This window comes from Barbus barbus (genome assembly GCF_936440315.1).
Source record: "Barbus barbus genome assembly, chromosome: 28".
Taxonomy (NCBI): Eukaryota; Metazoa; Chordata; class Actinopteri; order Cypriniformes; family Cyprinidae; genus Barbus; species Barbus barbus.
In genome coordinates, this window is record NC_136756.1 from 15,409,199 (window position 1) to 15,525,795 (window position 116,597).

The following is a 116,597-nucleotide window of genomic DNA, read 5'->3' on the forward strand; positions in this document are numbered from 1 at the left end:
GCTACAGGGCAAAGGAAAAATGCTATTAATGAGAGTTGTCTTTTATTGTGCACAGGTGGGTTACAGTTTTGAACAAGTCTGTGCCAAAACATGGGAATTCCTTGTCTTGCTGCCCTTTTTCATCAAGTGTATTGTGTAAACATGACATAGGTTTTATACTATACATATCACACATCCAAAAATAGTTTATGACTTTTGAGAATGAAAAATCTCCCGCACCAAGCCGCAATGCTGCTCTGCAGTATATCATGATTAGTTTTCCTTTGCATTACTGAATCTCTTACAAACACAAAGCACATTATTCAACAAAAATAATACAAATATAAGCAGCTATATATACTGAACGATGATTGGAGTGGTGATGTCATCGGTTTAGGAGACTATGGGAGGAAAGCCTTGACGTTAGTACGAAAATGAGATACATCGTTATGAAGGATCCATTTCCTATCCCACCCCACCATCAGGAAATTATTACAGCCATATTATTTTCCTCCAGAAATGAAAAAAACTGGACCATTAGTCATTAACTTCCTCTGCTGGATTCTCTGAGCTATATGATCTGTCTTGAGCGCTATGTTTCACTCAATCTCTCCCAACAGTCCTGTAGTTTGCCATGGTTCCCACTACAGTGATGTACCCATGACTTTTCCCATGTTTACTCTATAGCACAAGGTTGTGCTCAATCACACCGATGTGTTTGACAGCTCTGAGCACTTCTCTGCCAGTGTTTACACTCTCCAATTTCCTCTGCGATTGTGTGGCTCTTGTATAATCAGTGTGACACTAGAGAAAGGAGAGCACTTCAGAAAAACTGCCTATTTACCTTTGTGCAAAGGCTGGATGTTTTCAGGGGTGGAAATGTTTTATATTGCATATTTCTGTGTGATTTAAATGTAATAACAAAAGTTTAAGGTAATTTCTAGAACCATTTCTTCAGAATTCTTTCGGGGAAAATGTTAATTAAAATGTCATATAGCTTTTATTTGTGAAACATTGTTGACCAAAATTATCCACTGATGGGGCAAATGTGATACTGAAAGTGACGAAAAATTACAAGCCCTTAATCAAATTAATCCACCCCCCTCTTTCTATAGAATTATTTAAAGTATTTTGGAATATTTTATTCTGAGAAAATATTTGAAAAGAATGCTTTAGCTTTAAATTCAAGTTCAACTCTTAAAGAAAATGAAAGAAAAGAAAACTTAGTGTTCTATCCTTGTTTTTTTTTGTAAATCCCTTCAGAGCTGTTGGGTCTCCAATGCCTAGATCCTGATCTATGTTTAGCCTACAGTCTCAGCAATCATCATTTTCAGGCTTAAGTTTGGACCCTTCCCATATTTTAAAAAATTCTGAAGTATGCACTGATTTTGTGTTTTGTTTTCATTTCATCACCATAGAAATCTACCATACACCCTTTCTGTTCCACCACTGTCTGTCCTCAGCAGTTCACAGAAACATAACACTCCTGTGAATATGAGATTGGATTTGTCCAAGTCTCCACAAAACAATTAATCGTTCCATTCTCATTAGCATGATGTGAGTAGCTCCCCAGCGTCCAGGCACACAAAAGGTCACACATTTATTAACTAATTACACAGTATATTTCTATACCTCATGAGAGGTCCTTGGAAATCATGAATGTCTTACTTCACAGCTGTGTGATGCTTGTCCCGCTCTACAGACTCTCATTGGAAATACTGTCCATAAGGACAGAACATTAATACCTGATTTGCTTTCCTATACAAATTTATTTGCATAATAATGCATGGTAAAATCTGCCAAAAAAGGGCCTGATGGTTGAATAATCGTATAAAGTTTAAAAAAAAACAGTTCGCCAAAAAAAATAAACATTTGCAGGAATTCTACTCACCCTCAAGTTGTCAAAGATGTACATAAGTTTGTTTCTTCATCTGAACAGATTTTAAGAAATTTGGCATTACACTTGCTCACCAATGGATTTACAGAAGAGAATGGGTGCCGTCAGAAGGAGAGTTCAAACAGCTGATAAAACATCACAATAATCCACTAATTAACGTGTTGTGAAGTTAAAAGCTGTGTGTTTGTAAGAAGTAAATCCATTACGGTATTTTAACTTTAAACTGTCATTTCTGGTTAAAATGTATTCATAATTCATTATAACATGATTCATCATAAGACTTCCTCTAGTGAAAAAAATCCCCTGCTGTTCTCTCACATCAAACTGTTCTCTCACATCAAACTGTTCTCTCACATGGACTTGTGGCTTGTAAACGGTGCTTGATCTGTGCATATTTCTCTTCCTGTTTGGACTCTCATTCTGACGGCACCCATTCACTGCAGAGGACCCATTGGTGAGCAAGTAATGTAATGCTACATTTCTCCAAATCTGTTCTGATGAAGAAACAAACTCATCTACATCTTGGATGGCCTTGAGTACAATTTCAACAAATTTTCATTTTTGGTAAACTATTTCTTTAAGCTTATTATAATTGATCAGTTCAGAGTAAAATGCTGCAAAAACAAAATACTCTCCAAAAACAGTCCAGTCATTTTGGAGTGAATTATATGATGACGTGGCTCTCTGCAAGTACCTACAGCTTGCGCGCAACTCTGTGGCTCTGAGCCCTACAAGACCCTCTGTTCCTTGAAGCATTTTCAGATTGGCAATTATAAAATAAACACAGCTGGCTGTAATATATGTGAATTTATTGACTGCATCATGATTATTTAGGCAAAAAAGTTTTACATATACAAAGCTCGGCAGCTGATTGAGCTTCTCGGAGGCGTACTCTCTTTATAAAGAAACCTTTATTTATTGAGAAATGGTGAATGTAGAATCTGTGTGGACAGGTTTGTATTGCAGTCTCTTGACAGAGATCTTTTTTCCTAACTAATTGTATTATTCTAAACTAAATTTCGCTGTCCGGACGCTGCCAATATTACATATGCTATCTGTTTTACACATCAGCTATGCAAACTGTCACTGATGTGACATCATTTATGGTTATGTACTTAATATGCACGCCAGCACCAAAAATTTAAGACTTGCAACTTGAAAGAGAGCTGTGCGCATCATTGGCATTTATGAGTGTATGAGAATACGTCGATGTCCTGATGTTAAATCAAATCTGATGTTTTCAGTCTCTCACTTATTATTCATCATGTTTATTATTATTTTTGACATATAACAGAGAGACATCTGTAGTCATTTACCACAGGCCATGCTTGGATTATACACCCTGGGACAAAGCATGAGAAAAATACCGCACTCCATTCGTTATTTAGATGTCTTTGCTATGAACTATATTCCTATCCCGTCATCATAACATTTTTTTAAATGTCAAGTATACAACGCAAACCTCTCCCACTGGCTTTTCAAATGTGTGGTGTTTATACACAAAAGCTGTTTTGAGGTCCAATCAATGCCTGCCTTGTAGATTTACAACCTTCTTTCTTCAGCACACAATCGCTGGTGACTCTGAGGGCCTGTTAGCACTTATGAAATAATTTGGGAAAAACACATCACTTACTGATCGAGTGATTGGTTGAGAGGAGAGAAGAGGTGTGGTGCAGATGTTGAGGTCCAGTTGCAGGTCTGCAGGGACCGGGAACCTGCCGGGTGATATTTTAATTGATTTCTGACAATAAGACCATGCTGTTGTATATCACACAGTATTAAAGTATGCTTTGCTTCCTTTTAGCCAAAGCTTATTCATTTTCAGACTGAAATATGGATGCAGAAAGACATGGGGTAAATGTTGAATGTTGAAAGTATGTTTGGTGTGACTGAAAATCTACAGCCTTCCTCTTTCCTTCTTTTGTAACAATAAACTGTACTCACATAACAGCAAGATTTGTATAATATGTCTGCAAAAAGTCATTTGCAGAATGTCAAATAACACTGCAATAACATGGAGGGCAGATGAATGATCTTATGCCCTGGGAGATGTTTTAGTATTGTTCTCATGCACATTAATGCGCCATAACTTAAAATAGTAGTTTACAGTATAATATTTGAAAAAAAATTAAATATAAAATTGCATTTAGGTTCGTTACATTGCAAAACACTTTTCTTTAACTTTATACGAACCTCACAGCGATTGGCTGCCGTCCAATTTTTTATTTTTTTGCTTGATAGCTGCAGTTCTCATCTTTTTGACACTCTGTCAAGGCTTTCTCTGGTCCACTGTAAGTCACATTGAAGCATGAAGCTCAGTTCCCATTGTAATACATTAACAATGTTTGCTCAGCTCCACTCTCCACAACTCAACCCCAATATTCATTGAAATTTACAGCTGTTTCATGAATTTAATGTTCTTTACCAAACTTTCACAGGCAAAATCCAGTCATTTCAATAGGAAATCATGTGATCAGGACGTAACTTGCAAAGTCCGGGAAAGATTTGGCAAAATCTTACTAAAGCAGTCCACTCAGGAATATCTATTTTCGTTCATATATAGAGGGGAAATCAAAAGAACTGATTTGAAGTGATTTATTTTGCGTTGTCTTGTTTTTTGGCATAAATTGGGTGGTATAAGAGCGTGAGACAAATGCACAAGAGTTGGCAGCCCTCATTATAGCTACTTTGAAAGCTAAGTCTTTCGTTTTATGCTAGCACATTCTTTAAAATATCTTCTTTTTAAGATATTTTCATTCTTTTGGATGAGAGTGAGTAAATTGTGATATATTTAATTTATTTTTGTGTATGAACTGTCTCTTTAAGTCACACTGCCACAATTTCTTTGAATGCCATCCACCAGTAATGCTCCCTTTTTCTCAGCATTGTAATTCACATGATTCCCCGGCATGAAGAGTAGCTCGTTCTTAACATCTGCTGTCATTTCTTATCATGGGAGTGAGATGTGAGAAAATCCGATTGGTCTTTTTGACATAACAGCACTTCAGATGAACATCTTCTAAAAATGAATGTTGAAAAAAGCACTAGAATGGACAGAATTGAAAATGTTTCTTCTCAAACTATCTTTAAAATCAACACCAGGTGCTAATCATATACAAGCATACTGATGATAATGAGTATTAAGACAGCCCAGAATAAATGAACTTCTTTTCATCTGTCTCAGACCGGGGTTATCTCCAATGTGGGGTGCAGGGCTGACACAGATTCAGTGGAACACCTGGAAAGCTTCACTGACGTACCTTTTGTCTTTTGGTCAGATAGCTTACACAGAGAGGGCCGGTGCCAGATTTTGTTTGTATTATGAAAGTGATTATTCCTGACTGTCAAACACAGCATTCAGGGAGACGTATGGCTACATGTGCTGCAGGGGTGTTTGCACGTGGCAGTGACTGAGAGGAAAATCTTGGGAAAATAAACACTTCATACATTTGTATTTGTTAAGCAGATGCCTGTCTTCTTTCAGTCTGTAAGCACAATGAAAATCCTGATCAGGCCCCACAAAAAGCATGCTGGCACCAAGTTTTAGAGCTTTTTGATAGCTAGTTCAAGTTTACATGTTAACTTTTATAATTGCATACTTCATAATTGGTTTCAAATCATTTAAAGACTATGACTGTTTCTAGAGTAGATTTCAATTTTTATCACTGCTATAGCTAAGATTGTACTCCCTGGTATAGTTATGTGTCTGAGCGCAGTCAGTTTTACACAACCAAAGGTTACCCTCAGTTAATGTGTGTCTTCTTATGTGTTTAGTTCACGTCTGTGGCAAGCAGGTCTTTCCTGAAGTTACAAGGATTGTTACTGACAGGTGGTTTAAACAAACACAACTCAGAATTACGGTCAGAGTTTCTTGATTAACACAGACATTAACTAAGCATGTGTTTGCATGTGTATGTATTTCATATATCCAGTTAAAATGCAACCTTTTTATAGCATGGATCTAGAGTCAGGTTTATAAGACATGACAAAATTCAAAGTTTTATATAGCACTATTTGACAGTGTTTACCAAGTCCTTACAGTTTAAATATATACAAATGTGGATATTTATGTGCTTATTAAAGGGATAATTTATCTAAAACTAACAATTCTGTCAGCATTTATGTTGTTCCAACCTTTTACTGAAAAAAATTGGTGACGATGAAACAATTTCACCAAAATTGCTTGTTAATATTTTGAAGTAGAAACAACTGAAATAGTGTTTACCTGTAGAACACTTCAAAGACATTTTTCATAATATCTTCTTTTGTGTTTTACAGAAGAAAGAAATGCAAACAGGTTTGAAATGAGGGTGAGTACATTTTTTTTTTTACATTTGTGATACAGCTTAAAATAAAATGTTTATTATACCATTTTACCATGTGCATATGTGTTAAGTATAATGGGTTAAAGACCCTTAATGACTGCTGTCAAACATAAAACCTCAAATATTTCCCTGAAATCATTTCTTATGTTCAAAGCTATAGACATGTCTGTGTTTGCATCCTCATTTGACACAATAGAGACACGTGGTTTCTCTGGTAAAGACGAACATTCCTTTTATTGTGCTGGACTTTTTTCCCGTCTTGGAGCCCAGGAGGAGCGCAAGCTCCCCGGAACAAGCCTGGGAGGTATGAGACCACACACTAAGCAGTATTTAGTTTACCGCTCATAGGCAGAACGCCTCTGCGCTCAGCTTGCTATCTGGTATCAGTGTTTAAACATAACCCGAAACATGAAATGAACTTCTGAAAGTCAGTAACAAAGTATAATATTTGTTGCTTTATGGCCACCCACATGAGTGTATTTATGTAGCTGCAGGTCACTGGCGCTGCCTTTGGTGGCGTTTATGAATCTGTAGCCATAATGCCAGTCACTGTGTGACTCTGTTTCATTTGGGTCATATGAAGTTGACTCTGTTGGATGTGGTGATGTGGTACAGTGTGAACAACACAAATAGGATACAGTTGATTGCTTGTTGTTTGCATACCCCCTAGTGGCCAAACATGATGAGAAAATAAAGACAAATCCTGTGTCATCCCTCAAACTTATTCTTAGTCTGGCTATCAGTCAAAATATTGGTGGGAAGTTTTGGGTCATTGGAGGCTTATTTTCTAAAGACTGCTTCATTTTTTGCTGCTTCATATTATTGTGGAAACCAAAACGATTTTTTTAAATTAATACTTTTATTCAGCAAGGGTTCAATTAAAATGATCAAAAGTGACAGACATTAATCATTTCTCAATAAATGCTGTTCTTTTTAACTTTCTATTCATCAAAGTATCTTGAAAAAAGTGTTAATTTCCACCAGAATGATTAAGCAGCGCAACTACATTTTCAACATTGATAATGAGAAGCATTATTAATAATTAAGCACCAATAATAACTGAGCATGCAATCAGCATATTAAAATAATTTTTGAAGATCGTGTGACACTGAAGACTGGAGTAATGGCTGCTGAAAATTCAGTTTTGCCATTGCAGGAATAAATTACGTTTCAAAATTTATAAAATAGAAATTGTAACACTGTTTTATAAATTACTGTTCTTATTTGTAATCAAATAAATGCAACCTTGGTGAACTTCCTTTGAAACAATATTAATTATTCAAAATTTTGGACCAGTAATGTATTTACTGGTTATCACACACATACACACACACACACACACACACACACGTTGATTTAAATTACAAAAAAATAATTTATTGATCATATGCATTATTTACAGCTAATGTTCCTTTATATATTTTTTGCAATCTTGTTTCATTATAGGCTGCGTAAGAAAAAGATTTTTCCACACACAAAGACGAAAAACAGAGAGAGCAAGAGAGATTGGAGAGAGAGTATCATACCGTGAGCTACAACAGTTCCCTTATGTGGCAGTGGTGTGAGAATGGGCTCTGAGAGGTCACTGAGGATGGTTATGTGTAGTGTGTATCTGATGCCATAACTCTCAGTCTCTTAAAACTGCGAAGACGCTAAAGTCTTTGTGGACTTTAAACGTAAGAAGTTAAACTCCCTGATTGGTTGATGAACACTTCCACCAGTGTCATTTACAATATGTATTGTGTTTCATTACATTCTGTGGTAGACATGACTATTTTGGAATAAAATGTCTGACTCCTTTGACTTGAGCAGGCCATATCTACCTCTTTGTAAATAAACAGAATTAAAAACTTTAAAAAATGTTCCTGTAATTTGTCAAACTTACAGCTTGATGACCAACTACTTGTGATGCTTCCATTTCATTTTGTAAATAAACACAATAAAATAACTTTTTCATTCATTTTACATTATTTGCCAAAATTAGCTAGCTTGATTTCAAAATCTTTACAATAAGGTTCATTATAGTTCAACATTAGTTAACTACTTTAGTTAGCATTAACTAAGAATGAACAATACTTTTTCAGAATTTATTAATGTTATTTAATGTTAATGTCAACATTTACTAAAGCATTATTAAAATGCACAATTGTGCTTGTTAACATTAGTTAATGCACCCTGAATTAACATGAACTAATAACTGTATTCCCATTAACAAATATTAAGAAAGATGAATAAATACTGTAATACATGTATTGTTCATTGTTTGTTCATATTAGTTCATCTAAAAACTAGGGCCGGGACTCGATTAAAAAAATTAATCTAATTAATTAGAGGCTTTGTAATTAATTAATCGAAATTAATCGCATTTTAATCGCATATAAATATTTGACCTGAGAACAGTGAGAAGTAAGTTTTTTTATATGGATTTTTACATTTCCCATCCCGTCCATGTTCACTGCGGTTTGTTTTTGGCTGTTTCTCAATATGCGTTCTTCAGCGATTTTTTTTTTATTTTTTATTATGAAAATCAAAAAATGTACAAGCAAAATAGGCTTTAACTGAACAAACTTAAGACATAGAAAAAAATCACAATTTCAGATACAAGGTAGACACAACTAAGTTATATACATTGTACATCATTAACATCAATAATTAAATATGATTTAGAAATAAACTAAATAAATAAATAAAACAAATAAATAAAAAGAAAATACAGAAGGGGTTACAATATATTATGAGTCACTAAATTGGTTGAAAAAATTAGCTAATGTAATAGCTTTATTACTTTCAAGTGTATGTAGAGAAGAAGCAATAATTCTAAGCTCATTTATGAAATGAGGTATGCGTTCTTCAGCGATCTTGCGTCCTTGTGTTCTCGTTCTACGTCATCATTAACCGTCGAAGTTCAGTTCCAATTCTCAAGAACGCAAGCATAGATATATATAGAATGACAACGCAAGTACAGAGGATGCATGAAAGTGCCCGGATATGTTCTTGAAACTGAGGATGCATCGAGTGCAGACTTGAGAGAATCGAGCCGTTAGAAATCCCAGAAAACGCTGTGGGTGGCCGGTGTACGGAAGCCTGTAATCTTTAAAGTCGCTCTCACAAATACTTAACGGCTCTTCAAGTTGAAAGTAAACATTTATCGTTTTGTTTTGGTTAATTTTAATAAAGTTATAAGACCCGGAGAAAGTCTACATTTTTATTGGCATATTAAAATGAATCTGAACAGTAAAACATATAACGCTGTAAAATAAAACAATACAATTATATGAAAGTAATATCTATAATAATATGAAATGTTTTAATAAGTTATGACATTTTGTAATATTTATTGTTCATTGGCCGTTTCTTATGCTGAGACTATGCGGTCAGTTAAGCAGGAACGCAGTAAGTTACATCTCAGTTCTCATAAGTGTGCGTTCTGTGTTCTCGCGTCCTTCCGAGTTCGTTCTTCCAAGGAAGCCTGGCAAGACCGGTCTCCACGAGAACGCAAGTCCGTTCTTTGCGTTCTTGGAATTCTGAACGCTAGTTGGTGCTCCAGTATAATCGGTCCGCCGAAACTCATCCAGTGAGAAACGTTCCGTGGTGCAAAAATAAGTGCGATTAAAATGCGTTAAAAAAAATTAACGCGTTATTTTTGTGTAATTAATTAATCTAAATTAACGCGATAAAGTCCCGGCCCTACTAAAAACATAAATCATTTTCACTGAACATAAAAATCATTGCTTTATGCTCAGTTCATAGATTATTTAGGCCTATTTTTTAACTAACATTTTTAGGATTTTCATTATATGATTTTAGGCTTGTGTCTTAAGGGTAAAACAATCAAATCTATAGAAAGTACACTGTAAAAAAAATAAAAGAAAGTTCATTTACAAGACTTTTTGTTTACAAGAAAATACTATTTCAGTCTTTCCTTTAAAAAAAATCATGCTTAATTCAATGTTTTACTTGTCATTTCTCAAAGTACACTCAAAAAGATATAACTCTTTGGCTGAACATGATTCAAGAGTGGTTCCATGTGACTGAATCATGTTATTTTTGACATGTCTACTTTTAGTTGACTTTACTCAGTTTGCTTTAGTTCATCCTACCTGAAATATTTGAGTACAGAGAACATGTTTCCATGTAATCACTGTCCATTAGGATGGGAAGATTCCCCGATCAGCAAGAAAAGTTAACGATGCAATGCGTCGATTTAAAAAAATTGCCATTTGTATTGCGATTGTTTCTAACATATTTCCATCGGTAAAAACCGATTTATTTATATTAGTGCTGTCAAAATTAGCGCGTTAACGCAGGCGATTAATTTTTTCAGTTTAACGCGTTAAAATTATTTAACACCGTTAATGCAGGGGCGGAGCCTAGGGTTGGCCACCCCACTCATAACTGCTCTTTCTGTCTGTTTTTTTCTCGACAAGAAGTGCATTTATCCAGTCGCAGAACGTCTTTACTATCACATCAATCTGGAGACGTTTCAGATGTGTGCTCCACTTCCTTTGTGAGTCAAACGAGCCCGGAAACTGACACGTGCTGTAGTCTGAATCAATTCATATCAATAATTCTGAGTCAAATGTGCATTTTATGATAGCAGTAACTGTAAAGGGACTATTGTAATGGAAAAATAAAATATAAGCTAATACAGTCCTAATTACAAAGCTCAGATGAGTTAATGTGTATTTATAGCAGTTAAAATGTAGTTTTAATTTAATGATTTTTTAGTTTAGTGATTGTTAATGCTTTAAAGAGCAATGTTAGATTGTAATGTTCTAATCTTTTACTATATAAGGTACAGCTGTTATAAAACCAGAGAGAAAGGCTGCATGGTAGTATGTGAGAGAGTCAGTGGTAATATCATTGCATTCCTATTGGTCAGTGTTAGAGGTGCTCAGCTTAGCCTGACAGTTTGCCTGCCCTGAACCAGGTTAGCTTTCCAGCATAAGTATCCACAGTGACTGAGGTTTCTCTTAGTTAAATTTGCTTTATGGAACCAAATCATTTGACAGTAAACTGAAATAAGCCTGGCCTATTTGGTAAGCTTGTTTTATGAAACAGGCCTTGAGGTGTTAGAAGTCAGAAGACACAAGTTCATTTATGATTTGCTGTCTGTCTGAACCAAAGAAATAAAAGCGATCATATTTTTTCCATTGCATCGTATTGCACCGAATCACATTGTGTTGAATCGAAATCGAATCGCACTGCATCGTAATAGGGGTGAATCGTATCGCATCGCAACGCTAGCTGCTTCATATTAATTCGAATCGTTGGCTATGCATCGAGATGAGTGTTGCATCGACGACGACCTCAGTTATGGAGATGCACATCCCTACTGTCCATGCAAGTTCAGCCAAAGTGTTATAAATAGCACATTAGCAAGTAAAACATAAGAGTTATTTAAACGTATGATGTTAGTTGTTGGCAGTTTAAGGATGGTACATTTAAGGACTTAATGTACAAAAATGATTCTTTAGTACTTCTTAAGATAAACGTAAGATCAGCTATACTCAACTGTGCTATTTCGGGACACCATGAATATGAAATGCGCTTTTAATATATTATCTCTGTATTTTAAAAATGTATTTAGTTGCAGTACACTTGAACCCGTCTTTCATAGTACACTCAAGTATGAGTATACAAATACATTTTTTAAATACAGAGATAGTATGTTAAAAGTGCATTTTAGTTCATATTCATTGTGTCCCAAAATAGCACAGTTGAGTACACTTAGTTGATCTTAAGTTTATCTTAAGAAGTACTAAAGAATCTAGTTTAGTATATTAACAAAATTAGTGCACAAAAATAGAGCACTTTACATTATGGAAGTGTATTTTTTTTACGAGATATAAACTCGCAAAGACTGATATGTTATCCGAATTGTGAGTTTATATATCACAATTTGACTTCATAGCTTGCAATTGCAAGTTTGTATCAGGCAATTCTGAGGGGAAAAAAGTCAGAAATGCGAGATAAAAAGTCACAATTACCGTTTTATTTTATTTTTTATTCAGTGGCGGAAATGGGCTTCCATAGGAAACCTGATATAATGGCTCTAAATCAAAAAGAATTGTTTAAATAAAGTGAACAGCATAAAAAAATTAAAAAATGTATGTACAGTTTTTTTCCCTGTATATTGAACAGTTTATTTGATGATAGTAAAAATAATGAATGAAGGCATGATTACATGCATGTATACATTATTCTTTATCATTAGTTGCAGTGAGTTGTGTGGTTTTACTGACAGGACACGATAGAGTTTTAATTTAGGTTTAGAGGTTTAGTCAAAGGCTCTTTTTGATACTTTTTCATTGGTAAATATTTGTATAGAACCCACAGATAGAGTGCTCAATAGCACTGATTTATTAAAAAAATAAATTAATTCGAAAGATACAAGGTTTCTGCCCAAAACAACAATATACAAAAATTTAAATAAGTTATGATACAGTTTATTGCTTAAATTTTGTACTTTGGCATAATTGATCTTTTCCGTCGGTTTGAAACACTAGAGAAATAATTCCCCTGCACTGAAGTAGAATGATTAGTGTAACTAGCAGCCATACGTGCCAGGGCCGTGGACACTGGGTTCTGCTGAGCTGGTGCATTTCAGAAAGCCTTTGTTTTTCCATTCAGTAATGCATCACTGTTGGTCCAAGGTGCCACGCAAAACAAGCCAACATGCCAGTGCCCAACAGTGGCGGGAGAACGTCTAGCTGCAAGGATGAATAGGCCATCCCCACCAACTGTATCAGAATACTCCAAAAATGCCAACACCAGCAGGATTTTTCACTGTTCTTGTGTTTTGTTTGCTTATCAAATCAGTCTCAGATCAGTAAGAGGCCCATTGAGGCTTTTGATGATGGAGGATAAAGAACAGGCAGAGTTATATTGGATGCTTGATGTGTTTATTGTAGCTGAAGTCAACAAACAAAAGGGCCCTCTATGGGGTCCCGGCATAATGAGCGCTGCTTCGGTTGTAAATATGTTTTTTTTTTTTCGTCCAGTCTTTCCATCTCAATGCAGGACAAAAGAGACCAACCCATCCAATTCAGGTCACCCTTGAATTTGGCAATGTTGTTCACTGAGCTAAATCATTTGTGTCACAATGTTTCTAGAGGACGATGGGAACGATGATAAATGAATAAATAGTGTACTTTGTAAAGTAATTCTGCTATTCGCACTCTTTCTGCAACTAGTTTCTGTGCCTTTCCATAATAGACCCCCACTTCAAGACGATCAGTGTGTGCTTTTCAAGTGTGTGCTTGTGGTTGTATAATTGCCTGTGAGAGAGATAAAGAAAGAGGGATAAAGGGCCTGGATTTAGTTCAAGAAGCTTGGAGAATGTTCAAGTATTGTACAACTACATTGAAACGCATGGCAGCACTCTATTTGTTGCTGTCTTGGATGTGGGCAACATCTTTGATTGCAGTAATATTCTAAAATAATTTCCAAGTAACTACTGTTGACGTGTGGATAGTTACATTTATATACAAATGAGGGAAAAAAAGGTAGGAGGAAGGAAAACGAAAGAAAAGAGAAGCCCTTTCCACCCAAAAGGCATTAATATTCTGAGCCATGTGACATTTTAAATTAACAGTGCGAGTAAATAGCTGACAGAATGCGACATATGTTGCCAAAGTCGGGTCCAAAGAAATCACAAAAGTTCTATGTAGTCATTCCAGAAATCTAGAATTATTTTGCAAGCATGTGGCACTGGTGAATTCAACCACAAATCAGCCGCTTATGTCTCTCTGAGACACCCTAGTAGTTTAAATGAAAGTTGTAATTGTGTGCATCCTTACGGTTTTAATTGTTAGCAGTCCTAGACTGTCACAGATCCTGACAAATCTGGATGGAAAAGAAGACTGATGCCTTGTGGATGAGGGGCCGGGAGAAAATATTACAGTTCTATCATACACCTCATTCAGACTGTTTGAAAGATTCAGTGGTGTGTCTGTGATGTTGACCACACAAACAGAGACGTGGGGAAATGACGCAAATCTTCTGGAATCTGCGAGAGACAGACCTCACACACAGCTGAAATTTCCAGCTCGACAGAAAGGAGATTTTGTAACTCTTTACTGCTAATATGAGGAAACGCATTGGAGAGGAACATAGTGGGATAAGACTGAGAGTGTAAGCATACAATCACTCTGCTCATAGAATTTTTAGAAGCAGTTATTTGTGATGGATTTCCAGGGTAGACCGCATATTTATTTATTTTTTGTAAATGAAAACAAGGTTAGGAGGGATAGATGTACAGTCAATTTAATACTGTTGTTAACACTAAAAAATATGTCTATTCAAAAATTCTTGAAAAATTCTTGAAAATGACATGACTAAAGATATTACAACATATTGAATGTCTACCCCTCACCTTTTCTGTTTAATGCACAAAAAAAGTAGCGCTGTCTATTCAGAATGTGGTCTGTAAGTTGTTGATGTAGAAGTCACATTTAGTGAAGAGTCAAAGGGTTTTCAATCTGGGTTCCATGGGGAGGTTGCCATTTTTAATACATTTATTTATTTCACATTTTTACCTTCTGCCATCCTTTCTTTCTTTCTTTCTTTCTTTCTTTCTTTCTTTCTTTCTTTCTTTCTTTCTTTCTTTCTTTCTTTCTTTCTTTCCCTCTGGCTCCCTCTATATACAATGTGTGCAGAATTAGTAGTCAAATTGATAATCTGGTCATATCTTTTTTTCCAAGAACATTTGACCAATTCCAAACCACATCAATCTTAATAACTATTATTGTTTATGTATTTAATCATTTATAAGTGATATATAATTGTCCATGAAGGCTGAAAGTCAAAAACTCCTTATTTCAGGTGTGCAGAATTATTAGGCAGGTTTTCTTTTAAAATTTGAATAAATAATAAATAAATATTGAATAATTTGAAAATCTGGACTCTGAGGGTGCAAAAAAATTAAAATATTGAGAAAGTCACCTTTAAAGTTGTCCAAATGAAGTTCTTAGCAATGCATATTACTAATCATGGAACATGATCTTTACTTAATATTCTAATGATTTTTGGCATAAAAGAAAATTTGATCATTTTGACCCATATTGTTGGCTATTTCTACAAATATACCCGTGCTACTTATGACTGGTTTTGTGGTCCAGCGTCACATATCTTGTTTTGCAGTTGCAACATATTTGTAGTATTCAGAGTGGAAACTGCTTTTTATAGATTAAATATATATTTTACAAAGACAAAGAATGGGATCATCATATTTGGAGGTTTGTGCCATCAACAAACCTTTGGTCCAGTGTGTAGCGCATATATCCTCCACTGACTGCAAGCCAATACAGGATTAAAAACAATAACAACAACAAAATCCTTTTTTATTTCCATAATCAATTCGTATTAAGTTGAAACTGTCACTTTTGGCATAGCTGTAATTGGTTTTGGCTTTCTAAGCTTGGGTGACTCATGGGAGAAAGTCTGTGAAACACAGATGGAGCATTTCCTAAGTGCAGGCAGAAGACAAATCTCCCATTCAGCATCTGCAGTGAGGGGGAACTTCAGCGGTCTCTGCTGCCTGCGATCTCACACTGCTAATAAAAATGCCCTTTACACTACCGTATGGGACGACATAATGTGCCTGCTCAAAATTACAACACTGCGGCCTATTGTAGGAAAGTCACCCAAGGGCATGAATTGCTCAGGAAAAGCTTGATGTGTCTCCATTTGAACATTACACCTCAGGAAACCTTTTACCTGAACGACTGAGGATTTTTGTGGTAGAAACAATCAAGAGGGCCTATGTGAATGAGAATATAAGGAAACAGCCTGTCGTTATTGTTTTCCAAGCTAAAGATGAGGAGGAAGCAGTGGATGGACCATGCTATCCGCTCTACTATGGTACACTGCAAGACAAAAATGAAACTTTCTGTTCTTCCTCTCTCAACGCTGGGAATTTATAGGGCAGCTGCTGCAGATGTTCTTATAAAGAAGCCTAAACAGTCACGACAGACGGTTTACGTAGCGGTAGGCATAGCACGGGTCTGTTTGCCCCCCTATGAAAAACAGCCGCCCAAGATGGGTGGTAATGGTGAGGTCAGTCAGAATGAATGTGTTAAAGAGATACGGACCACCCGTGTGCAAAACCATTAACCGCTTTTGTTGACCATAATTAGCAGATTTGGTGGCTCCCCAGGAAAGAGGCGCACAATCTAGTCTAGTGAGAAGCATTAGGAGGACGTCAGACAAACGAGTGGAACTTTTCCAGTCTGAGACGAGCTACCAATGTAGGTCGTGCTGTTGCTAATTTGCACTGGTCTGGTTACCAGACACAACCTGCTGTATTTAACTGCAATTCAAAATATTTTGATTTGAAGCTTGGCTCTCAGCATGTGATTGATCAGGTGCTTAGGTAGAATATGTGCCTTTTTTGCAAATAGAACAATAAAGCCTCAGTTCCCACAGCTCATGTATAGCTGATTTTAAAGTTTTATTATTATTATTATTATTATTATTCTTGTTGTTAAGACTTAGATTTTAGCCAATGTTATTTTAGTATTATTTATTTACTATTGTAGTATGTATTAATATTTTGAGCTTTGTTTTTAATTTTCAGTTTTAATTGAAGTTAAAATTTTAGTGTTGTTATGTGCTTTTGTCAGCTTTATTTTCATTTATTTGAAAAATTATTTTGACCAGTTTTAATTAACAAAACCAACAATGATGTTAACATTGGAGTTAACTTTTTGCTGATGTAAGCTGTCCCTACAAGTGATAAAAAATAACTGTATAAATATTAAGAGCTAAAATATATTTGATCTTAGTTTATTCATTCAATATTTAATTGACTGCAATTAACTATTTGTTCTTTATTTTATTTTATGTACTATTATAGTATGTATTAATATTTTGAGCTTTGCCTTTTAATTTTAAGTTTTAGTTAACATTTTAGTAAGCGTTGTTATGTGCTTTTGACATTTTTATTAGTTTTTACTTCAATTCTCATTTTTCATCTTATGTTTGCAAATTATTTTTTGCTTTATTTTTATTATTTAATTAACTTTGCACATGTAAGCTGCCCCTAACAGAATAAATATTAAGAGCTAAAATATATTTGGTCTTAGCTTATTCATTTCATATTTAATTTAATTTAATTATTTTACTTTACTCTACGCTTAGCGCTTGTATGGAAAGTGCTGCTCTCAACACACAGATAGATAAATAAACGCAACCTCTATGTTTCGACGCTGTATGCAGCACGATGCTAAGTAGATGAGAATGAAATCAAATACATTGTACTCGCAGAGGGAAAACTACCTGTTTATCTCACAGGCACTCAGATATCTTCATAGTTCGCACTACAATAAATACACGATCATCCCAGAAACTACAGCGAGACTAAAATGAATTCATGACGGTAAGACCAAACTGACTTAATTTGTTGACTGTGTAACAAATGAACTTAGAACAGCGATTTAAAAGCGATAAAGAATACTTAAATCAAAAGAAAGTAATCATCACAGTCACGTTATACCCGTCTTTTTACAAATATCTGTGAATTGATTCGTGTCAGACGAAACAGCATCATAGTGAGACAACTTAATTCAGTTAAAGGGATAGTTTACATTTATTCATTTTAGCTGACGCTTTTATCCAAAGCTAGTTCACCCCAAAAATCTATCATTTACTAATTTTCATGTTGTTCCTAAACTGTATGGCTTGCTTTCGTTTGTCTTTCTTCACAAAAGTTAGCATTACAGTCTCAGTCAACATTCACTGTCATTGTGTGGGGAAAAAAACATGCTGATGTTAAGTTTTCATGTATGTCTGGTCTGTTCTTTAACTTTACCTTTAACCTTTCAGTCTGATATGATTTCAATGGTATTTATTTTTGTGTGTTTGTAGGTTAAATGTACTCTGCTCACCAAAATGACTTTTGTGCTGCTCCAAAGAAGAAGCCTGTCACAGCTAAACCAGACTTTATCTAGTTAGCACCTGTATTGATGTGGACGCTTGCTCTGTGGAGATGGAGGAGGAAGGCTCATTTGCAAAGCGCCAGGATGCCAGAACCTCTCTTCCTCAGTTTGAGGATGAGAGGCCTCTCTTTCACAGTAATCAGATGCTACCAGGTCCTTCTGAGCCATTTCTGCTGTCAGGAAGTGATGTAAAAGTTCCATACACCATCAATCGTTATTTACGTGACTACCAGCGAGAAGGCATGAAATTCATCTATCATAACTATGCCAAATCTAGAGGATGCATTTTGGGTGATGACATGGGACTTGGAAAGACTGTTCAGGTGTGTAAATCTGCATGTTACAATGTATAGATTAAACCTTTTATGGACTGCTCATTTTCCTCTTTCCTTTTTTCCTTTAGGTCATCGGCTTCCTGGCTGCAGTTCTGCGGAAAACGGGTACATGGAAAGATGTAGAAAACAATAAGCCACAGTTTTTGCTGTCACAGAAGCCATCAGAACAAGTTCAAAAGGTATTATGGATGTCAGATCTAATATTTCCTCATTAGATGATTTTCTATTGCATAATACTGCATTAAAAACCCTTTATTTTGTGTTTGATTCTATTCAGGTTTTCCTCATTGTGGCTCCACTCTCTGTTCTCTACAACTGGAAAGATGAGTTAGACACGTGGGGTCATTTCAGAGTGGTGGTCGTGCATGGTGTGAGGAAGGATGAAGAATTAGCACGTGTGCAGAGAGGGAGATGTGAGATTGCTCTTACAACTTATGAGACCCTTAGACTGTGTTTGGACCAGTTTAACAGGTATATTATTGCTACTGAGTGATGTTTTTTTTATTGTTTATGCAACGTTTTATTACCGAGTTACTGCATTGTGACTCGTATCATGTTCTCTTATGCTCACCATGGCTATAATAAAGAAAAAAACTGTAATTTGGTTCATGGATTAGGATGAAAAAAAAAGGTTTTCTATTTTTCCCTTTTAATATGTTAAAAAAAAATTTGATGATGGTGTTGATGATTTGATTATATTTTACTATCACTTTTGATCACTTTAATGCATCATTGCTAAAAAACAAAACAAAAAACCAACTGACCCCAAACCTTTGCAGAGTATTGTATTTTAATTACATTTAGTATCTTTTTAAAATGGTTACTGCGCAAGTTCATGTTTCAGTGCAGTTTTGAACCTTCTTTTTCTGCCTTTCTTTGCAATTGAAAAGCGAATAATGCTGATGAATCTTTTACACAATATAATGTCTCACTTGGTTTTGTGTAGTATTGATTGGGCTGCCGTTATCGTTGATGAAGCTCACAAAATAAAGAACCCAAAGTCCCAGATCACTCAGGCCATGAAGGACATGAGATGTACAGTGAGGGTTGGATTGACAGGAACAATCATTCAGAACAACCTGGAGGAATTGTGGTGTATTATGGACTGGTGAGGCACTCAGAAAACATTACTATTTTTAACCCTTATTGAAGTACTTATGTTGCATTTTGATTTGGATGGTGACTTAGAAGGTCACAGCTTTTGTAGGCAGTTTACTAGGTAATGAAACAGGTTATTTCATTTTGTGCCATTACAGTGTTATGAAAATGGTAATTTCTCCATTAATTCACTTAAATGTCACAGGGCCATTCCTGGATGCCTGGGATCTCCGGTGGGTTTTAAAAACAGGTTTTCGGACCCCATTGAGCATGGACAAAAGCACACCGTGACAAAAAGAGCTCTAGCAGAGGGCCGTAAAGCAGTTCAGGAGCTTGCCAAAAGACTCTCACACTGGTTCCTCAGGAGAACAAAGGCCCTCATCAGTGACCAGCTACCTAAGAAAGATGATCGAGTGAGTTATTGGCTAGCTCAAGTTGAAAAAACCAACTGAATTAATATGTTATCTCATAGCATGTGCTATAATATGAGTTGCTTCTGGTCTTGTTCCTCTCCAGGTGGTCTATTGCTCTCTCACAGATTTCCAGCGGAAGGTGTATCGTGCCGTGCTGGACACAGACGATGTGACCCTGTTGTTGCAGAGTTCAGGAAAGTGTCACTGTGGCAGTGGCCGTCCACGGAAGAAGTGCTGCTACAAATTGAATGCAAACGGTGTGCCGATTAGATACCTTTACTTCAGTTATCTGGCTATCCTCAGAAAGGTGGCCAATCATGTTGCACTACTGCAGTCCAAAGAAGGATCCAGCAAAAAACAGGTTAGTAATTGGGTGTAGTGGAAATAGTGCAAGATTGTTGTCAAATACATTACCGTTCAAAAGTTTTGGGGTTGGTAAGTTTTTTTATCAAATCATGTCATTGGATCAAAAATACAGTAAAAATTAATATAGTGAAATATTGCAATTTAAAATAGATGTTTTCTATTTTCATTTATTTAAAAAATTCTTTATTGTATTGTATGCTTAAAAGTAATTTTTCAAAAAATAAAATCTTACTGACCCCAAAACTTTTGAACTGTAGTATATGTCGTTCATGCAACAAAATCGGTATAACTGGTCTGTTGAAACTATTATGAGGTTTGATTTTGTAATTGCTCAAATACACTGTTGGTCAAGTACATGTTATCTTTATCATCATTATGTTTATTTTTCTGTAAATATTTTCGTGATTTTTCCCCCCCCAACCACAGGAGAAATATGTGACAGCCATTTGTGAACAAGTTTTTAGGAAATTTCCAGATTTCACAGGGAGGTGCAAACAAGCAGCCTTTGAAGCAATGTCTGACCCCATGTACAGTGGAAAAATGAAGGTGAGGCATTTTTCTTAGAGTAAGAACCAGATTTTGAGCTGTATCACAATAATTGTATGTGAATTGTTTTTCAATTTATTTTATTTTAATTAAATTCAATTTGAAAAAGGAAAAAAATATATATTATATATATACACAGTATATACAGTATATATAGTTAGGTCCATATATATTTGGACACTGACACAATTTTCATAATTTCGTCTCTATGCCACCAGAATAGAATTAAAATGAAACAATCAAGATGAAATTGTAGTGCAGACTTTAAGCTTTAATTCAAGGGGTTTAACAAAAATATAACATAAAATGCTTAGGAATTACGACTATTTTTATACACCGTCCCCCATTTTCAGGGGCTCAAATGTTAATTGGACAAATAAATATGATCATAAATAAAATGTTCATTTTTAATATTTTGTTGAGAATCCTTTGTAGGCAGTGACTGCCTTAACTAAGTCTGGAACTCATGGACATCACCAGAGACTGTGTTTCCTCTTTTGTGATGCTTTGCACGGCTTTGCAGCCGACTTCAGTTGTTGTTTGTTTGTGGGTCTTTCTGCTTCTATTTTTGTCTTCAGCAAGTGAAATGCATACTCAATCGGGTTGAAATCAGAAGATTGACTTGCCCATTGCAGAATAATTCCCCTTTTTTACCTTCAAAAGCTCCTGGGTTGCTTTTGCTGTATGTTTTGGGTCAATTCCACTTGTACTATGAAGCGCCATCCAATCAACTTTGTAGCATTTGGCTGAATCTGAGCAGAGAGTATATATCCCTATACACTTCAAACTTCTTCCAGCTGCATTTTTCCTCTGTCATGTCATCACTAAACACCAGTAACCCATTGCTACTGGAAGCCATGCACGTTCGTGCCATCACACTGCTCCACCATGTTTCACAGATCATGTTGTATGCTTTGGATCATGAGCTGTTCCAGGCCTTCTCCATACTTTTTTTCTTCCCATCGTTCTGGTACACAGGTTGATCTTAATTTCAGTCGTCCAAAGAATGCTTTTCCAGAAGCGGTCTGGCTTTTTTAAAAGTTTAAAATTTTCTGTACAAAATGAAAATATGCTGGAAACTATAGAATTATATCGTAACTAAGTTCGTAAACACAAATGAGCAGGAAAACATTTACATATGATGGAAAAATTACTAATTGGTTTGTAGTTTTCAACACATTGTCTTGGTGACAACACATTGTTTTAGTTTTTCAAGACATTAAAAGGGATGTACAAAGTCAATGAATCTCATCCTCATTGTTGAGTCCTAAGCGTATGATGCTAATAACTTAAACATACATTTTTAGTGGCATGTTACAGTTATTAGCATCAGGGGTGCTCTAGCTTCAAACGAACAGCGTAGAAAAGTTGCTCTGCCAAGATATCTTAATTTCCAGTCCATTCCGGATTTTTCCCTGGCAATATGGAGATTAATAAACCCTCTTGTGGCTATCACTGGTCCTGAGCTGTCTTTCCTCGCAGGCTGTGGATACACTTCCTTGAGAAATAACAAGGACCGTATTTAGCGTTTCTTCAGACCTTCCTTTCAAAGGTTTCCCCCCTCCCTTTAGCCAGAGCATCTTGAGGGTGCTGTTATTGGCAGATGCTGAGTTACTGGCATCCTCACAAGAATGGGCGCTGGTTTCTGAAACATCAGCAATAGAAAGAAAAGACACAGCCCGCTCTGTTAATCTCTACCCAGTGGCCGCTGACTGACGTGTTAGTTCTCGTTTTCTCATTACGATTTAAATGAAAACCTTTGTGTTTTCACATGTTATAAGCAAGATTGTCTTTGCACCAGTCATCATTTTGTGAAGCATGTCCTGTTTTTCTTCCTGTTCCAGGTTCTGCAAAAGCTACTCAACCACTTTATCGCAAAGAAAGACAAAGTTCTACTCTTCTCGCTCTCCACCAAGGTGAGGTGGTTACAAATATTACTTTAAAAAATGACATATTTAAAAAGATTTTTTCCTGTGTCTATCAAAATATATACATGGAATTAATTTTAATTTATTGCTAGTCCTAATTTTAATAAGTGTGAATCAGGTAAAACAAACCTTTCTTTATATTTGAACAGCTGTTAGATGTTCTAGAAAGCTATTGTATGGCCGAGGGTCTGGAGTACCACAGATTGGATGGAAACACCAAGCCTAAGGACCGACTTAAGATAGTGAAAGAGTTCAACAGCTCTCGGGATGTCAGCCTGTGTCTGGTGTCTACCTTGTGAGTGTGGCTTCAGAAGTTAAGTTTCGTTATGCCTGTTATTTACAAGATCTCACGTACATTGGTGACAACCTGATTCATAATGACTTCCTCATGATCCTCATGTTTCTTCTCTAAGGGCGGGTGGGCTTGGTCTCAACTTTGTTGGAGCAAATGTTGTTGTTTTGTTTGATCCAACATGGAATCCTGCCAATGATCTTCAGGCAATTGACAGGTGAGAAAATAGTCATAAAATTAGGTATTCACATTTCATGCCAGAAAGATGAAGTACTATGTATTGAATACTGACAACCATTCTCAGTATTCTACACCAGTAGCTATACTACTGTTCAAAAGATTGAAAGAAATGAATACTTTTGTTTACCAAAGACCCGTTAAATTAATCAAAAGGGATTTCACAAAATTTTACAAAAGATTTAACAAAGCTTCAGTTTCAAATAAATGCTGTTCTTTTGAACTTTTTATTCATTAAAGAATCCTGGAAAAATGTAATGGTTTCCATCAAAATATTAAGCATAACAACTGCTTTTCATCATTACTAAATGTTTCTTGAGCACGAAATCAGCATATATGAAAGATTTCTGAAGGATCTTGTGACACTGAATACTGGAGTAATTGCTGCTAAAAATTCAGCTTTGCCATCACAGGAACATTGCATTTTAAAGCATAAAATGAAAGACAGTTTTTTTAAATTGTAATATTTCACAAGATTTTCCCTGTATTTTGTTTAAATAAATGCAGCCTTGATGAGCATAAGAGACGTCTTTTAAAAAATCTTACCAACCTCAAACTTTTGAATTGCAACCCAACATTTAACTCAAGTTGTATGGAATTTATCAAGGTCCCAATAAGACCTGTAATTCTTTCTGTTTTCATTTACAGGGTGTATCGTATTGGCCAGTGCAGGGATGTGACTGTTTTTAGACTTATCTCTTTAGGAACAGTAGAGGAGATCATATACCTGCGCCAGATTTATAAACAGGTATGTTCATTAAAAAAATGGACGCAATACCGAGCATCAAAGGTGAATGAAGATATACCTGGGTGCATTTTTTTTGACAGCAACTTCAGTCATCAGTCATAGGCCAGGAGAATGCTAGACGCTACTTTGAGGCTGTTCAGGGAACCGACGGCCAGGCAGGAGAGCTGTTTGGCATTCGAAACCTTTTTCGTCTGCAGACTGATGGCACCTGTCTTACTCACCGCATCTTGGAGGTAAAAAGGCAAAAACAACTCCTGTATATATCTGTAATTGAAATCTGTTATATCAGTTGGTTGTTGCTGCCCTAGTCTTTGTGGTATTAATGCAGATTTTTAGTGCAGATTTGTAATTTAGAGTTTCTGTGGAGCATGTGGATGCTATCTAAAGGGTTTCTACATATCCCTAATGACATTCCTTTAATGAACTGTTTATATGAAATGAATTCCTTCTCATTGACATGATGGGAATCGCGTGTTTGGTTCACAGAGGGAGGGCCGAGTGGAGGTGGGGATCATGACAGCCAGAACTCAAGCTCTGGATGAGAGGTTGCAGGAGCCAGTGAGTACCCACCCTTTCACAGACCCGTGTCTGAAGCGTTTCTTTTTCCCACCCATCCCTCCCCTCTTCTTTCTCATCATCCATCTGTTCCCACGGCATGACAGGCGAACACATGGTCATAATCAACCCCCTCTCAAGCCCAATGGTGAAGACCACACAGAAACGTACTATCTATACCACATTTATTTACTCAGCAGAGGCCTTATCTAATTGTTCTTCGGGAAAGAACCTCACACATTGTTTTTCTGAAGAGGATGGGACTACAGCGACCGCGGCTTGTTGAAGTCAATGTTTTGTTGAAAACTGGATGTCGATATCAATTAAAGTGTGGTAAAGTTGCATTTGATGTGTTTTAGGTGTTATCGATTAAAAACGCTTATATAAATTTGTATTGGTTTAGAATATATAAATTAATGTCAAAAATTACTTTTCTATTTTTGCAGCATTTCAGTTGTATTTTAATTTTTAGAAAGTCGTTTTTTTTGTTTTTATTTAATATTTAATTTTATTTTCCAGATTACATTCAGTTTAGACCACTATCTTAAATATAACATTGTTTATATTGTTCAATAGCAGAAAGCTATTGTGCATATATTGGTATATTGTGTATAGAGTGATATATTATGTATATTATGGAAAAACTGGATTTTTTTTTTTTTATAAATGTTAAAATATAGCATATATATAGTTTGCAGATTTTTGATTGATATATAGACATTTTTGGTTACAAATACAAACTAAATTGAGCTATAACAAAAATGAAGATAAAATAATAAAAAAGGAACAAATAAAAATGATCAAAAACACTTGTTTGAAGAGCAACTCACTACATTTTTGGATCTTTATTTTTCATATTTATATACTAATAATCGTTAAACAAACCATCTCCAGCATAAAACTAACAGACCCTCTTGATTCACCTCAGGATCTTCAGTCAGCAGATGCTGCTATTGAGAGAGCAGGTGGATCAGCTGGTGCTGGGTTTAAACCCGCTGGGGTGTTGGACTTCAGCAGTGCAAGTGAGGATGAAGATCCCTGCTGCTCCAGACCCAGGCTTAGGCTTTCAGAAGCACACACAGGAGAAGAGGGGGGAGCTGGTACTGCCTGCATTGGTAATATGGGCCTGTATGGTCTGCTCCAGAGGCAAATGGCTCAGAGAGAACGGCAGGAGACGGACAGTGATGAGGACTCTAGTAGTCAGAGTCAGGATGAGGACAACTGTGAAAAACCCACCATAATTAAGGGACAGACATCTAAGACACGGGATCTTTTTGTTGAATCCAAGGAAAGGTTGGAGGGAGTCATTGATGGTAAACAACAGAAAAAATCAGCAGACCTTGAGCTCCTTCCAACAAGTTCACATAAACGCAACAAAGACAACATGACTCGTTTTCACAAAAGGGTGATGTTTGCCGAAAAAAGATCTGAAGATGATATTGAAAATTTTAACTCCGCAGAACATGAAGTTCCCCAGGAAGGCATGAGATGTGTGAAGGGTCCTTCTCCTCAGGACAATAAATCAGCTGACAGATGGTCCTCTGGAATGGACAACTCTACTAAAAAATCTTTGAGCATGAAGAGCCGAAACTCACGGCAAATATCAGGATCTGACAAAACCCAATCCAGAGATGAAGAAAACACTGGCGCACTGGACTCATTATTAGGTAGAACATTTATTGGGAATCGTCTTGTATATTTAATATCTTTTTTGATTTTTAGAAATCATCACACACAGAATATATAATGAAATAATCCAGAAATAGATTTAATCAAACAACAGTCATTTAAGAAAATCACAAATAATTTGCAGCAACCAAATAACAATAAATAAAAATAATTATTAACAATTACATTAGAGTTCACTGTGTTGTTTTAGTCAAAAAACATGACAAATTTGGACCTTTTGGAGAAGATTGAAGTCATTTTGAGATTGTTTCAATGTAATATACGAGAACATGTTTTCTAATTTCTCTGACAGGAGGACTTCAGCATGTGAGCTACACCCACTCTAATCAGAAGGTAGTGGGCTCCAGCAGAGCAGAAGACCGCCTGAGTCACGCTGCCGTGCGAGATGTGTTTGAACTCAACAAGCACTCGCAGCTTCTTGCAAACCAGCTTCCGGACTCATCAGAGGTGTGTGTGTGTGTGTGTGTGTGCGCACAATGTGTGTTTAAGTACATGTTTTCACAACCATGCTTTATTTTTTTCACATCACAATTTCAGTAACAATTTTCACACTTTTGCATACATTATTTCAGTGCAAAAATTTCAACTACAAAAATATAATTTATTAAAAGAAATTTTGAAGTACATGTTGTCATATGAACCACAACATAACTCACTTATTTTACAATCCCGAATTACACAAAATTCATCAGAATGATTTAGACCAATAACTTAATGTAATTTTTTTTTTTTTTCAGAGTGATTAATTGAAAGAACAGGCTAATTTTTTGATTTTGCATTATTTTGTGGTACATCAGTCTTTTTTATCTTTTATCACATTAACTTCTGGCTGGAAAATCATAATTCCTGTAAAATCTAATTTTTCTTACTGTGGTACAGGAGATTCAGCTCTGCGGTGCAGGAACCACTGCATGAAGTAGAATGTTTTGTCTTTGGCTGTTTAAAATGATATGTTTGTGGTGTAAATCTACTGCAAATTCAGATCTGAAAAGTGTTTTCAGCATTGCACACAACATGACATTTTTCTGTATTGGTAATGTTTTGTCCTTTGTATTATTTTCAATATTATATAATTATTAAAATATTAGTTTCAGATATAATTTTTTGGTTGATCAATTCAGAATTATTAGGGAAAGAATCTGGATTTTTGGGGAAAGATTTGTTAAATAATTCTAAGACTCTGTTTTTGTGTTGTAGACCCAGTCATCTGATCCCGTACTCACAGATCACGTTGATGGAGGTCAGACACTGCAGGAATATGGCAGACTCCACAATGAACATCCGGTCAAACACAACATCAAAACTTCTTACCGCCAGAACAATGTCACTGTCATAGTGGGCGAGACACCCAGTAGCATGTGCAGGTAACTCTATTCTTTGCTCCAAAATACTTAGCTTTTCTCCTCAAACAAGGATCTGACTGGCCGTCAACTCCACACAAAGCAAATAATCATGTCAATTGGGCTAAAAACACAAACACTAGAAGAGCAAGTCAGTGAGAGGAATTTCCTGGTAGTGCAGGGCCATGTGCCAGTTCTCCCCACAGCTATGGTGTGCTGCCCCCGCCTGGCCCCCAGGGCTGCAGGAGTGAAGGAAGACCACCCCAGAGCCCTCTCACCCACCCGTTTCCCAAGTCATGAGGAAAACCCCCTCTTTATTCTGCTTTTCTCCTCAGTACAGTCTCGTAAATGTACTGTTTGTTCATGTAATGGTGAAAACACACTCATACACACAACACAAGTATATACTCTTTTCCTTGATGAGCTGCTGTAATGTGATTCAGCTTCACACAGACACATAATTAAGGGTCTTGCTTGATAGTTAGCTTTTGCTTTGGAACCACAAAGGGTGGCAACCACCATTAGAATTTACGCCACAAACAGCTTTTGAGCTCTTTCAGTTTCAAATTACTAATAGGTTTTCCTTAAAGACACTAACACTGAATTGTTTATGTTTTATGCTTTAAAAATGGGCTTTTAACATGTTGCATTTGTGATCACCCAAACATTTCTGTCATCAGTTACTCACTCCCCTGCATATCATTTGCAAACCTATATGACTTTATGGTAACACTTTATTTTAGGGTCTCTTAACTAGTTGCTAATTAGCATGCATATTAATAGAATATTAGCCATTTATTAGTAGTAATTAAGCACATATAAATGACTTATTCTACATTAACTTATTCTACATCCCTAATCCTGCCGAACACCTAAACTTAACAACTACCTTACTAACTATTAATAAGCAGCAAATTTGGAGTTTATTGAGGGAAATGATGTAGTTAATAGTTAATAAGTGTTCCCTATTCTAAAGTGTTACCGACTTTATTTCTATTGAAGAACATAAAGGAAGATATTTGGAAGAATGCTGGTTACCAAACAGTTTTGATTAGCATTGATTTCCAAATCATTGTCAAAAAACAAACAAACCAACATTTGGAGATTTATAAAAAAAAAAAATTATGTTCCACATAAGAATAAAAGTCAAGACAACATGAGGGTGAATACATGATGATTTTGGCTGAACTCGCCCTTTAAGAGCATATTTTATGTCACGTGTTTTGTAGCTTTTAGCATTAAGCAAATCTTCTGGTTCTTATTATGTTGTAACTTTTGGCTGTGGTTTAATGATATAATATACAGACTGTCATAAACTTGCTCCCTGCCTGTATTTTGCAATACATGGAGTATAAAACGATCTCTTGGAACACTATAATATACTCAGTTTTTAACTAAACTACTTATTAATATATCAAATTCCAAGTTGTGCAGTCTAACCAAATTGCAGAAACATTCAGGAAAAAAAGGAAATGATATATGAAGAGCCCTGTAGACCCTCATGACTTTGTGTCAAGGTCCATAAGTCTCTTAAAATATAAAAGATAATTTGACATTTTTAGGACATGACAAGGTTAGTTCAGGTTATAAAAATGTCATATGGATTGACTCTATTCATATATTAAAACCAACATGTATACAAGAGTTATTTTTATGAACTTGGCATATGTATTTTAAATAGAATAAAAAAAAGAAGTATATTTCCTATTCATATTTATCTTTAAGATAGAAACCAGAGTTGGATAAGTTGATTTATGTCATTTAAGATGATATTTGGTCTTGCAGACAGCAGTTAGCAGACATGGCTCAATTCTTTGGATTCGATTCTGTGCGGGACTTTGCTGAAGAGATTCTGAAGAACAATTCGGAGCAGAGACTGAGCCGATTACAGAGCTTCTACAGCCAGAAGAGCCCTGAACTTAAGAACATTGTCAGAAAGACCTTTCCTAAACCCATCGAGCCAGAACCGCCCACCTCACCATCACCTCCGTCTAAAGCCAGACAAAGACCTACCTCAAAAAGAGCCCATCCAAACTCCCCTCTTAAACCTCAAGTTGAGTTACCAACGCCTGAGGATGGAAGAAAAACATCAAAGAAAAAGAAAGTGTGTGAAACGGAAATCTCTGAGGTTCACCTGCTTTGCAGTGCAGACCTCACACACAATAAAGTTAAGATGTCCTCCACAGACAAATTGTCATCATCAGCTTCCGGACATGTTCCTCAAAGGAGCTGTGCACCAGTAGAAGAAAGTAAAACCAACATTACTTCATCACAACCTTTCAAGGACAAGGAACACATTATATGGTCATCTTGTGTCTCCACAGATGGTTGTGTTGCATCAAGCTCAACTCAGAGCAGCAGCTCCTCCCAAATCACTGACCTTATAGGTGACACATCCATCCTGGATGACTTGTTCAAGTCAAAGAGGAAAACTGTGGACCAAGGTAGAGATGTGAAAGCATCCACAGAAAGAGCAAAAAGTAAAGGAAAAGACTTTTGGGACATTTTGAATGAGGGGAATGAGGAGAGCATTAACAAACTCACAGATTTGACAGAGGTGGAGAAGATCTGCAACAGTGCCAGTGTCTCTGCGAAGTCTAGGAGTAATCAGAAAACTGAAAGCTTGCAGCTTTGGAAAAAAAACGAGAAATTTCTCTGGAAATGATAGTTTTCAAATTCCTTCAATGATCCCTTTCTTTTTTATTTTATTAATATATTTGAATGATTATTTACAATGTTATGTTTTATTGCAAGTGCAGGATTTTTAAGTCCATTTGTTTTTCTTTCTTTTTCATTGATTTTATTTTTTTATTTGTGTTTTTGTTTCTCAGGATTCAGTAGGTTTCACAGTATAATTGACTGTCAGTTAATGCTTTTATTCTTGTTTTATTAATATTAGAGTTCATGTTTTGATGAAGGCACAAAGGAGGGAATTTTTTTGTAATAAAGTAACAAAGTTGGTTCATTGGTGGTTTCATTACATATTTTGAAAATTGGAAAAACTAAGAAAGTAATGTGTAATTGTAATAAATCCAAATAGAATTATTAAAAGTGATTTTTTTTTAACCATGTATATTTAAAAAAGGGATCTTGAATGTTAATTAGTCATTTTTATTTTATTTCCTTAAATATTTTACAGTATTTATATTGGAATTGGAAACCATGCAACAACTTTTTTTTTTCCCACATCTGCCTCTCGTTTGGTTTGAGGCAGCTAAATGGCTTAAATAGTTTGGTGGTCTTGGACCTCAGACCAAAAAGTGGCGTAAATAGTTTTGAAGTAGTGTAATTGCTTTGATGAAGTGGCATGAATCTCTCTCACCGCAATCTCTTTCATGGAAGCTTAAGGCCGCTGCTGCTCGTTTCATGTCGTCTGCTGTGAGTCGCAGGGCTCAGTGCCTGTTGCTATCCTCATTACAGCTGCATTTAAGTCTTCAGTGCATTAGCGGTGGCACTACGAGAGAAATGACACTTGTGACATGCAGCTGTCGTCTCACATCACTCAGCTGTTGCACTGAGGTAAATGGAGGGTCTCGGGGGTTTATGGGTAGGATTTTCACTCTTGATCTCCTCTTAAATGCTGAAATTAGAAAGTGTTGATAGCCATTAATTCAAACCAAGACAAGTTGGGGCTACAACAGGAAACTTCAGACAGCCTCCAAACATCTGGGAGGTAGAACAAGGATGGTATATTGTCTTCACGCAACATTTGCCGCAATTGTTTGGATGGTTGGTTTACAAAGAATGATAATACCTTTCTGAGAGCTGTAGATTCTTATCTGTGCCGTAAAGGCCTTTCAAAACACACTAAAGGGACAGTAGGGTGGACCTACTGCTAGAACTGGTTTCTAAATTGATCTTCAGTTCTTACTGTATGTTCCTGATCATCAGTAGATTCTGGAGGAAATTTGTTTGTCATTTGTAATTTTTGTGGATTTTTATTTATTTACAACCTGAATTACGGATATGTTGGGACGTTTTTTAAATTGGAATAAAATGAAAACTAAAAGAATTTCAAATCACATGAGCCAATATTTTAATCACAAAAGAACAGATAACTATGATTTAAACTGAGCAATTTTAAAATTTTATGCACAAAATGAGCTCATTTCAAATTTGCTGCCTGCTACAGGTCTCAAAAATAGTTGGGACGGAGGCATGTTTACCATGGTGTAGCATCTCCTCTTCTTTTCAAAATGGCTTGAAGACATCTGGGCATCGAGGTTATGAGTTTCTGGAGTTTTGGTGTTGGAATTTGGTCCCATTCTTGCCTGATATAGGTTTTCAGCTGCTGTGGTATTTTTCGTAGTATTTTTCATTTAATGATGCGCCAAATGTCCTCTATAGGTGAAAGATCTGGACCGCAGGCAGGTCAATTCAGCACTAGGACTTTTCTACTGTGAAGTCATGCTGTTGTAATAGCTGCAGTATGTGGTTTTGCATTGTTCTGTTGAAATACACAAGGCCTTCCCTGAAATAGACGTCGTCTGGAGGGGAGCATATGTTGCTCCAAAAAATGCAAGCTGCCCATACCGTATGCACTTATGCACCCCCATACCATCAGAGATGCTGACTTTTGAACTGAACGCTAATTACATGCTGGAAGGCCCCCCCCCCCCCCCTTTAGCCCGGAGGACACGGCATCCGTGATTTCCAACAAGAATGTCAAATTTGGACTCATCTGACCATAAAACACTTTTTCCACTTTGAAACAGTCCATTTTAAACGAGCCTTGGCCCACAGGACACGACGGCACTTCTGGACCATGTTCACATATGGATTCTTTTTTGCATGATAGAGCTTTAGTAGGCATCTGCAGATGGCGCGGTGGATTGTGTTTACCGACAGTGGTTTCTGGAAGTATTCCTGGGCTCGTTTAGTAATATCAATGACAGAATCATGCCGATGAGTGACGCAGTGTTGTCTGAGGGCCCGAAGACCACGGGCATCCAACAAAGGTCTTCGGCCTTGTCCCTTACGCACAGAGATTTCTCCAGTTTCTCTGAATCTTTTGATGATGTTATACACTGTAAATGATGAGATTTGCCAAGCCTTTGCAATTTGACGTTGAGGAACGTTATTTTTAAAGTATTCCACAATCTTTTTACGCACTCTTTCACAGATTGGAGAGCCTCCCCCATCTTTACTTCTGAGAGACTCTGCCTCTCTAAGACATCCCTTTTATAGCTAATCATGTTACAGACCTGATGTCCGTTAACTTAATTAGTTGCTAGATTTTCTCCCAGCTGGATGTTTTCAAAATTTCTTGCATTTTCAGCCCTTTGTTGCCCCCGTGCCAACTTTTTTGAGACCTGTAGCAGGCATCAAATTTGAAATGAGCTCATTTAGTGGATAAAGGTGTAAAATTTCTCAATTTAAACATTTATGTTTTCTATGTTGTATTGTGAAAAAAATATTGGATCATGTGATTTGAAAGTCTTTTCATTTTCATTTTATTCAAATTTAAAAAAACGTTCCAACATTTCCGGAATTCGGGTTGTATTTATTTATTTATTTTTTTACCAGGGTTATGTAAAATATACTGTATATTTAAATGTTGTTATTTTTGTGTATGTATTAGTGCTTTCAAACGATTAATCACACCCAAAATAAAAGTTTGTTTACATAATATATGTGTGTACTTTGTATATTTATGTATATATAAATACACACACATGCATGTATATATTTAAGAAAAATGTTACGTTTCTATATTAAATATATTTATATATGATATAATTTATATGAATGTACATGTATACATGTAAAAATTTAAATATTTCCAAAATATATGCTGTATGTGTGTGTCTTTATATATACATAATAAATATACACAGTACACACACACACATTATGTAAAAAAAAAACTTATTTTGGATGCGATTAATCGTTTGACAGCACTAGTATGAATATAATATTCAAATGTATGGATATATATATTTTTTAAAGAAATACTTTTACTTTTTAAATACTTTTATTTAGCAAGGATACTAAACAAATACATTAAGGCATACAAAATTGTTATAAAATGTTCTTTTGGACTTTCTGTTTATGAAAAAATCCTGATTTAAAAAAAAAAGTGGCACAGTTTCCATAACTAAACTTTTTAACATTAATCTGGAATTTTTCAAGTTTAACTTTAATAATCTGGAATGTTTCAAGTCAGCATATTAAAATGATTTCTGAATGATTATGTGACATTGAAGACTGGAGTAATGCAGGAATAAATTATATAACATGTTAAAATAGAAAACAATTATTTAAAATTTTAATCACATTTCATAATATTACTGATTTTTAAGCTGTATTTAACTATATTAACCATTTTTAGGAAATAAATGCAGCTATAAGAGACTTCTTTAAAAAAAAAAAAAAGATTGTGCACAATTGATGGAATTAACAATAACATCATTTTACTCTAATCTTGTATAGAATCGTTACATTTATTATGTTTTTGTAAAACGTGGAAAGATTAGAATACACCAAATAATATAGATCATAGGGGCTTTTGCTGCCAAGAAAGGTTGAGAAACCCTGATTTAGTCTTTGGCCGTTTCTCAAACGGAAGGCTCCATCCTCCGGAGGTCGCATTTGTAGGCTGCATATGTCATAAAGAAGATCTTATTTTAGAATATTAACAATTATTCAATTTGACCATTATTCTTAGTTGAGTGTAAGTTGTAATATGCTTGTGACTCGCGAATGTAATGCTCAGTTAACGGAAATGACGTATGCAGCCTATAATGCAACCTCCGAAGGATGCAGCCTTCCTTTTGAGAAAAGGCCAACATGTGGCTTTGAATTAGTGAATTGAAACTGAAATGTTTTAATCAATTTCTGCTGTATGCAAACTCAGCAACTGAAAATATATGGCATCTGCTTCCCATTACACGAAGCACCTTCATCCTGTTATTTCTCCATGCTACACAAAGAGATATTCAGAAATAAGTCAGAATTTGCTTGTTTTAGTAGCACCTCCATCAGCACTGCGGTTCAGTCTGCAGTAGGTAACAAGCTGTTTGTTTTTCCTGATACAATAACCTAGACTTCAGTGCACTCACACGGGCTATGAGATCGGTCTGCTGATGAATCTGATTTACTTTGCTTATTTTTCAATGTCACTGGGCGATTTTATTTTATTTCGGAGAGTGTGCAAACTACCACAACCTCTGTCCAGACTGATGAAAAGGACAGCTTTCATTAAAATGGCATTGTTCGATGAAGAAAAGCCTTGACTGAATCATAAAACTTTTTTTTTTTTTGGCCAACTTTTCCCCCACAATATTTGATACTGATACTGCTTTGTCAGTTAGGATGACAAAATGCTTTAATAATTAAATAAAAATAATTAGGGAAGTTGCTCTAACTGGCTCATCAATGTCAAAATGACTGAGATGGCCAGTCAAATCAAAAGAAGCAGATGCCGCGAAGCTTCAGTTTTACCGGTGAAAAAGTCTGAGGTAAGCTATAAATAGAAAAATATTCAATATTTGACTACTGTTTTACAATAGAAATGTATAACGTCCAACAGTATTATCCTGTTATGCAAACTACTCGACTTTTGGTCAAATTTCGCTGTTTTGAATCATAAATATGGAATGAATCATTTCTGTGATTCAAGTAACGTTAAGCTAATAATAATAAAAAAATGTTGCGTTTTCAACACATTATGCATATTCACTCTGTTTCTATTTCAAAACACAAATATTATAGAAGAAATGGATTACATGATTATCTTTTTTCTTTATCCCATTAAAAACATTTAAATCTTTTACTCATTTTAATCCTTAACTCATTTAATAACTGATTTCATATTCTTTAAACACTTGCAGCCGGTCCACAAAAATCCCCCTACTTTATTTTGTTAGGTAATTACAGCCACGGCGATGGGTGCACCATCATTAAGGTGAGGCCTCAGGCTTCAGATACACTGATTTTCTCCCACTAAGTGTAACATGAGTAACTTATTGAATATCACACCTCACAAAATCATTGGAACACTATAACAATAAACTCCCACTCAAAATGAAGGTCTGACCCCCAAAAGAGTTCCCACACGTTCCTTCCTTGCTTGACCTAATTTGAAGTGTTTCGGTACATATTTAAGTAAGCAAACATGGCTAATCCAACTTCCCAGATAGTGTTATTAATGGTGTTTAAAGATGTTTTCATGATAAACACCAAAAAAAAGAACACATTTGACAGCAAAAAAGGGACGAAATATACAAATAGACAGTCCAGATGCTCTGTTTGGTCCCAAATTGTGCATGTTATGTCTGTCCCAAGTGATGACGAATGGAACTTTTTGATATATCAGGGTAAATATTTACCCATGGGGGAATAAGGCAGATTCTCTGTTTGACTGCCAGAGTTCAGCGTCATTTGATCCATTGTTTAGAGAATTGAGAGCTTGGTAAACAATCGGTCTTCCTACATCTGCCTGCTGTTTATGTGTGTAGGGACTCGAAGCCCTTGAAGCTGGACCACACAAGCAAAGCTTATTGAGACTGCGAGCAGTCAGATGCAGAGCGATGAAAAAGCAGTCCTCTCACTTTCATGTTCGCATTGCTGATGTAAACACGAAGCATTGTGCTCGTTTATTTCAGCTGAAAATTTCTGAAAAACAAAATTGTGAAAAAGCAAAACATGAGATATTTTACTCATCTATTTTCTAAACTGTCCCAAAGGTACCAGATTCATGTTTGTTGTGAGCAGTGGTTTATGTTTAGCTTGTTTTAGATGGAATTTTCATAGACAAGACAATCCAACATTAATGATAAACAAATGCTTTGAACACAATACAACAAACTTCAAAAGTGATATATAAACCTCTTATGAAGTGTGTATAAAGAAAATGAAGTGTGTATAATTGTAATGAATGTGCACTTGTAGCATACTTAAAATCTTGAAAGTTATACTTTTAAAAAGTTTACTTTCAAATACATTTTTACTCAAATAAAAGGCCATTTAAAGTTAATACACTTTTATGACTGTTTCTTAACACACTTAGTTCACCCAATATAGTTCACCCAAAAATTAAAATTCTGCCAGTTGACATGCGTACCATGATGCAAGTTAAATAAAGTTATTTTTGTTTTCTTTGTGCACAAAAAGTATTCTCGTAGCTTCATAAAATTAAGGTTGAATCACTGATGTCACATGGACTATTTTAACAATGTCCTTACAACCTTTCTGGGCCTTGAATGTGGTAGTTATGTTGCGGTCTATGGCGTTTCGAAAAGCTCTCGGATTTCATCAAAAATATCTTAATTTGTATTCAGAAGAGAAACTAAGGTCTTATGGGTTTGGAACAACATAAGGGTGAGTAATTAATGACAGAATTTTGGGTGAACTATCCCTTTAACACTTAAAAAGTGCACAAATGAAAAGTTTTACGTTATTCAGTATTGTATTTAATTTAATTTACAGTTGGGCAAAAAAGTATTTAGTCAGCCACCAATTGTGCAAGTTCTCCCACTTAAAAAGATGAGAGAGACCTGTAATTTTCATCATAGGTACACTTCAACTATGAGAGAGAGAATGGAGGGAAGTAATCCAGGAAATCACATTGTCTGATTTTATTTGCAAATTATGGTGGAAAATAAGTATTTGGTCAATAACAAAAGTTCATCTCAATAATTTGTTATATACCCTTTGTTGGCAATGCCAGAGGTCAAACGTTTTCTGTAAGTCTTCACAAGGTTTTCACACACTGTTGCTGGTATTTTGGCCCATTCCTCCATGCAGATCTCCTCTAGAGCAGTGATGTTTTGGGGCTGTCGCTGGGCAACACGGACTTTCAACTCCCTCCAAAGATTTTCTATGGGGTTGAGATCTGGAGACTGGCTAGGCCACTCCAGGACCTTGAAATGCTTCTTACGAAGCCACTCCTTCGTTGCCCGAGCGGTGCGTTTGGGATCATTGTCATGCTGAAAGACCCAGCCACGTTTCATCTTCAATGCCCTTGCTGATGGAAGGAGGTTTTCACTCAAAATCTCACGATACATGGCCCCATTCATTCTTTCCTTTACACGGATCAGTCGTCCTGGTCCCTTTGCAGAAAAACAGCCCCAAAGCATGATGTTTCCACCCCCATGCTTCACAGTAGGTATGGTGTTCTTTGGATGCAACTCAGCATTCTTTCTCCTCCAAACACGACGAGTTGAGTTTTTACCAAAAAGTTCTATTTTGGTTTCATCTGACCATATGACATTCTCCCAATCCTCTTCTGGATCATCCAAATGCTCTCTAGCAAACTTCAGACGGGCCCGGACATGTACTGGCTTAAGCAGGGTGACACGTCTGGCACTGCAGGATTTGAGTCCCTGGCGGCGTAGTGTGTTACTGATGGTAGCCTTTGTTACTTTGGTCCCAGCTCTCTGCAGGTCATTCACTAGGTCCCCCCGTGTGGTTCTGGGATTTTTGCTCACCGTTCTTGTGATCATTTTGACCCCACAGGGCGAGATCTTGCGTGGAGCCCTAGATCGAGGGAGATTATCAGTGGTCTTGTATGTCTTCCATTTTCTAATAATTGTTCCCAAAGTTGATTTCTTCACACCAAGCTGCTTGCCTATTGCAGATTCAGTCTTCCCAGCCTGGTGCAGGTCTACAATTTTGTTTCTGGTGTCCTTCGACAGCTCTTTGGTCTTGGCCATAGTGGAGTTTGGAGTGACTGTTTGAGGTTGTGGACAGGTGTCTTTTATACTGATAACGAGTTCAAACAGGTGCCATTAATACAGGTAACGAGTGGAGGACAGAGGAGCCTCTTAAAGAAGTTACAGGTCTGTGAGAGCCAGAAATCTTGCTTGTTTGAAGGTGACCAAATACTTATTTTACCGAGGAATTTACCAATAAATTCTTTAAAAATCAGACAATGTGATTTCCTGGATTCTTTCCCCCATTCTGTCTCTCATAGTTGAAGTGTACCTATGATGAAAAGGCCTCTCTCATCTTTTTAAGTGGGAGAACTTGCACAATTGGTGGCTGACTAAATACTTTTTTGCCCAACTGTATATATTTTAAAGGTACTAAAATGCCACCAGTGGTAGTGGAGGGTATACGCAGGTATACCCACTTCTAAATCCCCTCTGACGCGCATCATTTAGTAGTGTCCTGCACTAGATAAATCATGACAGTCCAGCATATGAGTAACTAATCCAGTCGCATGTGAATAAATGCAAATATTCCCTAAAAACATCCAGTAAAGACAGTGATGCGGTAAGGAACGAGACGTACACGCTCTCATGCAGTGTATGTTTCATTTAAAGGCTACTGGAAGCCGGATGGCGCTCTCGCGCAGAAAGTCCGAATCGGCCTCATAGAAGTAGCTACTAATTTATGAGTCACGACGTGCAAGAATCCAGCTATCGCTGTAGCCAAAGCTATCTCTACTGTAGCTAAACTGAATAAAAAGAAATGTGAAGACAGTAAACACATGATTGCAACAATATATGGTTTATGTGTGTTTTTCAAGTCAGCTCCAGTTAATAAAAAAACATCTAATTCTGAATAATGCAGTGCTAATTGATAGCAATTATTACACTTGGCAATAGATACTAGGCTATAAAATATATAATCTGCCTTATTCTGTGATAAAAATGGGAGGGGTGTGTGTGTGGGGGGTGGGGGTGTAGTATATAGGCTAAACAAATCAAAAATTGTCATTAGGAAAATACAGGAAAAATATGATAAATTATTGGTTATTGTCCAGCAGTGTAGCCTATTTGATTTATCAGCCAATTAAAAGCAAGCGGTAATAATAAATAAATAATAATAATAATCGTAATAAAACCTGTCAATTAGACAAAAAAAAAGTTATGTTTGACATTTCTGTCCCCCTCACTTCTGAAAGAACGATTTTTTTTATTTGTGTGTTAGAGATCACAATTCTGAACAGACAACTAAAGAAAATAGCATGTCATTTACTAGAGGTTCTGACAAAATGTCAGTTGCTGCAGTCTATTTATATATTTATTTTAATTATTTATTGCAAAATCTGTATCTCTTCTGCGGATATTATTTTCATAATGATCGTTACTCAAGCAGCAGAAGTTAAGTGACAGTGTGCAAATAGTACTGGCCCATTTTGGAGTGAACTAAATATGCAAGACTAGTTTTATGACACAGGTCGTTCATCCTTTGCCAGGCCGTTTAAAAAAAATGGGGCATAAAGTATACCCATTTCTCCAGGCACCACTACACCACTGAATGCCAGTTTATCATTATAAGTGTTTTAAATAGAAATTATAGCAATAAAATAAATTTTAGGTTACCATAAATGCTGAGTTCATTCAGTACTTTAATTTCAAAGACGAGAATTATGAAATTACATATTAAGAAGTCCTACTTGAGAGGGTCAAAAAAACACTCCTTAAGTTCAACTAATTTTGTTTATTATAAATGTAAACTCTAAACTAATAAACTCATGATGATGAATTGTGATGGGTATTTTTGTCATCACAGTTGATATATACCAGTTTATATATATATATATATATATATATATATATATATATATATATATATATATATAAACACACACACACATTTACATGTCATTTAGTAGACACTTATCCAAAGCGACTTACAATCGAGGACAATGGAAGCATTCAAAATAAAAAATGATATGCAAGTGCTATAACAAGTCTCAGTTAGCTTGACCTAGTGCTTGAGTTAGAGGGTCAAATAAAGATGGAGATGTCGTCTTTTTAGCTGATTCTTCAAGGAGTCAGCTGCTCAGATTGAGTTGGGCAGGTCATTCCACCAGGAGGGAACATTTAATTTAAAAGTCTGTGAAAGTGATTTTGTGCCTCTTTGGGATGGCACAATAAAGCGACATTCACTTGGCAGAACGCAAGCTTCTAGAGGGCACATAAGTCTGAAGTAATGAATTTAGGTAAAGGGGTGCAGAGCCAGTGGTGGTTTTGTTGGCAAACATTAATGCATTCAATTTTATGCAAGCAACTACATAGCCAGTGCAAATTGATAAAGGTGTGACGTGCATTCTTTTTGGCTCATTAAAAATGTATCTTGCTGTCATGTTCTGGATTAATTGTAAAGGTTTGATAGAGCTGGCTGGAAGACCTGCCAAGAGAGCATTGTAATAGTCCAGCCTGGACAGAACAAGAGCTTGAACAAGGAGTTGTGAAGCATGTTCTGAAAGAAAGGGCCTGATCTTCTTGATGTTGAATAAAGCAAATCTGCAGGACCGGGCAGTTTTAGCAATGTGGTCTGAGAAAGTCAGCTGATCATCAATCATAACTCCAAGGTTTCTGGGTGTTTTTGAAGGAGTTATGGTTGATGTGCCTAACTGGATGGTGAAATTGTGATGAAACATTTGGTTTGATGGAACCACAAGCAAGGTTGGGTTGAAGTTGATGGTCCTTCATCCAGCAAGAAATGTCTGTTAGACAAGCTGAGATGTGAGCAGCTATCGTTGGATCATCAGGATGGAATAAGAGGTAGAGTTGAGCGTCATCAGCATAGCAAAAAGCCATGTTTCTGAATGACAGAACCTAGTGATGCCATGTAGACAGAGAAGTGGTCCAAGAACTGAGCCCTGAGGCACCCCAGTAGTTAGATTATATATATATATAGCTATGTATATTGTTATATATGTGCTATATACACACACAACAGATTTATTTGTTGTATGTTTGTTTGTTTACCACTGAACAATTATTTTTGCTGCTTTTCAAATACTTTTATGTATTGATTTGTTTTGTATATGCAAGCTGTAACAATGATATTATCACACAATGCTATTAAACGCATCACATAATTTTGTTCATTCAATCAAAACATTTAGTTAATAGTTAGCTATATAGCAGTCTATTTAATTTAATGAAACAGAAACAAAACAGCCGTCTAGCAAAATTATGGGTCAGTGAAAGTGACTTTCAAGATACAGGGTATAAGAATAGTTTGTACCATGTTTTAAACCATAGGAAATTGTTTTGAGGTATTTGGTGGTTTCCCGCAGATTGATTAGATGATCTGCAATATTTACTTCTACACCACTTGTTTTTAAAAACATTGGATTTTCAGACACCACTGCTGCAATCAGAGCATGCATAGCTTTCCAAGTTAGATAGCGAGGAGAATAAAACATGACCATTTTAATTATTGCCTTAGTTTTATTCCACATAAATGTCTTTTCTGTTACAAGCAGAAACATTATAAATTATCAGTGGAAATTCCCTGTTGTAAAAACAGAAACCCCTTTAATATAAGTGAAAACGGATAGTTATCCTGTCAACTGTATTTCAATCAGGACAGCTCGCTCAAGGGAGAACAACTTTATTAACAACTACATCTGCGGTGGAAATCCCCCATCAGACTGCACTTGTTTGTATTCTTTACCTGCTCAGCATCTTCAAGACATTTGAAACTTGACTCCACAGAGATTCAATCACTACAGCTGATATGCTTCAGGTTCTGTAATGCTGAGTCAAAAATCTGCCCTCTGCTGGCTGAATGTCAGAAAGAAAACTAACAGCTCTTTAAAACAGAGCTTTAAAAAAGAAAGTAAATGAGATAAACCATAATTACTGCAGTGAATCTAGTGTTACTTTAAGAACATGTTGTAAGATATCTTCATTTGTATATTACTATAAATAATTTTTAAAACTGTGCACATTCTTTGTAGTGCTGTCTGCATATCAGCGTTTTCATATGTATTTTTGCTGTGGGTACAATGATTAATAACATAAATGTCGATATAAGGGAATAATGACATCATCAAAATTTTACATCACCTCCAAGCTTTAAAGATCATCACGTCAAAGTGCATTTAACCACTATGTGGCGCCAAATATCTGTTAAAGTGTTTTGTGGATATTAATGTCATTTATAAAATGCACTTTACAAAAGACCAAACATTTTCTAATCTCAAAATATAGACAAAAACTAACAAGGCCACATCTCTTACACTGTCATTTGGCCTTTCTGAGACTGACCTTCTGTTAATGTTATCAAGGTCAGTACAGCTCAACTATCTCCTGTCTACTGATATGATTATGATTAGTCATTATAATATGTTCTATTATCAACACTGATTTAGTGTATTTTGAAGGACTGTGGGTAAACAAATTTTTTCTTCCTCTCCCTTTCCTTCCCAGCCTTATATTTTTGACATAATGTATTGTCATAATTAGTGCAAACAAACCCAACCGTTTTGGTGTGTAAGTATCAAATATTCAATACTGTACATATACTTAGAGAATGACAGCTCTCAGCTTCCAACCCTCTGCTTCACATATTCCCTAAAATGATGCTGAAATGCTTCACTCTGCAGGACCCAGGTGGGAATGGACTGCACAATCCCGCCCTATAGATCAATTACAGGTTGGTGAGGCACAATACATGCACATACCTGATAATATTACATATTTATTAGTAAAGCAAGTCATTTTCAATCATTACCAGTTATTGAAGTCATTACCAGTATAGTATGAGTGACACTGCCATATGTTTGGTCACCGGCCTTCAGATACTTCAATGAGCTCCTCACAAACTCTTCAGGTGTGAATGTGACCATATCTGGATTCTGATGTCCTGTCATTGCTGTTGAAACCCCAAATGGAGCCACCGTCTGAGAACAAAATCACCATTTGGGAATGAGGACATTAATATTTTACTCCTGGTAAACTGTATGTACATTTAATACACACCAAACATTATTTGCCTGATGTGTGGCTAGGTTCTGTATGGTAAAGAGAGCAAAATAACTAGCATTCATTTGCAGGCATGACAAGTTTTTTACTCTACCTGTATAATGATTCCTTTGGATTTATATTCTGCTTGAATACCCTGTGAAAATCTCTCCACAAAAACCTGTGGATGAGATGTTTTTAATTTGATATGTTGACTTTGCCGGTACAATGCAGAACGGTATTTAGAGTTGCAGAAAGAGACAGAACGTTTCAACTTTGTATAGATGTCTTCAGAGCTGGGTAGAAACTGATTACATGTAATCTGGATTACGTAATCAGATTCCAAAAATTAAGTACTTGTAATTAGATTAAATTACATTTTTAAGACTACAGACTACAATTACTTTATATTCATTATATGATTACATATTATTCACACAATATCAATAAATATTTTATAATTTATTGACTCCCTAATTCCTTATTTTTTTGTCTTTCAAAAGCATTAAAATCCACAAATTCATGTTATTTCCTATATGCAGTGCCCTCCAAAAGTATTGGAACAGTGAAGACAAAATTGCTCTGTTGGCTGTGGAGTCAAGACATTTAAATATGATTAAAAGATGAATATGAGACAAAACTACAGAATGTCCCATTTTATTATTGAGTGATTCAACACATAGATGTTTTACCAGCTAAGAAGTTCAGCACTTTTAGAGTTTCATCCGTCTATCTGATGTGAGCATAAGTATTGGAACAGTTTCTAAGTGATCAGCTGTGTCCTGTTGCATTAATTCTTCAGATATTAAAAGCAGGGAATGTGTCGTATCAGTTATATCCATTACTTCTGCATTCTGAATCTTGCATTCGATGATGACACAAACCAGGAAGATGATGCGGGAGCTGACTTTGAGAGAAAAGCAAGCAATTTGGATGCTAAAAGAAAAGAGGAAGTCAATTAGAGCTCTAGCAAAAACAAAGGGCATGGAAATATCAAGAGCTTGGAAACCACCGGTGACATTAGCAACCAACAACGACCTAATCGGCTGAGAAAACAACAGTAGTTGATGACAGACAAATCATAAAAGCTCTGAAAATGAATCCTAAAAGACATGTCTGTAAAATCACCAACAACTTCCAGAAAGCTGGGTGATGCTCTGACAATCTACTGTCCTCAGGAGACTTTGACACAGAATTACAGATGCTACACAGCAAGATGCAAACCTCTGACCAGCTCCAAAAACAGAAAGGCAAGATTAGAGTTTGCAAAAACACAAAAAGGTGAGCCAGAAGAGTTTTGGAACTGTGTTTATGGACCGATGAGACAAAGATGAACCTTTATCTAAGTGATGGGAAAGCAAAAATGTGAAGAAAAAAAAGGGAACTGCAAATGATCCCAAGCATACAGCCTCATCTGTAAAGCATGGTGAAGATGATGTCATGGCATGGGCATGCAAGGCTGTCTCTGGAACAGGCGCGCTCAACTTTACTGATGACTTAATGTATGATGACAGTAGCAGAATGAATTTGGAAGGGTACAAAACCATCTTGACTACCAATATTCAAGAAAATGCCACCAGATTCATTGGGAAGTGCTTCATATTGCATCAGGATAATGACCCAAAACACCCTGCCAGTTCAGTCAAGGAATTTATAAGGGCAAAGAAATGGAAAGTCTTAGATTGCCCAAGTCAATCTCCAGATGTAAATCCGATTGAACATGAATTTCACCAGCTGGAGAGGAGAGTAAAGGCAGAAACTCCCCAAAACAAACAACAATTGGAATTGGCTGCATTAAAGGCTGGGAAAAGTATTTCAAAGCATGAGACCAAGAGTTTGGTGAGGTCTATGGGTCACAAACTCACTGCTGTGATTGTACGCAAGGGATCTGCAACTAAATAATAGCTTTTAATCTTTTATATCTGCCTTATTTTCAACTGTCCCAATACTTATGCTCACATCAATGAGTGGGATGAACTCTAAAAGTGCTGTTCTTTTTATTATTTAAAACATCTATGTGTTGAAACGACTAATAATAAAATGTGACATTCTGTAGTTTTGTCTCATATTCATCTTTTAATCATATTTGCAAATGTCTTGACTCCACAGCCAACAGAGCAATTTTGTCTTTACTGTTCCAATACTTATGGATTCACAACCTATTTGGTCCTCTGAACCTCTTTCACCTAATATATTTACAACCCCAATTCCAGAAATGTTGAGGTTTTTTAAATTTGAATAAAATGAAAACTGAAAGACTTTCAAATCACATGAGCCAATAGAACATTCACAATATAACGGAGAACATAAATGTTTAAACTGAGAAATTTTACACTTGTATCCACTAAATGAACTCATTTCAAATTTGATGCCTGCAACAGGTCTCAAAAAAGTTGGCACGGGGGCAACAAAGGGTAAAAAGCAAGACATTTAGAATAGATTCAGCTGGGAGAACATCTAGCAACTAATTAAGTCAATTTACATCAGGTCTGTAACATGATTAGCTATAAAAGATGTCTTAGAGAGGCAGAGTCTCTCAGAAGTAAAGATGGGCAGAGGGTCTCCAGTCTGTAAAAGAGTGCGCAAAAAGATTGTGGAATACTTTAAAAAAACAAAAATTCCTCAACGTCAAATTGCAAAGGCTTTGCAAATCTCATCATCTATAGTGCATAACATCATCAACAGATTCAACAGGTAAACACAATATGCCGTGCCATCTGCAGATGCCAGCTAAAGCTCTATCATGCAAAAAGGAAGCCATATGCAAACATGGTCCAGAAGCTCCGTCGTGTCCTGTGGGCCAAGGCTCATTTAAAATGGACTGTTTCAAAGTGGAAAAGTGTTTTATGGTCAGATGAGTCCAAATTTGACATTCTTGTTGGAAATAACGGACGCCGTGTTCTCCAGGCTAAAGAGGGGGGAGATCTTCCAGCGTGTTATCAGCATTCAGTTCAAAAGCCAGCATCTCTGATGGTGCATAAGTGCATACGGTATGGGCAGCTTGCATGTTTTGGAAGGCACTATGAATGCTGAAAGGTATATAAAGGTTTTAGAGCAACATATGCTCCCCTCCAGACGACGCCTATTTCAGAGAAGGCCTTGTGTATTTCAGCAGAACAATGCAAAACCACATACTGCAGCTATTACAACAGCATGACTTCGTAGTAGAAGAGTCCGGGTGCTGAATTGGCCTTCCTGCAGTCCAGATCTTTCACCTATAGAGGACATTTGGCATATCATTAAACGAAAAATACGTCAAAGACGACCACAAAGTCTTCAGCAGCTGGAAACCTATCAGGCAAGAATGCTAAAAATGCTACACTATGGTAAACATGCCCCCGTCCCAACTATTTTTGAGAGCTGTAGCAGGCATCAAATTTGAAATGAGCTCATTTTGTGCATAAAATTTTAAAATTTCTCAGTTTAAACATTTATGTTATCTATGTTCTATTGTGAATAAAATATTGGCTCATGTGATTTGAAATTCTTTTAGTTTTCATTTTATTCCAATTTAAAAAAACATCCCAACATTTCCAGAATTCGGGTTGTAGTAGAAGTATGATTTTTATGATTTAATTAATTATTAGCTTTTCATTAAACTCACAAACAACCAGCAGTTCCTTTATGAACCCCTGTTTGGGAAACCTTGACATAATGTAATGTTTAATGCACTTCATATTGTTAATTAAAACAAATGGAATATATTGCCTTACTCTTTGTATTTTTTACATCAATATGCTACAATATTATCCTGTTTAATCAATGTGATAAATGTGTTGGGTCAAAAGTAATCTAAAAGTAATCAAAAAGTAGTCTGATATATTACCTAAAATATGTAATGTAATGGATCATGCTACTAACTAAAATTGTCATGTAATTTGGAATTAGTAACGGACTAAAATGTGTAAGTAATCTACCCAGTCTCATAAAGTTTACCTTGGATGCTGCGTAAAGGGTGTAAATGGGGAAGGGTATTTTGGCTATGCCAGAGGACACATTCAGAATGACTCCTCTTCCTCTAAGGAAATACATATGGTCAGTGTGCTGGCCATTTGTTAAAATTTGTTTGAAAAATCCTGAGAAACCTATTGAACAGAGAAGGCCAAACCTTTGCTGCATGCCTGGTAGCACAATTCTGCACATCTGAATATGGAAAACAATGCGAGTACGTTATTAAATCTCTTTAGAAGAACCAATTGTTCTCAACTGGCTTTTATTTAGGATTTTATGATTGATGTCAGGTGGTGATTCAAAATTGTTTATCAACTAAAATGATTTTTTTGGATAAATTATAAAATAATCAAACATTTAAATTTATTAACATTATGATGAACTATAGGCCTAAAAAATATCCAAAATCATTAGCATGACAGTAAACTAATTTACAAAAATTTTGTTTGATTAAAATCATGACCTTTGGCCTTGATAACAAAAGACTGACAACGAGAGTTTTCTCCCCGACCTTTTAAAGTTGATCAACCAGTATTTTTGCTAATCATACATGATTATGCATTTTATTATCTGCATTCTGTAACCCTGTCAGAACAGAGCTGAATTTGGCGTGTGACTACTGCAACCCAACAGTTAACAACTGCCTCATTGTAATGTATATGGTGAGTTTGCTTGCACGCACCTTAACCATGGCTTTCACATTGCAGTTGATAACATCATGTATTCTCTAGGAGAGGCCACAACATGAAACATACTGTAGAAATGACAATATCTGATAAACACTCCAAAACTTTGACTGTTCACTTCTAAAAAATAAAGGTTCTTTATTGGCATCTACAGTTCCATGAAGAATCTTTAACATCTATGATTTCTCTTCAATGCACAAAAGTTTCTACAGATTAGCATAATGTTCACTAAGAAATGGTTCTTTGCATCACTACAAAAAAATTTCAATTACTACACTACATCTGAAATAATTTTAAAAGATTAAATTAAAAGACCTGATTAATGAGAGCTGGCAGTAGCATATTCTTTATAATATTAAAAACATTAATAATGACTGTATGAACCATTGGTGACCTCACTTCTTCCAGGTCAGCCGTTTCAAGTAGCTTGCAGGGTATTTGGCTGGGCAGAATTCCCACATTGTTCACTGTGTTTAAAGAAAAGTAACATTGATCAACAATGTTGAACATGTTAGAACATTAAATACATACTTTGACACAATGAGATATCTGACACCTACTGACCTAAAATACCAATTTCCAAACCCTCAATGTTTTCTTGAATGTGTCCATATATATCATCTTTGGTGAAGTCAGCAGCTATTACTTTGACTTCCCGTCCTGTAGTGAGCTCTGTCAGGACAAGACAAGGATGCTGGTGAAACTGAGCTCTAACACTACAGACAAGTTGAGAAGCTGAAATTCCAGCAGTAAACGCTTTACCGATCTTCCTTGCTGCTCTGTCAAGCTTCACTTGGTTTCTGCTGATGATGATCACGCTCATACCTAGTTTTGAAAGCTGCAGAGAAAGGCAGTGTTACCGAAACAGCCTGGTCTGATACTTGGGATGAGCTGGTGTATTTCTTGTTTTTATGTGGAATGGGATCTTTACATAGAATTTTGAAGTAAATTAAAGATTACTTCCTGTTTCTAGTTGTTTACATGTCCTTGTTTAAGGCCCAGTTCACTGATGTAAATTTTTGTGGAAGAAAAGCGTTCAGAGATCATTTAGTTTTTATAAATAAATACTGCAGAAATCTGGTCACCATGTTAGAACACAGAAGGTTTCATAATCACTTCTCTACTACAGGAATCCTGCAGCACTTTAGTGTAACTTTTCAGGGGTCAATGAGCGGAGTAAAATGTTTATTTATTTATATACACTACCATTTAAATGTTAGTACGATTTTTGGCAAGAAATTGTTTTTTTTATATTGAATATATTTTAAAATGTAATTTATTCCTGCCCTTAACCCAGTCTTCAGTGTGACATGTTTCTTCAGAAATCACTCTAATATGCTGATTTGCTGCTCAAGAAACATTTCTTATTATTATCAATGTTTAAACAGGTTTCTTCAAGAAATAAAAGTTCAAAAGAACAGCATTTATTTGAAATGGAAATATTTTATTGTTTAACATTATGAATGTCTTTACTGCTAGTTTTAATCAGTTTAATGCTTCCTTGCTAAATAAAAATATTATTTAAGTGCATTTTACTGTTACCTTTTAACTGTATACTTAATTACTGAACTAATCTAATATCTAATCTAACATCAATATTGTCATAATAAAACAGTTTTTACATATGTGGTAGTGTTGTTACCTCTTCAGCATATGCTCTGCCTATTCCATCTGACCCTCCAGTGACCACTGAAACAGAGGAAATATTCAATATTAGACTTAAAATCATGAACTGGATGGTATGAATAATAATTTTATATTCTCTGTAACTTATTCACTGATTGTGAAAAAGTGATTGACTATTCATTTTGAGAAACAAATAAATGTTTTTTTTTTTTTTTTTTACAGTATAAATAACTATAACCTGCACATAGCTTTTAAATCAAGCATATCCAGAACATGATAGTCTGTCTGTTTCCTGTCACTCTCTCTAAGAATCTCACAAACTTCAGATGAAAGGCAGTCAGTGTATGTTTGTTTTAACAGCACGTTCTTGAACAGACTGTGTGTACCCACCAATTCACTAAACAAATAAGGAGCATGGGTGGTGCATATGTGTGAAAAGTCATCTTCTCTGAATATCTAGAACTGCATCTTCTCTCCACCGCTGTTAGTCCATCTGAGAAGTACATGGGAGTACTGAAGAAAAGGGGTGCTGGAGGGTCAATGGCATGACCAGTGTATAATATAGAGGAAATGATGTAACATGTAATTACGGCCTTCTTGCTTTTATTACTTTTGCAGACTAGAAAGGTCTGTGTTGTCCTCTGTGTGGGAAAATGGCTTTTTTGTGTCTTTCTTTCTTGTTTCCCATGCCTTCGTTCTTTCTTTGCGTCAGTGTTCTTGGTGTACAAGAAGTACAAGTAGTACCCTGCTTTAGATCTCAGTGAGATCTCAAGAGAAGCGAATATTTTGAATGTCTCAAATGTGAACAATTCAGTCCTTAGCTGGACTGCTTCAAATTTTGCAATGTATAAGTACAACTATAATAAATAAATACTATTAATATATACATGATATATTATTTAATAGACCCAAGCTATGAACTAACAATGAGCACATGTACATTAACTAATGTTAAGAAAGAATAATATATTATGTAAAAAAAAAAATTACTTATTATAATTTGTGGGGGCCCTATAAGCAAGTGGTCCCTTACGGGCCCCCCTCAGTAGAAATTGTGCTCCGTGGAGCCCCAAGGCTGCATTTATTTAAATAATAAAATATTATATTTATTTATTTATTAATACAATAAAACAGTGGTATTGCAAAATATTAAATAATTAACTTTTTGAATATATTTTTAAGTATTCTGGTAATGGCAAAGCTGAGTTTTTTAATTTCACCAGTCTTCAGTGTTACATGATCCTTTAGAAAACTAATGTCTCTATAGTATATAAACGCAAATCTTACAGCATTCTATCATGCACTCATATTGGCTAAGCCAACTAGAATATGCACAACAACTTACAAAACTTTCTGCATGAATATATATTTACAGTGAAAGAAATAGCAGATGTAGTGTGTCTAAACATGCTAGAAAACACCCCCTGCAAAGGGATATTGTAATGCATGCTCTCTCTCTCTCTCTCTCTCACACACACAAACACACACACACACACACACACACACACACCAGGAAGAACTTTTCAAAGCCTTAAAGAGAAAGAATAGTTGCAGAAGGAGAGAAAAAGTTATGTTAATTTGATTTCAAATGAGCAGGAACAACCATTCAAAGTCAAGAAATGAAAAGAGTAATAACGTCCTGGAACATACTGTTCTAATTGCCTTTTCTTCTCTGCCACTCTCAGTGCCGGAATGGAATGGAAAGAAAGCTTGGGAAAAAGTGTCTGGAATTGTTGTTTTTTGTTGCTGAACTGGTATACTCAGGATGATTTCAAGAAAGCCATAAGGAGGGTCTCTCTTTTGTCAACAATAAAAGCGCTGTTTAGGAAAGCAAGACACTTTGTGAGGGACAATTTAAAGTGAGATGAGAACCTTGTTCCTGGGCTAAACGGTGGGAAAAAAATCAAGGTACTGATGGTTTGTAGGAGGGCTTCATGGTTCAATCATGCTTTAAATCCACTGCTCTCAACCAGGGTTCCCTCACAGCAGGGGGTCGGTTCAGAAGATGTAATAAACATTGCCTTTTCTTAAATGCTGAAATCCTGACATTTCGAACTGTTAACCAAATTGAAACTAATGATCTTTTAAGCAATATTTAATGTAGTAATGTGAAAGTGTTCTTAATGAAAGTTATTATAAAGGTTTACCAACAAAATCCAGCTTTTTTATTTTTAGTTTGTCACTAGTTTAACATTGCTGCTTTCTCTCTTAATTTTTATTTATTAATAATTTATTAATAATTTATTTCATGCATTTATTATTATTTTCTTTATTTGCAAGAATCTTTCAAGTATAAAAAGGCAGGATTATATAGAACATGCATGCTCAACACAAAAATGAATATCAAAATACTGGTGTATCTCACCTGCCCATTTCCCCAGAGAGGTGAAAAAAGTCTCAGGAAGAGGACAGAAGAGCTTCGGGACAAGAATCATAAGCAGACATACTAATTTCCCTCCAAAAACCAGGACAGCACAAGTCCCGGTCAAGATGAAGATAATCTCAGTGAGCGTCATGACAGCTTTTCTCAAGGCTTAAAGTGAGTCCTTCCTGCTATCTTGGCCCCTCTTTTCACTGCCACGGTTCTCTCATTCTCTCATTTAAACTGACCACAAGCTTCAAACCCCAGTGCTGACAGCTCCCTCAGCCAATCAGAATCTTCTCTTCCCATTCTCACCAGGACAGAATTCACATTCCTCATTTTTTTTGTCATTTATTATGAGTAAGCTCACCTATCGTCATCCAAATCCCAGAGTGAAGGTAATTTTAGTGAGTTACCTTGCGTCACAGAATGCTTAAATCCTTTCACTGCTACTTTGATCTTACAGAACTGATTTTAAATGTCTTCGTGGAGTTGTCTCTGCTTGCTCTGGCAAAAGTGTTGCTAAATATAGTCCAGCCAGATCAGGCATATCATTTAACTGAAGGCTGCTGGTTAAACCCAAAACACTGCCAAATGTAGATTTTAGTCACTATTGTCCCAAGTTGTTGAACTCTCCGACAAACTATAAACTATTCACTAAATCTGGCACTTTTAGAATTATTTATTATTTGTTTATCTTGTACATTTTCAGTTCATTTTATTTTCTGTTATTCGAATATGCTTGTATATGCATATTAACTGTATTTTGTGCTGTTTTAATGTAGTACAATAAACTAAGTGAAATAATTACCAGTATTATATAATTGAGATTAGGGGTGGGCGATACGTATACCGGTAGACAACATTAACTGGTAGAAATTTGTCAACTGGTATAGATTTTGGACAATCGTCTCTACCACAGTTACATGCTCATGTGACATTGCTGTGCTACGTGCAAAAACAATGCAATGAGCAGTGAAAAAGAACTCATGAAGATGATGCACATAGAGCGCAGGAGTAATGAACTGTTATTTTTGCCACTTTATAGGCCTTGAACGATTATATACACACAACAGTATGTGTCAAAATGCTCGTCTTTCCAAGTATCCTCGTAAACACAGTAGGTCTTAAGTCAGAGCAAACAGCTGAGAAAGAAACATGTGTAACAGTATATTGGATCCAGGCAGCTCTTAAAGTGACAGCAGTCTACACACTAAAAACTGCTGGGTTAAAAACAACCCAACTTGGGTTATTTGGCAACCCAGCGCTGGGTAAATATTTGACAGAACACATGCTGGGTTATTTTGACCCGGCTGGTTGGGTTAAACGTTTTTACTAGTGCCGTCAAACGATTAATCACATCCAAAATAAAAGTTTTGTTTACGTAATGAGTGTAATGTCACGTGTATATTTATCATTTATATAAATACAAACACATGCATGTACGCTGTCACGAGACGCTGATCGATATGCTCAAATCGAACATAACTTAATGCGCTCTGCAGATTAACGGTTTAAATCATAGACTGTAAAAAAAATGGACGACGCGTCTCCGCTTCAAAAGTGATGCCAAAACATCTCATTATGGCCGCTGCCATCGTGAGTAAATTACGTCATTTGGAGCCCGAGTCTGCGCAGTAGAGATTCATTTGGAGCCCGAGTCTGCGCAGTAGAGTCGTGAGGTGCAGCCACGGAATCAAACTCCCACAGACCCAATCAACCATAACGACACGCCCCGTTTTTATAGCATCAAATTACTAGCTAAAATCAAACTTACCACAAAAACGAACAATTGAACATATATCAGCGTGATAACTACCTTAAATGACCAAAATTGTATTGGAAGTGTAATTCATTTTTTTATTATGACTCTAGCCCCATTCGTTTACATGGAGAGGGCGGGGTTTATGACCTGTACTGCAGCCAGCCACCAGGGGGCGATCAAAGAGCCCGCAGCTTCACTTTCCAGTACGAGTGAGAATTTAAATAAATAAGTTCGTTAAGAGAACTGAGGGGGGCACAATTTTTTTCTGAGGAGGCAGTACTCCCTTTTGCCAATACAAATCTAGAGGGGGGTTTTTGCTCAGCCAATGCAAGTCTATGGGAAATCTTTGATTTTTGATAATTATACAAAAACTGTATATCTCATAATTTAGAAAAGATATAAAACAATCTACAGATCAGGTCTTACAATGAGAAATCTAAACTAAAGTTTTTAAAAATATTTTTATTTTATAACAAAGGTTTTTTTTTGTTTCGGTTTCAGCTGTATCGCACAAATTTATTAATTTACTAATTTGATTCATTTTGATTAACTAATTAGATTTTTTTTTACAGTAATAAGGCGTGTTTACTAAAAAAAAAAGATTTTACAGTTTATGAATTCAAATCTGGGTGATGATATCGTGAAGGATAATATCGTATTGATAATTCATCAGTAAGATTATCCAGACACACCTCGTTGTGTTCCTTTACCAGGAAGCAAGGAAACACGGAACGAGGAATTCACAAACAGGAGTCTTTACTAATCCAGTGGGGAACATAGGAGACACAGGAACACATGGGATGACATTCAAGAACCGACAAACACTAACTGAATGGACAAGACCTTAAATACACAGACAATTAGGGAGGAAGACGAGACACACCTGGAATCAAATCAACAATCAACGTGAGGGGAAAAACTGGGTCACAGAACACATGGGGAGCAAAAACACAACAAAAACAGGTCCATAATCCTGACATTACGCCCCCTCCCGTGCGTCCTCGCACCGTAGAAACATCCAAAGGGGAGTTGGGGGTGGGAACTTTTTTTTTCAGTGAAACAAAAGTTAAATGTGTTCAGAAATGTTATCATAGTTTTAGTGACAATTACATTATAAACCAATTATAAAAAATGCAGAGTTTTCGTGTTATTAGAATTTTAACAAAAATTAAATTTGTGCCAAAGGGCGTTTTACCCCACCTATATGGCAAAACGCCCCCATGGGTGGGGTAAAATGCCCCCCAGTCTGACAAAGCAATTTGCTTTAAACATTTACAGCAAATTCAGAGTACAGGCAGTTCTAGCTTAAAATTTAAAAAGAACATAATCAATAATTATGAGTTACAAAATTATAATAGTCTATTTGAAAGAAAAAAAAAAAAACTCAGCTGATGATAACTGGCTAGCTAACTAGCTACCTGATGCTAGCGTGAGGTATAATTATTAAATATAGAGTCCAAATATTTTTATCCAACCAACTAGTTAGATTTCATTTGATGGAAAAACAAAGGATTCGATGTTCAAAACAGAATAATTACAGTAATTGCCCATTGCCCCCTGGGGGCGTTTTACCCCACACACTATGTTTGAGAAAAAAGTATTATGTCATTCTGAAAATATAATGATATTTTTATTAAATAACACGTTCTCTCTATCTACAGGTCCCACTGTTCTCATATCATGTATAACTGTGATGATCTACAAAACAACAAGCTTTAAATAAGTTTTTTTCTTACTGCTGAAAATGAGATTATTTACTGTGAAATCTGTTTTCTCTCCGTTACATCACCAGTGTAAGCTTCATGGTGAAAACTTCTACATCACTCTTGTCAACATAGTCCATAGGTACAATAAAAATTGACCTTGATTTTATCTTATGGTTATTTTGGGAAAAACAGTAAGAGGATGTTTTACCCCATGGGGTCGTTTTCCCCCGCTCTACCCCTACATTTTTCAAGGGAAGATAGAAGGGTAATAATGACTGATCACGTCAACTTTTGCAACATGATTTACTGTAAATGTGCATTGCTTAGGCTACTTTATTTGTTCACATTTTGCTTTCATAATTATTGATCTTGTGAAGAAAATTCAACATTTGCTCTTTATTTCATCATCACACTAATTACAGTTCTCGTGGTCTCATGAGCCCTGTCTAACACCCCTGCTAAAAAACACCAATAGAAACCATCACAGAAATTCCAATGGTTTCCATTAAAATACCATCATAAACCATTAGCTTTTTCCAGTAAAACTATTACAAAATTCCTTTTTGTAGTGTGTTTTGGGTATGTTTCCAATAGGATTTAACATCCCACCAATAGAATCCATCACATACCAGTAGACACCATTATAGTTTCCATTAAAATCAATACAATTCCCATTATAACCATTAAATCCATTACATTTTCTATTGTTTTTTTCAGCAGGGACATTTGTCTGGCACTGCAGTGTTGAGCTCTCTGGTATCATAGACTCACAATATTTAAGCAGCTCCAGCGCTATCTAGTGGTTAAAAAAAAAAATAATCATGCCCTACAGACCAACGTATAAAATGTTACCTTACTCCATTATCTTTATTGCCACAATTGGCCAGAAAGGTAAGATGAACTATCCAAGTAGACTGAAATGCAAACTCACTCTTGTAATAACTGAATAGCTTTGCACATTAAGAAGTTTCATAAAAGGGCTTAATTTGCCCAACAGCTTTAACTAAATGAATGGGTGTGTAGAATGTTTTCTGCCTCATTAATCCCTAGTAACCGGTTTGTTATATGATTCAAGCGGGATGTTATTAGTGAGATGGAAACCTTTAAAATCTTCACGTTCTTTATTTGATTTAAGACGTCGTACTAAATCAATATTTATATGTGGGCTTAAAACAGCAGAGGGCCCTGTTCACCAAGTTTGGGATTTTATTTGACGAAACAAATCTCAATACAACGATCAAGCCCTAATTTAAATTTATATTCAAATGCCTACTATACTCATATGCATATGGTTCATATTGTCATATCAAAAATGAACTCTTATAGCAGCACTGAATTCAAATAACGTGTGTCTTTGATTATATATAAGGTCTATATCAAAGTAAACCTATGGCACGTATTTCAGTAGTACAGAGAAAATTTCCCTAAATATTCCTAATCCCTCGAAATAATTATTTATAAATGTTAATATTCTGGTGCTATATGTCTAGGATGAACTCGGTGAACTCGTGACTGTGTCCGATTCGTAAACAAACCCTTTTATCCAGTCGATTCTGTTCGATGAATCTTTTGAATCACAAGGCTGGTCTTTCATGAAAATAAATAATTGTAAATATTAAAATGTGTGATATTAATTATATTAAATAGTGTAATCCTTTGTTTTTCCATCAAATTAAAATAGTATATAATATAGGCTAATGCTAAATATATTTACGTTCAATATTTAATGTTCTTAATGCGATGAATCACAGATATTATTATTAAACGTATTTTATATTAATAAAACGTTTATAAAAATTTCTATTATATTAATTAAATACGTTTTATTAATTTATTTAATATTAATAAAACGTATTTAAAGGTTAGAGTGTGATATGGCAGGGACCACGTGATTACGTGCACAAAATAACAGTTTTAATACACCCCCCCCCCCCCCCCCATCGCTTCCCATAACAGTCTCGTGTGGCGCGCATGTGTTGAGAAAGCGCGAATGTTGTTACGTAACGGCACGAAATTACGTATGCTGACAACTACCAGCCCACTTCCTGAGACATAAAACATCAATATTACGAATAGAGTAGTGATTCATAATTCATTGTTATCCTAATCCAGCGTCATTAGGGATAATAATCGATCTATCGTCACGTGGCTCCGACAAATCTGGCTCGTTAAAGGTTTCCTCAGGAAAAACAATGACCTCGTGCACCCGCCAGAAATATTTAAAAACAGTAGTTTTCAATCCTGGTACTGAGGACCCACTGCTCTAAACATTTTGTATATCTCCCTTATCTGACACATTCAATTCAGTTAATTTATCTCTCCCACCTAACGAAAGCCTGTTTGCGCAAATCCGCTGCCATTTGGTTGCTTGAGCTGAAGGGGGACAGGACGTTGCATCCACGGGTTTGTCTCCACACGTTCTTTCCCATTTTTTCTCTGTACACGGAAAGCTCCAGCCCCCTGATCCCTCAGGCGCCCGGATGCACACCAGCACCAGCAGCAGTAGTCAGTCAGTCCGGACAATAATGGTCGCCAGAGCTGGAGGAAACGTTTAGGAATCCCCGCGCTAAAATTCGCTTAATTAAAGCGAGGGCTCTTGCACTGATCCCCGAAGCACGTTAAAGCATCTCCGGAGGACTGAATTCTCTTCTCGGTGAGTAAGAGCTGTGTCACTGTCCGCTGTCACGCCGTCGATAATTCTTCAATGGATCAGATTCACGCGACAGGGAATATTTTCAGATCCACGCGCTCTGAAACAGGAAAAGACCCGAGCATTACTTTGTTACTCGCGCGTGCAGCTACATATGTCTCTGACACGTGTTTAAAGTGAATGTATGTTAAGGACGGACTACGTGATTTTTCTCAGGATCAGATTGTTTGAGCCCACTTGTATTTAATGCTATTAACCGCTTTGCATTAATCATGGTGGTCGTTTTGTGAGTTTGACAGCGCTTTTGGTGATTTGCTTTAATTTGAATTGATGTGTTTTGGTAAACGTCGGACTGGTCAAGTAAACGCCTGTCGTGTCAGACAGACAGCAGCAAGTAGGCTGCGGTGATTTGAGACATACACGTGATTGTCTGTTGTAGGATTTTGTAACGTAGAAGCACTTATAGTTACTATAAACTTTTTTACACGATCCACAACAGAATGTAGCACATAAATGCAGTTTAGAGTTGAGCAATAACACGCGAGCAGTAGTGCCTCGTGCCACATGTAATCATAGCTGTGGGAAAATTCACTACCACAGACATGGGCTGTGATCTTGCTTTTAGTAATTCATTAAAAGTAACAATAAGTATTACCGATTGTAAAAGGTAAGTGAGACTCTAGTGCGTTGTAAAAACTGGTTATCTATGTAAGGACTTATATTTTCATTAAAACACTGATTTATTTGTTAAAATAAAGGAAATAATTTGGCAATAAGTTACAGTTAACGTTGGTATGCAATAAAGAAACTTTTATTTTAACTGAGTAGTGTTATGACGAAGATGGTAGCCTACTATCTACCTTATTTTGCAACATGGAAGGTAAGGCATTTTCATTGAATATTTGAGACTTCTGATTCATTAGCCCTGGTGAAAAAACAAACAAAAAATAAAATGAATACCAATAACAGTGTGCAATATCACGCAGCATAACTGACAATTTTTTTTAACAGGTAAAATTATTGAAAAAGAATGACATTTAAAGTCTTGCACATTCAGATTACAAATTGCTTCACCTGGAATATAATGACTAGCCTATATAAAATAAAGCACACTTTTTGCCTGGTAAAAAATAGCTCTGTTCACAGCAAGCAGTTTCGGTGCATGTTGCTTTAAATGCTAATGAACTCTGCTCAGCCCGCCTCTCTCTTCCATGGGGTGGCAAGCTCTTCTCATGGGATTGTAAACTTAAGCTGCATTTAGCCATGGAACTTGCTAACTAGCACATAATTAGGAAAGGCAATTTGCAAAGATTCATAAAAAACTCACTTCTTCTGGAGGTGAGGCTGAATCACGAATGATTCACGTGAACATGGATGCATTTAGGTAGATCGGGGTCGCATTCCCTTCAAAAACAATTGTAATCCACTGTGTCTTTAGCGGCTCAGGTGTTAAGAGTAAATGACGACTGCTATGTTCATTATTACATCCAACAACAAAACACCTCAATCGCTTAGGAGACATTCTTGTCTACATCTGCTCCGGCATCGAAACAATAGCAGACTGATGACAGCTCACTCAGGGAGGGCCTGTGCTAAAATAGTAAAATGGTCTGTGCAGAACTATGCCACTCTGCCAAGAATCTCAGAACAGCCTGATCTGAGAAAGTGATCGTTATTGGTGATCATTATCATTATTCATCATTATTATTGGGGATTTTAAAAAAGCACTGGGTGGATTTTTATCATTGTAGGGTGGATGTGTACACACACTGCCAACACACATTTATGTTCAAACATCATGTAAAAGTGAATTTTGCATCTGATGACCAGAGGTGGGTAGAGTACCCAAAAACTGTACTCAAGTAAAAGTAAAAGTACTTCTAGAAATATTTACTCAAGTAAAAGTAAAAGTAATAGTCTGAATAGTTACTTGAGTAAGAGTAAAAAAGTATCGGATAAAAAAACTACTCAAGTACTTAGTTACTAGTTACTTTGGATCATATAGGTACTGAATATAGTCTATTTTTATTTAGATATATAGATTACATTTATGTAATGTGTATGTGTATACACACACACACACACACACACTGCCGTTCAAAATATATATATATACAGGTCCTTTTCAAAAAATTAGCATATTGTGATAAAGTTCATTATTTTCTGTAATGTACTGATAAACATTAGACTTTCATATATTTTAGATTCATTACAACACAACTGAAGTAGTTCAAGCCTTTTATTGTTTTAATATTGATGATTTTGGCATACAGCTCATGAAAACCCAAAATTCCTATCTCAAAAAATTAGCATATCATGAAAAGGTTCTCTAAACGAGCTATTAACCTAATCATCTAAACACCTGCAAAAGATTCCTGAGGCTTTTAAAAACTCCCAGCCTGGTTCATTACTCAAAACCGCAACCATGGGTAAGACTGCCGACCTGACTGCTGTCCAGAAGGCCATCATTGACACCCTCAAGCAAGAGGGTAAGACACAGAAAGAAATTTCTGAACGAATAGGCTGTTCCCAGAGTGCTGTAACAAGGCACCTCAGTGGGAAGTCTGTGGGAAGGAAAAAGTGTGGCAGAAAACGCAGCACAACGAGAAGAGGTGACCGGACCCTGAGGAAGATTGTGGAGAAGGACCGATTCCAGACCTTGGGGGACCTGCGGAAGCAGTGGACTGAGTCTGGAGTAGAAACATCCAGAGCCACCGTGTACAGGCGTGTGCAGGAAATGGGCTACACGTGCCGCATTCCCCAGGTCAAGCCACTTTTGAACCAGAAACAGCGGCAGAAGCGCCTGACCTGGGCTACAGAGAAGCAGCACTGGACTGTTGCTCAGTGGTCCAAAGTACTTTTTTCGGATGAAAGCAAATTTTGCATGTCATTCGGAAATCAAGGTGCCAGAGTCTGGAGGAAGACTGGGGAGAGGGAAATGCCAAAATGCCTGAAGTCCAGTGTCAAGTACCCACAGTCAGTGATGCTGGTGTTGGTCCACTGTGTTTTATCAAGGGTAGGGTCAATGCAGCTAGCTATCAGGAGATTTTGGAGCACTTCATGCTTCCATCTGCTGAAAAGCTTTATGGAGATGATTTCATTTTTCAGCACGACCTGGCACCTGCTCACAGTGCCAAAACAACTGGTAAATGGTTTACTGACCATGGTATTACTGTGCTCAATTGGCCTGCCAACTCTCCTGACCTGAACCCCATAGAGAATCTGTGGGATATTGTGAAGAGAAAGTTGAGAGACGCAAGACCCAACACTCTGGATGAGCTTAAGGCCGCTATCGAAGCATCCTGGGCCTCCATAACACCTCAGCAGTGCCACAGGCTGATTGCCTCCATGCCACGCCGCATTGAAGCAGTCATTTCTGCAAAAGGATTCCCGACCAAGTATTGAGTGCATAACTGAACATAATTATTTGAAGGTTGACTTTTTTTGTATTAAAAACACTTTTCTTTTATTGGTCGGATGAAATATGCTAATTTTTTGAGATAGGAATTTTGGGTTTTCATGAGCTGTATGCCAAAATCATCAATATTAAAACAATAAAAGGCTTGAACTACTTCAGTTGTGTTGTAATGAATCTAAAATATATGAAAGTCTAATGTTTATCAGTACATTACAGAAAATAATGAACTTTATCACAATATGCTAATTTTTTGAAAAGGACCTGTATATATATATATATTTTAATGTAATTTATTTCAGTGATGCAAATCAGAATTTTCATCAGCCTTTACCACAGTCTTCAGAGTCACATAATCCTTCAGAAATCATGTTGATTTATTATCAGTGCTGCTCTTTTTAGCTTTCTATTCATCAAAGAATACTGAACAAAATGGCACAGGTTCCAAAAAATATTAAGCAGCAAAACTGTTTCCAAAACTGGTAATAAATCGATATATTATAATGATTTCTGAAGGATCATATGACTCCGAAAACTGGAGTAACAGCTGATGAAAATTCTGATTTGCATCACTGAATTAAATTATATTTTAAAGTAAATTAATTATGTATTATCCTATAACCTCTGACACTGAAACCTCTGAAAACGCCTGACATGACAGCTCTGAACATAACGAAACAAATGCATATTGACGGATCTTCTGTTCTGCAAAATGTAAACAAATGTAGCCTATATTTTTGCAAGCGTAAATATTGTAAAAATATGATTAATTGTGTCTAGAACAGGCCGCCCGCCGCTGCGCAGAGCTAACTTGGGTTTCGCGGGTGTTCATTTCATACTCTGTGACAGCTTATTTAATGTATAAATTATACATTGTATTTAATGTAAGGTACATGTACAACAAACTGGTAATGTCATAGTGGTATCGTGGCCTATACCTGTGGAACAGTAGACAGCACACGCGGTGTTCATCTAATAAAAGATCTTCATATAACGTTAGCTCTAAACAAACAAGCCTTTGCAGATTTGCTTTCAACTGACTGTAGATCCAAAGCCACGTCTTCAGCGCTCTTGATGTTTTTAAACTTTCTGTTATCTGAGTGAGAACCGCTTCAGAGACTCAGCGCGTGCGGCAGGGAACTGAACGAATCATTCAAACTGATTCGCGAACCGATTCACTGGTTTGCCAACTGGTTTGATAAAGCCTTTAAATAGAATCGACTCAAAAGAATGAATCATTCGCGAATGGGCATTGTTCATTGCCCAGAGAAAAGTAGACGGCGCGTTTGGAATAAACTGAAGCATTTTTAACTTGTATTGCATTAAGATACAGTAACGAGAGGAGAGTCGCCCACAGTAACGAAGTAAAAGTACCGTTTTTTCTCTAAAAATATACTTGAGTAAGAGTAAAAGTACCCATTTTAAAATATACTCTAAAAGTATTAGTTACCCAAAAAATATACTCAAGTAAATGTAACGAAGTAAATGTAACTCGTTACTACCCACCTCTGCTGATGACCCCTTTCAAACATGAACAGATTTTAATACGCTAGACATCATACACATACCGACTATGTAAGCAGTCACAGAGGAAGAACTGGCTAACATACACTAAATGACTGAGGATCATACACTATCATTTCTTCCGATCACATCAACCGGAAACGTTAGCCTTGTAGCTAGGAGAAACGTTACAAATGAAAGCAGTGTGTTCTAAAATCGGAAAATATCAAACATACACTACGCGAATTTCTATGTAGTCTGTCAGATCCGATCTGCAGATTGTCTCTGACTTCCAGCAACTAGTATCAACTTCTCCAAACTGTAAATTGGGCCAAAAATCTGGGCAAAAGTCATGTAGTGTATTCCAGCCTTAACCGCAACATTCTAACACCGCATTGTTTCACTGTACAAGTTTGGCACTGAAATGCAGGATTTACACAGCAGAAGGATGAAAAGCAATGCTACCCCCCATTTCTAAGTTACAAGTGTGAAATGTACTTTTACACGAGGTTAAAGGCAGGGTTTAAAACTGAAGATTTAACAAAACCACCAATTAACAACCTCGATTCTTACTGTAGGTCTGTCTTGACGGTTTAATGTTAACGTTAAAAAGCAGTTCTCCTATAGAGAACATCCTTCAATATAACATGGATGCTGTGTTGACCAGTCAATATCCAGGATCGATCCTTTGTTATATTGAGTAACTTATGCTTCAGGTAAAATGGCCAGTTAATTCAGTTAAAGATGAAGACCATAATGGACAAATAATACAGTCGATTGTGTAAACGTGTGAAATGAATGTGACTAGACTCCCTCATCTTCTAGTGTATGTATTGTGCGTACAATTTACAGTTGGTGTTCAATCTGCTCTTGATTGGAATATAGTATGAGAGATGAATCGGATAAACAAGACACTGAAATTATTTATTTAAATGGCATTCAAATATCCTGGAAGCCTTTCATGCTCTGTCTTCCTCACAGTGCTGATATCATGTAGTGGTAGATCAGATTTCAGTCCTTTTATGGACCTATGAAACAAACTTCACCTGCTATTGAGTTCACACACTTCTCCACAGTTTTGAATGGGCAGAATGATGAATAATGATCAATGAATGCCTAAAAATCGATTATTAGTTTCTGTATTAAACACGTATGTGAATGTTTCTACACACATGCAGAGATGAGTTTCAAATCTGTATTTCATGCTAGAGCATCATGTGCAGCAGCATGTGCCGTGTGTACATATTGAGATAGGATCGGACAGCAACAGTCGCTTAGTGTTTATGTAGCCAGGCCTACATTAGATAAGTGTTTGCTGAGTTATTGAACTTACTAAAAAAAGAAATGGTCAGGTTCAAGCCAATTTGCCCGTTTTTGTCTTGGTGATTTATGAGTTTATTAACAAACACTTTAGTTAACATTAAACAATGCAGAGTGAATAAAGAGTTTGAACTTTAAAGCCAGTTAAAATCTTATAGATGGGTGGTATTGAGGAGGCATTGAAGTGTCTTTTTTACATAGATAGTTTAATGTTGCTCAGAAGTGGCATTCACACAACAAGTACAAATATATACTGTGATACCAGGGGCTGAAGTGAATCAGAGCAGTAGGGCTGGGTATCAAGTTTGATACTTTTTAAGCACCGACCGAATTGCCTCTACCATCGAGTATCGAAAAAAGTCTCGTGGTTCGGTACCAAATTTAGAGCGATTCGAAAGCGTACGGAGCAGTCTGCTCTTGATTTTGTTTACTACACACAGACTGAAGTGTGATTTAATGAGAATTTTGCCGTTTGATTTGAGTAAAACTAGCGTCATATCATATACACACAGAACGGTAAAGGTATTCACGGCAACCCGGCAAAATAAAAGTTCGGTTTAACTGGGAAGACACTGCGGCAGAAATAAATTAATATTGTTCAGCAGAGTGTACATACTGCTACTACTAGGCTACTATTACAATTATTAAAACTTTATTTTTTTAAGTAATGATCACACAACATATCTTCCATGTTTTTATTTTAATAGTAGATCCCCTTTGTTTGCCTAAATAAATAAAGTTTGATTTTCAATAATTTAATGATAAATCAAATTAATGTTTTATGCCTTCATTTGAAAACCAGATACAGAACACAGAATTTCTGAGGAAAAAGAAAACATTTCATAAGGCTATTTTAAGAATAAATTTGAATAAACTAAGTTTTTATGCATTCAAAGGATTAGACATACTACAACACAGAATGTAATAACAATAAAACACATGGTATAAGAAAATAAAACACCCACTTATGAAAGTGGATAAAGATTTTAAATTTCTTGAAGTCTTTAACAACCAAGAATAAATGAATAGAAATGATGATTCTGTCTGAGCTATGCGTTTTAAAACGAACACGCACTAGTGTCGTGGGGGAAGTCGTGGCCTAATGGTTAGAGAGTCGGACTTGTAATCAAAAGGTTGCGAGTTCGAGCCCCCGGCCGGCAGGAATTGTAGGTGGGGGGAGGGAATGTCCAGCGCTCTCTCCACCCTCAATACCACGACTGAGGTGCCCTTGAGCAAGGCACCGAACCCCCAATTGCTCCCCGGGCGCCGCAGCATGGCTGCCCACTGCTCCGGGTGTGTGTTCACGGTGTGTGTGTGTGTGTGTGCATTTGTTCACTACTCACTGCTGTGTGTGTGCACTTGGATGGGTTAAACGCAGAGCACCAATTTCGAGTATGGGTCACCATACTTGACAATACGTCACGACTTTTTTTTACTTTTAGTGTAAACGTAGCCTAACTGATGTGTAAACTGAAAACTATTTAAACTTTATTAAAACTATTTTCACTGATTTATTGTGTTGAATATATTTTGTTCCTTTGTGCAGTGGCTCAGGAGATGATTCTTGAGTCTGTATAAACATCAACAAGCTGAAAAAATAAAGCCAAGTTTTTTGAGATAATGTAATCTTGTTAAAACTGATTTCATAAAATTGGTATCGAAAAAAGTATCGTTCAGGAACCATTATCGAACTCAAGGTATCGTATCGAACATATATAGGTATAATTTGATCTGGCTTTTATGCTTCATTATGTTTTTATATCTTAATTAATTGAAATCATGAAACTTACAATATTAAACAATAATTTATGAAAAGGCTCAATTAAATGTTTTTTTTTTTCTCTCTCAAATTCAGTTTTATTTTTTACCAAATTATGTTTTCCATTAATTTTCTGGATTCCATTTTAATGGTTTCATTAATTCATTAATCAAAAACATCTCTAGTTAATTAAAAATATATTATTGTTTTATTTATTTTATTTTATTTTTTGTTGTGCATTTGCATTTTTTGGCTAAATAAATTCTGGGAAAAATTCCTTTATAAATAATGTTTTAATAATTTTATTAGCAGCAGTAGTAGTACTATCATTACATTAAGTAAAATATTTCTGTCACTGTTTCTTCAAGTTAAGCCTGTGAAGACCTTTAAGTTTCTGTTTGTATATGACAGGGGTCACCAAACTTGGTCCTGGAGGGCCGGTGTCCTGCTGAGTTTATCTCCAACCCTAATCAAACACACCTGAATCAGCCAATCAAGGTCTTGCTAGGTATACCCGAAACTTCCAGGCAGGTGTGTTGAGGCAAGTTTGAGCTAAACCCCTGGTATATGATATGACCATAGTTTTTCTCAAAAGAAATGGTAAAATGCTCATGAAGACACTCTCTGAGTGGCTTAATATTCACAGACACTAGTCCATGTCATGTTTTGATTTATATGACCTTTTGATTTATTCAAAATTTGGCAAATTCTGTGACATTCCACATTATACAGTAAATTCCGTGTTTATGACTGGATTCCCTGATTCTGTCTGCGTTTTTCACATGGGATTTCATGAATTTCTATAAAATATTAAATTGAAAAATGTTATTTACTTTTTAATTGTGTTTTTTTTTATTTTTACCTTTTAAATTAACTTTTCAATGCTGATAATGAATAAATTTGTCAATAGTATGATGATGAGTTACACCTTTAATTAAGAAATAAGACTTTTCCACAATACTGGGGGTGAATTACCCATCTTCCATGTTGCTCTTCTCACAATTCTTTCCATACGCTCCCTCTGAGCTTTGAATGCCAGTACTCACAAAACAGCCTTGTGTGTATCCCCGACAACATCCCGCTCTTCGGTTGGCATTCTCAAAGGAAGGCAAGTTTCCCATTTACCATGCCCATTGCAGCACTAAAGGAACAATAAGTCATTGATATGTCTGAGAAACTGCTGGGAGGTGCTCTTTAAACACAATGGCTAATTCTCTCTGTAAAGCAACATGACGGTGTTGTGAAGATGTCGGAACAGGTTATGGTACTGTTTGTAGCAGAACATTGTGGCTGAACTCCCACCTAAGAGACATTTAAACAAAAAAACATGACATAAGAGGGAGGAGAGGTTGTGACTGCATTAGTCTCTCATTGTTTATGAAATGGCGACGTTCTGAAATGTTTTTAAACAAGAATGTGGGACATTGTGTTGCTTCTCGAAGTGAAGCCATGGACTCTATTAAGCTATCGTGAGGATGAATGGGTTTTTAAATAAAGTGCCGTGGCTCAATTTATGACCAGGTTAAGTGGTGTTAAGAGTTTGGTTGTTGTTGCAAAATGAAATGCCTAAAATGCACATGTTTGCTTCTTGTTTAGGTTTTGAGTAACTCTAATTATGCCCTCCAATAAATTTGGTGGAGGAATCCGCAAAGCCTCACCCTGAACTGCTGTTTACTTAAGGAAACTGGAGGAAGAACAGAAACACCCTGTACATGCCCTTCTCACCATCAAACAAGTCTGTGCTTTGCCAGTATGCACTTTAGTGTGTGTAAAGAACTGAAGAGGGTTTGTTTTCTCTTTTAGTCACATGGAAATACATGGATGCTTGTTGTTGTCTGGCTGTCACTCCTCGGCAACTGGAAGCAGTCCCTGAAGACACTGTAGGGCTGCTTGCACACTGGGCTAATGGGTGAAAATTCAGACCTGTCAGTAAATGGTGCCTGAATGGTCACTGAATCTTTCAGTCTTGAGATTGCACAATTGTATAAAAAACAAATCCGACTGACGCACCGGGAAAAAATGTAGATCCATAATCAAAGCTATCGTGACTGTAGTTCTCATTTCTCTTGGCATGTTAGGGTAATGTACAAAGACAGGTCGCCAGTAGCCACAGGCTGCCTCTAGTGCGCTAGATGTTGCTGTAGGCACACTGTCAACGAGCCGTTAGAACATAACTTTGGCGAATGTGTCAAAATATCTCCGAAAATGACCGGGAGACTTGCAGATGTTTTCAAAAGAGAACTCTTCCCTCCTTCAGGGTAAAAGCAAGAATTTTTTAAATACAGCTCGCATCTGAAGGAATGGAATAAAAAAACAACAACGATAAACATCCTTTTGTATTTTATCTAAGTTAAAGGCACCATGTAATGAAAATGGAAGTTTTGGGGCTTTTAGCCTTACTGTAAATGTGTAATATTAAAAGTATATTTCTGTCAGAACAAGTAATTATTAAAATATTCATAAAATATTATATTAGGCCTATATATTATATTATATTGGTCACACTTTATTGTAAGGTCCAATTTTTTCTATTAACAAACCATTAACTATGACTTTTGCCTCAAACTCCTAATTTGTTGCTTATTAATAGTTCGTAAGGTAGTTAAATTTAGGTATTGGGTAGGATTAGGAATGTAGAACATGGTCATGCAGAATAATGTACTTTATAAGCACTAATAAACAGCCGATATGTTAATAACAGGCATGCTATTAAGCAACTTAATAGTGAGAATTGGTCTCTATACTAAAGTGTTACCTTTATATTATTGAATTGCTGAAATGGACACCTATCAAGATCAAAACGTTTTGATATCAATCTCCATTTGTGATAGACATCGGTTATGATCATCTTTGGCATCTCCTTTGAAGGAACTTGAATAAAACCGCTCCATATTTAGCGACACAACCTACCGAATACAGTTTGATGCTGAAAACTGCATGATTTTTAAAAGTATTATAAAATTGTCACTCCTGTGCCACTTTTTAATATTGATTTTAGCCTTTTTAGAAGACTTATTTTCTTTTTACAGATTGTGAAAAGTTATCAGACTCATCGATGCTTTGACATTAAGCCTAACAAATTCTCTGAATGAACTGCAGTTTTGCATTATTTATTTAAAAATTTTTATAAGGACACAAAAAACTATACAGATTACTGTATTTTATCCATGACTAGTAATAGTATTTTAGCACCAAGCCAAAAATCATGGTTCATGGCTGTGGAAGAAAAAGGGACAGGCCATTTGCTATGCCTTACCTCTTATTCCTGTTTTAAGAGTAAATACGTCAGTACAAGAAGGAAGCTGCACTTATCAAAGCCATTTCATGGGGTCTTTAATGACAAAATAGTATGTTTATTAGTAGCATAAGGCCTTTTCTTTGGCCTTTACTAACCAACCACAGGTCTTAATTTGGAAATTTATCGCACTGTGAGCAGCGTGGTTGCATGACATTTAACAGCGTAACACCTAAGCTTTCCAAAGCGCTCAAGCTGGGAAACATGAATGGGAGCTTCTAAAATAATATTTTCCATAAACCATCCACCAACCAGCACTTATTACTCGCGCCAACACCACACAGACAGCAGAGTGCCCATCTAAAAATATCAAATTACTGCTTGGCACTGGAGTAGGAGTGGTGTGCACTCAAGAGGGTGTCTGTATTCATTTTGTTCCTGTTCGTATTCCTGTGAGGGTGTTTTGTATGTATTACAGTTGATGATAGAATATGTGCACGGACAGCTGCTCTTGTCTCTGAACAGCCTCATGTGTCACGACTATTTCCAGCACCCTAGGGTCATCTTAGGAAGTGAGCACCCTCTATCAGTGCAAAAGTAGCTATTGGCAGACATCTGAAACCATCAATGTCTGTGCGGGGTTATAATGTACTGGAGCGTCATTGTTGATTTTGAGCACTTCTTTGATGTAGGATACTGTCACGAACTTAAAAATGAAGTCTGAAAGCGTGAAGATCAGGGTTGTAAATCTTTGACTGATTTGATTCGTGATATTCAGTTTGATTTAGAATTTCTGTCTAAATTCAGGACAATTAAAACTTAATGTATGACAGCCGTCTGTACGCCAGTTCATTATTTATTTTACATAAAAATAACTTGCCACTTCCTCTTATTAATGAAATGCAGTAATCATCAAAATACATAAAACAGACAAAATAAAAGTATCATTCCACTCCTAAGAAAAATTGGAATGTCACATTTTTTGGTATTTGGAGTCATATCAGTTATTAAAAGGCTGATATTTAAGATTTTTTTTATTACATTTTATTGGTATTGGTTGATGGGTGTTCAATCATACATGTTAATTTCCATAAAAAAAAAAACATTAGCTTTGCCATCTAAACCTCATTTAAAGTTAATATTTAAACATGCTAATGTTAAATGTAATCTTTAGCAAATCACAAAATTAATATTTTAACATTGGACAATTTCACAAGATTTGGGGCCCTTGTTCTGTTACCTTGAGCAATTCTATTCCTTAATGCAATGTATTGTAACTTAAAAGTTGTTATGAATGTCACTGTATTGTATATTAACAGGCTGTGGAAGGGTATTACATTTAATGTGTATGTGTTTTTATTTTATTTTGTTTTTTGTAAGTTCTATATAATCAGTAAGTGCATATAAGAATTAATCCTGGAACTTGTGATAATTGTAAGGTTATTCGATGACTGAATAAAAAACATTTGACAAAAAATAAATTCCTAATTCTACAGAGTGTACATTATAATTTACTTTTAGCTTTACTTTTTTTTATTTAGGCAAAAAAATACAATAAAGTCCTATAGAATGGAATATATATATATCTCAGTATCAGTCAGAATTGTAAAATAAATGCATCCCTATTGACAAACGAAACTGGTCATTTGTAATGTCATGTTATTTGACACAACGGACACTGTATACGTTGTAAACACACTGGCTAATATTCTGTGGTTGGTCAGCTCAACAAAGGAAGAGAAAGACAAGTTGTTTTATTGCATTCTGCATGTGTCATTTGCTTATTTACGGATTGTTATTTGCAGACCACCCATATATTATCTCCCATGATGCCCGAGGCCGCACAGACTTGTTTTGAGTAGCTTAGTGCCACAGGACAAGTAGATATAAGTGTTGTGTTCTGAAACACTGCATGATGTGCTGCAGTTAGTCTGTGAGTCAGGGCTGTGTAGATGTAAGAGCGATGAGTCCCACAATTGCTTATGACAATGTCTGACAGGCTGTCATCCCTTCTGACGGCACATGTTGGAGAGTGTGTTCTTATAACTGCAGCTATCACCTATAGCTACTGTCTCAGCAGTGGATGAATGATTGTTACTGGAGGTTTGGCTATTTTAAGGACGGAGAGATGGATGACCTTAGGGAGAGTCGATCGGTGGCTGCAGACAGTGGCGTGGCGTGGAGCAGTCTGTGATGTGCTGGAGAGGGTTGGTCGTTCTTCATGTTCTCTGGCTTTTGCTTTTGTCTGAGTGTTCAGAGCAAGAGAGGTGGACTGTGAAAGAGGGGGCACATGATAATGATTTCATTATCCTGAAAGCACTGATTGTTCCAAACACTGCAAGAAAGAAAGAAAGACAGAAAAACAAAAATGAAAGTGAGGCAGAGAACTGCCGTTAAAGGCTTCTGCATGTATGGCAGTCTTGGAGTTTCCTATGGTTTCATAAACTCAGCAAAAAAGAAACGTCCTCCCACTGCTTTTATTCCCAGCTAATTTTTAGCACAAATTTTAGTAAGTTCATCAACTGATGCATAAACTTTGACAGACACGAGTGATGAACAGAAATGTACAAATGAGTTCCTGAATGAATGGAGTGTCAATATCAAAAGTGGCAGTGAGTATTTTGTGTGGCCAGCAGCAGCATCCTCATGGACTAGATTTGCCAGTTCTGGCTGTGAGATGTTACTTTAATCTTCCAACAAGGCACTTGTGTGTTCCTGGACATTTCTGGACACACACACACATGGATACATGTGGTTTGCCACTCCAAGAATGATCAGCTGTCCTTCCTATCTTCCTGTAGCACTGTCTTGCGCATCTTACATTACCGACATTGCAGTTCATGCAGGTAATCAGGAACCCTGGGCATCTTCTGGTGTTTTTCAGAGTCAGTAATATAAAAGGGCTCTTTAATGTTAACTGTGACGTTTAAATTCCGCCCGTAAACCTTAAGTGTCTTAAAGGGATAGTTCACACAAAAATGAAAATTCTATCATTAATTACTCGCCCTCATGTCGTTCCAATCCCGTAAGACCTTTGTTCATCTTCGGAACACAAGATAAGATATTTTTGATGAAATCCGAGAACTTTCTGACCCTGCATAGACGACATGCCATAGATGCCTTGTTTACGTGCCAAGGAAAGCATGTGGATGCATTGTGGTACTCTACATAATGGTGGAAGATTTTAACTCGGAGGAGAGAAATTGTTAAAGTCGTTATTTTTTATTTTCTTTGCATACAAAAAGTTTTCTCATAGCTTCATAAAATTACGGTTGAACCACTGATGTCACATGGACTGTTTAACGATGTCCTTAGTATATTTCTGAGCCAGGGAACATTTCAGTTGCGTTGCTTTCTATGCATGGTCAGAGAGCTCCCGGATTTCATCTAAAAAATCTTATCTTGTGTTCCGAAGATGAACGAAGGTCTTACGAGTTTGGAACGACATAAGGGTGAGTAATTAATGACAGAATTTTCTTTTTTGGGTGAACTATCCCTTTAAGGACTTTTCTAAAGGTGCATGTACATTTATTGTTTATGGTTCATTGAACAAGCATGAAAATTTAAGCATTTAAACCATTTTCAATAAAGTAAAATAAATCTGTGAAGCTTATTTGGTCCTTTAACACATTATCTTTAAAATACATTTGTTTATTTTTTGAGTTTATATACAGGTCCTTTTCAAAAAATTAGCATATTGTGATAAAGTTCATTATTTTCTGTAATGTACTGATAAACATTAGACTTTCATATATTTTAGATTCATTACAACACAACTGAAGTAGTTCAAGCCTTTTATTGTTTTAATATTGATGATTTTGGCATACAGCTCATGAAAACCCAAAATTCCTATCTCAAAAAATTAGCATATCATGAAAAGGTTCTCTAAACGAGCTATTAACCTAATCATCTAAACACCTGCAAAAGATTCCTGAGGCTTTTAAAAACTCCCAGCCTGGTTCATTACTCAAAACCGCAATCATGGGTAAGACTGCCGACCTGACTGCTGTCCAGAAGGCCATCATTGACACCCTCAAGCAAGAGGGTAAGACACAGAAAGAAATTTCTGAACGAATAGACTGTTCCCAGAGTGCTGTATCAAGGCACCTCAGTGGGAAGTCTGTGGGAAGGAAAAAGTGTGGCAGAAAACGCAGCACAACGAGAAGAGGTGACCGGACCCTGAGGAAGATTGTGGAGAAGGACCGATTCCAGACCTTGGGGGACCTGCGGAAGCAGTGGACTGAGTCTGGAGTAGAAACATCCAGAGCCACCGTGTACAGGCGTGTGCAGGAAATGGGCTACACGTGCCGCATTCCCCAGGTCAAGCCACTTTTGAACCAGAAACAGTGGCAGAAGCGCCTGACCTGGGCTACAGAGAAGCAGCACTGGACTGTTGCTCAGTGGTCCCAAAGTACTTTTTTCGGATGAAAGCAAATTTTGCATGTCATTCGGAAATCAAGGTGCCAGAGTCTGGAGGAAGATTGGGGAGAGGGAAATGCCAAAATGCCTGAAGTCCAGTGTCAAGTACCCACAGTCAGTGATGGTCTGGGGTGCCATGTCAGCTGCTGGTGTTGGTCCACTGTGTTTTATCAAGGGCAGGGTCAATGCAGCTAGCTATCAGGAGATTTTGGAGCACTTCATGCTTCCATCTGCTGAAAAGCTTTATGGAGATGAAGATTTCATTTTTCAGCACGACCTGGCACCTGCTCACAGTGCCAAAACCATTGGTAAATGGTTTACTGACCATGGTATTACTGTGCTCAATTGACCTGCCAACTCTCCTGACCTGAACCCCATAGAGAATCTGTGGGATATTGTGAAGAGAAAGTTGAGAGACGCAAGACCCAACACTCTGGATGAGCTTAAGGCCGCTATCGAAGCATCCTGGGCCTCCATAACACCTCAGCAGTGCCACAGGCTGATTGCCTCCATGCCACGCCGCATTGAAGCAGTCATTTCTGCAAAAGGATTCCCGACCAAGTATTGAGTGCATAACTGAACATAATTATTTGAAGGTTGACTTTTTTTTGTATTAAAAACACTTTTCTTTTATTGGTCGGATGAAATATGCAAATTTTTTGAGATAGGAATTTTGGGTTTTCATGAGCTGTATGCCAAAATCATCAATATTAAAACAATAAAAGGCTTGAACTACTTCAGTTGTGTTGTAATGAATCTAAAATATATGAAAGTCTAATGTTTATCAGTACATTACAGAAAATAATGAACTTTATCACAATATGCTAATTTTTTGAAAAGGACCTGTATAGCTATTTTTGCACATTTTATTTCTAAAGATACATTCTTCACACAGATAAATTATGTTTAGAAGTTAAATATAATATATGGGTATATAAATATATATAGAATAATTTTCAAAATAAATATTGAATTATGAATGTAAAAGTTATGATTTTAAAGTTAGTCATGAATAAATTATGCAAATTCATTGGTTGAAAGGTGTGGGAGCCCTATAATAAGATTATGAAAGCAGATGTGATTTAATCGTTCACTGTGGAGGAGATTACTGTGAGACACATTCATCCTTCAGTCATTCCTTTATAAGACAACAGCCATTCTAGGGACTTGAAATGTGCTTTAACATCTACAATTATGTCCAAGTACAACACATTTTTTAAATTTTTTTGTCTTTTAGGCTGTTCTTGTATTGTCAAATTACTAATTTATATTATTACTAATAATAGGACTATTATTTGGTTTGGTTTGGTTTTGTTTCTTTGTTTTGGTCTCTTATATGTATTGTTAAAATATCTAATAAAAAATAGTTTTTCTGACACTACCTGTGTTTTCCCCCATACAAATGACATGCATACCATTGACATCCTTTCATGTGTTGTGCCACGGGAGTTTGCATATTCCATAGTATTGACACATTTTACAATACTGTGTTTGTCTGCTGCTCCACTGCGAGGAGAGATAATTCTGTGATGTTTATTTTTTTGTAAATTCTCTTCCATTTGGTTGTTTATTTGATGCTACATTCCTTCAGAGAGACATAATGCAGATATAATGGAGCCAGCAGTCAGTGTATACACCAATGAATGTCCTTGGTGCATGCCTTTTCCTGACTGTTAGAAATGATTCACCCACCCCTCCTCTTCTCTCCCCACTCTGATTGGCTTGATCTCTCCTGTCACGCCTTCTTCCCATGCTGCATTAGCCAATCATATCCACCGCTCCCGTTAAACGTGTGTATGATTGGCTGGCTGGCCTGTGATGCTGCTACCTCTATTTAAGAAGCAGTCTAGACTGCAGTGACAGGTTTTTCAATGAGAAACGAGCTGCTGTTGTCCTGCAACACGTCTGACTTTCATCGGGCAATTCCTTTTATAGAACATTGTGATCTTTTCTTTGTCTGAATCCATTCACCGGTCTCATTGCTCCTCTTTCATTGTCATAAGTCAGCACATCAGCTGGGCATTTTCCCATTGCTTCAGTCATGATACCTCACATTTAATCTGTTCATCTCCCATTTTTCCAGTTATTTTCCGACCCCACATTACAAAAAAAGAGGAAAAGCTCTGAGCACTGCATAGCCCGAAGGTGAGTACACTTGATTAGAGTTTAGAGTGCTGCAGTCATTACAGATGCGTTTTACTGCACTCTCCTTTCTTCTTGTGTCGTGTCGAATGCAACAGGTTCTGTGTGTACCTCATATATCGGACAGGGCATGTCATTGTCAAGGGGAATGCTTTGTGAAAACTTGCCAGAATACATAATATAATTATTATTATTATGCATAAAAGGACCCCACACATCTCTCTTCCCGTGTTTAGCAATCAAAGTATCAGCTGAATGCTTTTAATATTCAGATTAGTTAGTATTATAGTGATATTCTTCTCCCAGTGCTTGTTTTGTGCCTTAGGGGTTTATAGTGTTTAAAAGCCCATAGTGTCATAACTTGAATTTTATGGAATTTTTTTAAATAAAGCTATTAAATGCATAATGAACATTTGAGCCTAGAGGGTTTCACCCTAGAGTATCTGAAATATATCCTTTGCAAAAAAAAGTTTGTGCATATGTTTTATGTTGTTGCTGTTGATGTATGGGCCCTTAAAGGGACAGTTCACCCTAAAATATACATTCTGTCAGTATTTACTCACCCTCGTGTTGATTCAAATATGACTGACTTCTGTGGAATTCGAATGGATTTCAGTGGTAACCAAGAATCTTAATTTTTGGATGAACGGTTCTTTTAAGTATGTCTTGAAATGTATCTCTTTTTTTTTGTTTTTTTCTTCCAAACTGAGTGAATTTCTCACATTTAAAACAAGGTCAAACATATAAATGAATCTTGAAATAATAATGCAGATTATTGTTGATATCAGATTAATCTCTTTGAATAAGGTGATAGTTTTCTCCTAACAGGAATCAGTTCAACAATAGTATGAAAAATGGGCTTTGACAAGAGCTGTCAGCAAATGAATCGCTAAAGCTGTCACACAGATTGCTGAAGGGCCAAAAACCAATAGACCTCAAATTTCCGAGAGCAGCAGAAGCGTCTAATTTCATCCAAATTGTCTCAGCTTATCGCCCTGTCCTGATGTCACGTGGCTGTATCAGTATTTTAGCTTTGCATCAGTTTTCCCAAAATGTGTCGTAACCATTATTAGTTCTCAAATGCAGACCTCTTTAAAATCCAGTGCTGCTATAGTGTGCATAAGACATTATTTTATTTCTCAAAAGTGCTTTATTTCCAACAGCCATTGCTTGAATGTGTTTTAACATCTTTAGAAATTGATCGACACTATTTTTCTTCACTAGTTCAAGCAGTTGTACTGCTTATTTTTATTTTGTGGAAATCTTGACTTTTTTTAAGGATTCTTTGATGAATTTAAAGTTTAAAGTAACATTTGTTTGAAATATAAATTATTTGTAACACTATGAATCTTTATTGTCATTTAGAAAAGCACTTACAATTCTTAACCCCAAACTATGTAAGTATATAATTAATATGTACTCAACATCAATTCCGTATATAGGTTTTTTAGTGTTATTTTAATGTATTTGCATGCGTCATTATTGGAGAGTACAGCCTGTGCTAGTTGTGTTGGTTGAGCTGTCCTGGCTCTATGTTGTACACAGGTACATCTCAGGTTCTTTTTATTTATAGGTGAAGTATGTCATTTCTGAATCTGCACCTAACTGAATTGCATAAATAAGGACAGTTTCAGACATTATGCCCTCTTTTCTGTCACATTTAAACCAAGGGTGACTTAAAACATAACCATGACTACTTTACAGACTATCCTTTGTGACAAAGTCAACAACCATGTGATGTTTGATACGTGAGGTGTTGACGTTCACGTGACTCTATCAGTACCTTGAGCATGTATTAGTCTAGCTTTCCCACTGTTTACATTTAATTCCCTTTAAACAACAGGCTTAGTGAAGTAGAAGAATGTGCCATTGTCCCCCCTCCGAGTTGACTTTTGTATCACTGAGCAGTGATTTTCACCCTCTGCATTGCAGGTTTGGCCTGTGGTGAGGACGCTCTGTAATTTTACAGGTGATGGTTTTGATGTCAATATACGGTCGTATACTGTGTCTTTGTAATGCTTTAAAGTCCATTCAGTCATCAGCTTTTGACTGATGCTGTAAATACCGTACTGTCCCCCCGTGGTGTGGGATCAGTCGTTCAGATAAACAGGACTGATCAGATTTCACCGAGCACATTGTGGCCCATTTACAGACCTGCCGTTTTCCAGTGAATTTGACCCACTAAGATTCTTAGACTGGGGAAAGCAGGAAGCAAGGAGGCTGTAAGCGGGTATTAGGGGCTGCGACTCTGCAGTGTTGCACAGTGCAGCTGGAGCACGACTCGCTGTACTGCTTCGGCTCAGTGGGAGACTCTAATCTGAAACCAAGCCAAGAGGAGGTGTGAAGCAGAAGTGATTGTTTTGTGGTGCTTACTGCGCTGTTACATTCTGTTATTGATGTGCACTGGGTTAGTCACGTTGTCGTCACACCTGAACGCTTTGCCCTTGGTGTCATAGTGTAAGGTGGCCAGTTAATGTAAGTGCTTGTGTTTTTTTTTTTGTCTGTCTGTTTTGTGTAATGCTATTTGATGTTTTATTTCAAACCTTTAATTATTTAAAAAATCACTATATTGTGCACTTGAATTAAATATAGCAACTTTTCATACTAGTTCAATTGTAACATACAAACACATGTCTATATACCACCTCCTAAAAATGCTGGTTTTGGCCTGTCTCACTTCAAAATTCTTGACTTTTTCGACTCTATCCAACAATTAAAGTCATACAGTAACGTCATAATATCGTCATAATCTTCCCGTAATCTGTTGAAATATTCTTTTCATTGCAGTCAAACAAATTTGTGATTATTAATCCTGTTACCACATGACCCCCCCCCCCCCTTTTTCCAAACAATGTTACATTCTTCTTCTACAGTTTTATTTGGACTTTTTTTATAGCATGGCAGGAAGACAAGTTTGTTAAGGTGTCAAGTTTGTCATGTTCAGTCCTGTTACTGAGGTTATTGTGTGCGGGGGGGAAATATTATGTGTGTATGTGTATATATGTATGTGTGTGTTATATTATTAACAAATATTTTTCTTAGTTTTTTGGAAAATGACTACTAACCAACATTTAGTTCCTAGTGTGTGCCCCTTCCTGAGTGGCTAATCTTCAACCCTGTTGCTCAGTCTTGTTTATATTTTTTTTATTAAGAATTTTTGTGAATTCATCTTACTAGGACAAAGCACATATGCAGTGTTTTAAGCTGTATTTAGATGTGTCCTAAAGGTTGAGTTCTTAGAATAACCATTTTCTGAAGACTAAGCACCACCTTTTTTGACCATTTGTTGAAGTTTATTTATTTTTATTTTTTAACTTTTTTACTTTACTATTTTGTGCTGTTTATATGAAAAGTTGTTTTTGTGAAAATTATCAAACAAATATTTTTTTTTCTTAAATTTATGGAAAATGAATACAAACCTGCATATAGTTTTCAACCCTGTTACTCTTTGAGCTGTTTTTTTTTTTTTTTTTTTTTAAATATTGATTTTTGTCATTTCACTTTAATTTTTTTATGTTTATTACTAGGGAAAAAAACCCCACAGGATCAGTGTTTTCAACAGTAGGCCTATTTAGATCCCAGTGTTTGATTTCTTGAAGTTGATCATCAACATCGTCAGAAGGATAAGCACATCCTTTTATTGACCATTTGTTATTTTCTGTTGAGTTTCTAGTTTCCCAATCCTGTATTTTAATTATTTGATTTTCCCAGCTTTAATGTTCCTTGATGTCTCCAACACTTGTCTCTCCAACTTTTCCATTTCCCATGGTCTTTTAGGCTACATAATGCGATCTATAAGGAAGGCTCAAATACAGTCTAATGATGTCCTTGTCTCTCTTGTTTTGACAGCTGAAGGCGTCTTTGTGGACAGGACACTTAGAGGGCCAAACAATGGAATGCTCTCTCCTGCCTACACTGCTCAGCACTCGACAGACTGAGGTTAAACGGCTTAGTTAGCAGTGTGCCTCTCCCCCAAGAACTCTTTTAGCCTGGGGAAAGTTGGGAGAAAAAAACAGGCAAAGGAGAATTTCCTTCATAGTACAGCACCTTTTCCCAGTTCTTTGTAGTTGCTTGCTTGGGATTCATTTGGAAGCTTTGTGTGAACAAAAGCCAAGATGGATTTGGAACCGTACCTGTGGATGGTCGTGCTTGGCTTCATCATAGCCTTCATCCTGGCATTTTCAGTGGGGGCCAATGACGTGGCAAACTCGTTTGGCACGGCGGTGGGGTCAGGGGTGGTGACACTACGTCAGGCCTGCATCCTGGCTTCCATATTTGAGACCCTTGGCTCCATACTCCTCGGTGCCAAGGTTGGGGAAACCATTCGGAAGGGAATTATAGATGTCAATTTATACAATGAGACAGTGCCGGTACTGATGGCGGGAGAGGTCAGCGCCATGGTCGGTAAGTAATGGTTCATTTAAAGTTGAAACCTCAATGTTTCATTTTGAAGATTAATGACGGAGAAGCTTAGCGAGGCATTCATTTATTTACTGTAGGCTGCCAGATTCTGGGGAGTCATGATCACTTGTTTTAGAGCAAGTTCTCCTAGAGTTTGTTAAAAATTTCACTTTTAGAGTAAAAAATTCCAAGAACTGCATGGATAGTTATAAAAAAAACAACAACAACATAACGTTTTTTTTTTTTATCACTGGGTCATGAATGTATACATTGTAATATTTTAATAGTATCCTGTCTAGAATCTGTTTTGAAGACAGAAGGGAAGAGAACATATGGCTGGAAGACTTTTTTTGTTGCTCCACCTCCCACTCATATTCCTGTCTTTTTCAGGGTCTGCGGTTTGGCAGCTCATTGCCTCTTTTCTGAAGTTGCCCATTTCTGGAACTCATTGCATTGTGGGATCTACTATTGGCTTCTCCATGGTTGCTATTGGCACTAAAGGAGTGCAGTGGATGCAGTTAGTCAAAATCGGTAAGAAAAAAATCCATTATGCAATTCTTTATTTTATGTTTTATTGTGGTAGTTATTTGCACACCAGAAAATTGGAAAACTTTTTTTAAACGTTTTGAAGCTAAAGGTCAGCTTTTTACTGCGGTCTAATTCGTTTTTAATTTCCTGTGGCCTAATTAATGTTCCACTACTTTTCAAAAGTTTGCCATCAGTAAGAAAGACATACATTTTTTTTAATCAGCAAGGATGCATTAAATGGATCAAAAGTGATAGTAAGGGCATGTATGTTACAAAAGACTGTTTCAATTAAAAATACTGTTCTTTTGAGCTATATATTCATCAAAACAATCCTGAAAAAAATGGTCACAAACATATTAAGCAACAACTGTTTTCAACATTTATTATCAATGTTTCTAGAACACTATATCAGCTTATTAGAATGATTTCTGGAGGGTCATATTGTGATTACTATTCAGCTTTGCCATCAAAGGAATAAATTACATTTTAAAAGGCATTCAAATAGAACTTGACTATTTTTACTTGGCATAATATTACACAGTATTTTGTTTTTACAGTGTTTTTAATCAAATAAATGCAGCCTTGGTGAGCAAAAGAATCTTCTCTCAAAAACATTTTTTAAAAGTCTTACCAAACCCAAGCATTTGATTGGTAGTGTATGCTATGTATTGTTTCTCTGGAGTGACATTATCTTATTTTTGTTGTACTTGTACTTGTAACAGAGATGTGTAATTTGTTTAAAGTTGCCTGTTGGCCTTTGTGCCTCTAGCAGCATTATGTGTTGTTATATTGGCTTGCTATTGATTTAGTAATTGCTATTTATTTGATGCAGTTGCCTCATGGTTCATCTCCCCCTTGCTGTCTGGTCTCATGTCTGGTCTGCTTTTCTTCATCATCAGATATTTCATTCTTAGCAAGGTGAGTCATAGGTCGACAATCGCCTTACTTCAGTGATCTCGCTTCGACAAATTTTGACGTCAAAATGGGAGAAAAAAATAAACAGATCAAAGTGCTCAGACAGGCTTTAAGTGTTTTGCGCTTTTGATTCAGACATCCAGTATAAACATATGAGACATTCACCCAGTCCTTCAGTATACCAGTCCATCACTGGTCCTTATAAGACCTCACATGTTCCCTTTATATTTACTGTTTAATATGCATTCAGCTATTTCCAAGTAACTGTGCCTGTGGCTGTTTATATTGCATGACAATAGCTCATCTGTGATGACACAGCAACTGCTGTACAGTCGACAGCAATTCATCTTTTAAATGTGTAGACTCTGCTTCTGTAAACACTTAAATGTTTAAGCCTTAAAGAGTTAGGAACAGCAAAATACATTCTTACCTGTGGCCACATAAGCACTGACTGTGGTTTAAAGGAACGGTTCACTTAGAAACGAAAATTCATCTTTTACTCTCCCAAAACTGTGTGGCATTCTGTCTTCAGTGAAAAACAGTAGGAGAGCAGAATGTCCAAGCAGCTCTTTTCTGGATAATGCAAGTAAAATGCAATATATACAGTAATGTCATGCTCCCAAAAGGATGACAAATTATAAAACGATAACAAAACATAAAAGTTGTCCATACTTCTCACATGCTATATTGCAAGTCTTCTGAAGCCATATGATTGCTTTGTGCCTGAATATACGGAAATTAGTGGTCAAGTTGATAAATGACGCTTAATCACATCCAAAATAAAAGTTTGTGTTTACATAATATATGTGTGTTTATGGTGTACTGTATATGTATTAAATATATATTTACATGTTTTTTTTTTTTTTTTTTTTAATGTATGTTAAACTTTCTGCTCTGCAAAGCTCTAAAATAGACAGCTTTTTGTCATTTTGTCATTCATTAACCCAGCTTTCACTTTGTGGAAAAGAGCAGCTTGGACATTCTGATTAATATCTCTTTTTGCGTTTCACAATTAAAACAGGGTTGGAATGATATGAGGATGAATAAATGATAATCGAATATATTATTAGTAAACAATCCCTTTAAGAGAGTATTTAGCCTAAATCAGTGTTGTTACTGTTAAAACTTACAAGAAAATTTGAAATGTTGCCTTAGCAACTAACTGAATTAAATTAAAGCTGAAGTGCTAAAATAACTAAAGAAAAAAGCTAAACAGCAATATTGAAAATTCTTTAAAACTTTTACAAAAAAATCATTAACTTTGAAATTAAAATGAACACTAGAAATCTAAAAATAAAAGCTCATTCAAAATATCAAGAAGTACTGTAATTCTATGTAAATAAAACTAAAATAACACTGAAATGTGCTATGCCTAAATTATAACCAACCGTTTATTATTTTTTATGCTGCAAAATATTGCATCTATATTTACTAAGGAATTACAGTGACTTTGAAGAAATTGGCAATGAATGTAACGTTGGGTGTGTTTTGTCTTTCTTCATGACATCTGTGTGGTATATAAAGTCCAGAGTTTAAGCTCTTTCTGTGATCTGTTCATTACAGGATGACCCTGTTCCCAATGGTCTCCGTGCTTTGCCCCTCTTCTATGCGTCAACCATCGGAATCAACACATTCTCCATCATGTACACTGGAGCTCCCTGTAAGACTATTTTGAATACATTTTCATCCAAGAGACGTCCAGACATGAGTTTGTTTGTTGTCACTTAAGTGTCAATGAATAGGCCATGTTTACAACATTGTTTTAAGAGTTTCCATCTAAAATAGCTTTTCTTTCAAGATAAGTTTACCGGATTGTTTTTAAATCTCACAGTAAAGTGTATTTATGTGTGTGACTGTGTCATGCTCTTTCTTTATTGTGCAGTATTGGGCTTGGAGATGCTCCCCGTCTGGGCTATTGCCCTCATTACCTTGGCTGGTGCTCTGGTATGTGCCGGTCTGGTCTGGAGTTTTGTTTGCCCCTGGATGAGAAGGAAAATTGCAAGTACGTACTGTCCTTTTCCCTCCTGCAGGCTCTTGATTTTAGGTGTTTTTAACGTCTGCTTTAGACCTCTGTGTAACGTTTGTCCTAAATTTTCAATTTTTTTTTTCCAATTAGGAATCAATTATCTGAGGATAGTTGTGATTACTAACTACATTTGCAGAAATTGTGTGATCTACACTCTTAAAAATAAAGGTGCTTCAAAAGGTTCTTCAAGTGATGCCATAGAAGAAGCATTTTTGGTTCCACAAAGAACCATTCAGTCAAAGGTTCTTTAAAGAACCATCTCTTCCTTAAAACCTTCTTTCACCACAAAGAACCTTTTGTGTGAAAGAAAGGTTCTTCAGATGTTAAAGGTTCTTTATGGGACCATTTAGACAAAAAGGTTCTTCTATGGCGTCTTGAAGCACTTTTATTTTTTTTAGAGTGTACGTGTTTTTGCACTTGACATCTGGCCATTGAGTTAGATGTTATTTCTAATCTAGCTTCGGAAAAAATCAAAGATGTGACTCAGCATGAGGCATCTTCACCAGCTCAGGAGGGGAAGGATTTGCCTAACATCTGCTGCTCTGCTCTGCTCTGTAACGTAAAGACTATCTTTTGCTGGCTCTGGCTTGTGGGCCCATGTTGCGTTCGACTGACGCTGAGAGAAATGAAAAGCAAATAAACTGAAGCTGTTTATTTGAGAACATCACGTTTTTTTTTTTTTCAGATGAGTCACACGGACCTTGTGCAGTTGATGCACCTTTCTCAGTGCAAGAATGGCTGCCCACATGTTTTGATCGAGAGAAGTGTCTTAATGAAATGAATCACTAATGAAATTAAATGTTAAATCACTGCTTTCACTCACGGATCGACGTTTTAAATTGTTGCATGCTTTATTAAATTTGTTTTCAGATCAAGGGACTATGAATTTCTATTTCATAGTGCGGTTTCCCATGGGAGAGGTTAGAGTTGTAGGAATCTGATTTATTTATTTATTTGGTTTTAGGCTACTGAGAAGGTCAATTCTATGAGCAAAGCTGACATTAGCATTAAATATGTGGGGCACTAATTTAAAGTGCTTGTTGTTGTTCATTATCACTGCTCGATTTAAAAGCCAGTTGTAATCATACTAATATCAGTTTTTCACACACGGATCATCCATGTTTATTAGTGATTGTTTGCCTGATTATATTATTCTCACTGTAATCTTGTTAATGCTGCTTTTAATTTTCAGCTTTTCACCAGTTTCACAAAGCTTGCCTACTTCCCCTCATCTGCTCGGCAAATAACCTTTATGTGCACTGATATGAAAATTATGGCCGATACCATGAAGTATAAATTCTGTATTATTTTGTTTAAAATTGCACTACCATTTCATGTTTGGGGTAGTGTTTTTTTTTCTTGTAGAAAGAAATTAATACTTTTATTTTCATTAAGTTGATTAAAAATGACAGTAAAGACCTTTATAATGTTACAAAAGATTTTTATATCGCATGAATATTGTTCTTTTTACAACTTTCTACTCATCAAAGAACCCTAAAAATAGAATCACAGTTTGACCAAAATATTAAGCAGCACTGCTGTTAAAATGATGAAATATAAGAAATGTTTCTTAAGCACCAAATCAGCATACTAGAATGATTTCTGAAGGATCATGTAACACTGAAGAATGGAGTAATGATGCTGAAAATGCAGCTTTGCATCACAGGAAGGAATTTAATTTTATAATATATTTAAGTAGAAAACATTATTTGAATATATTTTATTTTTATCGTTATTTTAAATGGTAATATTTTACAATATTATGGTTTTACTGTACTTTTAATCAAATAAATGCAGCCATGATGAGCTTTAAATGTTTCTTAAAAGCATAAAAAATCTTGCCCAAAAGACACTAAAAACTAAAAGTCATTTCTTATTGAAGTGAATTAGTTTAATACAATTTAATAAATGTAATGATAACATAATGTCCAATATAATACATTTATATTTAAAGGAACACTCCACTTTTTTTTGGAAATAAGCTCATTTTCCAAGTCCCCTAGAGTTAAAATAGGGTTAAAATAGCGTTTTTGAATCCATTCAGCCGATCTCCGCGTCTGGCGGTAGTACTTTTAGCTTAGCTTAGCATAGATCATTGAATCGGATTAGACCATGGCGCTGCGTAATATCATTACGCCTGCTGCACCCATGGTATGGCAGCAAAGTTCCTTGATTATTACGCCGGAATGAGAGTATAGTTCCTAGCCATATCGGCCTAGAAAATCGCAACTTTTCATTTTCCGTCAGTCTTAGTACATGATGTAACTACAGAAGAGTCAAGCTTTAAATAGGAAAATTATCTAAACTCTCTGGTCATTTTTGAGCGAGATGCTAACGGTCTAATCCGATTCAATGATCTAAGCTAAGCTAAGCTAAAACTGCTACCGCCAGACCCGGAGATCGGCTGAATGGATTCAAAAACGGTAAAACTCATCTGTTTAACTCTTGGGGAGTTGTAAAATGAGTCTATTTCCAAAAAAAGTGGAGTGCTCCTTTAATTTGCCAAAGATTAGATTTAAAAGTATTATTGCATTTTATTGCTTGTAAAGATGAACTTTGAGACCATTCGTTTACTGCAAAGGTAAAATAATGTAAAAATACTGAAAATAAGATGATCCACAATTAAATATCCAATATGGAGTGATATAAATAAAAAAACAAATTAAATCAAATATTGGCCAATAACCAATATGATACTGATATATCATGCATCCCTATTATTGATATCTAATATATGACTTTCAATTCAATTGTTTCCTCACTATTTTTTCCTCAAAATAGGTCGGCTGAAGAAGGAGCATGCTCTTTCCCGCATCTCTGATGAGAGTTTGGATAAAATCCCCGAGGAGGAAGAGGAAGCCCCTGTGTTTAAAGAGCTACCAGGTGCAAAAAGCAGCAACGATGCTGTGCTGCCCCTGACAGAGGGGTCCACAGGAGAGCTGAACAGCCTGGCTAATGGAGGCACTGTCCTGCCCAACGGCAGAGTGTATGGTACGGTAAAAGACTTTTGTTTTTAATGGGTACCATCTGAGCAGAATGTCCTACGCTGATCTTATGTGTTTATTTAATTTTTTTTTTTTATCAGGTCGCACTAACTCCATGACCAACGGCTGCCTCAAGTCACCCGTGTCCAATGGGGGCTTCGCCTTTGATGGACACATGCGCAGCGACGGCCAGGTCTATCACACCGTTCACAAGGACTCTGGTCTCTACAAGGACCTCTTACACAAGATCCACCTGGGCCGCCTGGAAGACGAACGCAGCAGCTCGCGTCCTGACAACAGCTACCGTCACCTCCGCCGAAACAACAGCTATACATGCTACACAGCAGCCATCTGCGGCATGCCGGTGCAGCCCCTGATACGGTCGGAATCCAGCGCCCCTCCTCCAGAGGACAGTGAGAAGCTAGTGGGCGACACTGTCTTCTATTCGAAGAAGCGATTGCGCTATGACAGCTATTCCAGCTACTGTAACGCGGTTGCGGAGGCTGAGATTGAAGCGGAGGAAGGTGACGTGGATGTGAAGTTGGCAGCAGATAAAAGGGAGCCCCGGGCCCCTGCTGAAGGGGTCCTGGAGGACTGCGTTGATGAGGACAAGGAGGAGAAGGACAACCCGCAAGTCTTCCTGCTCTTCCACTTCCTGCAAATCCTCACCGCCTGTTTTGGATCGTTTGCGCATGGTGGAAATGATGTCAGGTATGACACTTTATTTCTTTATTTTTCCTAAGACAGGTGTGTTTTTATGTGCAAGTGTTTAAGTGTGATTTTGAGAACCTTTAGTATTTTCTTTTTTAGTATTTTTACTGTTTAGTATGCTTTGTGATTATCGAGTTCAGAATAAGACCTACAGCATTATTTGCACCATTTTATTTCACATTCCACAGCATTAGTGTGTCCTGAGAACAAGCCCTCAGTTCTGGTTCACAGCTCTACAGACTTCTAAGACTGTTAAGACCAAAGTGTGACGTGGCATTAGTTTAGGCTAACTTCAGCTGCTTAATGCTTTAACAGTTAAAATCTTTAAATTGGTTTTGTTGGTTACATAATTTGATTATTGCGTTTGTATTTAGTGTGAAGTGTAAACAAAATTCAAAGTTCTCCCTCAGTATTAAGGTATTAAAGCTGTCACTGGGGCGGTACCTTTTCAAAAGGTACAAATATAGAGCATATGTACTTTTAATATACTTGTATGCACCCTTTAGGTCAGGGGTGGGCAATTAATTTTCCCAAGGGGCCACATGAGAAACTTGGGAGGTTGCAGAGGGCTGTGGGGCGTGCCTACGGGGGGGGGGTCTTGGTGCAGCACCTGACTTTGAAACTTGCAGCGCTTCTATTTAATCAATTAAACCATAGCCTTTGAAGTGTAAGCTATATCTCAATTTACATGTATAGTATTTTTTTTTTTTATCAAAGCACCACCCAAGTATTCTCCTCCCATTTCTACCATGAACAACCGTTTCTGTCATTGCGAACAGGTGCTCACACACACACACAAACGAAATCGTTACAGTCAAACGAAGTTAATATTTGTATCATTAATGATTTGTCTTATCCACCCGCAAATAATCAGAATGCATTTTTTTTATTGCCTGACCCACGGATTATCCTCAGTGCCTGCGGATATAACCACCATCCGCGCATCACTACTGCGCAGATATCAAAAGCATCACTGGGTTGTAAAGTTGTCAAGTTGAGGGGACAAATGGGTTGAAATTTGTATGTGTTGATTGTGTGAGAAGGATGCGTTTCATACAAGATCTGGCAACCGGACAACCTTGGAATATATTGACGTGATTATTCATATAATGAGGCTTGGGCCATACAAATTATGGGAGCAAACGTAGCAAGCACATTTTTTATATATATAAAGATTAAAAACACGGGAGAAATACGGGAAAATATTTAAACGGGATTATAGTGGCATAGAATGGTAAAATACGGGACAATCCCGAGAAAAAACGGGAGGGTTGACAGGTAGCCTATGCTCCAGAGTACTGGACGCCTTTAGAGAGAAATGCAACCTTCTTACAGATTACAATAATCAGGAATTTTTTTTTTTTTGTTGAATTGGTTTGTTTAAAAGTAGACATTTTAAACTTTCTATACCATACACTGAGTTTCAGTTTTTTTTTCTGACGCGCTCTAGCTTCAGAGATGGCAGAAAGCACGTCCTGCTTTCATTATTTTACAAAGCAATGTTTTGTTGTTTTTATTTTACAGACATAAAAATAAGTTTTGAACTGATTTTAAGTCGTTTCATTATCAGGAAACAAAGCTGTTGCCTTGAAAATAAAAGCAGTGCAGTTGTATTCCGTACACCTAATTACATCTATTTTCGATTGACTTTTAATTCACAAATTACCTCATGTGGGCCGGTAAAGGATAACCAGAGGGCCGGCTGTGGCCCGGGGGCCGTACAATGCCCAGGTATGCTTTAGTTTTAAATAAGGTGCAATTGTGTGCCTTTTAAAAGGGTACTGCCCCAGTGACAGCTTTTGTACCTTTTTTCTTAGACCATGTGACCAAATTCATTCTCTGATCTGTACACAAAAAGTTGCATTAAATTGATCAAACGTGACAGTAAAAACAAAAGATGTCCATATTAAATAAATGCTGTTCTTCTCAACTTTCTATTTATCAAAAAATCCTGAAAAAATATTATCATGATTTTCACAAAAATATTAAAGTGCACAACTGTTTTCAACATTGATAAAAATAAGAGAGGTTTCTCGAGCATCAAATCAGAATATTAGAATGATTTCTGAAGGATCATGTGACACTGGAGTAATAACTGCTGAAACTTTAGCTTTGCCATCACAGGAAGTTATCTTTTCATAATCATGATACATTTTGGGGCAGAGTTAAATTGGTATATGGATTTAAAGACTTCATGGCTTCATCCATACAGTTTGCATTGTAACCTTGTTGCAGTCACTTCCCCAGTGTACATGTTTGTTTGTTTTTTCTTTTCTGCAGTAATGCAATTGGTCCGTTGGTGGCCCTGTGGATGATTTACGAGCAGGGTGGGGTGATGCAGGATGCGGCCACACCAGTCTGGCTGCTACTCTATGGCGGCATTGGAATCTGTGCTGGACTGTGGGTTTGGGGTCGACGTGTCATTCAAACAATGGGCAAAGACCTCACTCCCATCACCCCCTCCAGGTGAGATCAGCCTATTGGCAGAGAGCATGATGTTTGTGCATGATAATTGATGCATGTGCTCCTGTTGCGTGCAGATGCGATGATTAATTCACAGTAAGAAGTCTTCTTAAGCCCAATGCACATGTAAACTGTACAATTTTGGCAATCATTTTGAATCTCAATGGCATTATATCGTTCAATCTAACAAGCAGCAATAAGAAAAGCCAGAAAAATTGCACAGTGTGCAGTGGGCTTAGGATAAGTGGCCTCTTACAGTAAACCCATGACAAAAACACACCGTTTGTCTCCGTCTTGTTTATTTCTGACGATACAAAAGATGTCTTTTTTTTCCTGTAGCAAGTGGAAAATTGGAGGACCGGTTTTTGGTGTAAAAAGCTGACAGAACTGAAACCTTCAACTTGGTCCTAAACCAGTGCTGAGGTGTAATTGTTGACTACAGAAATGGAGCATGTGCTTTGGCAGCAGGGTTATAACAGTTTATCTGATATTGAAATCTTGCTAGATTAGTTCAGTTTATCGGCTTTTCTCCTCTCTCGTTTGGGTACTTGCCCTCAATCCCTCTTTGTGTTACCACCACAAATCGGGTTAAATATCACCGTAGAGTGACCTTTAATTTTAAATTTTAGCACACTTTAGAATAAAGACAGTTTATAGAGACCGGTCACTGTTTTGCACTCTCAGTTCAGAACTGCCTGGGTTTGCTAAATTTAGCAAGACACTTGTGCACACGGCCTCAGCAAACTTGCGTTCTCTTAGTAACAAGACAAACTGTCAAAAACAAATGAGCTTGAGTTGATACTCAGAACAAAGACTTTCCACCCTATAAAAAGAAGTGTCATCATTTGTTCTGAGAAAGTGAGCTGCAGATCATATTTTAGGAATGCTTGTTAGGAAATCATGATTACTAAACACCGATACACTGAAACGTAACTGGACACGACTCCAAACCAAAATCAAAAATTATTTTATAAGAGCCTTTGTAATATTCAAGGAAATTATTTTAGTGTAATATGTTTCTGTTGATATCCAAGCTCCAAAATTGTGTATATTCTTTTAAATATTGAATTTAGAAATTATTATTATAGTGAATTATTGTTTATCCATGTTAATCTCACCACACACAGACTTAAGTGTAAACATGACTTTTTACCGTCAATAATTAATTCATTATTACTTAAACTTTCCCTGGATTCAATTAAACCTGGATCATTTCATGGCACAGCTTTTTTTTTTTCTACTCCAAATAAAGTGTCAGTAATTAGATGGTACAGTAACTGAAAAAGTAACACAGTTTAGTGCAAAAAAATCTTATTGGCTTTCATTGAACTCTAACTACTAGGGGTGGGGGCGATATACAGGTAGACACAATAAACTGGTAGAAATTGGTCAGCCGGTAAGAGATTTTGGACTTTCGTCTATATCGCCGTTATGCACTCATGTTGCTGTGCACCGTGGTCACAAAAATGTATCGTTTACACACATTTTAAAGCACTGCTGTTTAAAAACAAGTGATTTTAAGTTGTTGAAATGCAAACAACACTGCGTACATGAATCTGCTGCTCATAGAGCGCATGAGTATTTTTGTTGCTTTATTAAACCTTGAACAGTTAAATATACATACTTGCGTGTCAAAATGCCGTCTTTGCAAGTATCCTTGTAAACAGAGTCATTACACAGAGATTATCTTACTGTTCTTGACTAAACTACCACTTTTGTATCTTTGAAAAATAATAATATATTTATTTAAAGATACAAAAGGTATAGTCAAGACCAGTAAGATAATTTATCTCACTGTTGTTTGATTAACATAAATGACAGACAGGATGAATAATAGTCATATATATTTAGACAGTAAAGACTATGATTTATATATTTTTGGTTAATTTATATAATGTATTTATTTATTGTCACTGGTGACAAGAATTAAAATACTATGTTATCAAAAATTTTTGACATCATAAAAACTTTATTAAAAACAAAAACAACTATTGTAATATATATCATTATCGTGGTATAAAATGGCTCATATCCTGATGTAAGGTTTTGGTCATATCACTCACCCCTAATAACTACCCAGAGCAATTTAGTATAGTAGTATAAATTTTAATCAGAAAATTTACTAATAATGTAGATAAAAAAATTATACTAATAGTGTAGTTAAAAAAAATAAATCAACAAACCTTAACAAAAATTAAATTCATAATGCATTGGGAATCATTTTTTAAATGATTATTTTCTAAAGACAGAAACTTTCAACAAGATTTAACGAAAAATAAAAATTATTATTTGAAAAGATTTAGATTTTCTGGAACAATTTGCAGTTTCTCAGTGTGTGTGTGTGTGAGTGGCGGAGCAGATTTCCCACTGAAGGGTCACTCTACAGTCCTGCATGACAATCCAGTCTATACTAAATGAGTGCGCATCAGGTGGCCATGTTCTCAGTCCCATGGCCTCACAGAAATAACAATCGACATGACCTCAGCATCTGTCAGCTTGCTCTTTGGCGTTTGATGTTTGTTGACAGGAAGGAGTTATTTTTTTAACCTAGGGATAATGTAAGGGAATAGTGAAGTATTTAGATGGGTTTGCATGATTTAATGGAAGCTTTGCTTGTTTATGCACAGTGCATGTCTTATTGACATGTTCATGCTGTCCGTGTGTGTTTTAAAAGGCCACCGGAGAGTTTATCAACACAATCACCATGTTTCCACCAGCATGCACGTACACGTGTCTATCCTGTGATACACGCACATACTGACACGCTTAATAGGCACAGAACTCACAGAAAACCTGTCAACCTTGTTTTCTTGTTACTGCACCACCTTCATCTCCTTGTGGACTTTTTGCATGCCTGTTAAAATGTTTCCGCTCCTCCAGACCTGCATGCTGTATATGCACCAGCGTCTCTCAGCGGCATGCATTGTCATTATTGGTTGAACTACAGGTGTAACTGTATAAAGTTGTGTTTTGTTGCCCTCCCCCGCAGTGGATTCACTATTGAGCTGGCCTCAGCGCTCACTGTTGTTTTGGCGTCCAATATCGGACTTCCAGTCAGTACGACACACTGCAAGGTAAAGATCGGGTCAGAGCCCAGCTGGCCCCCTTAGGTTATTGTGTGCAAGCCACCAGAGAGAGGAGGGAGCCGTCTGTTTTTACAGGGAACGAGAGGTGCCCACGTCAGCTTTCAGCAATTGATGCTGCTTGTTATTGATAAATAATGACATCGATGCACAACAACTTGACACTTTCCACAAATGGGGTGCTGTCCTATTACAATAAACAGACAAATCTCATGTTCTACTCTGTTGTTTCCCATGGAGTCAAATGTCTGACAGGTTTTTTGATGTGTCCTGTCTTGCTGGCCTTTACCTTCCTAGACCTTGACTGTAATCAACAGTTAAACTCATACAATCAGATCATGTGATTTTGATTATAATTAATTGTAAAATTTTAAAATCTTAATTACTACAAAAATGTTTATACAAGTAAACAGTCTCATATTATTTTTCTACATTTTTATTGTTGTCCAGCTCAACCATTCTATCCAGTTAACAATGTTAATAAGAATTTTAAGTTAAGTAATTAAGTAGAATTTTTCAATATTTCAGTTTGTGGAAAAAAAAAAAAAAAAGTTTTTTAGAAGTTTATTAACGACCATTGTTGTTATTTTAACAAACTTTTCAAAAAAGTTTTTTGTTAATTGAAATAAAGCTGAAATAAAATAAGTATTAGATGAAAAATTGAATGTATATTTAATTTCAAATAGTAAACTTACTAGAACTAAAACTTATGAAAAATGAAATGAAAAAATTAAAGATAAATTTGAAATATAAAAGTAATAAAAAAATTCCAGAAGTGCATAACAAATAGACTTATACTAAAAATAAACTCAAAATAAAAGCCAATTCAAAATATCAATAAATAATGCTATTAATAAATAATACTAAACATTCATAATTCAGAATGAATGAATGAATGAATAAATACTAAAATAACACTACTGACAAAAATATAGTCCCAAATTAACTAGACTAATATGACTATAATATTAGTTTGAAATGTTACATTTCTATTTAATGAAGTTAAATACAGAATTATTACACATTACTTGTATTAAATTATTCATTTTTTTATTGTTAGAAAATAAGGAAATCACATAAATCAGGTTTGTTAAATATAATTTAGGCAAGATTAACATTTTAGTAATAGGGTTGAAAGAAATATCCAAACCTCGCATAACAAATAGAAAACAATATCATATAAAAAGTTGCTTAACATGAGCAACTTTTTTTTTTTTTTTTTTTTTCCTGAAATGGATAATGACATTTGTTTTTTTTAAAAATCAAGATTATTCTGGCAGGCATCCTAGATTCTCTGATCTCAGCCATCCAGTTACTGATGTCATTGGCTTGGTCACGGTTTCTGATGGTTATAAAGCAACTTTACTGCACACTGAAGTCAATCCTGGGCCAATGAATGCTCTCATCAAGGCCAAGGCAGCTTTCTCAAACCCTTTAGAAATGAAGACGAGAGCTCCCTCCTCTTCTCTCAGACATGGCCTTGGTGCATACAGGATGAAATAACTCTTCTCTTCACAGATCTGTGTTTAAGTGATGCTTCACTACATCTCTTTGTCCCCCCCCCACCTCTCTCATGGCATGCTGCTGTGTATTTGTCCGTGTTTGCTCGGGTCACTGATGTCTTGCTCCATGCTATGTGTCTCTTACGTTTTATCTGTTGTCTTTGTCTTGTCATCTGTCGTCTTTTCACAGTGGATTTTGCATTGAAGTAATGAGTGCTCTAACAGTGCTCGTTGCCTCAAATATGGGCGTTCCTATAAGCTCCACCCACTGCAAGGTATTGGTATAATAGTGAAGCTTTGGTAGTGCTAAACTCCACCCCCATAGCTTCACTAGCGTAATCACCGAACAGCCAATCAGAACTCACTTCTGCAAACATGTAACTTCATGATTACAGCTTTGATATGATTCATTCTTTTTCATCTGCTTAGTTGTTTTAAAGAAAAAGCATTAATTGAAGTCAGTATGCTTTTATAAGGTAGTGCATACATTGTAGTTCAGACGCTAAACATGTTAACCAAACCATGCCACTTGCAGCGATTCCATTTAAAGTAGGTAATTTCTCCTCATTAGCATAGGTCAACAGCCTGAACTGTTCACATTAACCTAATACTTGACAGAAATGAGTCCAACAACCTCATCCAGTCCAGTCAATCAAATGAGCTGACCTCTATTTATTCTCTATTCTCTTGCGTGTGCTTTGTGATGTCTTTGTAGGGGTTTTTGGGATGCTTTGTGATACAAGGGCTTAATGCATGTTTGGCTTCAGTCTGGTACCTCATTCAACTTCATGACCTCTATTCAGATTTATAAACCTATTGTAAAATCTTTCTAGTGCTATAAAACCTGGATTGAGGTGAAGGGTAAGAGGGCATGAGGTTCAGTTTGGATTGGGGCTGTCAAGCTAACATGGTCATTTGGTGTGGTTTAAAAAGAATAACACTATGTATCTCAAACCAACATTTGGTCCCAAACTGGTTTTAAATACTTCTATACATTTTGTATTTTTGGTTTTCATTTTAGCTTTAGATTAAGTTTTAGTAATCTAAGTTTATGTGTTTTGTCATTTGTACCATTTGTTTAGAATGTAAAGTTACTGTAGAATTTTAGTCATTCTGCTTTGAAAAATAGAAGTGTTGGCTTTGTAAGTAAAGTTTAAGTTTAGATTTTCATCTAATGTTTAGATTTTATTTGACCTTTTATTTAAAAAATGGAAATAGTTTTAGTTTTAAGTTAACAATAACAACACTGCTACTGACTGGCGGCTTAATTATTATTATTTTTTTTTATAATGTTTAATTAATTATAATTATTAGTTTTTTCCATCAAAATTTTGGAAAGCACACGCATCCGAAATCTTAATCACAAATGTTGGTAAACAGGGTTTCATTTGCTGTAATATAATGTGCTTGAATTGTCTTTAATTGGGGGCTTTTCTGGGTAAATATCGATTTGTGAATTCACCTGGATATCTGCAAATAATTCAATCATAGTTTTTAATCAATTGACAGCCCTAGTTTGGGTGTTAGAGTTATCAGCATTACTATTGCGAGCATGTCATGTCTTTGTGTCCCAGCATCCAAAATAGGAATTGGCAGGCCGTTAATGTTCAGATGAGTTTTGTCCAGTAAAGCCACTTATAAAATGGGAACGTTGCAGCAATGGAGGAGTCACATCTTCAACAGGTTTATATTGATTACAGCCTCAAAAAATAGATCTTGTTTGCTGAACAAACTCACAGAAAGGTCATGATGCTTGTCTTGATTTCATGGATTAGTCATGGCTCAAGCATCTTACATGAAGTTTGAGTAGATCAAGGGGGCTAAATCATGGGAGAATTAAAGGCCTGAAGTCTTTTATTCTCTGTTGTTGACTTTGGGTTGGCTTTTGCTCCAGATTTAGCCCCCCTGTGACGGAGGCTTCAGTTACACTGACCGTATAAGAAGAACCAGATCGCTCTTGTATCTAGAACAGCACCTGTCATCAGAACCCCTGAGTCACACAGCATGTATGGAAATGTTACTCCTCCTGCTGCCCTGTGTTAGGCAGGACATGACATGACTTTGCCTCTCAAGCAAAAGGAGAACATGACTAATGCAGCACAGGATAATGGCTTTGTTAAAAGCACTGGACACTACACTTTAATTGTAAATCCCTCTTCAGTGTGCAGACAACGATGACCCAGATTTTCTGAGGAAAAGAACACTTGATTTCAAACCTTGCAGTACTTTGTGTTCTCTAACTAACCCCTACCCAGGTGTTTGCACAAATAATCAAATCCATGTATTTTGTTATTTCAGAAGAGATGTTATGCTCATGACCCTAAGAAATCGAAATTTAGATATGCCTATGTCTGTTAGCTTCGAGGCCATGTTAGATATTAGTTAGTTTAGCTTAGTTAAATTATCTCTTATCGTGTATAATTGGGAATTTAATTTAAGAAACATGGTGAATATTGCAATGATTCAAGCATTGAAATATATATTGCTAAAGCGATAACATTTTTAGATTTTGTGATCCTTTTTTGACTGGCAATTTGAGAGAATGAGATTAAAGCGATGGTGTGTATATATATATATATATATATATATATATACCAATTTTTTTTTTTATGTGAAAGATTTGGTTTGACAAAAGTTGAGGGAATATTAAAAATATATTATATTATTTTTGTTTAGAAGATGAACAAAAATCATGTACTTAATTGAGACATTTAAATTTTTAGGTGAACTATCTCTTTAAGGCAGGTATTGTAATAGCATTTTTGTTTCAAAGTAATTTCTAGCAAATAACCAAATATAATTTCAATCTGTTGACAACATTCAATATAAATCTTAATAATCTATATCATTGATGTGCTACTAGAAAAAACATGAAATTCGTCTTCCTGCCACCTACTAATATCAAATAGCCATGTCTGTGTGTTCCACTAAAGGCTATAGACCTCAAAAATGTAATGTGTGATTTCATGGGGTCTTTAAAACAAAACCTGTATAGGGATAACAAAATACATTCCATAAAGATTGTATCTCTAGTTCCACCCTGAAAAATGAAATCCACATTTTGTTTTCATATTTTTGTATCGTGCTACTGCTGATTTGGCCTTTGCTGTGGGTGCAGGTGGGCTCAGTGGTGGCGGTGGGCTGGATCCGCTCCAAGAAGGCTGTGGACTGGCGTCTCTTCCGGAACATCTTCCTGGCCTGGTTTGTGACCGTCCCTGTAGCAGGCCTCTTCAGCGCTGCTGTCATGGCCCTGTTTTTCTACGGCATACTGCCTTACGTTTGAGATGGAAAATGGGGAAGAGAGGGAGGTATAGGAAGGTAATGACGAAAAAATAAAACCAAGACACAGACAGAAATAAAATATCAAGATATAAGGGGACAGCAAGAGGGTGGGGAGGATCTTCAAATGCTGCCTGGAAAGTCTTGTCAAGAGTATTTATTTCAGTTTCATTTTTCTATTGTTTTGTTGAGATGTTACCATAAACCGTAAAATCTTTGACTCGTGATTTCAAATGGTACATTTTCAAACTTCCAAAAAATAGCTCTGGTACATTTGTGGTCCTACATGTTCAAGGGAGTAAACAGATGAAGAGCAATTGCCAATATCGCAAAATAATATCAGTACATGAAGAATGGGACTAGAAAATTGGTTTTATGGCACAATTCACAGTATATTGGCACAAAATATAGCTACTAACTACTCTTGGGCCTCTAAATGTAATGTTTTAAGCTGTGTGGTGTGGTGTGTTGTAATCGCACCTTTATTCCCATTCGCTGAAACATCAAACGTCTACATAAATGACACTGAGAAGCATCCTGCTGTTCAAAACCTACATTAGCTGAATTGCTAAAATCATACCTCAGTCAACCCTCTATGCCACATAAAAGACAAATGACAAAAGTGTGCTCTCTCATAATACGTGAAATATTATAAGAGGAGGCATTTTTGTAGTGGTTAATGTGTAAGAATTCCCTGTTCTTTTATTGTTGTATTTATTTTCAGACGTGTTACCATTCATACCTTTTTAAAAACACAAGAGGTGTGAAGACTAAATCATATTTTGAACTATGTATGCTACTATAATTTCTACTGTGTATATATTCAGCTATGGATTTTAGATTTTTAGTTTTGTCTTATTTCGAGGTCTTATATTGTTACATTTAAGGAGACTTCAGACCAGGTTTGGTAGTTGCATGAAACGTATGCTTTCCAAGCATATGAAAAATATCAAATATTAAAAACTACGACAAGACACTACATCCACAATCCTGTCAGAGTATATCAAAAATAATTCTCCCATTGCCTACCCTAAAAGATCCTCATATCAGTGAAAAATCAAACATTCAGCGTCATTTAAATATTTAATGAGGAGCTGGTTAGGAATCATATCTGAGGTGTTACATGTTAAGCTTTCTGTAATTCACCTTTTGTATACACATCAATAGGTGATTTTAATTTTTTTTTCTCTCGTTTTGGAAGATTAATAGCCAAAGATTGTGAGGATCAAGTTTAATTGCCATACTCTTTGACAGTGTTTTTAATTACGATCTAAACAATTTTCAAACAAAAGTAATCAGTTTGACTTTGTATTGTGGATAGTATATAAAGGATGCTAGTAGTTCGGTCTAGCAATAATATATAATGTTCTTAGAGCCCAACGGATGATGCCAATATAAATACCTGTATGTGCCGGAAAAGCCAAAATCACTTACAGTGAACCCATAAAACCAGCAAACAGAGATTTACCCACGTGACACATATGATATATTGAGAGGCAGTGTTAGATGCCAGAGCTGGCTATCGGTCAGTCTCAAATCAGCTCCAGATACTTGATTCAGACTCACTGAAAAAGCCTTCAGTACTGATATCACTTTGAGCTTTATCAGAAGAGGAGTTTGTTTAACATCAGGTCAGTATGTGATTCAGTGGCACAAATGTATCTATAATGAAAGGCCAATATGTAACGACCTATTTGTGGCCCTGACACCACCAGAAACCAAAAAGTCTCATGATTTCAGTCCAAAATTGCCAAGCTCACATCAAATGACCATGTGATATCAGGTGAACTGGGCTTAGATGTTTGTCAGACACCGTTATAATCTGCCTCGGGATAGTACACCAGATTTGGAAACTGTACAAACGTGTGGCTTTGAACCAATGCAAAGTGTTGCGGTTTCTTTCTTTCTTTTGGTGTATTTTGTTTTTATTATTCATCAAGAACAAATCTATGCTTATATGGCCATTTGCCTTGTAATGTTGTGCTTTACTGTTTGTTGGATACAGTAACTTCAGTACTGTGGTGTTTACGTTGTAATCATATTGTAGAATAACTCATTGCAGTTGCCTAAAAATGCCAATCAACTAACTATTAATCACAAATTAAATATGAAATAACCAGGCATAGTGCAAAGGTGTTTCATGTCATTTTGTGTTTAGCAGTGTGAATCATGATGATCTTGTTACATCACACGTTACATGGTGGATATGATTAAAAAATAATAATAAAAGAGAATAATAGATTTTAAATTTCATTAAACTATATTTTTCTACATATATAAGTTCTACCTAGATGGTGACTTCTCACATGGAGAGTAAACTGGGCTCCTGAGCAGCGATTATGTTGAAATACCAGTAACTATAATAAGAAAATTCAGTGCTGAGTACCACTGAACAATTTCTTAAAGATGGTTATATCGCAAGAGTCTGAAAAGTTTGGGCAGGGGGATCGTAATGTGGATTGGTTCCATATATCCATAGTTTTTTTCTTGCCCAGGGACGTCTCTCCCTTGTATGAGAGTGAGTGGTTGTGAGTTGTTAAAATTTCAACTGTTTTTCATGATTATTTTTTTAAAAGTAAGGCTGAATAACTTTGTAATTTTGTTTCCCTGAAATGCAATATTGAGCTGCCAGAATGAGGTTAATCGAACCTCCACCAGCAGTAGCGATAACACCGTTTAGAGTCAGGGGGCACAGCAAGATTCACTAAAACCTTTTACTAACCTGCATCCGATATTTTGCATCAACCTGGAGATATAATCTGCCTTTCTGCTATGACTTGGTTTGTTTTTTTAATGGCACGCCAGCGAAATCTTCCACATGTGCAGTAAAAAACATTCTTTACGCAAGTACACCAACGCAGACGCTTTGAGCTCGTTTTGATTTCGCGCTAGCGAACCTCAGTACTCAGAGCGATTAAATTAAATTTTTAAATGTATCTGACGTTAAAATAAATGTTAATAAAACTTAAATTGTTGCTGCATCATGACAGTAGTTGATCCACAAGTAACTTGCGCTATTTTGTCGTTGCAGCAATGCTGAGAGTTGGGTTGAATTTCGTAATCGCGTCTGCATTCAGGTATTTGTGGAACCGAACATTAGGCTGCAGTAGTTTAGCCAGAGTTAGTTTTGAGTTACATATTCAAAGAATGGCTGTGTGAACCACTGATATGCTAAATCACAGTCAGAAACGTCAAAACCATTTTGCGTTTTTAGATGGACATGTTATGATTGGACAAATCCAAAGAGATCACCATGTAAGACTTAGCCTACAGAAACAAAATCATCCATATCCACAACCAGTATGTTGATAAAGGGTTTCATAACTGTTCTTGGCAGCCTAGTTACATTCTCCCGTAGTGTTCTAATATCATTTATTAAGTTTCCATGTTCTTATCTGCACTTGAAAATAGAATGTAGCCCAATCGTCTGCTGGCCTGCTGTGTCGTCTGTATTGCCATGATGTGAATGCAATGCTGTTAACTGTCTGGTACCATCTTAAGACAGGGCTTTAGTTTTAACAAAACCCCCCATATCTTCATATGTACTGTATTGCTGTTTCCTTTCTTTTTGGAACTTTTTTGTGAAAGTTGTCTGCATTTTAACTAATTAAATTATGGGAATTAAAATTACAAAGAATAACAATCTGCTGATCTCCTGTTTTAATTTGGTGATGATTTTTTAAAGTGAAAGATGTGGGTTTTTCTTTGGAATTTTTTCTTCTTACAATACAGCAACCAGTGGTGTGAGTTGTGTGGGACTATGTGTTAAGCCAACCAATGGATGATGGGGGGAAAATCTATTTGAAAAAAAATTAAAATCTGTAGAAATACCCTATGCAAAGATATATTTGATATTTCACATTTAAATAAAATATTTTAAATCAGCAACAAAATGTTATATATATGCGGTGGCCAAAAATGGACCAAACGTTATGTAGAATGAAACATCTGAAATGACGAGTCTTTATTTCATTGAGTGAAAACTTTTTAAAGTTTATCAAAAGTGCAATTTTTTTAGCCAACATTTAAAAAATACTCCTGTTACACACTTCTATTAATTATTTAATAAAGTAATAACAAAACTAAAAACTATGCAGGCTTAAGTTATTAAACGACAATTAAAAGACAAAGCCTTCACTCTTGCTCAATGCTTTTAGTAACATTAAAACATTTTAATATACAATATACAAAATTTACAGAGTGGCTAAAGCAGTGGTCTCAAACTCAGTTCCTGGAGGGCCACAGCTCTGCAGAGTTTAGCTCCAACCAGCTCCAAATCACAAGAAGTTGGATAGTGATCATAAAGACCTTGACTAGCTGGATCAGGTGTGTTTCATTAGGGTTGAAGCTAAACTGTGCAGAGCTGTGGCCCTCCAGGAATTGAGTTTGAGACCAATGGCCTAAAGAGATATAATTATGGGAAAAATTAGTTGGGAGAAAAAAAAATACTTGCACATTTTCATAAGAAACGCAAAATGTCTCTAACAAAATTTAGTTTTAAATGTATTCACCTAAAAGATTTCAAATGGAATAGTTCACAGAGAAATGTGGGAAATCAAATATGAAAGCACACAGATGTCTAGCAAAAACAAATTGAGAGAATGCAAAAGATTCTCAGGAGAGAGAGAAAGTTTCATAAGGGAAGAACATTTTTTTCCCATCAACATGTGTCCTCAAGGCTCCAATAAAATCCTATTTGAGATCTCAATGTTTTTTGCCAGGTTATCCTCATTCTAGAGCTAAATAGATTTCTTCTGGAATAAAGATTCATAGCCTCGGGTAATAAATCAACATTCTCAAAAAAAACAAAAAAACAACAACTCACAAGGTCCCCAGTATTCACATTCATTCATTCCACCTTAAATAAGTTGCACTAAACATCTTCAAAATCATTAAATAAAAAGTCAAAGATCTCCTCTACCAGTGCTCTTTATGACACCCATGAGCCTTGACCATCTCAGGCGTTGGAGTTTGTGTTCTGGAGGGTCTGTGATCTGAAACGTTGCGAACATGACTAATGCTGCCCGATTTGGGAGCGTCCGAGTTCTCCGCCTGTACCTCACTCTGACTACACAGCCTCAGAGCCTGAGAGATAAACACGTCCAGGTCAAAATCTTCTTCCCCAGAAGGATCCATCTGCGAGGGCTCCTCATCATTGTCACAACGAATGGAGGAAGACAGGTAATTTGCTGAACCGTGATGAGGCGAGGAAGGAGAAGAGGGCAGCAGAGATGGAGGAGCGGTGAAGAACGGGTTAGGACTCCTGCTGTTGTGAGGGCTGGACAGTTGCAAAGCCGCTGGGATTTGCATGTGAGAATGAGGCAGCATTGTAGGAGACAGCGGCTGAGGAGGGGAACACGGGGAGGTGAGGGCTTCTTGAGGAGAACCGGGCGAGTGGAGCCCAGACTGTGCGCTCTCCACCCAGCGTGAGATCTCCTGGAACAGATCTCCAGGCTCGGTGAGAAACTTCTCCACGCTTCCACCTCTTGGAGCAGACATGCTGTTATGCCTCCAGTGAGACAGATCCAGTATTAGCTTGGGTTCAGAGTAGTGCTGCGGCTTCCCATCCCGCCACGCGATCTTATCCAGGTAGGACGGGGAGCCCACTTTGTAATCGCAGGAGCGGCCACAGTCCAGCTCCGTGAACTGGCCGCAGACGCGCTCCAGAGACGAGTGGGACTGCTCCAGGAAGCGCTCTGCGGAGCTGCTGTGGGAGTATTTGCGAGGGTCTACCTGAGCCTCCTCGATGTGGGCCGCTGAACTCGCTCGTGGATCTCTTTGTACTTCGTCGTCTTCTGCCTCTCCCAGTTCAGAGACGCTCTGCATGCAGCCACAATGCTCCTGCTGCGGCCAATACATGTCTGACGATAGACTCCCATCATACCTGGGAAAAAAAAAGTATATTGTTTTAGCACACATAAGAACATTTTTACGATATACAACAAGGTGCATATTAGCAATTAGTCAATGCAATATTTAAAAGAATGTTTTAGGTTAAATACACCGTTTTTTTAATTGCATTAATTGACTAAGTTTCAAATTTGATGCTGTTCTTGAGCATCAAATCAGCAAATTAGAATGATTTCTAAAGGATCGTGTGACACTAAAGATTGGAGTAATGATGCTAAAAATTCAGCTTTGCATTTCAGGAATAATTTATAGGTTGAAAAATATAAAAAAAATAGAAAACCTTTTACTTGGTGATCAAACCATATTAAAAAAAAATAAAAATCAATTAACCTTTTACCGACCAACAGTTAACACAATCTTGGTGTTGACTAATGTGATCAAATTAATCAAGCTTGCCTGTGCTATCAATTATCTCTGTCCTGATCAATGTAAGTGCATTACTTTAAGCACAAATGTTATGTTAAACAAAGAAAAGAGTCAAACTGGTGGTAATGAAGACCATCTGTGGCATAGACATTCATTTCTTTTCAACAGCGGCATTTATACACTTGGTCAAAATAATTTTGCGTTTCAACAGTTCATTTCTGTTTCTGATCTTTGGTCTCAGCTAACAAGCTTGTTCTCCTCCCACTGCTGGCTGTGATCAGTAATGGAAGAGCTCCTGTCAGATGAGCCCATATGGCCACATAGAGGACAACAATGACATTCTTATTAAGTTGTCACAAAGTCCGCTACGAGATATAATTATGCAGGGGTTTAATAAGTTTCTATATTCAAACAGCATTCTACATCACCGATAGGTCCTCGGGGCATTTCAGTACCCATCTGTGTAAACTGCCTTTTACATGACCCTTATTTTCACTCTTCCAGCGTTCATGTATCCACAAACTTTTAATGATCAAACTTTAATCATTAAAGAAGTATCAAAGACCGAATGCAGACTTTAATTTGTTCTCTTCTTGATTTCATTATGCTCTAGTACTCAAGTACTGCATTTTATTGGGTCCACTAAAGTTTTTTTGTTTATTTTTTTATGTTCTTTTAAAGTATTGCTCATTGTACCCACAGGGTAACAAACCGATTTCTTTGCTTTACACATATATGATTGTAAAATGCTTAATAATAATAAAAAAAACACACAACAAACCAATAAAAGCTTTATTTTGGTCATAAAATGTCCTTGTATACATTTTAACATATTTTTGGGATTTGTACTATACATAATTTGGAGAACACCTTTTTTTCCCTCTTTGCTATGGCGAGTCTCAGAAAGAAATAACATTCACATTTGTTAATCTTCATATCAGTCAAATTATTTTTTATTATGAGAAATATGTTTGTTCTAAGAAGCAACATTGTGTGACAGTGGAACAGTTGCTGTAGAACATATATTGCCATTATCATACAGACAATTTTGCCACCACAGAAGTAAATAATATCAAAATATAATTAGAATTTTTCACAATTTTAAACTAATAATATTTCACAAACTGTTTTTACTGTACTTCTGATTAAATATATAGCTTCTTTGGAAAATATTTTTTAAAATGTTACTTTTGAACAGTAGTATTTAAATTATTTACTATTTATTATTAATTTCAGTTCATTTTTTGTTTATTTTTTTTGTAACTGTGCAAGGAATTTTTTTTTATAATACATGCACTAGAGTAATTATTAAATATGGTAGGAATGTGGATTGTACTTTATTTGAAACTTTAATTTATTAAATAAAAATGAAGTTTGCTCAGCTATATAGATTACACTCTTTATAAAAGACAAGAGTGTTTTTTAAACTGTCACAGATCTGTGTCAGCAGCACTGGAACTGGAACAAATGCCATCATCCAGAGAGCAAAGCTTGAACTCTGGGTGTTGGTAAGTCTGAGAGGCTCGTGTGTGACATGCAAGCGCTGTACCTGTCCCAGTGGGAGCTGAGCGCGTGACCGTGCTCGGTGACCAGACTGTCCTCCAGCTCGTCCTCTATGCGAAAAGGCTGCAAGGAGACAGGCTCATCCTGAGGACACGAGTATCTCTGCAGGTATGGATGAGACAAAGCCACTTCTGCTGTCAGCCGGTCCATGGGATTAAAGGTGAGGATACACTCCAGGAAATCAATGGCTGAAATGTGGATTCAGTGAATAATGCTGTTGATGCATCACGGTATCACATATGTTAAAACTATGCTCACCTTTGTCCTCCACCTCTGGCAATAGTTTTCTGAGTGACCTCTTGACCTCCCACCCTTGACCTACAAAACAGGGCATGACCTTCAGCAGTTCCTGTCTGTCCTCCTCTCTAATAACAGGCACAGTGTCCAAAATCAGCTGCATCTGCTCCAGTTCATGAGCACCTTAGAGAAGAGAAACAAACAGAGAGGCGTCGCAACTTTGTGCGGTAAAAAATGTATATTCTTGACACAGATTTTGTTGCATCACTTATTGATGCTTTGGCAGTATTGCATGCACAACAATCCCGCTAAAGTACCACAGTGAAATTGAAACAGAAATCGATTGACATGTCAGGTCTAAACGTCTATTTTTCCTGTACCACATATAGCCACTAGAGGACGCTCTAAGACTAGTCTGGATAATGATGATTGATGTTCTTGTTTCTCAAGGGAACCTCAAGATCTATACAAAACCAATAGAGCAACAGAACCACTAACGACGACCCTTTGCTCATTACTGAGCGCTGTTCTGGTCTTACCTGCAAACAGCATGCGTCCTGTGAGCATCTCAGCCAGAATGCAGCCTGCGGCCCACATGTCAATTGCTTTAGTGTAGTTATTTGGAGACAGCAGCAGTCTTGGTGAACGGTACCATTTAGTGACCATTCCTTCTGACAGATATCCCTGCAGAGAAAACATAAAATGTCATCCATATATAACATACATAACTATTATGATAATAGCCGTTTTTGGAGGTAGACAGCCTTTAAAAAAAGGAAAAATAAATCCTCATTTGAACAGAAAATTAATAAACCTAATAAATAACCTAATATTATTTATATACATATATGTTGTACTGTTTATACATACATGTGTATAGTTTTACTGTATTTACAAATAAATGCAGCCATATTATTTCGGTTCAAAATAACTGTTTTTACTTTTAATGCATTTTAAAATGTAAATTTACTCCTGTGCTGGCAAAGCTGATTTTTTCATGAACCTTCAGAAATCATTCTAATATGCTGGTTTGATACTCAAGAAACATTTAATTATTATTATCTTTTTTGACAACAGTTGTGTGCTTATTTAATATTTATGTGAATCCTAATACAGTTTTCAGGATTCTTCGAATGTTTAAAAGAACAGCATTTGTTTAAAAATAAAATCTTTTTCATCTAAATCTAATTTCGTAAATGTAAATGTGTTGTATACATATAAAAAAGTAGGGTGTAAGAAAAGCCATGTGACTCAGCATCAGTGTAAAGTCTGATGAGAAGCATCTGATGTACAGTAACCCTATGACTCCCAATACCCCCTCCTACAGTCTCCTTCAGCTCATCCTTCCTGCCGTCCTTCATCTTTTCCTCTTCTTTCTCACCTCTCCCCCTGGGCCCAGGTGATGAATTATTTGTGAGATTTTAGCAGCCAGCCTCAGTAGGTGATGGTGACACAAACGAGAATATTTACATATCCTGTTTACAAAGAGAGCCTGTCTTCTCACTGGAGCTGATTCACTAAGACCTTTGAAACTGGTCACAAGCCAGACGAACAAAGACTGAAAATGAGCAATAAGAAGAAAAAACGGTATAAATCAGACATCTTGACCAACGAATGTCTGTGACGCTGGTTTTGTGCAGTCAAGAACTGTCAGTGCAACTTACATGCTGAGAAAGACAGAGAATTTTCTGCTGTCAACATCTCACATTTCACTGGCCAAAAATCCACAAATATAATACATAAATATTTTTAGAAAGTGTAACATTAATATTTTTTATATTAATAGTTATTTTCATTTTATTATATTTATATATAAATATTGTAATATACAGTTAAAGATTACCAATAATACTTTAAAACAACTGAGCACCAAATCAGCATATTGATATTCAGTAAATTCAGCTTTGCTATTACAGGAATAAATTTCATTATAAAATATGTGACCCTGGACCACAAAACCAGTCATACGTAGCACGGGTATATTTGTAGCAATAACCAACAATACATTGTATGGGTCAAAATTATTAGTTTTTCTTTTATGCCAAAAATATTAAGGATATTAAGTAAAGATCAAGTTCCATGAAGATATTTAGTAAATTTCCTACTGTAAATATATCAAAACTTAATTGTTGACAAGTAATATGCACTGCTAAGGACTTCATTTGGACAGCTTTAAAGGCGATTTTCTCAATATTTAGATTTTTTTTGCTCCCTCAGATTTCAGATTTACAAATAGTTACATCTCAGCCAAATATAGTCCTGTCCTAACAAAAGGACAATAGCTTTTAGATGGTGTATAAATCTCAATTTTGAAAAATTGACCTTGTTTTGTGGTCCAGGGTCACATATATTAAAATAATAAAAAAACGTTATTTAAAAATAAAAAGTTATTTTAAATTGTAGTAATATTTTAATCAAGTAAATGCAGCCTTGGTGAGCTTAAGATCTTTCTAAAACATTAAAAACATTGTAATTATTGTTATGAATTTTAATTATTCAAAACTTTTAACAGTAGTGTAATATCTAAAGATGTGTATTCATTTGTTTTTCAAGTTACCAAAGCAATCTTAAGTTAAATCTGTTACAAAGACAATCATAAGTCTTAAAATCTATGGAGTATCTGTTTAAAATTGCTACTTACACTGGTCAAGCCATCTTAAATGAGCAGGACAATAGACCCACTGGTTCCTTATTTAAATTATAGATGACGTTCAGTGTCCATCATTTTTATTCTCCATGTGGTACTGAAGGAGTATAACCATCTGGGGCCCTCTCAGTCGCCTGCCTGCACTGCTAGCATATGTGGATCCAGATGCTTCCGTGAATCCATAGTCCACTTATCTGTGATCCTCTAGATTTGGGAACTGAATGTTCCCTCCATGCTGAGAGGGGAACAGACGCTCTCAGCACTGAGTGGCAGAGTTGCAGGAAGTCGCTCAGTGAATGGGTGAAAGGAACTACTGCCCTTAATTCACTGAAGCTCACTGCACACTCAGAGGTCCAATGACACACTAATGATACTTTTAGACTAATACAACCAGGAGGATCATGCACCTATATTTTAGAGGGGGCACAGGTGGCAGTCCAGGCTCATTTGGTATGAGACATGACCAAAATATAAGAGTATTTTTCTCATAAGGGTAACTGTATATAGTAGGTGGGAAATATACCAGTAGACTTGATTTACCGGTAGAAATTTGTCAACCGGTAGAGATTTACACGCTCATTTGGCTTTGCTTTGCTATGTGGTCACGAAAATGTATCGTTTGCATTGCGGTTTAAAAATTTTTTTAATTTGTCTGATTCAAAAGAGAATCAGAAGGCTGGATCCTGACTGACAGAGGAGGAGTTGGGGATGGAGGAGGGTAATTTGCTACTGAGCAATGCGAAAACTGCTGATAATACTGAGGACCTTATATATGGATGCTTAGATAGGTACTTTTTTGAGCACCAAATCAGCATTAGTTGTTTATTTTGTACTTTTATTTGACTAGGTTTGATGTTTTTGTAGGCAACACTACACAGGTATCCTACTGTATACCACCACATTTTTCACATTTTCATTAATCAGAAAATATCTGCTGAATACGTCTTAATCATTTTGCACAATATGTCTATCTTTTTTATAGTTAAACATACAGAAAACCTTTCTTGCTTAAAATGTCTTGCCTAAATGTTTTTGCAATAAGTGTGGAAAAAGTATCCAAACACTTTTTGAAGCCACTGAAGAGAGCAGCTTTGACATTGATAATATATGCATATTTTGAGTGACATGAGAGCACAGGGATGCTGCTCTTATGGAGTCTGCAATCTCAGCTATCTTCCTATCAGTGCATGGCATTTTAAACAGGGCTCCTCAAAGAATAGACTTACTATAATTTCCTAGGCTGTTTTTATTCTAGCTGTTCCTTCAATCCCAAACTGCGATTATCCCCCTTGCCTGATCATTCACCCCACCTTGTCCTGTCTGACACAAAGCTGTCCATTCATGCTGTCCTCCCGGTCTGCTAGTGTTACACAGTGAGCTCTGCTAAATAATACAGAAGCACAATAAGACAGTAAAGTGCCACATTAATCTTTCAGCTCCCATAACATCAAGATAATTGTTCATAATTATTGTGTAACAATATAGTATAATGTTAAAGTTTGAGCAATGAGCAATGCACGGAAATATGAAGTAACTATAGATTGTAATTGTTCTTATTAATGTAAGGCCACCAGGATCAAGCAGGCAATAATATCTGCATAAACAAATCATTATGCCCCCAAAAAATGCTTCAATAAACTCTCTTAACTCCAAAAAATCTTTATCAATCAACAAGTTCGAATGAATTATTTGCTGTACAAAATTGAAAGCATGGGAAACGGCAAGACCGAAACACAATAAGCCAACAAAGAATTTTCTAAACTATCTTTAGATATAGACTGCTTTAAAATGACTTACATATGCATAATAATATAGGAAATTGTTAAACCTCATGTAGTATAGCAAAAAAAGTTTAAATATTGAGTAAATGATGACAACATTTTTTGGGTGAACTATCCCTTTAAGACTCATTTTCAGCTGCCTAGACTTATGACAATGAAAACCATCAAAAGACTGATTGAAAGCAGATAATCTAAAGTACTTCTCTTCAGAAGCTGTAAATGGATTAATATGTCATTATCTTAACTGCCTGCAGCTCATGATAATTGATAGGAAATGTGATTCTGCTAATCAAGGCCAGACTGTAACTGCAGGGTGAACCACAGTGAAAGCTCACATGACAGTACTATACTTACTAAAATCTAAAAGTGCCCAAAAATAAACTAAAATAACCAATTCTTCACAGTATTACTCAGTGTGAACCACACTCTTACAAAAAGTAGTGGCGGTACAATTACCCTTATACTTTCACATATACAGTACTTGGTAACCTAATAATTACCCTGGTATTTACAATGTACTTCAAAGAATACCCTGCAACATTTCCAAAAATATGGTATTGCCATGATACATATACAAAAAAAAACTAAATCCACCAAAACTACATAGTGTAATCCAAGACTACTTAATAAACATCTTGATCAGCTTTGATAGGATCAATACTGACTTATTTTAACCAATAACAATACGTTTAAGTGACCAATAGCTAATGCAGAACTGATTTGTAATTATTATTATTATTATATTTCTATAACTCAATAATCTTCAAACCACAACAATAAAAACATGTATTAATTAGCATTATTTTTTGGTTTTATTTTTTAAAAAAATTGCAAAGTTACTGTCTAGATCTTAAAACATCTAAATCTTTTTTGGGCAATGTCTAATTGTTCAGGAAATTATTATCATTTGATTATTAAAATAATGTTATAACAACTAAATGATCATTAATCTACAAAACATAATATTTATTATTATTATTATTATTTGTTACATTTTCTTGCAAAATTGCTATTTCGATCTATGCAAATTTATAATAGTTTTGCAGTAATGTCTAATAGCAAATTATTATTTGATAATTTTATTGTAATTATTATCTCTGCTTTTGTAATAAAATAATGTACAACTGAATGAGCATTAATATACAATTAAACCATAATATTCATTGATTTTTTTATTTTTTTGGCAAAGTTGCTATTTTGATCAAAACAAATGTATATTATTTTTTGGAAATGTCTAATTGTTAACTCACACATTTCTAACTTATGTACAAATGAATGTTAAAAAGATACTTTACCTGTGAATACAGGTGACCATTCATCAGTAGACTTACTACAGCATGATAACCAATAAAGTTGGAATGTGTACCTCTATTAGGAACAACTGTATTATTTCTGTACCTATTTACATGTGTGCTATTCTATAGTGAGTGAAGCAGTACGTGCCGCAGTGACACCTGCCCTGCTGCTGTGACTCTTACCTTGTGCGAGTAATGTGGGTCGACAATGCGAGCGAGACCAAAGTCTCCAATCTTCAGCAGCATTTGCTCAGTGTTGATAAAGATGTTCGCTGGCTTGAGGTCACGGTGCAGCACATTGGCCGAGTGGATGAACTTGAGCCCGCGAAGCAGCTGATAAAAAAGCAGGGTGGCGTGTTCTGCTGGCAACGGCCCTTGCTCCAGTAACCGTGCCAGGTCAGTTTCCATACACTCTTGTACAATATATATCGCTGACACATGGGTCAGGTCACGCAGTAAAGGGAGACCGGACGGCCCCAACACGTCATACACCCGGACGATGTTCTCATGCTGCAGGCGGCGGGTGATCTTCACCTCTCTCAGAGCGTGTTTTACGCTGACTGCATCTCGCATGACCAGCTTCTTGACCGCCACACGCAGGCCGCTGCGCCTGTCCACTGCAGACAGGACGAGGCCGGACGCTCCAGTGCCAAGAGGACGCAGATCCTGGTAAAGTCCCCCCAGGTCAAAGCCATATCGGAATGGGGATGTATTCTGCCAGGCCATAGCTTAGAGAGGAGCAACTGGGCATTGCCTGTGAGAGGCTGCAGAGAGTGAGGAGAATGATAAATGACCAAATAATGCAATATTCTTTTGCAAAGCTATAAAAAACACTGGATTATGTTTATTACAATCTACAAGTCAAACCACAGCTGCATGATGCAAAAATTAACCCTTCTTCTCGAAGAGAGAGCTCTTATATCACTGTTGCACACTATCAAAGCAATGGGGGCACAGTCCTAGGTGGAATACAACTCAACACCCTGGTACAGGGCAAGTGTTTCCATAGCAACATCCCACAGTCAGCCAGTCCCTGCTGCACACAGCAAACACTCTGAAGCGCAGTCTCCCAGGATTCATCTCTACCCCAAAAACATTCCATGTTATATTCAAACTCAATTACACTCCTGCACTGGAGTTGGAGATTCTCTGATGTCTGACTTTAACGTTAGAGGCAGGTGAGTTTCATTTATAATCTAAGAGCTTTCACTTGCCGTCTCCGGCTCCAGGCTGTCCTGTTCCCTCCATGCTTCTCACGCAGCTATGTGTCATACTTTTCATGCATTCCCTTCAATGGAGAAAAGGAAAGAGAGAGACAGAGAGCAGATGTATCTTTAGATTCTGATCACAATTTTGGTTTTCAGCTGGGTGGTTTTCTGCATTGTTATATAAATATTCATCTCACTTAAAAACTGTTTCTTGCTTTCCAACTCAGTTGGTTAAAATTAACTCCTTTGCCTTTAGCTGGCACTTAGAGCTCAACAGTGCCCACACACTTTTTCAGTGACCCTTGAGCCGGAAGTTTTTCTCCCATTCATTTTCCCCATAGGGATTTAAAAAAAGTCTTATTATCCATGAACCAAACCAGACAGATTCATATAAGCAAATTAAGACATTACACTCTTTGATTTGAAGCCAAAAATTGGACAAAAGCACAAAGGTACAAGACAATCTACTACAATCCCATAAAGCACTGCAAATGACAATCAAATTAAAAAGATGGAGAAATAAATGGAGAATAAAATATACAAATATTGCTTTAAAGATGTTAATTGCATATATAGAAACAACATATTTTATTTTATACATATGCATATATACACAAATATTAAGGTATTTTGAGAGCCTAGGGAGACTAACTCGATTCGGTCATTCGCAGTGCCTCATGGGAGCGGGTGGGCAATATAGAGTTATTTTAGTAAAACTTCCTTGTATCAGTTTCTGACAGGTGGAGATTACTTTGCAGAATCATGGGCAATATAGTTTGTCATTCCGCTGATAAACACGATTATTTAAAAGAATATGTATGAAAAATAAAATCGGCAAAACAGATTGAGCAGACTGACGGCTTCTACAAAAGCACATAGTAGTCTTGAATGTCTTTGAACAATAGGACTGTGTTTAAAGTAAAATAAATCCTCTATGAAGAAAATGAATGGAATTTTTACTTCCGGAAGGACTGTTGAACTCTATGCTACTACTATTGTTTTTTTACTCTGTACTGACACATATTGGCCTGAATGCATGCAAGTGTTTTGTTTCACCAACTGCAGCTTTTCCACAAGCAAGCTGTTTGATTATATATTCTGTTTTCCCCTTTTTCCTCATACTACACACCTCCATGTAATAGACACTGGCCATTGCTTATTTAGTTTAGATGTACTTGTATTGTTTATGCTTTGTAAAGAGCATTGAGCACTAATTAAACGTTTTATATAAAGTTAACATTATTAGTATTAGTATTAATACTCGTCAATTTGCATAACACCACAGGTCATGTGATGTCAACATGGTGGCACCCATGAGGGGATGGACCCGTTCCTGTAAAATAAAAAAGCTTTTCTTGGACACATAAGTTTAGAGTAACTATCTCATATAATATTTTATTGATTTAAAAAAAAAAAACACTGAGTGCACGGAAGAATCTAGTAGAAACCAATGGACCAGACTGGGTGAGCCTAACTTTATAAATAATGCATATGATATGGCGCTGACCGTGCAAGCGGATGCGATTTATTGTTGAACGTTAGAACAAAATGTATAGGCTACATTTATTACGCTGAATGATTTTATTGTTCATATTTATGCACAACGTTTGATAAGGTGAAATAAAAACGGATAACTTGTTAAGCCTATGAATGAAGGCAAGAAATCACAAATGAAGCTGTGGGTCCAGCTGAACACACAATAGGCAGCGCTGCATTCATTCGCCTTTGTGTGACAATAGTAACGCCTGTATTTGGCTCTGAAATTGAACGGAAACATACGCAAACCCGTGCGCGCATTATAGTAGAGAATAACAGCAGTTTCACTCGTGCGAGTGTATTCAGAAGTGACAAAAGAGCCTATACACGTATGAAACATAGTATAAAATCAGATTTCGACAACACTATCTTCTTATCTTCCGGCCCATCCGCGGAGAAAACTACAAAGGCAGCGATGCTCCTGGATCTCTTACCGTCGCCTGCCTTTGTCAGCTGCTCCACGGGTTTGCTCTATTTGTGTTGGAAAAAAAGAAAAACGAACCCAGTTTTCCATCGGGAAAGTGGTGTTTTCGTAGTTGAGAGTTTGTTATTAAATCTGGGCACTGGTGCAGTCCGGTAGATGGGTGTTTTAGTCTGTCAGCCGTGAGGGATTATCAGAGAATAATATTAGATCTTACCCTCGATAGTGTCACCGGCAGAAACCGCCGAGAGAGCGTTCCTTTGAGACATACAGTGCATTTGTTCGGCTGCCAGTGTCCCTCTTCCAGTGTGGATCTACACGCTTTTCTTTGGCAAAACTCGTTGGTGCCCCCTTGATGACGTCACGCCCTCCCCGTCCATCAGACGGTGATCCTGACACCTGCGCGCTCAGGTCTGCAGCTGGTCTTGACTGCTCAGGGCAACTATTTTCAAAGTAAATTTTTATTGACACAAAGACTACTAGGTGCGGACACTAAATGCATTTTTTTTATTTGTAGGCTATTTCATAAGAAAGTTTGTACACTCTAATTTTGTAAAACAAAAATACAGTAAAAAAAAAACTTTATTACTATATTACATTATTATACTGACAAGACAGTATGTGCAGTTTCACTGTAAAATAAACAAAAATATTTATATTATTTGTATGTATATATATATATATCTAAATATATATTCTAAAATATATATGTGCACTGAAACATCAGTCATACGGTTTGTAGAGCTTTATAAATGAAAACCTTTTTTCGGTCACAATTACATTGGTTAAGTGAAATAACTGAACATAAACATAGGAGCCTGAGAAAAATGCTAATTTTACAAGAAACTTTCAAACTCTCTCTCTCTCTCTCTTTCTCTTTCTCTCTCTCTCTCTCTATATATATATATATATATATAGTGGTGGCCTGACAGATCTGAAAATATTGACTATTGAAATATTGAATATTTTTTACTTCCAAAACATGATTTAATTTCATAATGTTTATGAAACATGCAGGTGGTTGCTCTGAGCACAACAAATATCAGGCACCGAACCCCCAACTGCTCCCCGGGCGCTGCAGCATAAAATGGCTGCCCACTGCTCCGGGTGTGTGTTCACGGTGTGTGTGTGTTCACTGCTGTGTGTGTGCACGTTGGATGGGTTAAATGCAGAGCACGAATTCCGAGTATGGGTCACCATACTTGGCTGAATGTCACTTCACTTGAGGGGGCCAGTCCATCATTTTCAAAGTTCCAGCAGATTCTTTCCATCACAGGTAATTCTGGCAATAGTTTGTTTTATGGGTATTGTAATGGCCAATTCAACAAAATCATTACTATATAAAATAAATAAATATAAAGCTTTATTTATTTTATAATCAATACAATTATAATTTATGGAGAAACATTTATACATTTTATACAGTGACACGTAATTGGTTAACTTTGTTGTTTTACTATCTATGATGAATTTCAATGTGTGTGTGAGTCCTGGTAAACCCAATGTTATGGGGACAACATGTCCCCACAAAGATGGCAATAACCAAAATCCTTGTACTTGTGGGGACATTTTTTGGTCCCCACGAGGAAACAAGTTTATATATCATAAAGAATGACGTTTTTGCAAATCTAAAAATGCTCAAAGTTTTCTGTAAGGCGTGGGTTTTGGGTGTAGGGTTGGTGTAGGGCGATAGAAAATACATTTTGTACAGTACAAAAAACATTACGCCTATTGAATATCCTAATAAACATGGAAACCCAATGTGTGTGTGTTTGTGTATGGCTTACTGAAATACTGTGATCAAAAAGACTGATGTAATTTCCTCAAATAATGTTAAACATTTAAATCTTATTTCCTTATTT

General features: G+C 36.4%; 4 protein-coding genes across 5 annotated transcripts; 2 read left to right on the forward strand and 2 right to left on the reverse strand.

Annotated features, from left to right (window-relative positions):
• Positions 1-17,350: 17,350 nt before the first annotated feature.
• ercc6l2 (excision repair cross-complementation group 6-like 2) lies at positions 17,351-30,725 on the forward strand. Its single transcript, XM_079382132.1, has 18 exons — positions 17,351-17,581; positions 18,070-18,463; positions 18,544-18,654; positions 18,753-18,946; positions 19,422-19,583; positions 19,779-19,986; positions 20,090-20,347; positions 20,779-20,898; positions 22,743-22,814; positions 22,976-23,121; positions 23,240-23,335; positions 24,004-24,103; positions 24,184-24,336; positions 24,590-24,661; positions 25,587-26,325; positions 26,640-26,794; positions 27,545-27,711; positions 29,473-30,725. Exons 2-18 carry the CDS (start codon positions 18,191-18,193, stop codon positions 30,350-30,352), a joined length of 3,906 nt encoding a protein of 1,301 aa, XP_079238258.1. The 5' UTR covers positions 17,351-17,581; positions 18,070-18,190; the 3' UTR covers positions 30,353-30,725.
• An 11,088-nt stretch (positions 30,726-41,813) lies between these two features.
• hsd17b3 (hydroxysteroid (17-beta) dehydrogenase 3) lies at positions 41,814-58,131 on the reverse strand. 2 transcript variants are annotated; one of them, XM_079383320.1, is made up of 11 exons: positions 57,762-58,131; positions 49,620-49,666; positions 48,740-48,815; positions 48,542-48,649; positions 48,377-48,444; positions 47,974-48,018; positions 47,449-47,483; positions 47,277-47,358; positions 43,456-43,521; positions 43,130-43,279; positions 41,814-43,015 (listed from the first exon to the last, which is right to left on the reverse strand). In XM_079383320.1, exons 3-11 carry the CDS (start codon positions 48,798-48,800, stop codon positions 42,920-42,922), a joined length of 711 nt encoding a protein of 236 aa, XP_079239446.1. In that variant the 5' UTR covers positions 48,801-48,815; positions 49,620-49,666; positions 57,762-58,131; the 3' UTR covers positions 41,814-42,919. The 2 variants fall into 2 exon arrangements, with proteins under 2 accessions (XP_079239446.1, XP_079239445.1); XM_079383319.1 differs by lacking the exon at positions 57,762-58,131 and adding an exon at positions 51,969-52,199.
• Positions 57,830-101,402, forward strand: slc20a2 (solute carrier family 20 member 2). The gene is made up of 11 exons (XM_079383318.1): positions 57,830-58,089; positions 79,729-80,283; positions 80,671-80,811; positions 81,641-81,726; positions 83,287-83,383; positions 83,606-83,725; positions 86,531-86,740; positions 86,835-87,444; positions 89,725-89,910; positions 92,897-92,981; positions 97,611-101,402. The coding sequence occupies exons 2-11, from the start codon at positions 79,995-79,997 to the stop codon at positions 97,773-97,775; spliced, it is 1,989 nt and encodes a 662-aa protein (XP_079239444.1). The 5' UTR covers positions 57,830-58,089; positions 79,729-79,994; the 3' UTR covers positions 97,776-101,402.
• A 1,286-nt stretch (positions 101,403-102,688) lies between these two features.
• mapk4 (mitogen-activated protein kinase 4) lies at positions 102,689-112,296 on the reverse strand (the record flags this gene model as incomplete). Its single annotated transcript, XM_079381970.1, has 5 exons — positions 102,689-103,655; positions 105,597-105,798; positions 105,869-106,030; positions 106,387-106,531; positions 111,754-112,296. 5 exons carry the CDS (start codon positions 112,294-112,296, stop codon positions 102,689-102,691), a joined length of 2,019 nt encoding a protein of 672 aa, XP_079238096.1.
• Positions 112,297-116,597: the final 4,301 nt, after the last annotated feature.

What these genes read in the sequence shown, in the direction of transcription:
- ercc6l2 (XM_079382132.1), top strand. Translation starts at nt 18,191, where the DNA reads ATGGAGGAGGAAGGCTCATTTGCAAAGCGCCAGGATGCCAGAACCTCT. An exon ending in AAGGATCCAGCAAAAAACAG is followed by an intron (nt 20,348 to 20,778) that starts GTTAGTAATTGG and finishes CCCCAACCACAG; the next exon opens with GAGAAATATGTGACAGCCAT. An exon ending in CTGTGTCTGGTGTCTACCTT is followed by an intron (nt 23,122 to 23,239) that starts GTGAGTGTGGCT and finishes TTCTTCTCTAAG; the next exon opens with GGCGGGTGGGCTTGGTCTCA.
- hsd17b3 (XM_079383319.1), bottom strand. Translation starts at nt 52,119, where the DNA reads ATGACGCTCACTGAGATTATCTTCATCTTGACCGGGACTTGTGCTGTC. An exon ending in CTCTCTGGGGAAATGGGCAG is followed by an intron (nt 49,667 to 51,968) that starts GTGAGATACACC and finishes CCTCTGTTTCAG; the next exon opens with TGGTCACTGGAGGGTCAGAT. An exon ending in ATGTGAAAGCCATGGTTAAG is followed by an intron (nt 47,484 to 47,973) that starts GTGCGTGCAAGC and finishes TTCCATATTCAG; the next exon opens with ATGTGCAGAATTGTGCTACC.
- slc20a2 (XM_079383318.1), top strand. Translation starts at nt 79,995, where the DNA reads ATGGATTTGGAACCGTACCTGTGGATGGTCGTGCTTGGCTTCATCATA. An exon ending in AGAGGTCAGCGCCATGGTCG is followed by an intron (nt 80,284 to 80,670) that starts GTAAGTAATGGT and finishes TGTCTTTTTCAG; the next exon opens with GGTCTGCGGTTTGGCAGCTC. An exon ending in CATGTACACTGGAGCTCCCT is followed by an intron (nt 83,384 to 83,605) that starts GTAAGACTATTT and finishes TTTATTGTGCAG; the next exon opens with TATTGGGCTTGGAGATGCTC.